At 38.1% G+C, this 130,097-nt stretch overlaps 6 protein-coding genes across 9 annotated transcripts; 5 read left to right on the top strand and 1 right to left on the bottom strand.

Annotated features, from left to right (window-relative positions):
- The first annotated feature begins 31,694 nt into the window (after positions 1 to 31,694).
- psmg3 (proteasome (prosome, macropain) assembly chaperone 3) lies at positions 31,695 to 34,230 on the top strand. Of its 2 annotated transcripts, none has more exons than XM_041995922.1 (3): positions 31,695 to 31,795; positions 32,576 to 32,798; positions 33,625 to 34,230. In XM_041995922.1, the coding sequence occupies exons 2-3, from the start codon at positions 32,586 to 32,588 to the stop codon at positions 33,775 to 33,777; spliced, it is 366 nt and encodes a 121-aa protein (XP_041851856.1). In that variant the 5' UTR covers positions 31,695 to 31,795; positions 32,576 to 32,585; the 3' UTR covers positions 33,778 to 34,230. The 2 variants fall into 2 exon arrangements, with proteins under 2 accessions (XP_041851856.1, XP_041851853.1); XM_041995919.1 differs by having other exon boundaries at positions 31,713 to 31,850.
- A 470-nt stretch (positions 34,231 to 34,700) lies between these two features.
- tmem184a (transmembrane protein 184a) lies at positions 34,701 to 56,319 on the top strand. 2 transcript variants are annotated; one of them, XM_042010762.1, is made up of 10 exons: positions 34,701 to 35,029; positions 35,114 to 35,200; positions 35,372 to 35,587; positions 39,717 to 39,882; positions 45,452 to 45,542; positions 46,881 to 46,956; positions 50,378 to 50,469; positions 51,571 to 51,740; positions 51,825 to 52,022; positions 54,666 to 56,319. In XM_042010762.1, the coding sequence occupies exons 3-10, from the start codon at positions 35,372 to 35,374 to the stop codon at positions 54,893 to 54,895; spliced, it is 1,239 nt and encodes a 412-aa protein (XP_041866696.1). In that variant the 5' UTR covers positions 34,701 to 35,029; positions 35,114 to 35,200; the 3' UTR covers positions 54,896 to 56,319. The 2 variants fall into 2 exon arrangements, with proteins under 2 accessions (XP_041866696.1, XP_041866686.1); XM_042010752.1 differs by having other exon boundaries at positions 34,701 to 35,200; positions 54,666 to 56,318.
- Positions 56,320 to 56,947: 628 nt separating this feature from the next.
- On the bottom strand, positions 56,948 to 66,824 carry mafk (v-maf avian musculoaponeurotic fibrosarcoma oncogene homolog K). Its single transcript, XM_042010775.1, has 3 exons — positions 66,666 to 66,824; positions 60,524 to 60,602; positions 56,948 to 60,447 (listed from the first exon to the last, which is right to left on the bottom strand). The coding sequence occupies exons 2-3, from the start codon at positions 60,566 to 60,568 to the stop codon at positions 60,010 to 60,012; spliced, it is 483 nt and encodes a 160-aa protein (XP_041866709.1). The 5' UTR covers positions 60,569 to 60,602; positions 66,666 to 66,824; the 3' UTR covers positions 56,948 to 60,009.
- Positions 66,825 to 71,895: 5,071 nt separating this feature from the next.
- ints1 (integrator complex subunit 1) lies at positions 71,896 to 88,274 on the top strand. 2 transcript variants are annotated; one of them, XM_041969907.1, is made up of 48 exons: positions 71,896 to 71,977; positions 72,336 to 72,461; positions 72,540 to 72,830; positions 72,933 to 73,129; positions 73,416 to 73,553; positions 73,746 to 73,905; positions 73,991 to 74,096; positions 74,260 to 74,446; positions 75,632 to 75,777; positions 75,868 to 76,009; positions 76,111 to 76,287; positions 76,380 to 76,488; positions 76,574 to 76,694; positions 76,782 to 76,859; positions 76,941 to 77,098; positions 77,335 to 77,431; positions 77,512 to 77,603; positions 77,701 to 77,761; positions 77,841 to 78,038; positions 78,151 to 78,280; positions 78,572 to 78,751; positions 78,843 to 78,992; positions 79,075 to 79,254; positions 79,345 to 79,449; positions 79,557 to 79,724; positions 79,841 to 79,952; positions 80,034 to 80,192; positions 80,279 to 80,425; positions 80,531 to 80,629; positions 80,858 to 80,982; positions 81,093 to 81,347; positions 81,446 to 81,605; positions 81,694 to 81,825; positions 82,065 to 82,233; positions 82,557 to 82,683; positions 82,779 to 82,894; positions 82,985 to 83,072; positions 83,200 to 83,450; positions 85,470 to 85,599; positions 85,841 to 85,974; positions 86,105 to 86,297; positions 86,400 to 86,524; positions 86,619 to 86,728; positions 86,949 to 87,062; positions 87,143 to 87,213; positions 87,306 to 87,397; positions 87,484 to 87,593; positions 87,806 to 88,274. In XM_041969907.1, the coding sequence occupies exons 2-48, from the start codon at positions 72,407 to 72,409 to the stop codon at positions 87,919 to 87,921; spliced, it is 6,561 nt and encodes a 2,186-aa protein (XP_041825841.1). In that variant the 5' UTR covers positions 71,896 to 71,977; positions 72,336 to 72,406; the 3' UTR covers positions 87,922 to 88,274. The 2 variants fall into 2 exon arrangements, with proteins under 2 accessions (XP_041825841.1, XP_041825851.1); XM_041969917.1 differs by having other exon boundaries at positions 71,970 to 72,033.
- A 7,736-nt stretch (positions 88,275 to 96,010) lies between these two features.
- Positions 96,011 to 98,593, top strand: si:dkey-43p13.5 (visual system homeobox 2). Its single transcript, XM_041974580.1, has 3 exons — positions 96,011 to 96,389; positions 96,687 to 96,844; positions 98,004 to 98,593. Exons 1-3 carry the CDS (start codon positions 96,155 to 96,157, stop codon positions 98,418 to 98,420), a joined length of 810 nt encoding a protein of 269 aa, XP_041830514.1. The 5' UTR covers positions 96,011 to 96,154; the 3' UTR covers positions 98,421 to 98,593.
- Positions 98,594 to 100,405: 1,812 nt separating this feature from the next.
- Positions 100,406 to 110,569, top strand: micall2a (mical-like 2a). The gene is made up of 17 exons (XM_041976033.1): positions 100,406 to 101,085; positions 101,407 to 101,455; positions 102,597 to 102,738; positions 102,883 to 103,049; positions 103,165 to 103,295; positions 103,374 to 103,871; positions 103,955 to 104,139; positions 105,012 to 105,072; positions 105,517 to 105,716; positions 106,294 to 106,401; positions 106,584 to 106,648; positions 106,854 to 106,977; positions 109,554 to 109,656; positions 109,771 to 109,844; positions 109,916 to 110,030; positions 110,166 to 110,212; positions 110,298 to 110,569. Exons 1-17 carry the CDS (start codon positions 100,943 to 100,945, stop codon positions 110,375 to 110,377), a joined length of 2,292 nt encoding a protein of 763 aa, XP_041831967.1. The 5' UTR covers positions 100,406 to 100,942; the 3' UTR covers positions 110,378 to 110,569.
- The last annotated feature ends 19,528 nt before the right edge of the window (positions 110,570 to 130,097 follow it).

The raw sequence follows: 130,097 nt of genomic DNA, 5'->3' as shown, positions 1-130,097 counted from the left end.
GTTCTTTTAAAGTGTATATTTGCATAGTTTTATGGTTTGAGTCGCAGAGTTAAGCCTCTGACATGGGGTATTATTAACATCTCTGATTTTGCTTTTTAAATTCCAAGTTGAGCAGGATTAATGATACATCTGGCCTGTTGGTTTGCAAGAGTAAAACGCTAAGAGAAAGTGAGAGGCAATTATGTGCATGCACTAATCTAACACCTTCATTTCGGTCTCACTAAAATCACCCTCTATTCAGGCTCTTTCCTTCACATTTTCGTTTTGTCTTGGGCTGTTAAACTTCTTACTAAAGTTAATGTTTCACATAGCTGTGATATTTGTTATGATACTTTTAAATGCACAGCTTAACAGATTTTTTTTCTTTGACCTTTTCAGCTCCACATTTACTCTTTATGGTACTTGTATCCATAAGTAAGAAGTGTTATTGTAGTTTCCTAACAGAATGTACAGTATTTACATTGGGCCCCAGTGGAAAAACTGGCAGTTTTTCTGTAATAATTAAAAATGATCAAACAACTGCATTTCCTCACTTTCAAACTCCCTTTTGAAATCACACAATGTATCGACATTACTTGAAATTGCAAAACAGGTGAGAAGGTTACACCTCCTCTAGGGGCATCAATCTGAGGCAGAAAAAAATCAAGCAGAGTTACAGGCCAGCATGAATGTATAATAAAGTATCTAACACATCTGACAAATGAAATGACAGCTCTTGTCCTTTCACTGTGACTTTGCCTTCTAATTTGAGCCAAGACGAGCTCTGATTCCTGCATCCAGTTGTTTGACCACCACGGCATCTTCCTCTCTTAACACACTCTTTCTGGAAATACACATAGAAACAACACACACATTAGCACAAGCACAAAAAAAAGGAAACAAAAAACAACAACAAAAAACAAACAAAAAAAAAGGGCACTTTGGACATCAAGGTGGAAAGGGGCAGGTGCTCCAGCTCCCATCCCCCCCTTGCATGTGTATGTTCAAAGGCTCGAAATTTTGATGTCTACATTTTCATTTGCAAATTGCAGCATTTGAAATGTTGCATTATCCAAAACTGTCCCAGTTGTTTTACCAGGGACTGTCACATCAGATCACACCTGATCAGATCAGATCATGTGTCTGGATACTTATTGGCCAAGTTTCTGTTCAGGCTGACCTATGTTTGCCTCTATTACTTTAACAGTCTGTCTGAAACTTGTTTGCCACAGCCACAGGTGTAGATGGTCCTATTTGTCTAGGTTTCTTTTAAAATTTGTTCAATATGTTGGAAGTTACACGTTTTTATGAGAACCAGCAACATATATTTTATTCTAAATGTACTCCTAGTTTTTGTAATGTTATCCTGTCATAAACATAAACTATATGTAAAAATGTATCAGCTGCCTAGGGTCATGATCGTTATTTAATCTGCTTTAAGATTAGGGGTTAAGGTCCATTCATGCTCGACACAGAAGATAGATACGCAGATGGATAGAGAGTTTTGTCCATCTTCTGCGACAGTTACACAAGTAATTTGGTCTGTTTTCAGGGCACTTAGCTATCAGTTGCAATACCACCAGAAATCGTGGGGGCAGTGCTGAGCAGAATAGCTGACGTGGACAGCAAAAGAAACAAACCAGATTAGAAGAGGATCAGGAAAGAAACAAAAGAGGCTGAAAAAGAATGAAGACGAGCACAATAACTTTAGAAATTGAGCGAGCTTTTGAAAAAAGGATATACGAGTGTTTTGGGGCGTGTTGGGCGGTTGAAAACAACTTCATACCAGCCCATTACCGCCACCAAACGGTGTCTGAAACTCACGTCGGCTCGCTGGAATGAACTCTGAAATTAGCACTGCCCACTTGTGGAGGAATTGACTTAACTAATGCAAAATACACATGGCAGTGACAACGTTTGAAATGAACGTCGCTATTTACGTATGTAAGGGAGAATAAACGGGCCTTTAAACTGGAAGAGTGTATTTTTATGCTTGGTGTCCACTCAAAATGTCCTGAGGAATAACTATGAACCAGATGCACACATCAGTGTGTGATTGTAAAAATGAAGAACACAAAAAACCAAAAATCAAAACACTGCATGCAGTATATAGAATTCAAACTGAAATAGGTTGCCTAAGTGTTTGAATGGGTAAATAAAAAGTAGCAGGAGATTTATAGAACATAGATGAGATTAAAAAGGTGCTACGCACAGTAAGTGTTGTTGTTTTACAATTTAAACACAAGAGAATTTTTTCCTCTATGATAATTTAACATGAACGGTAACCTGAATAGATAAAAAATTAAAATGAATTTGAGAGTATTTGTTTATTATTTCTCCTTTCTTTAAACAGAAAGAAAGCTCATTGAGATTTAAAATCTCTTTTTTCAAGAGTGACCTGGCTAACAACGTAGTATATGTTCTTTGTGGATGAATCCAGGTTTTATCATTTCTACTTGAGAAAAAAACTGTTTCAGACTTTGTGATTTTTGGTTCATATAAATATGCAAACATGCATTATAGCAGAAGCAGATTCCAAACTAAATATTTAACGGATGGTTCAGTTCCAAAATGAATATTTAACTAAATCTTACACAGTTTGCCAGTTTAAATTTTTAACTAAATCCTAATTGAAGGAGATGCAAAACTAAATATTTAATATAAGGTAAATGTAGAAATCTCCTATTTAAATATTTTACCAGCTGCTAAGACATTGCAGTGTGGAGCATTCTCTCACATTGTGAAGTTTTCCACCATTTTTCTTATATTTCTAAATCAATCCCTTACTTTTATGCCAGTTAAGTAAGGTTGAGAAACAAAAAAAAATGTGAACGCTGTGTAGTTTATTTAACAGCTCTGAATAAAACAGTCCAATAACAGTTGGCATAAAAAAGTGCACTAACAATACTGACGTGAGACAATAATTTCTCTCTACAATTTGAAAAAAATATTCAGTCTGAACGCTTAGAAAGGTCCTTCCATTTTCCAGGTTTTTGGTTCAAATGCAACCTTTGTAGAGAAATTAAAATCTGGTCTGAAAATGATAACTCCCTTCTGTCAACAACATGCTGCTTTAAAATTAGAGGCTGTCTCAGACATTTCTAAGCAAGAGACTTTAATTAACAACACTGAGCTAGTTTTCACTAAGGATTTTCTTCTGTGGCGATGATGAGAGCTAAACTGCTTTTATAAACATAGCAGAAATATTCAAAATGTAATGCATGTATGAATACCGTTTATAACACTATAGAGCAAAGTTTCAGTGTTGTTTAAGGCTGTTTTGTTCCCTGGATGTTTTTTATAGACCATTCAGTGTTAGCCCTCCTTATTATTACTATTTGTATTATTATTATTATTGTTGTTGTTTTCAGCAACACAGTGACAATAAATGCTTTATTATCTATTTCTAAACAGAAAACGGAAAGAAAAGGGAATCAGTTTATTACTGCTAACATTACATAACTTAATATGAACTATTTTTCTGGGAAAAGTTTAGATAATGTTGATTTATGCTTCCTGGTAAATTCATCTTTTCACCGTCTGTGTAAGTGATAAAAATGCTCCCTTTAAAAAAATATCTGCTTTACCTTTTTTTTTTTTTTGCGTTATGTAAATAACCCTTTTTTTTTTTTTTCTAGAGTTTGAACGATGGTGCACTTTTAAAAATGTCACTGTTTTTGAGCTTCAGCATTGTACTTCTACAAGTAGGTGCAAGCATTAAAGCTTTTGTTTTGTGAAATGAGTGCACTGTTTCTAATGTGCCAGCACAGGTGGTGCCACAGAGTTTGAATATTTATGCCCAGGCAGTGTCCATCAGCTCAGGCCAGAATTTCATAGATCACACCAGGTCAGTCTGGGCTTTCACAACAAAAATAAAAAAAAATAAAATAAAATAAAAAATTTAAAAGGGGGAAGAAAACATTAATATAAGCAAATGAACAACTGTTGCATAACACTTAGCAGTTTTTAGAAAATATTAAAAATTTTGTCTATATGTGATAATTAGGGTGATGGAAAGAGGAAAAAGACAGAGGACTTATTCAGAGTCCTGTCAGAAATGACAGCAGCACCTTTTGTAGCAGTTACATAATCTTGTGCCGCACAGAGGTCAGGTACAGTGACTCATGGACTGAAAACACTGATGGCCAACTTATCCTGTCATTTAGGTTTTTGAATTGGTACAAGAGTAATCTGGCTGTTTGTTTGGGCTCTTTGTTAGGAGTTAGGGTTATGTGAAAGAGAAAAAAAACCTGCATGTTCAGTTGCTGTATCTCTACAACAGCCCTTCCAGAAAATATGTTAATATTTTGTGAATCATGAAATGTACCTAAAAATGAAAAGCTAAAAGTTTAAATTAATTTTAAAAATGGGCAAATGATGAAAATAAAATAAGATTATTATATTCCCATATTTTTTGTCGCTTATTATAGCACTCTTGTAAGATATTGCAAACACTCTTTAAATTAGGGTGAGTCATTCAAACTGAACCTCAGTCCCAAAAGATGTTTATTGTCATAGTAGCAGAGCAACAACGAGATTGGAGGTGCAACTTCAAATAAAATACAACAATAACACAACACTTGGCAATAATCAGCGCAGAAAATAATGAAAAACACAAAAATTGTGTAAAATAAAATTTAGACCACAAAATATGTGTTAATTTTTTTTTAAATAGCATAATATGTATGAAAGTTGCTGATTTTAGCTATAGCAATGAAAATTATATAAAAACAGCAACAAGTTCTCCAAATGAAATGGACACGTCTGCAGCAGTGCTGTGCCATGAGTGAAAGAGCGGGCTCTGAGAGCCGATGCTTTGTAGTGAATCAGAAGAACTGGCTCCCAGTTTTTTTTTTTTTTTTTTTTGTTTGTTTTGTTTCTTTTTTTTCCTTTTGCTGCATTTAGCTCTCAGTGCTCAGCCCCAGAGGGGTATTGCACGAAACCAAGATAAGGGATTAAGCCGGGATATGTTGGTTATCCTGGCTGAATTTAGCCCTAAGTCAGTTGCATGAAAGCAGCTCAAACTAATCCCGGCCAAGTTACTGTGGTGATTTATCCGCTGCAGCTAGCCTGCTCCAGACCAGGCTAACTGCTCAGGCTAAGATTAATCCTAGCGAGTCACCTGCATGTCCAACGTCAATTCTATGAGGAATTAATGTGTTTTACAGCATGTCCATGGTCTTCCTAAGTATGGCGCGTCATTTTAATCATCCAGTATTAAAATATTACATATACAGTCACTGTACATTTAATCGAAATCTGTTCGTAATCGCAACAGCCTTTTTATATGGATTCGAGTTGTAGTATTATTACTCTATTCTATTCTACAGTCATTTAGCAGACGCTTTTATCCAAAGCGACTTACATTTGAGAGTAAGAACAACACAAGCATGAATTCAAACAAGATGGGACGTCATAATTAAGTGATAGTCAGACCGCTTTTGAGTCCAGTTAGACCCAGGTGCTGTCGTGTAGTGCTAGTGCAGTGCATATAAATTTTTTTTTTTTTTTAAGTTTTTTTTTTTTTTTTTTAGTCATTTTATTTAAATACAGGATCACGATTTCATCACACAATATCAACTTGGTCATAAGTGCATGATTTCATCAGGCCAAGTGTTATATTGCTATGCTAATGAAGACTGCTCACCAAATTGCTGTCAGAGGTTTTATAAATATGTGTTTTTTTTGCATTAATTGAGATTACAAAACACAGCGGATGAGGTTACAAAGGTGTATTCAAAGAAATCCGTGACGAGGGCAATGTAGAATATTCAGGTCCAACTCCCCTTCACCTGTTCCCTCTTCATAATGGCTTGCCTTTTTTCGGAGGATGTGCTGGACGAGGAAGCCCGCATCCTCAGAAGAGCATTCAGACGTGAACGAGTCTTCAGGGACAGCTCACATCCCCTGGCCTTTGGAGATGACTATGTCATTGAGAGATACAGATTTTCGGTTACTGGATTTCCAGGTCCAGTTTTCTGAGTGTCCGGCGTTTAATCTCAAGATCCAGCTCCATTCCTTGGAGCTTGCTCTTTTTGAGTCAGCTTTTAACATCTGCCAGCTCTCTCTCTCTCTCCAGATGCCCTGAATAAAGCGTTCTGACAGTTTGTGAAGTCTGTAAAGGAAATGTCATGTGCAGTAGAATTGCAGTACTTTGTGTACCTTGTATGAAGCGGACAGTTTCTACTTTGGAGTCACTTACCAGCCTGCAAAATGTTCTTATATTTAATTTTTTCTTGCTGCCAGGTCCTTTTATGGCCAGACAGGTTTGTCCTTTATGAAGGACAGAAAGATAAAATAGATAAAAACGTTACATGAGGAAAATAGATTAAATGACACATTGTGGATAATTGTTTGCACCTAATCATACTCTACATTTCCTGAGTAACATGCACCTGCTTGTCACTCTTAAAGTATACAACAGTTAGTGGATTTGAAAAGTAATCCTTTAATTGTAGCCTAATTATGACAGTTCCAGTGGAGCACTGTTTATTAATTGTACAGTTTTTGACCACTTACGCATTGAGCCGGTCGGCTATTGTCTGCCAGGCTCTCTCGCGTTCTTTACTTAAGGCATTGGTATTGCCTTTTTTCCTTATAATATCCTTAACTTCGTCAGAGAACTCCGTCAGGAGCTGTTGTTCAGCGGCCGTGACGTAAGACTCGCAACTTTTATCCATTTCCCCATCTGTGATTCTGTGAGCGATCGCGAGGTCTGCTTCAGTATGCCGTGCACACGCACTTATCCCAACTATCTTCACCTGGCTTAACCTAGCCGCACCTTCTCATCCTGGCTCAGCAAACGTGCAACCAATTAAGCCAGGATAGGCCGCGCAAGCTAGGTCAAGCTGGGCTTGCTTAATTATCCTGGATTTCTTTATTCTGGTTTCGTGCAATACCCCTCAGCTCTGCCCATGGTACTGCTTTGTTTGGATTAGCCTGCATGGGACAGGCGGCCAATCACATGTGAGGACATAGGATCATACCATTATATGAAAACAGAAAGGGGATAGGTGGCTCTACACTGTGAGTGAACCAACAGACAGCCATGAGGAGAGTACCTGATTGAAGAAAACCAGAACAACCATTCAAGATGAGGCATCTTATTTTTCTGAATGCCAACCTGCGCTGAGGACATTAATACTGCTTTTTTGAGTTTGGTTCTTGTTCTGTTTTGTGGGTTTGTTCGCTGTTTTTGGCTCATTTGTGCAATATAAGATGTTGATTGAAATATTAAATAAAAGTAAATGGTGTCAGAATAAATTCACAAAAGGAGGCAAATAAAAGGCTTCTCGTAAAAATGCTGAACACAAAAGGGTTTTCAAAACACAATTCGTTCATTTTTGAGAAGTTAAAGTAAATTATAGTGCTAAAAAAGATGCTAAATTAAGAGCAGTTTGGGAGCCAAAAGAGCCAGCTCTTCCTTGGGAGCCGAGTCAAAAGAGCCGGCTCTCTGAAAAGAGCCGAACATCCCATCACTAGTCTGCAGTTTATTGTTAATAACATTGTTACTGTCAATTCTTTTAGCAATGATAATATTGAGACATCTTTTGCTTAAGTTATACTTGAGAAAAAAAATTAGCTCAGTTCGTTAATGAGGCCAACAGCACCTGCATTATGAAATGAAGTTCCACGGCCAAAAGGTCAGCTGGAAAAAAGCACATGCTCTACCTGATGTAGCCATAAACCTTTGGTGGAGATGAGTAGCAGATTGTGTTACTTCAGTTCTTTCAAACTCCACAAACTTTTTTTCCTTTTTTCTTTTTTTTTTTTCTTCTTCTTCTTCTTTTTTTCTCTATCTCTTTCATTTTCAAAGATGGAATCTTCAGCCCCAATCGATGCCGACTCAAGGAAAATCTTCATGCGGTAATTCATAGGTGTTTCAGCTTTCTTTGCTCCCCAACACCTTCAGACAGGCTGAAAGCAGCTCATTTCTTTGCATATTTGTGGCTTTTATTCACCTGCTTAACATTCAGCAGTGTAATGGTGATTTCTCAGGATATAAAGTGTGTTCTTCTGTGTGCTGTGAGGAGAGTCCATCAGGGGTGTGATCCACCTGCAACCTTAAATTAGTAGGAGTTAATCTGACAAATGATTTCATATTTTGTGTACTAAAACAAACACGTGTTTGCATGATCTCTGCCAAACAACTCTAATCTAACTATATAATTATAAGCAAAATTCACAAGGATTAAAGAATTGTGCACTTTGATTGTGTTATCGTGATGTTTGGCATAGATGAAGTCATTAACAGAATCTGTCAAAGTTTAAAGTAAAGCTCCAGACAGTGTTGCATATTAAAATCCACTGTATTGATTTTGTAGCTGATCTGATTTATTCCCTTTAAGTGTAAAACATTTAGCATATATATTCTAGGGACCTGTTTTTTTAATTATTGTTTTTTCTTTAGGGATTAGGATTAGAACTGCAAACACAGAGGATCTTAATTAAAGAGAAAATATGCCTAAAATAAGACAAAATACTTCCTGTAACTATGCAAAGATTAGTTGACTGTTTTATTAAATCAGATTTTGTCAGCACTCAGTTAAGCACTTGGTTTGAGACGTACAGGCCAGAAAATTGTCAATATTTAAATGACTTTAGCCTAAAAGCACACACTGTAACTAAATGAACCTTGAAAAGTTCTTTGAGATATTCAGATGTTTAGTTTGGCTCTTAAAGTGGTAATGCAATTAACTGTCTGCTTTTAAGGATTTCTTTTAAATAACATTGAAAAAACAAAATGAATAAAAATATTCACCATTAAGCTCGCAGGTCACTTAGTGCTTTTATTGCCAGATGTTTTAGCTTTCCCACCAACTCTCACAGATAATGCACACAAAATATGGCTTCAACACATTCTTCTAACTTCTTCTAAACACAGGTAATTGTACTCTTTGTGAATCTACTGAAATAAAATCAAAAGACCACCACTATTATGTAATGATGGATTTCTCTGCATCAGCCCACACAGGGTAAAAAAAAAATCACTTTTCATAAATGCAACAAAATCACACAGCAATAAGCAGCATACAGTGGTTTACTCAAGAGTAATCTTATGTACATAACAGGCATTTAACCAGTCTGAAGTTAATATAGATTTGCCTTTAGCTAACTATTAAAGGCCACATGAGGGATGTATTCTTTGCTGCAACACAATGTTTTTCTGATGTCCATTGGCAGAATGGTATCTTGACAACTTGATGTGGCTCCAGTAATTCTCTTAAATTGTCCTTTTGGAATACAGCCTGAGCCCAGTGATGCCCAAACTACATTTAAACTGGTTTTTAACCCTGGCAGCATTTCAGGTTATGCAATAGCTAATCATTGTGAGTGCTTAAGAGTTTATTAGGATGCTTCCAAGCTTGAAATAACATGACAGGGTCACACTGGTTTACACAGCTAGGTTTTTATGCAGTTTTGTTTGTTGTCGACTGCATGGGAACTTTAAGCACAGAGGCAGATGATAACAAAAACTACTATGTCACAGTGTCTACATAAGAAAACATCCTCCAAAATATAAATCAATGCAGTGTTTGTTTATGCAGGGTTAAATTGCACCTGGAGAGCTGTGAACTGTAAAAATCATGAAAGTAATGTTCATGTTATGAGAGGCATTCCTCTTTTTTTTTTTGCTTTTTTTTTTTTTGCTTTTGTCAAAGTTTGTCAAAGTTTTTCTGTAAATCTCAGCAGTAAGTGACAAAGTTTTGTGATAATGTGTTTTGTATATTTAACCAAGGTATACATCAAATGGTCTCCATGAAGGCCTTAAAAGTGTAGGCCTGCAATGTCTTAAAACAGTCTAAACCATAGTGAGTTAGCAGGAATCAGTGATATAAGACATGTTAAATACTTCCAAAAAGTGTCCAAAAAGAATTATACTTTAATTTATACTAGCACAGTGGTGAATATCACAGCAGCATCCATCCTACTTTGTGTTTGAGGGAGAAAAAGCACAAAGAATAGGCATGAGAAATAATGGATCAAAACTATTTCAAGTTAAAGTGTACACTGTGTCTGCTTCTTTTCTGGAAATGTTATCTCAACCAAATTCAACTAGAGATTGAATGAAGATTTTTTTTCTTTTTTTTATCATAATGATACAGGTAGGTCCAGAATTATTGGATTCTCTGGTAAAGAGGCAAACAGCTGCATTACTATTAATGTATGTAGGCTAAAACAATAGTGTTTTATTTCTGTATATTGTCTATAAAGACCTACACAGAAACTACAACCCATAACAAATAGGCTAATAAAGAAATAAAATACTTTCACGATTTAGCTCAAGAAGACATAAAAGAACCAAATTTAAGATCTTTTGTAACCAGTCATCACAACCAGTTAACCAGCTGTTCTCTTAGTGGAAACACTTGAAGTCATCAACTAATTTCATAAGTAGACAAATTAACGTGGCAATAAAACAGCTGTTTTACTGGGGTGTAATAATTACTTCATCATAACTTTGTAAACAGCTAGCGAGGTCACCACTGTCTCGTATGGCTCAGATTTAATGGATTTAATGGGTCTTTTTACTCAGAACAGAACCTCAGTGGTGTGAAAGCAGTGCAGCATACCACATCTTCCATAATCATCATCATCCACATCATTTTTGGAAATTTGCCAGTGTGTATTTATTTACTTGTTTATTCATTTTTTTTAACCGCACAGTTTCTCTGCGCCCACATTTCCTTTGGTTGGTTCTGACAGGTATCTGCTTCCACTGGTACAGAGCCAAAAAGGGTTTAAAGTATGGAGACATAAAAAAAGGGCTGCAGATGGACAGGTGGTCAAGAAAGAAAGTTTTGTGATGACAGTTTGATTAATTAATTACACAGGGCACAGGGACCACAGCAAAACGGGGTGGAGTTAAAACTATTTGAGCGGGGCTACCAAAATATTAGTTATATTGACCAGTCAGACCAATAAGTAAACTGAGTGATCCCAAAAACCACAAAGTCCACCAAGAAAATGCCCAATAGTCAGTCTGGTCCTGCATGAAGGGGACCATAGCATTGTAAAAAGAATGTATTTTAGCTCTAACAATGATTGTTTTCTAATCCTAACCCAGTTGTTTTGATTTCTGCAAAGTAAATCACTTGTTTGATTGTTTGTAAAGTGTTGCTCTATCATTAACCTTTTAATTGCTGTATGCATTGTATTTGATACAGTTTCTCAGACCTTTTGCATCACTTCATAGCAAAAATGTTGTTCAAAACCTTGTTGTACACAATCTGATGCTTTTGTTTGTACAGATAAGTCAGTATGTTCAGGTCACTGGACTGCCTGTTTAAGAGAACAAGGGAAGATGAAGTGTTTGTGTGCTGTGGTGCTGTGTGTATGTGTTGAAGAGCTTAATAAGAGGACTGTGTAGCTAATTTCACAGGTGAAAGTATTGCAGAGTCAGAGAGTACTATGGTAAAATAGGTTCTTCAGCAAATATATGCTTTCAGAATTCATTACCTGAACAAATGTATCTTCCTATTTGCAACAGATTGTGTATCTTTTTATTTGCCTATTTTTATTTTTTCAGTGTAATGTTTTTCTGTCTTTTTAAACTGTCTACTATAAAAATATATATTAAATACGGTACATATAAAAAAAAACCCTCAATTTTATACTTTTACTTGCAAAAATTCTGCCTGATATTTTTTATCTATTTATTTTTCCTAACTAACACAAATTAGCTGCTGAACAGTCCAAAAATGTAAAAAGTCTTTTTAGTAAACCCCTTTACTTTTTGTGATTACTGCTTAAAGGACAACGAGTCCTATTATTTTTACTTGGAGAGCTCTATGATTAATATTCTGTTTTTCAGATTTAGATGTGATATGATGCTTGCAGTCACAAAAAAGAGATTCATTGATTTTTTTTACTCATTTTCACAGCTTTATTATGGACTTACTGTTTAGCTTTATATCAAGGCATTATAGTCGAAATCAAATGCAGAACAGAGAAATGTGACTTGAGCAGGGATGTCGGATAGATGACAACTCCACAGATTTTGCCCACGCAAGTCTGATATCTTGAAACATAAAGAGTACTTTCAAAACCAACACCATAGCAACACGTCTGCCTCTGCTTACCTGTTCTATCTACATATAACTCAGCCCTTCTGATTCACAACTGTAATCTTTCATGCAATGTTAATACTGTATATGGTTGCTTTTAAATTAAACAATAATGTCAATAAAACAAACTATAGAAAAACAAGAGAAGAAAAAGAAAAAGGGGTCATTGTATTTAAAAGACCTTTTGATGCATATATGTAATATCTTACCCTTAGCTTTGAAATGACCCCTAAGTGAACAGAAATAATCAGAGGGTGTATCAAAGGTTTATACACAGTGACTGAAACGTTATTGAGGTAAATAATGCCATAGGTCTGATTTTTTTTCTACCTCTATTAACCCTATAATGTCGTATGTATCATATTTGATACATACAGTTTCTGAGGGTTAAAGTGTTGGTTGGAAACATAATTATTAACAACTACAGTTTATTTCCATCATGAGAAATCTTTAATCAGTTACAGAGGAATTCAGGAGCCTGAAGTCACTTTCAGCAGGAGGCAAGTAAACAGTTCTTTACACAGCGTCATATGGATGAGGTATTTTGAAGATGAGTTACAGAAATTGCTGCATTTGCCTTTGGTGCATCTAAAAGATTTTGATAAAAGTAATTAAAAAAAATTAGAATATAATATTCTTAGCAAGAATCCTGTGAGAGCACTGCTTAACATTGGCTTTATTGCAGTGGAGGCTTTTAACTCCGTAGGAAAACAGAACATTAATTAGGAGTCATTTGATTTCCATTTTAATTTCCATTTGATGTTGTCTTCTTTTTGCTTAATTACTCCTACGGGGTTAGGGTTTCATTACATGGTAATTACAGTTCATTTAAGATGTGGCAAAGATGGGCAAATAAGGTATGCATATTTCATGTAAAGATTTCTATTGCAAGTATTAAAGGTGATCCTTACAAAAGAGCTATATCACACATTCATTACTTATGTACGCTACCAGTCAAACGTCTGGACACACTTGAGAAATGAGAAAGTGTGTCCAAAAATTTGACTGGTATATTGGTTTTTGGTCGTTAATTGTTTATTACTACTGGAAAAAGTAATGGCAGAATTATAAGCATAACTGTCTCACAGTCATCAGTCTAACCTGTTAAAAAGATTTTTTTTGTTTTGTTTTGTTGGTTTTTTCTTTTTCTTTTGTACTTTCATGTCACAGATGCTGCAATAACCTGTCAAAAGGTCTTCTTTGTTGTTGTGCTTTTATGTTTTTTGGCTGAGGACACCACTGAACTTTACAGATCCAAATAGATACCAGTCTAAAAAGCCCTGTCTAATGATGTGATGGTCTCGTCTGTCATTTTCTATAAAGGCACTGAAATTTTCTCAGCTGGCCCAACCCAGCTGCTGGTTTCTGGCAACGCATGTGTTCCTGTTGAACCAAATGTAATGAGTCAGTACCTACATGAATCAATATCAAGCTGTCAGGTCCGCATAGTGATCAAGTGGACAGCATCCTTTGTGCTTTAAAGTAATGCTCAACTCATAATGTATTATTTCAGAGTTTAATCCTGACCTCTGCAGGTTTATTAGATTGTTACTCAGCGTATAAAAGCATTTGCAATACAAAGAGAAAAGATGCAAAGTAGAAAAAAGTGCATACTTGTAACAACTGTAATTTTAAAAAGCCACTTGCTTTGAGATGTTTGAGACAAAGTTTTATTTTCTAACTGAAAAAAAAAAAAAAAGTTATTTAAAAATATTTTCCTTTAATTTATACCTGGAACAAATGCAAATAAGTGTTATAAGCATCATGTGAATTCATCAGTTTCTGATGTGTGGAGAGGTAAACACACAACAATAAAACAGACATTATTGCTTTTTCCTCCCACACAGTTTCAGGGTTATCATTTACAGAAAAAGTCTCCTTTCTGGAAAATAACCAGCAGACATTATCCCCTAAAGAGGAATCTTAACCCATCCTCTTTAAGTTTATGCCATATACTGTGACAGTCTTCATTTGAATAATTTAATAACAAAAAATGCCTTTCAGTGTGAAGTAAATTAGAATGTGAGAGGGATACCACCAAGGGGCAGATAAGAACAGCCGCTGTCAAACACAATGTTCTTGCTCAGTGAGCACATTAAAGTGGCAGATTTCTGCTGTGTGCCTGACGAGCCCTGGACACTGGATACACTCAAAGAAACACAGCCTTGAACATCTGAGCTTTAGCTGCAAGTCTCCCCAAAACAGATTGCAAATGGAAGCAAACACCACAGAGACCCTCAGAGGTGCACATGCACCTCCCTAACCTCATCAGCCACTGCCTTCTCACCCTTACTCACTTCCACACGCTCACACATACAACACACACAAATCCACACACACACACACATAAATTGTTCCACTGATGCGCTAACACCTTTATAAATGAAAATAGGCAGTGTGCTTTCACTTCTAACGGTTCCTCCAATATTGTTAATGCCATGGAGGGATTAAGGAAAATTAGAAATTTGGCAGGTTAGCATGAAGGTAATTTAAAAGACCGTATATGCCAAACCGGTAGTCGCCATCGGGCATGTATTGAGCATCAGTGAACGTCTGCCTTTCTTGTTTTTTTCCACTGTGTGTCCTATCACTATTGTCAGGCTTTACTGGCCTTTTTTGTTTCTTGGACGAATCAACTTATAGGATCACTGTCATGCTTGTCAGTGAGAGAGCTAACTCTGATTGGTTCATCAAAAGGAATGGGTACACAAGATGGAAAGAAAACCTAGCATGTCACACGTATTGTCTTCTCATTTGTCATCTTCATTTCTCCAAAGCTAGCAACACCGTGTTAAGTGAAGAAACTGAAGACCTGCTGATAATCATGACTCAAGAGGGATCAGCTTGACGGTGTATCTCTGCAGCACTTTGGCACCTTCCCTCTGAAACAACCCACTGTAACTTGGCTCTCTTAATAATCTCAATCCTGAAGGGTTATTCCGCTCAGATTAGTCACCTGACTGGTCAGAAATGGTTAAGTGTTGAGCAGCTGTTCATACTTTGTTTCATGAAGAGCATTATGCTGCTGTGGGAAGCGTTTTGCTAATTTGTTTCATGGTGATGCCAGAACATCCAGGGAGAAATGCCTGGACCACCATCAAGCCATTCCAGACAGTTGAAAACCAGCATCCCGTGTGGGAAAGAACTCCGTGTGCGGACTTCATGTTTTTGGAGTGTAGCGTGTTGTCACATAAAGGCCTACATTAGAAATTATGACATTAAAGGAAAAGGAAAAACATTTTTTTTAAGACGATAAGCTAAAACCCACAGGTCTAATCCCTCCACCAGGACTAGTTTCAACTTAACAATTCAGAGGGTAATAAACTTTTAAAGGTTTTCAGCATTCAAACAAAAAGACTTTCTTTGTTTGAGAAAGAGAATTAAGATTTTCTTTTTCTATTAGATATGCTGACCATTCAATCCTCACTATTGGTACAAGGTTTAATTAACAAGTTTGATTCATTTGTGATTGGAAACTTTGTTCACAATTACTTTTTTTATTGTTCAACATTTTATTAACATTTGCTGTATTTATTGGTGTTTGAAAAGATAATCAATGTCCACTACAAAGTGTTACAATTTATGGTTTTTAACAATGCATCATTTAAGAGTTAAATAGCTTTGTGACATACAGATGTATTCACAAATGTTTAATCTGATACTTTTACAAAGGGAATGAGAAGGTTTAGCACTGAACCAGCCCACAGAGTTGCCATTAGTTGAAATAGTCAGCCACACTTGCTAATGGGAGTGGACCACCCTAAACTTCCAAAACTGAGGACAGAGGATTCAGAAGAGAAATGAGATTATATATACCAAACACTCACCGAGTGCACACACAGACACAACCGCAACTCGGTGAGGAAACTAAAACCAAACAAAAGCAGCAGGCCCATAAACTAAAGTGACCGTCGTCACAACACAATAAAACGCTAACCTAGCCCAGCGCTAAAACAACCACAAAGTAAACTTAACACAACTAAACACTGTAAGCACCCATTGTGGAAAAGGAGGTGGTCGCGACACACACACACCCGGTGCACAACATGAGGGGGAGAGCGGCCGGAGCCATTCTGGCTTCTCCCCCTCCAGAGCTGCCTCGGCTGCAGCCTTTTCAGCCTGAGCTTCCCCGTAGGCTGCAGCCTGACTGGTCCAGAGGGGTGCCAGTCACACAGGGGTGGGGACAAAAGCGCTGGCCTTAGCCACTCCCGACAGCGCTCTGCCGCCCCTAATCACAACACAAACGACCACAGCTGTCTATGACAAGCAGGGGCCGTAACACACCCCTTCTAAAGTGTCAAAATCCTCCCTCAAGGATTTTGGCACAAAAATAAAGTCACAGAACACAAACAAAGAAAACACACAAACGAACCTAAGTGGTAGCGCTGCTCTACATCCAGCCTGTGCCCCAAAACGTTCCCCACGGAGAACACGGAGATACGCCTAACCTTCTGGGACTATTCTACCGTCCCCGACTAGGGACATCAATCCGGCAGGACCCATCCTGCTACTTACTCTCGAATAGTCCTTCCCACAAAAGGCTACCAATCCGCATAGCTGACACACAAAACACAACACTACCACACTACAACTGAGGGGAGACAAGACACCCAGTCTTACCTCTTCCTCCAAAAGGTGAGGGAAAACAGACCGCAGGCCAACCACACTAAGAGTTGCAAAAATCACTCACTCTGATTCCGAAACTCTCTCACACACACACGACCTGACCAAAAAGGTCCCTCACTCCAAACAAGAGCGAACCCTCCCGGCCACCACAACCGAAAGGAGGCAGACGGCGAGTTCACCCCCGCCATGCTTCGAATGACAGGCTCACAATACCACCACGGAGCAGCTAAAAAGGCATAAATAAAGGAGAGCGCCTGAACACACGCAGCCGTCACACATCCGCACCGTCTACACCCCCACCAGGGTGTCAGAAACAGTGGGCGGCATCTCAGGGGAGGACTACAGGCACTCAACCTGCGTCACCCTCTCAACCTTTGAGAGGTACGTCCTCTGCCTCACGAAGGGTCGCCCCTAGGCCAGAGCGCCCTATACAGCCGCAGCCTAAAGTTCAGGTCACCAACACCTTCACACACACACACACGCTCCCACTGGAGTCATGGCCACAGCAGCTCCGAATGCCCGTCACCAGCATGGAGAGAACTCTCCCGTCGGCACCATGCTCCACCGGAAGCTGCCAACCGGAAGCCCCTTCAAAATAACAGTGCCCAATCACGCACACAAGAAAAAAAAAAAACAAATGGCTAAATTCGCCACACCGAGCAAAACCCCAGGAGATCCTTCAAGATGACCATAGAAGAAAATCTCCCGGACGAGCCCCCACTTGTTACGACCCGACTCAGGGGTATGGAAGGGCGCAACAAAGAACACGGCGTGGACAGTGGTAAATTATAATGAAAGCACATTTATTTACAATTCCCGTGAAAGTGATGGACAACCTGTAAAACAACATAAAGATGAGCTGGGGTTAGAGGACCTGCAGAAAGAAACAAACAAAACCCTATACCAAACACACACCGAGTGCAAACGAAACACACAACCCCAACTCAGTGGTGAAACTAAAACCAAACAAAAGCAACAGGCCCATAACTAAAGTGACCATCGTCACAACACAATAAAACGCTAACCTAGCCCAGCCCTAAAACAACCATAAAGTAAACTTAACACAACTAAACACTGTAAGCACCCATTGTGGAAAAGGAGGTGGTCGCGACACACACACACCCGGTGCACAACATGAGGGGGGGAGAAGCCAGAATGGCTCCGGCCGCTCTCCCCCTCATGTTGTGCACTGGGTGTGTGTGTGTCGCGACCACCTCCTTTTCCACAATCTTTTTTTTTTTTTGGTGGTTGGCAAAAATGAATTGGTGCATTACTGCCACCAAGTGGTCTGGAATGTGAACCAAAATGTTTCCAAGAGCCAAAGTTGTCAAAACAATCTGCTACATTTTTCCCAATCCCATGTTGCCTCCCAGTTTGAGAACCACTGGTTTAGTTTATGCTTTTTCTCTTTTGTATATTGATTTTTGGTTAAATCATGCTTTTCACACTTCAGCACCACTTCACAAAGTTTTCTTTCTTTTTTTTCCTATTTGGTTAATCAAAACTGGACTTAAGATCTCTTTGGCCATAACACCGCAAACAATTCATTATCCACCATCTCTTGACACCGCTGATCCAGCAGCGTCTCAAGACAAGACGGAATAAGCAGACAGAACCTTAAGACCAAAACCTGCTGACCACCCTGTGTGATGAACCTTCGAGCCTCCCTGGAAGTTTGAGTCAGAACGTCCTCCAACCCAGGCTTTCCGGCTGTGCACTTTGGTGTCACCACAACATTAAGAGATTAACTTAAAAGAAATTGCCAGTAAGAATGTGTATGCTGGTTCATGACCAGTTCATGACCATAAATTCATGACCAGTTAACGATTGTTCATTCTACTAACGCCATTTGTTCTAATGTTTCTGTGTGCTAACTTCAAACCAAATAGTGCCCCCAACCCCCACCCACCCACACACACACACACACGCCACCACACACCACCCTCTTTAATCTGCTTTTCCAGAGATGAGTTTTCCATTCCACAGTTTTCTGCTTCAGTTCCATCCACCTTAAATGATCTCAGAGATGCTGCTGTCATCTCATAGGTCCAGCAGTTTCCTCCTTCTCAGCTTCTGTCCCTTGCATTCTGAAATTTCTCAGATTTTCTGAATCTTTTAATAATGCCATGTACTACAGAAAGAATTCTCCAACTTTTGGGGCCACACAGCCCTTCACAGACTGATGAGACAACTTTTCCTCCAAATTACTTAGCTTCTAATGCTCATTTTTATGACCAGTCATGTTAGTGACTTGTTGCTAATGAATCTAATTAGTTAGGAGATGTTCCATGACAGAGCTGCACAGTGGTGCAGCGGTTAGCTCTGTCGCTCATAGCAACGTCCCTGATTTGAAGCTCAGTTAGGATGTGTCTATGTGAAATTTGCATTTTCTCCACATTTATAAGTCAGATTTATGATTTGAATCACAAACCTCAGGAATGAATGAAAGTTTCTTTGCAATGCCCTGTGAATCTTGGTTCATGCATTTTTATCATTATTTACTTCATTTTTTTCAAAGGAGAAACACAAGACATAGTTATTTATCTAGAAAACAGTCCTGAGGTTTCCAAACACCACTCACAGTCAAATATGTCATCTCAACATTTCAAAGCCATAACTATTATTTCAATCATGCTCTAATGTATGCTAACAGCACAATTAAAAATTAAACATGTATTTATAATTTTATCACCATTCATTGGTTCTTGTTCCCCTGAGGGGATCAAATAAAGAATTAGTTGACAACTTGAATATATTAAAAAAAGATTAATTTAGGTAACGTTTAAGTAAGAGCCTATAGTTCAAATTGCCCCCCCCCCCCTCCTCATGTTGTGGCACTTGGGTAACATATTACGAGTAAAAACCAGTAATGGGGTGGAGAGGCAATTCGCTGCTGTTCTCCATCTTTCTTTGACCTTTTCTCATATGTGCACAATGTATATCTCTGAGCCTCCTGCTGATCTAAACAATGCAAAAGCAGAATCACAGATGCGCCACCTTACCTGCACTCAGTCCCCCCCCAAATGCCAACCAGTCATCAAACACAGGGGCCCAGATTGATGAATGAATTTAGGATGGCTCGCCTGCAAAGCCATTGCCATGTCACTGTAAAATATTGTGCCCATTATATCTCATGAGCAACAATACCCACTGGTGTCATGTATTCATCAAGCAACAAACTGAATACCAGCCAAATATGAGATTGATGCTGCTGCTGAAATTCAGCAGTGGTGAACAAAATGTAAAGGCTGGTATTTTAAAATGAGCATCTTCATTTCAAATTAGCATAAATGTCATATACTGAAGAGGTAAGCCCGTCTCAGTTAATTTTTCCTTCCACTCAAGTCCTGACACTGCTCACAATGCATGTGAACTGTCATCACAATGGTAATGAATCATACAAAAAGGCCTCACCACACTCAGCACAACAGCATGACTAGAAGCCAATTCCAAAAAACGGCTTTGCTGAAGTACAGAATGCATTTTCATCTGCTTATAGATTACAAATGGAATTTTCCTGGCTCAGCCCAAAATCTGTCTACTAGGGTTTTCACCTTTAAGAATATTAGATGAGGATCTTTTGTAGCCATTTGTTGTGAATCTGCTTCTTTGGCTCTCTTTTGAGACCACATATGTGATTAAAAGGTTTCTTTGTCTGCTGACAAACCACCCATGGTTCTTCTGCAACGGCACACAAGGACAGGTGACAGACAACACAGCACCCTGTGACAGGATTCCTCCCAAGAAGCAATTCTGATCGGCTGCTGAAAATTTCCATTCTTTGCAGTGGCTGATCTGGGCAGGAAAATTTAAAACGCTCACTTTGATCGAATCCATGACTGTTGTTTTATTCATCAACTGTTTTTAGGTTGAGCTCATCCAAGTCACAAGAGGGATCACTCAATCATATCAGAGGTGTCACCTCTTTACTGTAATGCATCAATGACAAGTTTCAGCTCTGTAAAATATGCATATGATGTATAGTTTATATTCAACATTAACTACTTCTTGGATATGAGAGCAACTCCATCTTTTATAATATAAGTCATTAACCTGGTTGATTATGCTTTTTGGTTTTTTGTCTGGTGTTTAATTGCAGTGAATTATCCTTTCTAGTGTCAGATTTATACTCCTCTACATTTTAAATCTCCCCTTTCGCTATCACTTCAGGTATTTGAAAATGCCTCAACATGTTCATGTCAGTGTATATAAATATATACATGTGTGTGTGTGTGTGTGTGTGTGTGTGTGTATATGTATATATATATTATCACAGTCATCGCCCCCTGCTGCTTTATAGCGATTTACTTTAGTTTCATCAGCTGTTTTAAGTTACACAAATTAGAGTGTTATAGCATTATTAACTGTTTAGGCTACAAAATAATATTTACAATAAAACAATTTAGCATTTGGATATTTGGGTAAATGCTTAGAAATTTAGCCTGATAGGAGCAAAACACAACCAAATTAAGAAAAATAAATCGTAGACTGCATTTTGTTTGACACAAACCTAAGGACAGCCTTGTCCCATGACAAAACCTGTAGTAGCTGCATAGGTCCACAGCACAATGTGTTTTCCTGGCTCACTTCTTCAGACAGTCTTTATCTTGATTCAGTGTATGGGGTTAAATGTATTCATACATCTGACAATATTCCATTTTAATAAAACAAAAAGAAATGTATATTTTCATATTTTAAATGGTCTGTATTTATACAGTGCTTTACTATACCTGCAATTATATCCAAAGTGCTTTACAATATACACTACTGTTCAAAAGTTTGGGGTCACTTCCCTATTGAATCCCATTGCTAAGTGACCCCAAACTTTTGAATGCTAGTGTACATCACATTCACCCATTCACACATACATTCACACACTGATGGCAGAAACTAACCAGTTGGGGTTTGGTGTCTTGCTCAGCGACATGAGCGCTCCAGGCCAGGAGTGAATCAGCAACCCTCACTTTTCGGGACAACCACTCTACCCACTGAGCCATGCCGCCCCACGACTTGAAGTGAAGCTTTAGCAACATTTTTTTAAAAGGATGAGACCTGTCCTTAACTTACATTTTACCTCCTTTTCGTGTCCAAATGGTTATGCTCAGAATTAAGATACAGCACATGGTTAGGAGGGTAAGTATTTTACTTTTATGGGTGATGATTCCTGTTATGTAATGTGAGAACTGTCACACATATAACTAACCACCCAGAGAAATATTTCTGCTCCACAATTCACAGCTATGGATGGTAACACTTCTAGATTATAAAGATGTGTACAAATGTACATATAGCACATATTCTGATGAAAGAAAAAAGAAAAGAAACCACTGTTTGATATACAAATGTAAAAAAAAAAGAAAAAAATAATAAAGCGACAGCATACTGTGAGATGTCAAAATCACCTCCAGCAACAGCAAAAACAAAGATGTGTTCCCATAAAGAAGGTTTGCTGCAAACAACCTCCATATGAATGTTTGGAGAAACAGCGTCCATTTGATGAGCTTCTGCAAATATGAGGAAATATAAAACTGGAACAAGGTCCAAATTTGCCAGGTTTAAATCAAACTCAAGAGGATTGGATTTTTGTCCTGTATGAAAACAGTATTTTCCCTGTTATCATCAGTATATTTTGTTTCTGCTTCGATTACACTCATTTAGTTTTATTTCAGTATGTGTGAACATGTTTAGAATCAGATGTTTGACTTAAATCAGACCCTACAGCAACTGCATGATAGAAAGCAAATTTCTGTCTAATAATCTAGCCCTCTGGGCTAAAGAGGTCATTATTTTCACTAGCAGCAGCCACTACACTGCTATCCTGCAAACAAATTTATACTGTTTTTAAAATGTAAAGTGATTTTTTTTTCTTCATTTTTACAGCCTGGTTCTGACTGTAACAGAGAAGGGAGGCCAGCATGAGCTGGTGTTCTTGTTCTGTTCCATCATCTTGGCTTAACCCTTACATACTGTTCATTTTGTGTCCTTTCATAATAAGATCCGGGTCGGTTTTGACATGGACCATGTTTTTTTTATCATGGTAATATTTGTCTATACCACATTTTAAGCTACAGATTCATTTAAAATGTCTAAATAGTTTTTAACACATAAAATAAATGCATGATTAATCCTTGATAAATATTTCAGAGAGCAGGGGGAGTGTATGTTCTAGGTTTTACAACACTGGTTTCTGAAGAAAAACATCTACTATTACACAGTATCATGTCCTGTTTTACATAAAACATAAAAGTCATAATTATTTAGGCTGGGCTACCGGTACCTGATGAATACTGTAAAGTGGAATTCATAACGTAATTTTCTGCTCTACCATGTTCCTGGTTCTGTTAATGGTTGCAATTTTGCCTGTTACTGATGATGATATGTCTGTATTCCTTGGACAGATCCATTCTGTACGGCACTACAGTTGATGTTATGTTTCCTGTATGGGAATAAATATGGACATTATCACTTTGCATTGTTTATTAATATACACTGTCCCATTCAAATAAACCATTAAATTAAAGCACTGGTCCGTTGATGATTTTACCTTTAGTGTCGCTCATTTCATCAACTTTTCGTTCATCAATTCATCTGGATTTATTAGATATTCTAGGTGTGTATTCTAAGTGAGTCAGTCCGGATTAAATAGAGCATGTTGTTAGTGGGAGAGCTAGACTCTAATGTTTTATGAGAGGAAAGAAAATGTAATCCTTAGAACAAAAAGTTTGTTAATATCTATTTTTTGATTCATGGACCTTTCCTGAAAGGAACTTTTAAAGAATTCTTTTCACACAGGCAGAGCTTGTACTTTAAACTAATCCAATGATATGGAAGATGGACTCCATTGTTTACATTCCCAGTTTCTCTTGAAGGCCTTGAGTTTCCTGGCATCAGTGGTTTGAAGGTGTGGGGTGATTTCTCCACGGGACGACACAGCAACACTGTAGAAAACTAATGACTATTTAAGTGCAGGTCCTGAAGCATCAAGGAAAAAATAACTCTTATCCATTACCATTTGTAAAGCATATACAGGAAATACTTTTTTATACTCTTAAATCTGCAATCTATCTATTGTCCTTCAGAAATAGCAAAGTGCATTTTGTCCCTTCAGCTGTTTTTGACTGGGGTGCACTGCTGTTTTGGGTTTCACACACATCAGCGTGGATTTATTTGTATGTTATATTGTTGCACATCATGCTTCACATTAATTGTTTGGAATATTCAATTTCTCAGTGAGACTGCCTTCTGGCCATTCTGATCTAATGAGGTGCTGCATCACAAACTGGGCAGATAATCAGTGGCACAAATTAACACAGTTATTTCAATCAATCAGTGATACACTTGAGTGAAAATTTAAACAACACTAAAGGACTCACTACTTATGTTTCATTTTATACATGTGTCAAGAGCCAGAAGAAACTGATTACCATTAATGAACTCATCAAACACCATTCTTCACTATTTATACAGCCTGGCAGAAACCCATCAATATATTCTGACTTCGATGATATTAATTCCATTTTCTTTTGACCATTATATTTTCTTAATTAGCTAAGTCTAATTCTCAGCTAGCACCCACAAAATATGCATGTGTAGATAAACTACGACCTTATGAAGGTCATTAATAATGATTAATTATCACAAACATAAGATTAAAGACCTAATACTGAGGCATAATGCGTGAGAACAAAGAAAATCTGAAGAGCTTAATATGTTAAGTACCCTGGAGATTAGAGCAATTTGTTTTGTGTCAAAAGCAGAGCTTTTTTTTTTACAGTTAATTAATTAAATAATCTTCAAAAGTGAGGTTTAGGGTCTTTCTGCTCTGTAACTAGACAAAATGATGATGCGGAAGAGACGAGCATGTTTGTAAGAGCGATCTGCAGACAAGGGTAAGCAAAGTGGTTCAGTGACTCGAATACTGAGGAATCTGAAGGTGCTGAGGGGTTGGCAGTTATGTAACACCTTGTGGCTTTCAACCAAAGAATGAAGTTTCACTTTTAACATGATTGAAATATTAATAGAGCACATTCTACCCACCTCTACTCCAAGGATTTATCCTGCCTTCTTTTCAATGTGGTTATTTAATTAAATCATCTCTATCAATTATTAACTGCTTTTTTTTTTTTTTTTGCATTGATGAATTTACAGTTTGATTTAATTTATTCCTACACATGCCTCTTTTTTTTAATTTGTTTATTGTTTTTATGTTTGTTTGTTATATTTCAACAGATGATTGTTGGCAGTAGTAGGCTATGTCGTTCTTTACAAAATTCATGAACAGAAAAGGAAAATTTAACATTAAAACAAAATTTGTGTTTTGTTCAACTCATTCTTCATTATTCAGTCTGTGGCTTGTTAATAATTGATGCTAGTAGCAGATTTATCTCAAGATGGCAAATTGAGTTTTGTTTAACCTTAATATACTGAGGTAGTGGCTATGGCTAGGTAATTGTTGCATATAAATCATTTTTGTATATTACTATATTGTCTGGTAATTTTTTACAATATATGATTCAGAGTTTAATAAAAATGTGAAAAACAATACTATTATTTTTTTTATTGTTATTTAGTCAAATACAACCTTTTAATTAGCTGTCAACAGGTTAATCTAACAAGCAAAAATGTAATTTATTTTGTAATGTGTTTTCATAAATCTCAGAGTTTTCCAAAGTCACAGTCACAAGGGTCACAATCCCAAATGCTCCAATTACCTCTCCTGCTTTCACTTCACACATCTTTCCTACATCCTCTTTCAGCCCTTAACATTTTTTCAAGGTTCTCATTTTCCTTCTCCCTCATGCTGCTTTCTATGTTCTCTGTGAATACATCATACAGTACCAGTAAAACGCTGATGTACTAATTCAAACAAAATGAGTAGAGCTGTCCAAATTTGGCATTTGGACAAATTATCTTTCTCTAATTAACAAGTGAAAGAAAAGTTAGGATTTTGGTCTATTTCTATTCTATTTCTATAAAAATTGCCCTCTGAGACCATGTGTGTTATTGATGGAGATCAACATTGCAATGACTCCAAATCAAGTCATGAAATAAGATGTTTTGAAAATGTAAGCTGCATCCCTGCTCTTGTATGATTTTGTGAGTCATTTAAGAAGAGACAGAGAGGAAGATGTCTTAATGCCTCTCTGATTTCTGTTTTCCACTCCAAAATATTTGGATTTCTCATCTGTCAGTCACAAACAAGAATGATCTTCTCTGACAGGGGTGTGTGAGACAAAAACAAAGCAGCCTTTTTGTGTTTTGGTATAGGATAATGGTTTTGCAGTGTTGTTTTGTCTTAAAAATGACATGTCTTGCATTGCTGAACAGCTGGTTGTTGTATTGCCCTCCATTACTGAGAAGTTGAAAATAAATGAAAAGTGGATGGCAGACTGGTCAAGCATGGGATTGTGCCTGAGGAATTTTTTTTTTTTTTTTTTTTTTGTGAGAAAGTGAGGCTTACGGATTTGTAAGTGTCCAAAAACCATGGTTGGTGAAGCAAATCTTAGTTAATAATAAACAATTCCTATTCTCCCAATATAAAGTTATTTTTCTTTCTAAAACCTACACTTTCAAACTGCTTTCACATAGTGGTCTTATTAAATAACATCATAAAGAAACATCAGAGACAAACCTATAATAATAGCATGGCCTGCAGATATATAAAAGATAAATTGCTGTCTGTGCATGACCCTCCTTGAACATAACTAATATTTCCCCCTTTCGGTTATATTTTAAAACAGTTAATGGAAACAATCCCCAGTGTTTAATCTCAAGAAGAATAAGCTCAAACCTAGAATCTCATGATAAAGTTCTATCAGTAATGCAGCACAGCACTCTAGTGGCCACCAGGGTAATATCTGTGTGTGTGTTGTATGGCTATCATTATGAGAATCAGTTTAAATTACAATACTTGGGAGTAATGATGATTTCGGGGAGATTCTGATCTTCACTTCCCTTTAAAGTAGACTTTAAGGTTAGGGTAGGTATGTAGTTTGGTCATGATTGAGGTGCCAAGAAATGCACTGCATATGTGTCCTCATAAAGATAGAAATACTGGGATTAAATAGAAAGAAATAAAGAAAAATCTGCTATGAAGCCATCTATAGTGGCTTCAGCATCAGAGCCAGAGACATTGAAACCACTGGAGCTGATTGCCTAATAAATAGTTTTGCACAAGTTGTTAAACATAACGTATTTCTTTGCTTTCTGCACAACACAGTGATGAAACAAGCCTCTCAATGAGTCTGTTTAGTGAAAGCCTTCTTTAGGTCTGCTGCAACACAGAAAGTACATGAGATCATTCTTACTAACAGCCACCCCCCCTCCAAAACAAGGGGTCATTATTATTATTATTATTATTATTATTACAGTGTAAGTGAGGTATGAAGTGTTTTTTGTGCTCTGACCTTTTTAGGTAAGTGTGAGGAAACATCTTTTACTGACATTATGTATTTCTAAACACAGTATAAAGATAAAAACACAAGGTCTGAAGAAAGGGTTTGATATGTATTCACTGTGTACTGAGTTTTGTTAAGGGAAACAGAAGCAGCTAATTTAAATGTGAAGATGATATGCTGGACAGGGGTGGCCAGCAGCTACTTCGTTTGGCAAATAGAATGTTTTAATGTGGGAGGACATCTTGACACACAGGATCTGTGCATGAAACAGCCAAACACAGAAAATGCTTCTGACCAGGATGCATGCATGGATGTGTTTAGAGAACAGAAGACCCTTAAGCAAGTGCCACAGTCAAACTTCAGAAACACCAGGAAGACAGAGAAAACAAACACCTTAAAACTGTGTTTTTCAAAACACTGCACCAGTTTCCTTTAACATCCAAAATGCACTCACCTGCCGCTTTATTGGTTACACTTGTTCAATTTCTTGTTAACATAAAATAGCTTATCAGCAATCACATGACAGACACACGTGCGTTTAGGCATGTAGACATGATCAAGACAACTTTTAAATGTTTAGACTGAGCATCAGAATGAGGAAGAAAAGGGAATTTAAGGGACTTTGCATGTGGCATGGTTATTGGTGCCTGACAGGTTGGTCTGAGAATTTCAAAAATTGTTGGTCTACTGGGATTTTCACACACAACCATCTCTAGGGTTTACAGAGAATGGTCCAAGCAGAGAAAATGTCCAGTGAGCAGCAGTTGCCTGGACCAGAACGCCTTGTTGATGTAAGAAGTTAGATAAGATTGGGCAGACTGGTTGGGCATAATAGAAAGGCAGTAGTAACTCACATAACTACTCATCAAACCAAGGAATACAGAATATAATCTCTGAATACACAACATGTCAAACTTAGAGGCAGATGGTGTACAGCAGCCATTGACCACACTGGGTGCTACTCCTGTCAGCTAGGAACAGGAAACTGAGGCTAGTTCACACAGCCTCACCAAAACTGGGCAACACATGATTGGAAATGCTGCCTGGTCTGATCAGACTCTATTTAAGCTGTGACATTCAGATAGTAGGGTCAAAATTTGGTGTAAACAACATGAAAGCATGGCTCCATTATGCCTCATATCAAAGGTTCAGGATGGTAATGTGATGTAATGGTGTTGAGGATATTTTCTTGGCACACTATGGACCCCTCAGTACTAAATAAGCATTGTTTGAACGCCACATCCTACCTGAGTATTGCTACCGATGCCTGTATGACCACAGTGTACTCTTCATCAAGATGGCTACTTCCAACTGGCAGCAAGATAATGCACCATGTCACAAAGCTCAAATCATCTCAGACTGCTTTTTTGAACATGACAGTGAGTTCAGTGTACTCCAATGGCCCCACAGTCACCAGATCTCAATCAAATAGAGCACCTCAGGGATGTGGTGAAATGGAAGATTTGGTGATGTGATACAAGCAAGGTGTGCCTAATAAAGTGACAGGTCAGTGTACACCAAAATCCGGATCTTTGGGCTTCTTTAACATGCAGGAGTGATAAAGAGAAACTGTCACCAAGTGAAAGCAAATTGTCAGAAAGGGGAACACCCAGAATTGAATTGGGGACCTCTTGTTCTGCAGTCAAGTGCTCTACCACTGAGCTATACCCCTGACAACAAGCAGTAATTTTAACACATAGAAAACCTAGATATTTTCATCTGAGAAGGCGTAGAAAATTGGGTCATTGTAGCAACAGAAGGAGGCACACACATCCTGTAAAGGTTAAAAAGAACATCAAAGTAATGCAGCAAATTAGATATTAAAAATACAATTTACTGATAAGTGAAATTACTTTTTTATTTTTTTTATTTATTCAAATCTATTTCAATTTAGTCAGATGTTAGGAGGATGAGTTTATAGTACTACATCTAATATTCTGGTTATAAATATTCACATTTGTAGGTGTTTGCAGTTACTCTATGTGCAGAGCAGGTTCTTGCTTGTTGCTATTTAATTTTTTATTTTTTTGCTACAAAGGTATTATCAATGATATGCAAATGTATAAATGTTCCCCGTGCATCAAAAAGCAATGACAAAGAAGAACCCTATGCTTTGAATCCTGACATGGAGGACTCTCCATGTTGAAAGGGGTAGAGAAGAGAGGAATCAGGTAATATTTTGAACAAATGCCACACATATTTCAATAAGACCTAAAAAAAATGTCAGCTTTTAAAAATGCAAAGATTATATATCTTCTTTAAGAGATAAAGGGATGGAGTACAAAATAGAAAAATAAAGAAAAAGGAATAAAAACATCTAAATCAATGGATTAAAAAAATAATAATAATAACTAGTGCAATCCACACAGGAATCACATCATAATGAATTAAACTGATCTGCATTTTCCCTGGATACAAAAAGGACCATAAAACGCTGCATCAGCCATTGCAGCCATTAGTGTGAGTGTACAGCAATTAATTATGCAAAGCAAAACCTAAGTAATTCACAATGAGACATAACATGGACTAAGTGATCTGACACCAGAACACTTTTCAAAGTCTGGTATTTTTTTAGCATGAGAAAAATCTCTACATGAGCTGTCAGAAACCTGCTGTCAGTCGCTGGTTTTAGTTCCCTGAGCAGAAGCTAACATTTGAAAATGTAAAGCCAAAATCAATGACTAGGAAAAAAATAACACAGTTCAGAAGATCTTTCTCAGAAGAGAAAAAATGACAGCCCATATCTATGTTTTCATGTCAAAGCAGTTGTGCTGAAGATTCAAAGAGCTTAACTGTCACCACTCAGTCAATGAAAGAAAAAACATTGACATCTTTGTCTCTATGTGTTTTTATGTATTCGGAGTGCCTAGCAATCTCATTACACTACTATGTGTAGTGATAATAAAGGCTTTGAATTTAACTTTGAATTAAATTGATATTGTTAAATGATGACTTGTACAGTATGTCATGGGACAGGCACAACGTTTTTGTGCCTGCCATAAATAAATAATAAATGCATAGATCTTTTTTATTTTCTACCTCAAGTTTAATATTAATCAAATTATATTCATTATTTAAACAAAAAATAATATTTTAAATTTTAAAGAACATGTGTTTTGCCATCCTAAGTCTACATTCAGAGACATTTGTTGCAACTCTAAAACTATGAGCCTTTGATTTACTCTGTGAAAATGAAGTAGATGATTTTTAGCATGCAATATCTCAGGCCCAGCAGATAATGCAGAAATGCTGCTTATTGATATTTACATTGTACTTTTGTTTAGCACAGAATGATCATTCAAGGACGCTCATGAGCAGTCAGGGTGTAGAGGGTTTGGTCCAACCAATTTCATACTTGCTGCTGCCTACTCAGAGAGAATAACAATTCCGCTGAGCCGGTTCTATTTGACATTGTAAATGTGTCATGTTCACAGGAATGGCTCCTTTTGAGTCAGCCAGATGCAGCATCCACAGACTTCAGTAGTGCCTCACATTCACGTGAAAAAAATAAAAAAAATAAATAAATAAATAAATAAAAATGTAATGCAAGCACTTTTGCTAACAGTGAAAATTCCTCAACTACCCATCTCCCCAGTAGCAGTAAAAGCAGTATACTGACTGCATAAGTGTAAAGAGCCAACTAAGTCTTGCATCTTTGCAGGTGCTATACATAGAATTGGAATACAATTCATATATCAAGGCAGCACCCAGCATTGATTTAACCCCCATGTGCATTTAGAAGTTGAATTAACAAGCTGTTTGTAACTTTATCTATATCTATTTCTGTCAGTCATAGAAAAAAAATCTCCTCAGACAAACGAAGTCATGCAGATCGTTCTGCTGTCCTCCTCCACATATTGATTTGATTTCACCTCATATCATTGTGAGACATGAGATGAAACGTCTGTCTCACTGACAGCTAATGTATTCTGACCCTCTGTAAACCAAGGATTTGTTCTGCCTGAACTGAAAAGAATATATTTTATTAATAAAAATTTATGGAAACTCTCATCAAATTAAGAACATAAAATTAAAAAGGAGGACTTTATATGCTGCTTTAAAGCTTCACTGACGATTAATTAAAACACATCCTGCTTGTATGGTTGCTTGCTTTGGAACATCTGTTTCCCAATATTTATGGAAAAGTATCAGGCTAGAGAAGCAGCTTAATTTAAACACAAACTAATTTGTTTTCACAAATGCAGTGCTTTATAAAGGCTATGTTTAATCAACTTAATTTTTTCCACAGCCATTTGTAAATTACATTACAGATTAGGTATAATAACATTAAATTGTGGTGGAACCTTGAATTTATTTATTAGAAAAGCTAGTGTTTTTTATGCATCAGTCCACTTGAAACGTCAAAAGCAAGAAAAAGATGATAAAAAAAAATAGCTACTACATATTTACACTAACTGCAGGGAAGTACTATTCTCAGTGCTAAAGGTAATGACTTAAATTAACAAGACAGTCATTTTATAGGATTATTAGGACGTTCTGATGCATTTGCTGAAGAAGAGTTGTTTAAACAAATGGATAGACGTGAGATCCCACTTTGCATCCTAGTCTTGCTTTGGAAATAACTGATGCTTGAGAACTGTCGTCTCAGTCGGGAGTGTCGTCATCACGCAGAGTGCGTCCCTCAGCACAGCGAGGCACGTTGTGGTTTCAGTTTGTCTTTCTGGGAGGCGTGAGGATGACAGAGCTGTGCTGAAGTTGCTAAAAGTAAAGCGATTACAGGCATATTAAGATTCAACTTGCGGACAGACAAATATAGAGGGTGAGAAAGTCTGACACAGACGTAGATATAATATTAATTATTGTATAAACCGTAGCCTTTACAGCCGGAGCTCACAGTAACTGTGAAGCTAATGTTAGCCTCCGTGCTATAGCATCAGTGTAACAGAGCTTATCTTTCTCACCTCGGTTTTGTTTGGAGTCATAAGCCAAAGAAAATGTGATTTATTTGTAAAAATATTTCAATTGACTATGCCTCCTTTTGTGTTGTTTTGTCCTACCAAGGGTTAAAAACGCAAAGATATCGACGTAGATGTGTTAGCTGACACATGAGGAAGCAAATCGTCATATTTGAGTCTGGAACAGATTTAGCTTTGTTTTGAGAGATGATTGTAACAAATCAGCACCTAATAAATTAGAATTGAAATCCTTGATGACTTTGTAGATATAAATATACCACTATTTACACACGCAATTATTTTTTTAATAAAAACAAACTGATTTGTGTGTGTAATATGATAGACCGTTTTCTATTTAACCATTTTGAAGACTGATCAGATCTGTACATTGATTAACCTTTTGTCAAATTTTAAAGACATTGTAAACCTGCACCACAGAAAGAAAAAAAAATCTTCATAGATCACCATTTCTTCAATCAATGAAGAAATCAATCAAATAAGTCAGAGTAGTGACTTATATGTGCCTGTAAATAATCTAAATCTAATGTTCTCCATGTTGTTTGTTTGTCTGTTTGTTTTCTCTCTCCAGGATTAACAAGATGTCTGAGCCTATTATCAAATCGAAACAAGCACAGAAAGAAGTGAATGGAATTTCAACAGAAGTCGTCTGCACAGAGTTCAGTAATTACATATTTGTAGTTCTTACTCAGTATGGCAAAATCGGGACATTGATTTCGGTCACACCTGACTCCAGATCTAATGATATCAGCACCCCAACGTTCTCCACGAAAGTACTGCTGGGCAAAGATGAGGTACGCTGGATTAAATTGTTCAGATGAATATTGTATCACTGTGATTATAGACTTGTCTACGGGATGTCGGACAGGCTTGTTGTCACACGGAGTAACTCATTTCACGCGGTGAAAGGGCAGATGAGATTGCTTCTGAACGGCTTCGGCAGAATGGGGAGAAATTAGATGTGTGCTGGCATGAAGTTCAGTGGTCTTTTAAAATTTACACAAGGAAACTCATTTCATCACTGCGTGAGCTTGTCATTTAACAGGTATACACTGCAGAGGTTGTGTCATCAGTAGAAAAGTAAATTTATACAAAGTTTGTTCATGAAGTTGGTTAAACTTTTTTTTAAGACTTTCTTTTAAAGGACTGCTGAGAGAAGTAAAGAGGTTGCTCATCACATAGCCAGTTGTAATTTTTTAGCTGTCTACATTACACAGAAGTTAGATTATATTTTACAATCACATTAATAATTAAAATAGAACCAAGTTTAACAGAAAGATGTACAAAGGCTGCTTCCTTTAGAAGAACATAAAAACAAATTAATCAGTTTTTGACTGCGTGTGTGTGAAATGAGGGAGAAAAGCTATTGAAGCTGTATGGCTGGAGAAGCAGATTTGAGTTATTCACCGGATATATAATGGCAAATGGCACATAACTTGACTGAAAATGATTTTTTTCAGGACATGAAAACTTGATGTGTTTCAGATATTTGCTGTAAATATAAAAGCTTTGTTATAGTGACCACTGCTCTCATGCTCAGCTTTTAAAACAGGATTATTTACTGATTTATTATGATGTTGCATTTTGTGTGTGATACTACATGCTTGTTTCTATTTTCAGCCACTGACACATGTCTGCGCCAAAAACCTGGCTATGTTCATATCACAAGAAGCTGGAAACAGACCGATCTTACTGGGATTGGCTCTGAAGGACTCTTCCATAGATACAGTAAAACAACTTAAAGAGATCATCAAGAGTTGTAAAGTCTGGTAGTAAGTCAGAAAAAAAGAAGAAAAAGAAGCTAAAAGCTTGGTGTAATACACATAATCTGGATACGCCCTGAGTTGTTTTCTTTTTTTTTTCCTTTATTTGAAACCATTACTCTCTTCTAAATTAAATCTGTTATAAAAAGGTTTTGCTCAAACACAGAAGTGGATCAGTCCTACATAGTAAATAGTTTCATCTTAACATGCTTTATTTGATCAAGTTTATTATGGTAAATGTAAAGTTGAGTTTGTCCGTTGTAAAGGAACATTTTCTGTCTGCCCCTTTGTTCTCAAAAACAGGAATGTTTAGTTTGGAAGATAAAGAATGACAATTCCTGTTTTATCACTGTATGTATCAGATTTACTGTTTTATTTTTTTCGCTCTTTTTGTACTACAGAATGCAAATATTGAAATGTGTGTCATGAGGAGAATTTAAGAAATAAAATATTCCAAAGACCAGTTTTCAAAGGTAGTTCTCACCTTTATAAAACTGTTTACCTTTTTGTTTGTAAATTTCAAACGCAATCAGTAATACATTTAAATGGTGAATTTCTTACACTTCAGAAGGGTACATCATTTGACATTTCCTACTATAGCTTTATCAATTTGTAAGAAAATGTAGACATTAATGTTAACATGACTCAATAAATCCACCTTTTCAGATATCGATTTACATGTTGGTTTGTAATTTTATTCATTTTATTTTATTATTTATTTGGCTCAGTTATAAGGGCCCTTCTTATGAGGTTTTATTGCATATAATTATCATACATAGATATTATTAAATACACTTTTTTACATACTGGAAAATAATAAATTCCACATGACTTCTCATTTTTCGTATTAGACCAGTAGAACCAGAAGTTTAGTTTACACCAGTTTGAATGAGACGAACCCGAGCGTCTGTCACGTCCATCCGCTCATCAGGAAGCGACGTGATGACGACATGCTGGGAGCCACGTGATTTCTTCACCTGTGCCCAACCTGTTTATCTCGGCTGCTGTTCTGTAGGCGCTACTCTAGGATATATTAAAATAATTAATAGAAAAACTTTTAAGCCATTTATCTAATAAACTCCACAGACTACACTTGCGTTTGGATGTGAGACATTTTAGTTTAGCTTAAGTTTTTTATTTGTTCTCGGATTTTTGGACTTCGACTTCAGTAAGGCACCTGTCTCAAACAAGGAAGTGTCGCCTGTTAAAACCTCGGTTGATGAAGTTTACATGTATACAGTTAATGGCAGGAAATTCAGCTGGTGGGAAGCTCTAAAAAGCTGTTTTAGTCTCGATACTGATCCTATAACGCAGGCTTGTGACAATCCTGTGCTGTTTGTTGGCAGCACCATCTGAACAGGATAAAGCTGCTTTCACTGTCGCCAGGACAAGGTGAGCCGTTTGTTGACAGCAAAGAAGCCGCACATACAAAGGTCAGTTGGATAACATTTGTTTGACAATTTCTCCTTTAAATTTTGGGCTGAACATTTCAAAAGAAATATTATGAAAGAAATAAGTTTTTATCTTGTGCACAGCTGGTACAATAATTCACAGAGGAAGGTGCGCCTACATTTGACATGTCTGCATTTTTTTGCCTGTTTCAGATGAACCTTTCTTTGGACGTTGATTCATCCACTGAAAATGATTCAGTTGTTCACCTGGATGCACCGATTCTCCCAGACAAGTCGGCTCTTTCCAACATGACAATTATTCAAACAGGAAATGGGTCAATCATAGAGGAGATGTTTTTAAACACAATGGCTGCTCAGGCTATCTCAGGGATATTCGTCTGGTCTGCCTTGCTCATAACATGCCACCAGGTGAGTTTGTACAGCTCCACCACAGCTTTAGATGGTGATTTTTCAAATGGCAGTGCCAGAAAAGCACTTCATCCAACACCAAGTGTTTAACTCTGCCTCAAAGCACTGCACTCACAATTATGTAAATGCGTAATCAAAAAGGGTTTGGGTCAACAGATTGTAGCTTCCCTGCCTAAGGTTAGAAGCATAGTCTTCCATATTCTTATAAAGGCTTATTTCCCTTCAGCTTAGTACAGTGGATTGTAAGGTCTGAGCTCACACTGCTTATTTTTATACTCCAACACTTTCTTATCAACTTTTAAAGGTATCATTTTTCCAGGCAGGTATTAATGTGCTTCTTTGCTTAAATTGTGCTTATTTTACAGACAACAGTGTTTTGAGATTAAAATGAACAAAAATCCTCTAGCTGATCACAGCTGAATGAAAACGCTGTGAGTCCTCTCTGTATGGCGGAAGGTGATGGCCAGGAGGAATTAATGGCTCAACACAAACCACCTTTACCCACAACTATTTATTCCCTGTAATAAAATGAGTGTTTCCTCTCGTGCGCTGGAGTCGCCCACTGTGTAGAGATGATAGCTTATCATTAAGGTTTTATCATTTGCAGAGAATGCAAAGGGGTGCTGTGTTCTATCAGCAGGGAAATCAGTTGATAGTGAGATTACATTTACAGCGTTATGAAGGATGAGGATGTTGTTTTCCATTTCACAGTGGTTTTTTATGTTATGCAGCTGTTTTGCTGGATGTGCATTCATCCATTTAAGCCTCCTATGAAATTTCTGTTAACATGCATTTGTATGTTATGAAATGTAAATAAAAGATAGCGCTTTACATCAGTGGAAGCGCTCACAGATCAACAACACATTGCATCCAGTGAGAAAAAGGTTTTAATAAAACTGTTTAGGGATTTGTAACTCAATATCCCACAAATTGGTTTCTACCTTTTTAATATAGTACACGTTTGGCCTAACACTTGCCAGCAAGACATTTTAATTGAACAAATAAATAGGAAGTGTTCCACTGGGAGCCTGGAGCAGGTTTGCAACAGGCATCTTTTGTCACTCTGGGGGAATAAAATGGTCTGCAGGACTTTTGTTATAATGCTGGTCGTGTTTCAACTGACTTGGCTCTCGAGAATTGCTATAGACTCCTAAATGCACTTTCTGAATACTAAACACAGATAGACAATGGCCTTACATCCTCTTTGCAGCGATGTAGCCAATTCTATTTGGACAAGAGATCTGTGGAAGGTGGCTCATTTTTCATGGTGGTCTCTTTGGACCCTAAGCAACTTGAAGCGTGTGGGATTAAGAGCAGCCGATCAGCTTTATCCACCTCTGTACGACTGTTTGCACATGGCACAGTGCTTTACTGATATGTCGATTCACTTCTGTTTTAGGTTATTTATATTCAGTGCAGAAATAAGACCGAGCTTGAAATGATTGTTTAGCTGCCAGGTCAGTTTGCCTCAGTTCACACGGAGAGATGAATCACACCCCCACCCTCACCGTAATCAGGTTTTAAAATTCAGCCTCTAATGGACATTTAATCAAGCTGCTGTGTTGATGGGGGATCGTAGATGTTGAGTTAGATTTAAAAATGTAAAACATACCTATTGGCGGTAGGTTTTATGTTGAAATAATGGTAAGTGTTCTGCACATGTATTGCACCTTCTTAACATCCATTAAGTTCTACAAAGTGCTTCTCCTTCACCCAAACAATCAGCCAGCCAATACTTTTTATTGTAAATACTGTTTACACTATACAATATTCAAAGCTCTTTGCTACAGTCACACCTGTGAGGAGTTCAGTTTAGGACTGAACACGAACCTGCTGGTTGAAGAACAGCGCTCTATCTGCTGAGCCATTTTTCAAGACAACATCAATATCCACGAATATTACCAGTTGTTACAAACTCTGGGGTTTCAAGTTTGTCTTTTGTTAATAAATATATAAACAAGTTGATAATAGCCCTGTTAATTGTACATTTTTAATAAATTTGTGATAGGTTACTTAAAACGATTAATATTCATCTTCAGATTCCCTTACACCCCTCACGCTGCTTTGCACATTTGCCAGCACACAATAAGCTGATTTGTTTTGTTTTTTTTCTAATTCTGATCAATTGCCAATACAGATACAAATACATGATCACCATTCTCCTCTATAATGGGATTGAGATATTAGTGTTATTGCTACTTAGAGTTACTGGGGGGGATGCAGACACCTTTTTGTGCATTATTTCTAAGCAAAACTGTAATTGTCATCCTGTTTAATCAAACTGGGTAATACCCTCCCAGCAGCAGTCCTGAAGTGAACCAGAAACAAGCCAAGTCTGTGCTTAACTGCTTGTCCCTGCTGATGCTGACATTTAATGTAAAGCATTTATCAGCCTATACTGATGAGATGCCAACATTAGCATGCATTGCTAGATGTTATAAATATTTCCTTGAAGAATTTGGGGTTGTTTGGCTGGTGCCTGTCCCAGCTCAAATTTAAATTAGGCTGCCAATGAAAAATTGTTTTGTCATTAAACAGTTTTTCAATTAACTAGAATCCATTGCTTGACAAAAAAAATCCCAGAAATAGTGAAAAAGTCTTAAGTGTTTATGAAGTCCTATGCTAGTTTAAATAGGTGCTAATGCATTTAGATGCTGTTGCGGCAGTGGGATTTTATAGACTTTTACTAATTTAGTCAGCTTATTGTGGGGTAGTTATTTCAATTTTTAAATGTTTTCTGTCTTTTAAGAAATGAATAGTTGTCAGACTAAATTAGATTGAGCTTGGTGCAATGATTTGGATTGCCTTTCAAGCATAATTAGTTGGCTAATGAGTCATTAGCATTTTGATCGATTTAGAGGATTTTCCTTGGCTATTTCTTATTAGATGTTTTTTGTTTTGGTATTTTTTTCTCATGAGGGCGGGCTCGTCAGAAGACGACTGCAATCAATTCTGACCGCCACCACAAAAAATATTCCCTCATTTGCTGTGATCTTTAATAAGCACTTCACTTTGAGAGCTTTTTCTACATTTATTTTCAGAGTGAACATAATACTGGAGATGGGATTTGACTGATTTTTCTCAATTATATCTGCTAACTGCTCAGTTGAAGAAATCAGAGTATTAGTTGGATAAGAGTTTGTTTATTTAATGTCAGAGTACATTTGTAATATCAAAAAACACCACTGAACAGCATTGTTGTTGACTTGTTTACGCATATGGCCTTATCTCCTGCAGTCATGTGATGATGTTAGCTTATCAGAGAGCCTTGATAAGAACATTCTACCTGCACTTGCCTCATACGGTTGATTACCCATTTCCTCCTCCTGACGTACATCATATTCTGGAAAAGCCTGTTCATATCTTAGCTTTATTACTAATTGTATGTATGAGCATACATGTCATTTGACATTTAAATTAAACATATTGGTGTAAAAACCTTTCTCTCAAATGTTAGTTAACAATGTGAGCTCTTATCTAAAACCTGAAGGTCACTGTAAAGAATGTTGAGGGGATTGTCTGCCTATGCTGTGCGTATTCCCCAAACTGTTGTCAGATGCGCCACATCCCATTCGTGGAGGCCATATGGAGCCATGAGGGAGAGTCGTTTGTCTGCTTGAGTTAAAAACTAAAGGTTAAGACCTTTTAAAAGCTCAGTGAAACAACATTTACGTACTGATGTTGTTGTCTGCTGCTGTATGAGAAGTCAGAGCTGTGCAATTTATAAGGTGTGGTCGGTTGGTTTAAAGGATTGTTCTGGGAAGTCATTAAAATGGGAGTTGGATAATCTCTATTTATTCCTGACAACATTGCCTCTGCATAATGGCAGACAGAAGAGCAAGTCCAAAACAAAATGAGCCCATACATTATATCATGCAGATATTTTAAAAACAACTGCCATAAGAGTGGATATTTTAAAGAAATTTCATTGTAGTAGTTTTGGAGAGCACCTGCCTTTGTTGTTGCTAGTATTTTTTTTTTCATCTTTCTTGACCGCTTTTATGTTGCAGTTGGTTATTGTAGTTTTTACATGTTGCCCTCATTACATTGTTTTAAGCTTTTGTTGTGTATTACAAGCTTAAAACTAAGTTTTCAAGTTGTTTTTCTTGTGTTTTGTGTTTTCATGTAGATCTACACACACCTTCGATCCTACACTGTCCCCAATGAGCAGCGCTACATCATCCGCATCCTGTTTATTGTTCCAGTTTATGCCTTTGATTCTTGGCTCAGTCTCCTTTTCATCAGCAACGACCAGTACTATGTCTATTTCGATTCTGTTCGAGACTGCTACGAAGGTTCGTATCAAAAGTCAAAAATGATCTGCCCGATAGTTTCCTCTTTGAAAAGCTACAGTTTTTTGTTTTTCCTTTCTTGTGCCCTCATAATTCAGATAGCTGCTAGAAAGATGAGGAAGTAGCCAAACTAGTTTTTTTACACCATCCTCTGTTCTCAGATACACAGATCTCTTTATGTGGGGTGTAAAATGTCCAGAATTAGTCATTTTAAAAGCATCCATTTTGTGTGTGTGTGTGTGTGTGTGTGTGTGTGTTTTTTTTTTTTTTAACAACATCTTGTTTATAGTTTGGGAAAATTCTATAAAATTCTTATGTGTTTCCAGCAAAGCTGTAGTTATGTGTTGAAGTTTTAAGGCCAGAATACTTCAGATACCAGAGGTGAATCCTATGCTAAAAGGATTACATGCAATTTGAAAGGGAAAAAAATAGGAAATTCATTATTGAACAGATTAGTGACCTGTTTGCGAGTCAATTTTGTGGCTGATTGATAGCGCGTTCCACCAGAAATCGGGGACACCACCAGCAGCTTGTAATGTGTGATTTTAGAGGTTCGTGGTGGTCGGCAGATGAAACACACAAAGTCAGAGTGCTAGAATAAGTGTGTCAGGTTTATTCCCCGCAGCTCATGACACTCATCATTACATCTCAATGGGTTCAGCCTTATAAGCATAGCATAGCATAGCATAGCTTGCCCTACCTTTGACACGGACTGGAGAGCCAACAGTCCCGGTAGAGTGGCTTAGAAAACCCCGGCTGGGCGTTCGTACGTAACCCGCAGCAGACTCTACCGAGATGTGGGATTTCCCCGTCTTTATACTTATTTAGAAAAAACACAACATCGCATGAGAGAGAGGATGGCCAGTCCTTTCCCACAGGCGAGGATGAGTCCTGAGATCCTGTCTTGTAAACATATTTACAAGACACCCTTTTCTCACCCTTCCAAAGATAGGCAGTTACACAGTTCCCAAAACAAGCAGAATAATATAACATGCAGGTGGTCACTTGGGAACAAGCAGTTATATAACACCAATAGTATACAGATGGTCATTTTAGGACACAAATTAGATATTCCCATATCATTCCACCTCTGGCCTAAAATGGCCTTAATTCATAAAACTTTCACCTTCCCAGATAACATCATCATCTTCAGTATGGCCAGGAGCATGTTGATACTCCTGGCAGATAGTATTGACCCAATGACACACGAAATCTAACAACTCCATTCGCGTGGCATATACATCATTGTGCACCCATCGATCTTGATTACTCCAGTGCATATAAGTGAACTGATCTACATCAGTATCTGTATCCACAGTTACATGATAACACATCGTTCCATAAGGTCCATCTTCTGCTAAAATATGTATGTGCATCATCTTAAGGCAGTGTAATATATGGTCCTAGACAATCGTTGTTTAATCCGGCGTATATAAAGGCATGTTAATACATTGCATAGCGTCAACACACATAAAATAGCCACAAGAATCAATAATGGTGGAGCTACATATGTTCTAGCGGTGACAGACATTCCTGAAAAAATGTCCCACCAGTGATGAGCACTGTCCATCTCCACCATCTTTGCTGCATGCAAAACCTGTTCCCGGTTAACTAGAGTTGTTACTAAGGCACGGGTAACATTCTGAGAATGGCTAGACATAATATCTTTAAGATCACGGGAGCGAGACAGTGCACTTTGGAAACGCTCCAGAGAAATTCGCCATGGTAGGTGTAACACTTTCCACTGGACAGCCGTCAGATGAGATTCTGTGGTAAAGTTAGTCAACCTGTAAGTTACATTGTGCCAATGCCATAGGTGTAAACCTTTTAAACAACCTGAGAACGGTACAGTAGGCAACTGAGTATGGTTGTGAGTAGTAGCTACGCAAAGGGTGTTGGGGCCCACTTGCCATAGCATGTCGCTAGCTGGTTCTATATACCATTCACACAGTGCCGTGTCTCCTGTAAAGCATGGATCTCTATACCCTTTAGATAAGAGGCAGGCTTGGCCTCGATCAGTAGTTTCACAGTCCTTCAGGTCATACGTGTGATTAGTTTGGGGACTAAACCATTCACCGTAAGTTCTCAAAAACATATACTTATTATGTACGACCAATGGTAATACCTGAAACTTACAGATGGTGATTACTTGAGTAACATTCCACTGTATCCAACTTACTGTACACATGGTCATATTACATCGAGTCTGTTCAGGTTTTATTTGTAACCATAAAGCATCAGATATATCAAACAATCGTCTCCATTCATTTGGGTTAGGTGTAGTTATTACCCGTACAAACCTCTCCTCCTGTAGTCGGGAATATATCACCTGTAAACCACACACAGTTGCATCAATAGCTTTGGTTACATTTATTAAAACATCGGCAGTGTCATTAAACAATCTAGTTTGCCATTTCAACTGTTGTTGTAAAATGATTGCAGTCTCTTTTTGGGGTCCTATAGGGACCGGCATCCAGTTCCCCAGGCGATGAACGGCCTGGCTAGCTTTATTTCCAGTGTTGGACAACATTGTCCAAGTGATTTCTCCTGTTCGAACCACAGCGTGTGCTCTTTCCTGGCAGGTCGTCACCAGTGGAGCTGTATGATTTTTAATTACTAGTTCCTTTGGCAATGCGTCCACTGGGTAAATAAAAGGGTTAGTCCGATTATCTATGGTTGTAGCATTTCTTAACTGATAAATTGGCAATGTAACAGGCCTCATTGTTGTTGCGTTCCTCCAGCCCATTCGAAACTGAACCACTTCCTCCATCGACTGGTGGGGGGTCATCGCAGTGACAGTGAGGGCAGCTAGCAGCATGCCCCAGCAGGCAGCACCACCAGGTCTCAGGCGGGCCCTAGCGAGGATCCTTCTGCGTCCCCTCCTTATTGGATCTTCCGATCAACCTCCTCCACTCCCACTCAGACATCCACCAGGCACACCAGGCTGAAAGAGACACATGACTTCAGAAGAATATAGCACACAGCATTAGTCTTTTAAATCCAAATCCCCCTTGACCTCTAGTAGTAAACACCTGTGGTGTTGTTATTTCTTGCACCATTGTCATATTACATGGTTTTATTACCAGCTGAGCTATTTTGTCACCTTTAGTGACCACAAACGGTTCAGCAGCTATATTTACTTGTCAGGTCCAAAACCTGCTGAGTCGTGGCTCGCAGTGGAATTTAGCATCATTTTGTTTTTTCCACATTTTAACACTTTCGCACCATGACCATTTGAGTGAGTGGTGTCACTCCTTCTGCAAGGGGTCTGTTATTAATTTGTTTAACCACCTCTGGTAAATTGCGCTTCCAATTATCTAAACTATTATCACCTGAGGCTTTCCTCAGTGAGGATTTTAATAATCCATTTAGTCTTTCAATTAACTCATAACTCATCTACCTCTGCCAGAGCCACGATCACACAACTGGACTAAGTCAACCACTTACTGCAACCTATAACTGTCGCTCTGATACTATATATCATATAATTATACAATATTTGTATCCTTTGCACATCATTCAACATTCTGTATCATCTTTGCACATCCTTTATTTACATAGTCATCATCTTGCCACTGCACTTTATCTGCCAATCCACTCTGGATTTCTATCTTTATTTTATTTCTATTTTTATTCCACTTTTACTTCTATTTTTTATTCTGTCTAACCCTGCTGCTTGTGGGTGATATGGAATGTGATAAATCCATTCTACATGGTTTTCCCATAACGTTGCCTTTTGATTACTAAATTTACAGGGGTGAACTATCAATACTCCAGAATAAGTATCTACAGCAGTACATGCATATTTACAGTTCTGTGAGACTGGCAATGGTCCAGTAAAATCCATCTGCCAGATTTTCTAATTCTCTTATCATCCCTTGTACAGCAGAAGCAGGTCTGTCTACAGCATTTAACATTAATGTCAACACCAGGGGTCTGTAATGTGGAGGACTGGTTTTTATCAGATGATCCCGTACTGATTTGGGCACATTCATATCAGCCCATGCATCAGCCGTTCCCAGAAACACTCCTGCCCTCATCATTAACTGAGCCATATCCTCAGTCTGGCGACGACGGGTCACTGGTTTTGCCTGATACCAGTCTAACCCTTCAGCCTCGTCCCAGACATCCTCATCCCACTTCATGGGATCCCAACTAGCATCCTCCCGTACCCGTGCAGCCACGGTACGGACTTTGGCAGGGTCAGTACGGCGGGGCGGTCTCCTCCGCATTTGCCACCGAGTCTGAGCCAATCCCACCAAAGCTTTGTTCAAACAGTGATTCAGTGCGTCTTTCTCTGCCTGCATTTTCATTACTTCTTGCCTGGCTAAAGACAGCTGTGTTTCCAACTGTTCTTTTTTCTCCTGCGATACACGCCATGCTGATGCACAAAACCACGCACGCCTCTGAATCCCCCCCAACGGGGATGTCGGAGGAACAACAATTTCTTTAAGCACAGGCAATGCAGCCGCTAGAGAGCCGTCCTTTACAGCATCTCCCCACGGCTCGGGACGACCACCGCCGTCCCGCAGACAGAGCGCAACTTCACTCCATTCGCCAGTCCAACCTGGCACATCAGATTGCTCCACGGCGGGAGGCTTCTTATTATGTTTCATAAACATTTCTGCAGCCACCAAATAACATCAATTACAATGTATTAATTGTTCGTGACGCCAATAATGTAATGTGTGATTTTAGAGGTTCGTGGTGGTCGGCAGATGAAACACACAAAGTCAGAGTGCTAGAATAAGTGTGTCAGGTTTATTCCCCGCAGCTCATGACACTCATCATTACATCTCAATGGGTTCAGCCTTATAAGCATAGCATAGCATAGCATAGCTTGCCCTACCTTTGACACGGACTGGAGAGCCAACAGTCCCGGTAGAGTGGCTTAGAAAACCCCGGCTGGGCGTTCGTACGTAACCCGCAGCAGACTCTACCGAGATGTGGGATTTCCCCGTCTTTATACTTATTTAGAAAAAACACAACATCGCATGAGAGAGAGGATGGCCAGTCCTTTCCCACAGGCGAGGATGAGTCCTGAGATCCTGTCTTGTAAACATATTTACAAGACACCCTTTTCTCACCCTTCCAAAGATAGGCAGTTACACAGTTCCCAAAACAAGCAGAATAATATAACATGCAGGTGGTCACTTGGGAACAAGCAGTTATATAACACCAATAGTATACAGATGGTCATTTTAGGACACAAATTAGATATTCCCATATCACAGCTCCAGCTAAAACATAATGAACCTTCTCTTGACTGGACACCATCTGCATTAGCTTCATTTAATCCCTCCTTAAATAGTAACGAAGGATTAGTTAGGGATTTCCAAGACACAGAACCCTTAGAAGCTCCTTAATGTGAGGACTGAAATGTTCATTGTTCCAAAATGTAGGACTAATTATTTTTTTATCATGTGGAAAGTTTTTTCCCCTTCTGAAATGATTTGACCTTTTTAGTGAAGTTATAGTTGAAGGTGATGAGAAATTTCTTTGCAGTTGAAATTACATAATGAGACATGTTTGATGTCGGGTCTAAAAGAAATAACTTCTCTTTTTGTTGCAGCGTTCGTCATTTACAATTTCCTGAGTTTGTCCTTTGAATATCTTGGAGGAGAAAGTGCAATCATGTCAGAGATTCGAGGGAAGCCCATACAGTGAGTCCACTTCTCCATGCTACAGCTGCATTACACATGTACACACTAAACTTTAAGATTTTTATTATTATCTGTTTTATGGATATATCCACAGGCTAATAAAAGCTGTGACGTACAAGGAAAACTGCTGGCAATAAATTGCTCTCTCAAATGGCATTTGATTTTATCTTTGATCGTCTTTAATGGCTGTTGTTTGGCTGACTCAGCTGTTTTCCTGAATCTTAAGAAAATACATGTAATAATATTGAGTCATTTTTAATGTTAAGTCTCTCAGTGAGTGTTTTCTTTTAGAAAAGTTCAGTCTTTTTTTTATGTGCCTGTTAACATTTCTGTTGATTTCAATCATTTTTTATCTGAGGTTTGAAAGAAACTCCAAATTTTTCCAGTCAATCATTTAAGAAGTTCGGGATGCATGATATCAGCAAATTTCAGTAAATTAAATATCAACATCAGCCAGTCAGAGAAGGTCCAATTTGGTTTGCATGTGATTTATTTCAAGATTGTCACCGGGACTGGATCATCTATTCTTGTTAAAGTAGAATTTACATTACAAAAGACACTATGATCACTTTAAGCATTAGCAGTCAGAATTAGTTGGGAAAAAAATTTTTTTACAATCATGCATCTCTGCTCAAGTCAGAAAACTAATGTGCCACACTGCAAGCTTAAGCTGCAATGTGGAGAAACATAATCATAAAATAAGGCCATTGAAATGTAAAGATGTGGGTACTTTTAGTTAGAATTCAGCAACACATGTATCACTGTAGTCCATTTGCTGTTATGTTTAAAATTTGATAGTAGCGCATCAAGTTCAGTCATGTTCATTTTTGACTATTTAAATCAGCAGTCGCATATCATTTAGTATGAAATGCTTTAAAATCTGCATTAGAAACAGACAGATGTAACTCAGCATAGAACTGAGATTTCAACTAAATTCAAATTATGTTTGAATTTGTTTTGAGTGAATATCCATCCTCCCTATTTGCAAGTGATTTGGTTGTATTTGAGTACTTGTTCAGGAATCGTATGTCCTGTGATCAAAAGGGGGAAATGGACACAATATTTAAAGATACAAACAGGAGGCCCTTTAGGTGGAAGTTTTGCTTTGAAGATTACTCAAAATTTTGACTACTAATGAGTGTTTTAAGCTTTACTATCAACCAAAATTAAAATTTTAAAGCAATTTGGTCATATTATATAATACTAATTATATCATAAATATGTTTCCATTTCCAAGCCACTTCATTCATACAGGTATTTTAGTTTTTATGTAGCAATAAATATTGTTTTTTCCACTGATGTGTTGTCTGAGTCCATCTCTTCCTGGTGTGTTCACAGGTCCAGCTGTCTGTATGGAACATGCTGCCTTGTTGGAATGAGCTACTCCATCGGCTTTTTAAGATTCTGCAAACAGGTGATTGTTTTCTCTTTTTCTGCTTCAGAGAAGATCCCTTATATCACTGAATGAAATTCACTTGCCGAAAAGAATAATATATTAAATTGCTATAAAAAAGAGAGAGAGAGAACTGAGCTTGAAATTACTTTTCACTTGAAATCTCCAGACTCCTTTAAAAATGACAGTTTTTTTAATTGGCTGTGCACTTCACAGTGGATAACATCCACTGGTTAAAAACAGAAAAGCACAACAAAAGCAGTTGAGGCCAGGTGAAAGCAGCTTGATAATACGCAGTGAGAGATGATATGAAGTGTCAGCACCGAGATCCCCTCCAGTACTTTGGGATGCTGCACAAATTTCCTCTGTAACATATGAATATTAGAACTGAGGTGTGTGTCTTCAAAACAAAGTAAATGATGAAAAAAAAATTTTTTTCCAACTCAGATGATTAACAGTGTGCTTTGATAGGAATATTTTGTGAAGTCTTTTAATAGGGAAACCTTGCAGGGTCTCTCAGGTGACATACCTGAAAGCAGTGAAGAATATTTGAAAGAGAGAGCACTTAAAGATATTTATTAGGTCTTTAATGGAAGCGTTATACTGAAGCTCTGTCTTTTTATTTGTTAGGTAGGGTCTGAAAATGTGAAAGTTTTGATTGTACAGCCCACAAAGAGCTTTCTGCTTTTTAATGTGGTTCACCTCCCTGACTGAACATTTAAGAAATCAATATACTGAACACTTTTAATTTGGTTGTTAAAGCTCGGTCACGGTCAATATGACATGGGGGACTAGCAAATTCAAAGTGCTGATAACAAATATGATGTATATTAATTTCTTCAGAGCACTACATATACTTGCACATACTGATCACAGTGTTGATATAAAGTGGTAAGAAATATCTTAATCTCAACCAAGGTTTAAAAAAAAATAAAAGAAAACATCTTCAACATCTTAAAACAAGCATCTTCTTTTTTTTTTTTGGTAGATTAAGAAAGATAGGAATTTTTCTTACATTTTTGGGAAGCTTTTGCGTATCATTACTAGAGGGCTTAACACGGCAATCACTGATATGGAATAGCAGCTTGGACTCATGCTTGTTTTTGAAGATAAGGCTGGAGGATAAGCTGCTCTTGCATCTGGTTTTGCCATTACAGTTTAAGTCATTTATCATATTTTCAGATTTTGAGGGGCTTATTTTCTTGGAACTGGGTACAAATAGGAACCCTGTGGACCCTCCAGTGCAGCTGTTTACTGGATCCAGATGAATTAATAATCAAGTTCGAGGGGGTGTGCTTGAGAAAGCTTAGCAGTTTTTGTTGCCTAATCTAGTATTACAGTTGAGCTATATTATTTATGCAAGAAGGTACAGTCAGTAGTTGAAGAATAGTCATTAACAGACTGAACTACTGTATATATCAAATGGCAGTGTAATACTACTGTGGCTGTAGGATTGCTACTGGTTACTGAATTGTAGAGTTCTAATATGATTCTGCACCATTGCTGGCTTTGCAGAGGTTTAAACCATTTCAGCTCATTGTTTTGGCATCTGCACCCTCTTGCAGCTTTGCTTTAGTCACAGCAGACAGAAGTCGATTGCATGCTTCATTCTGCACCCAACAGCAAGCATACTGTTAGGCCTTGTCCATAAACTGGACTTTTCCCCTTTACATTCCCTAAAAAATAACTACATCCATATAACACTGTTTACAAATGTCCATTTAAAAATGCAAAACACATCCAAAACAACATGAGCCAAACTATGTATGGTACATGTGGTACTTTTCTTATTTTCTAGAGTGCTTGTATTGACAGAGGTGTTTCTCTGTCTAGCAGGGGTTTCTTTACAGGCAAGGCTGCGCACTTAAAAAGCATATTTTTTAAAATAATTTTCTAGCAATGACCACGTCATTCTCAATGTTATCCTTTCAAAGAGAAATCCAGTTAGATCTTGTCCAAAACCGACAACACTTAGAGCTGGTTCTGTGCTTTATTTGCCTAACACCTTCTATTCTCCAGTAATATCAGGAATTGTACATTTATGTGTAAACATGTAAGAAGAAGTCTTTTTAACACTATTTAACTGCTTCTCCGTCGCCATGTAAATAAAGAAGATGGCAGCACATAAGATGACATCAAGCCATGCAGATGGTGATGCAGACGTTAGTAGCAAAAAAACAGGATTTCCAATCTATACATGAAAATAACAGCTGGATTACGGGAAAATCATCACCATGGAAAGGCATGTTCTTAAAATTCAGCTTATTGCTCTGAAAGTTTGCTTGTCAGTGACAGGCAGAAAAGCATAGAAATAGTTGAGTTTGTCAAAATACCCATGCAGGTGTGGAAAAGGCTTTAGTGACCAGCTAGTAATATGAATAATTTTGGTAGTTTACACCGCTCAATGTTTTCCTCAGGAGCTAAAAGAGGGATGCTGCTGTTTTTAAGAATCATCATTTTAGTAGTTGTTATGAGCATCTGTAGGACAAGGAACTGTTTTGGTCAAAACTGTGATGCTTTACAGCATTTTAGACTGTCAGTGTTTTATTAAACATTTCATATTGTATTAGAAATAACTCTTTATTCTGTCTAGTTTACAGCATGTACAATTAACATATCCTCACATCTTGCATTTCTATCTCATTTCATTTTCCTTGGTCTTACAGTTTATTGCCTGATCATTTATAGAGTGCAAACTGCAGGAGTGTAGTCACAGACTCTGAATTTACAAGATGTATAAACCACTGTCAACTTTTAATCCACTTCCACCACGAACGTGCATTGTGTTTTAAACATCAAGCATGTCAGTAAGCATGTTAAATTGCTTTGAGGATATTCAGAGTGACAAACTGGCACTAGAACAGGCTTAGGGCAAGTTAAAACTGTCAGTACTGGAAGCTTCAAAGTAAATCAGTTATACTGTATTATATATGCTTATTAATACCACTTTGCTAAGCATACCACCAACTCTGGTCATCCCAGAAAAAGCTTCCCTGTGGCTAATCAAGTTGAACACTTCTGGTCTGTTGCTTTCATCTATGGCAGCTTCTGTCAAATTGGTAAGTTTGGGGTTGAGTGCACAACGCAGAGGACACCTGTCCTGTAGTTTTGAATTATAGTTCTCCATCCTCAACATCAATGTCATAATATCAGCATCCTGGAAGTTACGACTTGCATCTGTTTTAAGTGAGAGCTTTAACTTTCCATTAAAACCACTAATTCAACATATTAGGAAACATGCTTGAATTATTCATTTATTTTAATCGTGTCACAACAAATGCATAGCTTTGATGTTGATGTTGAGAGATGGCCACTGGTTACAATAAATGAGACACTTGCACATCTTTCCCATCTCATTTGACATCCAAACAGATTCTGGCATACTCGTCCTTCTTCTTTGTGTCCTTCCTTGTTTCATTCTGAATTGTCATGTGTCCTCCAGGCGACTCTCCAGTTCTGCGTTGTCAAACCCATCATGGCAGCCATCACCATCATCCTGCAGGCCTTTGGCAAATATCATGATGGAGATTTTAAGTGAGCAGCACCTCTCTTTGCATTTCATTCTCTATGTATCCTGCTCATGCATTTCATTGCCAGAAGGCTTGTTTGCTATTTATGTGCACATGGAAACAATTTGGAAATGAAGATGGTTATATCACCTCTTCACAGTAGAAATTAAGTTATTTGAAACTTTTTAAATTATTGGATCAAACTTTGCATGTTGTCAGAGTCACTCTCTTTTCATCTTACAATGTGTAACACTAAAGAGTGTGTTTAAAATTAACCCTTTTGATTATCATCCCAGAACGTACTTGAACTATATTGTAAAGTAAGAGGCACTGCTTCTTTTCATACTTTCAATCTGTATATCAAGTGATACAAAAGTTGGAAAAATTCCACACTAACAAATTTAGTGAAAATCAGGGCTTCACAAGTACCACAAACAGTCTCAGCCGAATAAGGGTAATTTATCTGATAAAATTGCCCTCTGCCTGACTTATTTTCAGGTGCCTCTCAGCTCGCTGTCTGTGTCTGAAGAGTCAGCTGTGACAACACTTGTTTCTTAACTACTCAGATGTAGCAGACTTCATTGAGGGCTTCATACGGAAGTTTCTTTATCATCATCCTCTTACAGTCACACTAAAAGATAATCTTAAGTTGTTCTTGTTTCTCTAAATAATTCAAGTAAAGTAATCAGGGAGAAAGAACTTTTTTTTCTTTTTTTTTTTTTTTGGTCACGTCTTTACAGAGCTCTGCAGCAAGACCATGATGATTCACAGATTGTTTACTTATACGCTTTCAGTCAACCGTGCACTCTATACTTCATGGGAGTAATTAGCATAGTCACAGCTGAGTCTTCAGAGAGCCTCTCTAGAATGAAAAACGAGGCCAGAAAGGCATGCAGACAATCAAATGAAGAAATCTGCATGTTTATGGGATGCATCCTAGGAATGAAAAGGACATTTTGAAATACATTTTAAGTTCTTGTTCAAAGAGGATTGAAAAGTTGTTTCATAAAATATAGACTATACACTGCTGATTTTAACCCAGCCTGTTATAAATGGAGTCACAGGATGAATATTGGCAACCTTTAGTTAATGCAATATGGTGCACTCCCCCTTTCTTTCTTCGCAGTGTGAATGGAGGATACCTGTACATTACAATCATCTACAACTTCTCAGTCAGCTTGGCTCTCTACGCGCTCTTCCTCTTCTTCTTTGCCACAAGTGATCTGCTCAGGCCGTACGAGCCAGTTCTCAAATTTCTAACTATTAAATCTGTCATCTTCTTATCATTCTGGCAAGGTGAGTTTATACTCTTTTTATTGCTGCCACCATCTGCACATAAAACATCAATAATTCTAATAGAAAATGTTGCTGCTTTTGTAGGAATGGTCCTCGCCATTTTGGAACGCTGTGGCGTCATTCCCAAAGCACTTTTCATCGATGGACAAGAGGTGGGTGCCGGCACTGTGGCAGCAGGCTGGCAGAACTTCATCATCTGCATTGAAATGTTCTTCGCTGCCATTGCCCTCCGATATGCCTTCACCTGCACGGTCTACCAGGAGAAGAAAAATGATGTGCCTGGTGAGTACAGTTTATATAAAGAGCAGGGAAAATCACTTAAACTGACTATTACATCTTGCTCTCACCTAAAAAAAAATACATTGGCATGTTCTCAGGTTAATTGCTCTTCTCTCTGGCAGAATAATAGCAGTCTTGAAAGTATTTGAAATTGAAGTGTTTTAGTTGCATTGTTCTGTTGAACAACCCACAATGACTTTTTACTCATCAAGTCCTGAGATAGCCTTAAAAAAACTGTGAAACCAAACCATAACTAAAGCACTTGCAAAGATTATTAGATTCATTTTGGTTTTGATTATATAGATGTATCATTTTAAAAAATGTGTAGCAATGATGTAAGCTGCATACCGACAAGATGATGTGTAGAAACAAATTGACGATGGATAAAATGGAAAGAGCCACATTCATGATAATAATTACAGAAGAGCTTTGTATGGTGCTCTCATTAGGATGACTGTTTTAATCCTAAGAACAGTCATTATTACTGTCAGTGCAAATTGTCATTTATATTACATCTGCGTGGGCTGGCATGACAAAGAATAAAAGATGTATCAAAGCAGAGAGGGATATTGTGTGTGACAGTTTGGAGGGAGTGGGCAGCTAAGGCCAATGATCGCTGAGCAGACTGGAGCAGCTGTCAGCAGAGGCAAAGATGGTAAGCAACTTCAGATCAGCAGATCAGGAGCAAAGGAGGGCAGAGAGAAATGGAAAAGCTTGAGAGAAAGGGGGAGTAGGAATGCAAGTTGCAGGAGAAAAAAAAACTGTGGTGTTTCATCTCACAACTGTAGGGGGAGCCATTGAGCAAAAAGCTTTAGTAAGTTCTAAAGAATGATTTCAAGAAAGGTGGTTAGTCTTTAAACTTAATTTCTTCTGCAACAGTGCCAGGAGTGTTGCAACAGAGGCAGCCTTGGGGCAAAAAAAAAAGGATGGGCCCCAGAATTAGCTTCTAGTTTGTCCACTTTCTTTACAAAGCATCTGTTGGAGATTTGGGGTCTTTGAAGATTTTTATATTATGCACGTACAATACACGACAGTATGAGCCATTAAACCCTATTAATAAATTAAAACATGTGCTTGGTTCTTTTAAAGTAATGTAATGACCCGATTTCATCACTTGAGTTGAATACAGAGAAGCCAAAAACATAATGTCTGTACAGACTAAACATCTATTATTCAAATGTTTTAGCTGATTATTGATCCAACAAAATTTGAACCCACAATTTGCAGGACTCTGCTGCATAGATGCAATCAAATGATACAGCCTTTACTGCTACATAGAGGGGAAACAAAAACACTTTGTAGACCAATTTATTACAATTTGTATTTGAAATGGCATTAACAGCTATATCTTCTTACAAATAAAAAATATTGACATTTCAGAGAGTGTGCTGACTTCTAAGTCTATTGATAGGCTTCTAAAATCTGTGTTGTTAAGCCTGTCTGTTAATCTGGTTGCAAAGGTAGCCAACCCAAGGACATGTATTTATATTAATTTATCAGAATACAGTTGCCATTAAAGTGAAATAAGCACAGAGTGTCTGTGCTGCTTTCAAGAAAATACAAAGAAGAGTAAATGCTGTCTTTTTTTTCTGCATTGGGAAATGCTCCATTACTTTAACTGCTTACCACACAGCAGCAGCAAATATTGATGCTAAATATTTCAGTTTGATGTTTGGTTATTATTAATTTGAGATGGAATCAAAAGAGGATTAACATATTAAATTATTTGTTATTTGAAGCCTATATTGACAAAATAAAACACATTCCTGATCAGTGTAATTGCGACAAATGAGCCTCAGAATAAAAGTTTTGTTTAGTTTTACTGCCTGAGTCACCTGGTTTCCTCTGGTTATTAAACTTTTGGGTAATGGGATTAAAATTCCCTCAGATGTGTCTGTGTGATTGCAGAGGTTGCCACACTTGTGGTTTATTACTCCTCTTCCTCAGTTTTGTGGAACAGGCAGGCTGGCTGGAAGGAGAGACTCAGCAGACCATGTCTAACTGCCCTTTACACCCCACAAGAACCCAGTCTTACCCTTCACTTTGCCACCCCCATAAGCCGATGCAGTCAGCAGCGCCAGTGACCCTGAAATAAAAAGCTGTAGATGTCTGCTGGCTCTTTTCTTTCTTTCTTTTTTTTTTTTTTTTTTTTTTTATTATTTTTTGTTTTGAACATCCTTTTAGTGCAGAAGTAGAATCAGTTGGACTCACAGCTGGGTGCTCAGGGACCATCAGGGGAGACGGGGACTGGTACTGATTTCTGTTCAGTCCACTTATATAGTATAGCTGACAAAGAAAAAGCAACAACATAGTAACATTAGAACACTTAAATGTTTGGTTGACTTATTAGCAGGAAGAAACTTTTTTTTGGTGGTCATTTAATTAAAATGCCTATTTTTTTAGCATTATAAACACAGTTTAGTTCTTGGATAATTACTGTAATTAAATGCCCAGTATACCTCAAGGAATAAGTTTCTTTAATTCTTGTTTTGCTTTCCAATAAGTGCCAGATTCTGAGCTGATTTTTTTTCTGAATCTCTTTCATATTCATGCCACCTTATTTGTACTCTGATGTGGTTTAAAGCTACAACATCACAATCTGGCCATTAAAGTGCTTCTGTAACTGTACCCTTGTTGTTCCTGCAGAGAGCATGCCTCCAATGCAGAGCATCTCTAGTGGTCTAAAGGAAACCATAAACCCAGGAGACATGGTACAGGATGCCATCCACAACTTTTCTCCAGCTTATCAGCAGTACACTCAACAATCCACACAGGAGGTGACCCAGCCCAGCACCAATGGAAAATTGGCCACAGGCAACAAGAGCTCCCGCAAGTCTGACAAGATCATGCTGATTACATCTGATGATGAGTTCTAGGCAGTATTCAGGCAAGATCCAGGTGTTTGTGCCCTTTCCGTCCTTATCTCCGACCCCCTGGGGAAACAGCTGTCCTATCTCACAGAGCTGGATTGAACCCAGGTGTTTAATTTTATCATCCCAGTATTTAAGATGGACTTCCTACTTCTGTTTCAGTGATAATTTAAGCAGCAAGCGGAGGATGAAATTTAACAGGTTTAAGATTGATAGCTGAATAGCCAGAGATCTGATCTGTCTCCACCTTGCTGTGATAATCAGGAAAATGACATGTCACCTTCACTTCACCACAGAAGTCTGGAGCTATGCATTTTCTTTTAAATCAAGCCGCCGGATGTTCAGCTGCGTCCCTGATGCAGATTCTGGCTTTGTCATTATGCTGCTGCCGCTCTCTGGCCGTCTGAAGTGTGTTCCCTCTGAATCATGTCAGTTTCAAAGAGGAGATGATTAATATGTGACTCCACGTGGGTGGCAGGGAAACCAGCGACGGCTGAGAATGGCACTTCATGGACTGTTTCTCACATCTGCATATTTGAAGTATTTGCTGAGCATTCCTCTGTGTGTTTTTTTTTTTTTTGACAAATGGAAGGATTTGTTCAAAGACACATTAGTTTTGGAGCAGGCACTTCAAGCTGCACTTTACAGGCCTTTGTATCTACCATTGGAGAGACAAATCAGATAAACCTGTCTCCTGTAGAGTGAATATTCTCATTAATTTTCCCAGCATGCTAAAGTGAGTGAGATTTCGACCAGTTAGATGGCCTTTCAACAATTAATTTTTTAGCTTATGCACTGTTGTAACTGCTATTGTAGAGTTTTTTTAAAAGATAACATCAATAATTTCACGTTCCAGGGAGTGGAAAATATGTGCAAAATTTGATTAGTGTTAATTGTGTTGTATGTGTTCTGTTTGTGTTAACATGTTTGAATTATAAAGTGTGAAGGTCTCATTGTATTTATTATGTCAAATTCAGGCCCAAACAGAGCAAAATGTGTGCAGAAACAGAAGGGTTAAACCAAATGTTATACCTTTAGGTTGTTCTTGATTCTCATTAGGAACTCCATATCTCAGAGGTTTTTAAACATTCAAGCTACTAGAGGCCAATCTTTGTACATTAAGTCCTCATTTATTTAATTTTTTTAACCTTGTGTGCCAATGATGGCTGTTTTTCGGGGAAAACAAAGTAACTTAGAGTTGGCAAAGTAGTTTTAGTCTTGTCCTAGTTTTGCTTTGTGTGAATGGAAAAGAAAATGCTTTTTATGTCTGTGACTTACATGCATAGAACTTAGTAAGTGAACATGTTAATGAGGAAAGAGCTTTATTTACAAGTATAAAAATGGACACAGAAGACCTAGTAGTAATAATTTACCATTCATTGAATCAGAAACAAATAGAAGTTTTATTTGTACATGAGGTTCATTGAGAAAGCATGTAAATAAATGAAAGTAAAATAAAAATAATTTAGGTGTGTGTGTGTGTTTTTTTTAATAACACAAATCCATGAAATAAATATAAAATATATGAGCAGAGTAATGACATGGTGTATAGGTTACATACTCAGTTTATGTTGCATTTTACTGTCCTCTTTTAAAGATATTGACACTCACTAGACCCCTATATGTCAGACTCAAAGAAAAAGAAAATTTCTCCAACATAGAAACTTGGCATAGAAATTGCAGCAACTCAACTAACATTTATTTTATGCTCCATCCCTTCTACATGGCTGAAGTTGAACAATGTAGCTTGTAGGGCTGGCAGAGCTTGTATGTGAAAGCTTATACAAAGACATTTTCAAAAAGAAAGAATAATCTTGTATTTCTAGTCGAGATGTACAAGTGACCTTCTTTCTTCAGTTACATTTGCACTTTTGTAATCCATGGAAAAAAAGAAATAGTCATCACTGATATCTTACAGGTCCATTACTGCTGTGTGCTGTTACAAGCTTTAATCTCTTTAGTCACCATAGTAGGACACAAAACTGTCCCAACCATGAGCTGTTAACAAGAAAATGTTTGCAGTTGTTTGTTACACCTCTTTTTTTTTTAATCATTTAAAGAAATGAGAGAGAGAAAAAAAGGCTTTAGCAGGTCTGCTTAAGAGACGTGTTTGAGAGAACCTCAACTTGGTCACACTGAACAACAGAGCACTTAATTCACCCAGAGAAAGGTTTGTCTTTTATTTGGCACAGCACAGAAATATTAAGTTTATTTTTTAAAAAAAATGGTATATTTTGGTTTGTTTTGATATATATAAAAAAAAATCAGTCACCTTAGACTTAAATTCAGTAATAAGTGCTTTTAAAATAAAACATATTCAACATTTTCTTTGAAAATTTACCAGAAGAGGTCACTGTTATGTTTTACATAAAATGCTTTTTGCCCTCATCTGTGATCTGAATGTGTGAACCTGACCAGTGTAAACATAATACCTACTCATTTACCTCAAACTTAAAACAGACCTCTTTAAAAAGCTCTAACAGTCTTTAAAGATTTTCATGCAACAGTTACAAAAGCCTGAAAACTGTCAATGTAAACCAGGTTCACTTTAAAATCTGCAATGACTAACAAGGTTTGCATACAGATTAATGATTCTAAGAGCATAATGGCTTAAGGTAGCATGTTGGAGTTAATATTCAATCATTGTCAAACATCTAAGATCACTTATTTCTGTGGGAATGAAAATTTTTCTTTAAAATTGGCACAAAATGATCCAGAAATTATTTTAAATGTATGAATGGCTTTGCTTTGTTTTCTTTTAGTCTGAATTTTAATTTGGTCCATTTTTATGTCTTTATGTAACCCCCCAACATAGTATAGATTTATGACAGATGTGCATGTGCTCTTCACTGATTGCTTAACATAGTTTTTTCCATTTGCCCTGCAACAGATAAATTGACTGCATGTAACCCCAGTCAATGTATAATCCGGTTGTGCATTTAAATTTTTTTAAGGAAATGTGCGGAGCAGAACTGCTGGTGGGATATAAATACTCAGAGGAATTAAAAGTTCTGAAAATAGATGACTCATTGTAAATGTGAATACAGCTTCTGTCAGAAAAAAAGGTCACCATCAATATCATTAGAATTCAAAGACTGATTACATAATCACACCACTCCCAGGATACTAAAAGACATAAATATAGAAAAATATGTAATATATATTTAGAATTTATATACCGTATATGCAGACTGTATAAAACTACTATCAGAAAAAGAACATAGGACGTATCAACATAGAAACCAGGTGAAAATACAAAATGAGAGTAAGAACACAGCAATGCCCCTGCTTCATTACAGCAGGTTGTACAGCAGCAAAGTTCCCCATACTGTTCTTTGCAGCTATGGAACAGGGGAAGAACAGTCATGTCCTCTTAGCCAAGAGAAAATCCTGACATGAACAATCTCTATTGACTTCACTCCAAATTAGGAATGGATCCTGTAAGAACAGCTTGATTTCAAGTTCATTTCAGATTTTAAATATAACAAAACGTTCAACAAGAGCAAGGTGTTTACTGCATTTAGTTGGCATGACACCACCGTTTCTAGAGATAGGTGTCAGGAGTTCTCTTGTAAAAGAGTGTGTCAAAAGCAAAGTAAATAACTACTGTTTGTGAAATACCAACACCGGCAGCAGCACTTCTTGTGACCCAGCAGGAGGAATGATTTCTTTTTGGACGGAGTTCATCAGCATAAGTGACAACAGGAGCAAACTGGGCTTTGTCACCTGGGATCTGTAATATACAGGAAGTTGCATTGCATTCTACTTTAAAATGACCACTCTCATTACAATTATATCCAATATGGATTACCCACCAAATATCGTCCAATAAGTGCTGCAGTATACACATATCATAGTTAACCATCCGTGCTTAATCAGCCTGCAGTAAATGGTCACACCACATTTAATCATCAAGCAATTAAGCCCCAGCAACTACAGAAAGAAAAGCTTCTGTCTCCTCCTCCAGTTCTATAAATAAGCTGTCCTGTGAATTACTTTACTTTATACTGTAGCTTTACAGTTATAAGTGCTATACAATGAGACTACTCCATAAGAAATCTGGCTCAATACACTTCCACTCACATTCCAAATGTACATTTTGTTGTCCCCAGTTGGATTAGTAAGTAATAAAATCTGTTAAACATGATGCAAACAAACATACCAACAGAATTACACGTAACACTTTCCGAACAGCCTCCGATGTCTTTAACAGCGTCAACACTTTTAAGGCCCCACTGAATAATTCAACAGTTTCTCAACTAAAATTGAGTCCTACTTCAACTTGCAGATGCATCCAATAACTGGATCTACAGTACCTGATGAGGTTAACCTGCAAATGTGAGACACGTCTTTAACTCTTGTGCTAGTGCTAATTGAAATTCTTTAGTACTCAGCAAAAACTGCACAGCTCCTGTGGTCTCCAGATATACCATACAGAGCCAGACTTTTACTAATTTCCACTTTAATCAACCACTAAAAGATGCGATTTTACTGCTTAGCACCTTCTTAAAGAGAAGAGGAGCATGATAGTGATAACATCTGGTGTTATGTTCAGCTGGTACTCAAGGGCATCTGGTTGGAGAGCAGTGAAAATGTGGCTTTAAAGAGGCGTCCATCTGACCTCAAAGCTGAGAAATTTAACACCTCAGTGTGTTCGATGACACGCCAGACACAGATCTGTATAAGACAACAGCATCAAAGGCTTAATTTGGCAAAAGTTCTACAATTAACTGTCACATGCTTAAAATCTCTCTCTTTTTTTTTTTTATCTCCAACATTAAGTAACAGAGCTGGACCTTGTGCTGCCACATGAAAGCATGTTAGAAGTAAAAACAAATCTCTGCTACCAGTCATGAAGGTAGGGTCACAGAGGCCCAATACCCTGCCGGTGCTGGGGGTAGGGGGGTTGAACAGTGCACAGACAATGTAGATTGTATAAGAGACAGAAAGAGGGAGACAGAATTGTGAATGCAGCATAACATCGTAGAGCTTGCCACCCCACTCCTTCCCTCAGTCTAATAAAATACTGAGCATCCTCTCAGTACAGGATGAGTGGGTTCAGGCCAGGTCAGAGCCAGGAAGGACCAGGCAGGAGACGGGGGAGCCCAGTCCTGTCAACACTAGGAAGGAGCTGAGAATGGGGTTGGGCTGGAGTTGTTGTGATTAGAGGACTTGACAATGGTGATGACGCTGGTGGTGGCCACTTTGCCCGGAGACATTGGCCCTCGGGTCACTGTCCTGGCAAAGCACTGCAGGGCCTCGTACTTGGCCCGCAAAGCATCCAGCTCCAACCTCATGCTGGCATTCTCCTGGGCCAGCTTGTCCACCTCGTGCTGCAGCTCTGTCTTCTGTCTCTCCAGCTCCTCCTTCTGAGTAACACGTTTGATGCGACAGCTAGCAGCGTAGCCACGGTTTTTGAGGGTCCGTCGCCGCTGCTTCAACCGCACAACATCTTCTTTTGTCAGCCCACGCAGGTGCTGGTTGAGCTCCCGGACAGACATGGCCACCAACTCATCATCACTGAGCGCCGGGGCATTCTCACCCGTCTCCTTCTTGACCTGCAGGACATAAGCAGTGGATGAAGTGTGCAAGGACATCAAACAGTGAAACAATTCTAAAATTTGTCACAATTACCTTTAAAGCTTTACTCGTCTTGAAATGAGTCGTCATTCCCTGCATGCAGACGACTGACCACAATCTCACAGAAGATACACTGAGAAGTGAACAGAAAGCAGTAATTAGTAATGGGTTGATACTGTTAAATACTCCACTTCAACATCAAAAAGTCATGGCTTGCTTTTATATTATGTCTTGGATCAATCAAACATTGATGAATTTGAATCTGATCAGATAGTATATGACTGTACACTTAGGGGTTCAACTGCTCCTGTCACCTGTTTCATCAGAGGCCATGAATGTCCATCTTTTAACACCTATATTTTCTTTCATCAAGTCTTCTTTTTGTGGTGGACCTGGATATGGATAAGTTTGCTTCAAAAGACTGTTGGATGCTGTGAAGTGCTAAATCTTCACTCTGAAGAGGGTCCTGCAATCAGCGACCACTGTGGTCTCTGATTGATTCGTTTTGCTTTTGCAATTCAAGGATGACTTTGGACCAATCCCAACTCCTCCCCTTTGACTGCTGCTTTGCTCGGCAAAGATAAAATGCCCCCTTTTTTTTAAGGGAACAGGGAGTACCGGCCATCTAGCTCTGGAAGCATATATTTCTTTGTCTTAAACTTTTTTGGTCTTTAACTTTGATAACTTTGTAAATATCTTTACATTAAAGCTGTGATTCTTCACTTTCAGGTCATAATCATCATAAAACTGTAGCTTTAATATATTTAGTTATACAGCTATTGGACAAGATGCATGTTAATGTTCCTTTACCTGCTGTTACAGTCAAAATGCTGCTTGATGTATCCTTTAATAATAATAATACACTTATGTGATTTGAAACGATAAATCATTCAAGAAAAGATTCTGCTGTCTAGGGATTTTTAATGTAGCGCTTCCAATATTCAGTCAAATATTTTAAAATGAGAAATTAATATTTATATTCAACCATGAAAGATGAATGATTCCTCCAGTGGTGTGCATTGTTGCATATAGTAGATATATATATTGCAGTTTAGCATAACCAACACACATATTGTCACTCTTCTCAATAAACTCATCAATCCAGAGTTACATCATACTTTGATGTCAGCATTGTCAGCTTGTTTGTGCCAAAGATGTCAGCAGAGGGCAGTATGACACCATGCTTTTAAACACCACCTCTGAAGACAGTCTGTATATTCACCTTATCAGAAGGAGGTGGGCCTTGCCAATCTAGTTCACTAGACCAAGGAAAAATTGGAAACAGGCAGCCTCTGTTGTACTCATGGTAGAACTGTGCATTTTAACCCTCTGACTTAGTGCGTTTGCCAGGGCAGCTTTTAGAAAAGCCCTTTGGCCTTCATTACAGTGAGGGACACGCTTCCCAGGCTGCTGCCATGGCCAAAAAAAGCGAGAACACTGAGCTGTGATCCTGTGAGAGGCACACAGCCCCCAAGGCTCCATTTCAGGACCTGCAGACCAGCTTGACTACGAGTGCACTGTTCCATGCTCAACAGCTACCATGGAAACGCCCTGCAAATGGGCGTGGGAATATGAGTCACATGGTCACCAAAAGGGTAAACAAGTCTCATTCATAACCGCAACACAGCCTGTACATAGTACGAATAAGAAGTTGATAACTTTAAGATTTCCTGTATAAATATTCCTCAGAGTTTATCCTTCTTTTTATTCCGTCACCAAACTTGAATCTGGAGGGTTTGATCCTTAGATCTGATGCATCTGTTTAATTGCATCTGCCTCCTCATCACACATTATAACACATAGCTAACATTTACAGTTATGCTGAACTTTACAGCCAGCAGTTCCCCCTGTGGAAAATTCCAGAAGATAGAGTGTCACAGAGGAATAGTTTCCTTTATAGTCATTGATGTATTTTTGCTGTGAGACAATGTAGTCTGTCGATTTAGGGTTGTCTCTCTCTGCTTGGATCCTCTTACACCGGGCTTTCCTGAGCTGCTCTATGCCCTTATTTAACTCTGCTAGATATATTTAGCTCACAGTGCTGACACAAATTTCTGCCAACTAAACAATTTAGGTGAGTATGCGATAAATGATAGTGCAGTAAGAGGGCAAATATTCTCAGAAGTGCTGTTAGCAGGCGCTTTCCCAGAAAAAAAAAATATATATAAAAACAAAACGTTTGGGTGTGGCTGTACATTTAGATGTTTATCATGTTTTCACATTTTAGGCTATAAATAGGCCTAGTGTGCAGGAGTGTGTGGATTCTGACTGAAAGCTGTGTGGCACTGAAACAGAAAAACAACTTTGCTCCTCTCAAACATGAGATGCTGTTCTTAAAATAGCTTAAATGGGAATTTAACAGATGCAAAATACATGAGATGACCTAAACTGAGAAATTTAAAGAACATCTGTTGTGCCCTCTGATGTTTTTGTTGCTTTGTGCTGCAAAGCATGGTGCACTAAAAGCATTCTTTGACAGTAAGTTGGCCCAAAACAGACTAATTCTGAGTAGTATTGCATCAAAGGGGGCTCCCTGGGTATATTCCTTGCAAACATCATGGAAAAGTAGTGCAGGCGGCCTCCCCCTCCATACAGGGGGGCCTCCAGCCAGAATCAAAAGGCCAGTTTGTTTGCCTGAAATTCTTCAGGAGTGTGCTTATGATGTTGCAACTTGCACAAGGACAAGGTTTTTATAATCAAGATAGTAAAGTTTCCCCAGAGGAAAAGCAGCAATTATATCACAGAGCCAAATCCAGTCACAGGCGAGACAGACTAACAAAACAGTTTCTCAATATAGTCAAGAAAACAACTCATATTAGGTTTTCATAACCCAAAAAAAAGGAGGCTGGGAAAATATCTCAAAGAAAAGCCGCAGATGGCGGGTAGAGAACAAAACCACATTCCTGAGTGAACACACATGTGCAAAACCTCACATGCACACAGGCAAATCATCTCTGAAGAAGAAACATGCCTTCTGAATATGTCCTGCAATGCACTTAGCTGTGGGGGTGGGGTTCAGACTATCCCCACTTGTAAAACAATGGTTGCAAAATTCACAAAATGTCTGGAATTCAGAAGCTTTGCATGTCCATTACTTGCCCAAACAAATTAAAGGCAGCTTGTGCGCACATGTGTGGAAGTGAGGAGCCCACCATCATTCTTAGAGGGAAGAATTGTGAACAAAGTGGTCCTTTTTAATCTATATTCTCCTTATTTTTACTTGCTGACTATTGATTAGATATACTATTTATTCAGTAACAATAGAGTAAATCCTACAATTGAACATGCTGTTTAAAAACAGACCTTTTATTTAGGACAATTTTTTTAATCCATTAAAGAAAAAAGAGAAAAAAGAGCAAATCTGTAACTTAATTTCTTTAAAAGGTAGAGATCTGGTGGGGTACATGGCTGTACCTCAGCTACAGCAGGTAACTGTGGGGCCTATCCTTTTCTAAAAATAAACAGCACATCAAAGACTTATGCGCTCATGCTTCAGTGATAAACACAGCGCTCTCTTTCTATGCTTGAAATTTTGAGCTCAGTAGAAAGCAGACATTTTTTGCTGCCCTTGACAGTCTCCTTCACTCCTCTGAGAAAGCTTTTCATGCACTTTTTTTTTCCAGAGAGATGAAGAGATTTCTCTTCTGACTGAGGTGTGCTGCGCCCCGCTCTTTCTCCAGCGCAGCACATTTGGTGGGATATTATGTGAAGGAAATGGAGAGCATAGCTGAGCAGTGAGTCATGCTGTTTACTGGTGAAAATCTGTGACCGGCAGCAGGGAATCACACCCTCCTGATCTGACGTTTCCTGGAAAATCCCGTTGTTTCACAGGGAGGAAGGAAAAGTACAGAGAACCTTGGAAATGGCTGGCAGGATCAGCCGGAACTTTTGTGCGGAAAGGGAGGAGGACTCACTGAAAAAATACTCTCCCAGACTCTGGGATGAAAAAAATGTCAAGAATGCAAGAAAAAATGGACTTCACTGTTCCACTTTTGATTGCAATATTTCATGACTGAATTACAAGAAAATATTAACAGTTTCTATAAACCTTAGCTGTCTCTTTCAAAACCAACTGACTGGGCACTGTCACCACAGACTGGATGTGGATCAAGTGTTAGTGTTGCTGCCAACTCAGTTTGAGTCACAGTAGAATCTGAAAGTTGCAGTCAACCAAACAGAGAATGGCTAAAGAATCCCCATTAGTACAATTGCACAATAAGTAAATGAGTATAACCCTGACACATCTCACACCTGTAACCACAATATGGTGAAAGCAGCTTTCTGAGATCAAGTCACTTTGGCAGAAATGCCAGAAAAGGAAAAAAAAAGCCTTCTCAGGGACTGTTACTGTCACTGAAGTCACTTTGGATGCAAGACAGACCTGTTCACACACTCACCTTTTGCTTGTTTACACTTCTCATGGCACACTCAACTGTGTGTAAAATCACAGGTTTCCAAAGTCAATAATCAACATTTTTTTTGCCCCGTAAGAGGAGCAAAACATTCATAACGAGTGTGTTCCTTCTGAGTCATCACATCAGCTACCACAAATATTTCACTTTCACAACAGTCCACCACAAAAACGTTCTCCACTTCGCACTTTCATCCAACAGCACTGTCCAGCAAAATGGCAAATGCTGTTTCAGTTCGGCTCAACTCAATAATTCAACTGTATGTCGCATCTTTAAGGTGGGGTGTGTGTGGGGGGGTTTCTCTCATTGTGCTTTGATGATAAAAATGAGTCAGCTGCTGTAACTTCTCCATCCAAAAAAAGACATCACTTCAGTGACCGAGCCACATGTTAACCTCATGACAGAGGAGTGCACCGCTCCCACTGCCTCCCTGTCTGAAGGGTACTGTGCACCCACCAGGAACAACGATGAATCAGAGAAGCTTCCTGGGAACAAATCTGTGGCACATTTCATCTCAGTGGAAAAAGTTACTAAGAGGCAAACATTTTCCATTTATTAATCACACCAACATTAATTGGGGCCACAAGTCTAAGTCATTATGCAAAACATGGAAATCCAGCACAGGATAAGTGGCAATCATGTGGTATTAGGTCACTGCTCTTTTAGGACTTCCTTATCTTTCCCCAATGAAGATTCATGTAAACCAGGATTTAGAGCTAAACAACTGATAAGATAAAAACCCTTTCTTCCATCAGAGTGATTTATTATTAAAGGAAAAACGTGTTCCTCCTGCTGTTTAGATTGTTTCTGTTGTGTAGGCTAGTCAGCCCTGGTGGTCCATGGTGCCCTTTGTCCCACATGTCTAAAATGCAGACCACGTGTTGATTCCAGTGTCAAAACTAGGCTGGTATTTTGCAGAGTAGTGGTCTATATTCAATGCCGAGTGTCAGAAATGGTCTGAAGGGGATGTGAAACGATGTGTTTTTACGAATTAGTTTCAACAGAACAGGCAGGAAAATTTGGAGCGTTTCACTTCCATTTTCCTTAAAAGCTCGTCCAAATGACAGGAAGACCGTTAGAAAGGATTCGCTCACAAACACATCAGTCTTCTGACTTTAAGCTTGATCCCTCTGTGGCGCTAATGGATGGTGTCTTGAAATGTTTTGTAATCTTTACATAAGCTTTTGGCTTCTGCGCAACATTGTGCGTTTACAGCCTTTAAATGTTTAGTAAAGTTATTCCAATACGCCATTTACTAATTTGCTTTTTAAAATAAATAAAAAAAAAATCATTATACGTTTAAAAATATTAAGAAATCTTTCTTATATCAGTTTTAAAAATACTTGAATTCGGCTGAACATGCATAAGAGGCTATGGACTGAAGTAAAAAAAAATCAAAAGACAACTTAAAAACATACTTTCAAAAATCCTTATAAATTAGTATTTTTATTATTTCATTTATATATTTTCTTGCCATTTTAAATACGGGACAATCTAGCAGGTCTGAATCAGTTTTTTTTTTGGACATTGTGTTATGTTTCTTCAGCGCAACACGTGTCCGAAAAGCTCCAGCAGTGTAAAGAGTCAACATCAACTCTCACAGCCGGGATCAAAGCTTCATCACGGGCGTGTGTGACCAACACCAGCCCGCCACCGTGCGCCAGTAAGCCCATATGTCACCGTGAGAACTTGAGCAATTTAGGAAGGAACGTCTTAATATTTTATAGTATCCTTAAGAAATAAATAAATAATTTTTTAAAACATAAAAATAAAGACAAGCTCACCTCTGTGGACGCGGACAGGAATGCGAAGAACTGGTGGAGTAGGTTCCCAATACAAGCGGTGAAGTAACTCGACACAGCTGGTGTTAACGCGTCCAGCGGCGGACGGAGCGGCGGTGTATCCTCGTACTAAATTAACTACAAAACAACAACAATGTACCAACATTCCACGCTCTGCTTCCGCAAGCACTCACGTCACCGATTCCTCGTGACCGCCCCCTCCATTCATGAAAATAACTTTCTGCTGACGTCAGTCTGGGAAGGGGGGGCTGCGGGGAAGCCAGAAATAGAAGATAGATACTGCTGGCGACTGCTTTTGCTTACTTTACAAAACTAATCAAAGTCACTTCATGCTGCCAGAATTAATGCTAAAGAAACTAAGTTTTCAGGCTGCACTTGTTGCTTTTTTTTTGTCTACTCTCTCCTCATCCTCTGCGCGGACTGTTATGGTCAGGTCTGCACTACAAGGTATTCAAAAATGTGCAATAAGTGAGGGAAAACAGCGACCTCGCCCCCCACCCTCCGTCTGCCTTTGGGAGACTAGCAGCAGAAGCAGCATTCCATTCCTGAGGAAAGTATGTGGTGTAGTAGCCCAGCAGTCACAGGATTTCTCTTATTTTAACTGCAGCCTGTAACGTCACAGGTTATTCTGGGTAATTAAGTACTGAATGTAAATATGTTAAGTCGCAAGCCTTTTAAGGCCTCCATTTGTAATAGTTTGCCTGTTCAGCTCTATAGTTTAAGCTTGCCTCAGACTGTTTCTGTTTAACAGATGCAGTTTGTTTACACTTTAAACACACAGGGCCACACAGTTTAAAAAAAGGGAAGAATTACACTTTTTTAAAAAGATATATATATATATATATATATATATATATATATACCCCGTCAATGAGAAATTAATTGAGGTCTTGCAGATTACGCAGCATCAAGATACAAAATCTGCTTAGTTTCATTAAAAAAACATCATTAATTGGGGATGAATCTAAACCAGTTTGTGCTGATAAAGCAAGCACTAGAAAAGAAAAAGCTTTCAGACATGGTGTGTAACTGTGCATTTACATGTCAACACACTTTGTTGTCATTGACCATTTAACCTTCTATTAAAAGTAGTTTCACTATCGAATCATATCTGTTCCATGATGCACCAGTGTAACGATGATGATGTTTAGCCACTGAAGAGACAAAAGAGGAAACACACATGCATATAAATGTACACACAGAGTCAGATGTGTGACGTGAGATTGATCTTTACATAATCTATGAGTAATTCATGGCTGATAGGAATATAAATGCTGAGCATAGGTTTTCTTGAGGGTCTTTTTTTATCCAAAGCACTGATGTTCTTCTGGTAATACTAACCATGTAACTGCCATGATATTTTTTCCCCTGTTGTTTTGTCAGATTAGCATTTCAGTGGACTTGTATTATTGTTTATGGTAAACGAGTCATCAGCTCAGCCTTTGCCTTTGAAGCACATATGGAACTGGTTGTTTACTGAAGATGGTCAGCTTGATGGTTTCATCTGATTTGCTTCATGTTTTCAAGTAAGAAAGCAAATAAACCAGATGAGAGTTTGTGCTCTTGGTAGCTCACTGCCACCACAACAACCACAAGCAGCAACACTGCATTTCCTTTTTAGAATTAAAAAGGCAGACACACGCATCACGTGGTTAAGCGGTCCACATTTGCTTTCACATTCTCAGCAGTCAATCAGTTCAGAGTAGATTTCCCATGTGATAATGTTCTCTGTGATTAAGGATAAGAATGGTTCCGATTACACTTGTACAGAGACAAGATTCAATAAGATTAAACTAAATGAAATGAGACTGGATTAAAGTAGAGGTGATGAGATTTGAATTAGTTTCCTCATCATTAAATTACCAGTTAAATTATATTTAATTGAAATGGACTAGAAGTTAGACATACTGCTAACAGAAAGTTGGGTTTGTATCAATACGTGTGATTTAAGAAAGGATGAGGGAAAAATTTCCAGATAAAATTAAACAGCACTGTGATAGTGTTAGGATTGTCATTTGTAATTTAAAGATTTACATGAGATGAGATGAGATGAGATGAGATGAGATGAGATGTTTGAGATGTTTGTTTCTTTTGATCAGAGATTAGATACAACCATATTAACTAATAATATATATGAGAAGAGATTTATTTCAGATTAGCATTAAGGTCAGTTTTAATCAGTGGTTCCCAACCTGGGGTTCCTGACCCCTAAAGGGCAGGGCTCTGCAAAGTTTTGGCTGTACAGAGCCTATGTGTGTGTTAAAAATCAAGGTCATATCTTTACAGAGATGAGTTGAGGTGTGTTTGCCTTAGTTTTTTTTTATTTTTTTTATTTTATTTTATCATTTGGACATTTTGTTTACAGGAAACCAGCATTTTGGGAGCCTGAAAGCACTAACTTTGGAATTCATGTACCAGAGTGAGTAAATGGGGTTCATCAAAAATCATCTATACAATAATATTTTAAAATATATATCCTTAGTTTAAAATAAAATAAAATAACTACTTAGTTGGCCACACATTGAAAATGCAAACAATCTTCATCCATGTACGGGTTAGTTTAATGAGGTCATTGAGCTGGTGGAGCTACAGTAGTACCATTTCAATAATAAAACATGTCTGGCAAATGACACAATGCAGATGATTTGTCCCCATTAAAAGAAATAAGTAAAAAATAAGAGAAGCTATGTGTAGATACCTACCTTTACTTTGGTTTTAGCACAGCACAGGAAGGGTCTCAGCCACAATGCAACGTTGGACATTGCACAAAATGTTCAGTTTAGATGTTATAAGTTATTCCATTAAGTCAAAGAAGACATAAAAAATATATGAACTGGGATGGATGGATGGATGGATGGAATGAAGATAACAAACAATATAAATGTGCTTTTTTGCTCTCTATTTCCTGTAGAATCTGACAAAGAGAAAGGAGAAGATGAGACCGATCTCTATGGGACCACCACTGATATTCAGTCAGACATCCAGCTGCTCGCTCAGTTCCACACCACCTAATTACTGTCCATCTGGCTGCAGCAAACTCACTGTAGATCTGAAATACACTCTTCATGTCAAGCCCAACAAACACAGCAGACCATGAGCAGCACACTCTTCTGGGTTTTTGTTAAATCTTCTAGCTGTGGGGTCTGTGTTCTTTGCAGGCAGTTTTAGATTACAGGAAGTAACACTGAGTCACTAATCTTACTTCTTTCTGACTCACACTGTTGAATGCAGAAATCTGATCTGGCACAAAGAGGCCCCCTGTTGTTAGAGGATCTTTTTTTCCCTCCTTGTGCTCTAAATTAATGGTGAGCAAAAGGCCAATATTTAGCATACAAGGTATTTTAAGCTGACCTAAGCATCATGAAGCTACACTTTGTAAAAATATTTAACTCTTTATCAAAATTTTCTTTAGGGTATAGCTTGCTGAAGATGCCTGAAACATTACACAGCAGCCTCTGGCACACTTGGAGCCGTACGTCACTTCAAAATGTTGAAGAATTGTTTTTGCACATTTGTAGACTTCCCATGTGACCCAAGATTTAATTTGGAGCATTTACTGGACATTCCACTGACTTCACCAAAATGTGTTTCATATGAAAACACTTTACGTAACCAGCTGGCAGTTCAGAGCTGTGTGGAAAGGAACATGGTGGAGTTACAGTAGTACTGATGACAGCAACAGCAGCTGGAGCAGACAGTTGTGGACTGACCTCAGGTCAACAGGACTGACCTCTTCCAGCTTCACGAAATTCAATTATATTTGATTAGTGAAATAAAAAAAGTGGGATCAGCAAGATTAATTGAAATGGATTTCGGTTTCATTAACTCACTTTTTTTAGGGAAAACGTAACCTTCTTATGTACTTGATAGCACAGCTGAGCAATGCTGAAGGAATGAACAGATCACTGCTGCAGACCGAGGGCGGGACTAAATAAGGACATTGTGAAGAGAGAAAAAGCTTTCATGGTCTGATTGCATCATTACATAGGAGTTTGTGAATAATACAAAAAAAAATCAATACTAAATGTATTTATTCATTTAATTTGCGTAAAGGATACAGTTCTTGAGCCTGTGGATGAAGACTTTCAGTCAGTTGGAAATGTTTGCTGACTGCTGGCACCTTGTGTTAAATTGCTGTAATTTCAGGACAACATAAAATCTAACGTTGGTATAAACACCTGCAAAACTCTTCAGATTTCCAGCTGGTTATAGCACCTGTTTTTAAAATGATCCATGTTTTGAAGCATCTGATGCAGCCAAAGTGATGAAATGTGTTCAAAGTTGACATGATTATGAGAAAGACTATGTTATGAACCTGAGTCAAAACATAGGTTCATGAACAGTATTTTTTGTATTTTGGTCAGTACAATGGAAGTGATGTGATTATGTCAAAACTGAGATCTCCTACTTTTAAATCCAGCAGATGAATGAATCAAAACCAGTTGAACGCCATAACCTTAATACTCATTAGAGGATTTGTGGAACATTTCAGCTTTCAAAGATGTTTATCTATCATAATGCGTCTATGCAACTTATTTTGGACATATTTCCAAAAGATGCTTTAGTAATATTTTTTTATTTGTAATACAAGGTATTGTATATTAATTTGAGCTACAGAAAAAAAAGGCATGAATATTATCTGAACACTAGATGTGATCACAAAATGCACATAAAATACGGGTCTTTGTTGCCATCTCGTGGTCGCTGTATGTTACTACAGATCATTCTAGCATAGATTTTAATTTGGAGGAAGTAATCGGAAGCTATACTGTGCTATTAAGTGGACGTAACTGCCGCCATTAGACAACTATACCGATTAAACGATAGTAGATAAATACACAGCTATTTGTTAAGTTACTGCAGCACAGGAATATATATGTTATTTTGTCATTTGTACCCATGAATTTACAGCATTCTGCATGCACTATATGAGGGAGTTGTGTGTACGTGTGTGTGTTTAAATGCTGACCTCTCGTGGCCACCGTGACTAGAGGCAACATTCTAAGCACAATGGCATGAAAACGCTTCCTGGAAGAATTTCAGTGTAAAAATGTTACTGATAGCGGTCATGCAAAATAATTACAACGGTTAACTGCTCAAGCACCCTAGAAAACAATGCAAAGCACATACAATAAAGCATATACAGAAATAAATAAATTCGGAGGAAGTTATTTCCATTAGTGTACTCGGCTACGTGTGTACGTGACACCCCTAAGCGCATGATGGCGGTGTGCTTGTTATGTATTAGCAAACAAATTCGGAAGACGGAAGAAGAAGAAGCCGCCACATCTCAGGTCTGCGGATATTTTTAACCAGTGTTTTCCAGTTTTGTGTAAAGCGCTCTTATCAGGTTAATCATTGTCAGTTTTATGAAACATATTGTGAAATAAAAAAGAGTACCGTTGTGATTTTAACTTAGAGGGAGATCTACGTTGCCGTTAATATTAATCCTTTATCTTATAAAAGTTAGCTTAAGTTGCTAAAAGCCGGACATCGTTAGCCATGCTTTTGTTGTTAGCCTATTATGTATTTGCTGTGTAATACTAATGTAATAAACAGAATTTGGGCTGTCTAATGAGACTAAACATGTATTCCCTGCTGCATTTGTCCACTAAACTAAGGCTCTTGCTAAATGCGTATTATTATTCACAGGCTCGTCAAGCCTGATAATGTCATCTGCTCATCTTGCTTGACTCGGACCAGAGTCGTGCTCGTCAGTAAAGATGAATCGTCCAAAAGCTGCAACTCTGAGGCGCCCCGGTGCTACAAAATCGTCAGGTATGATAAGTTAAAAAGTTATCTCACGTTTCCACATTAATTAGTGAATACTGTCTAAGTGACATCTGTCTGTTTCAGGTCATCCCCCTCCAGGAGATTTCATTGCTCTTGGCTCAAAGAGCCAGGCTGGAGAACCCAAAGCCCCTGCTGTCCTCCTGAAGCCAGCTTCCACAGGTTTACCCGCTGACCGTAAAAGAGAGACGTCCTCTACTCTGCCCTCATCATCAGGTCTGTCCACTCTGACCAAACGACCCAAGCTATCCACCACCCCTCCTGTTAGTGCTCTGGTTCGCCTTGCTGATGTTGCAGCAGTGGACAAGAGGGCTATATCGCCCTCAATAAAGGAGCCATCAGTGGTACCGATTGAAGGTAAATCAGGAGATTTCTGTCTGTTCTCAAAGAAGTGTAAATGTTGGCACATGAACTTCTACAAGCCTTCAGCTTGTGACAAAATGTTGTTTGTTGTGGCAGTGTCTCCAGCTGTCCTGCTGGATGAGATTGAAGCTGCAGAGTCAGAGGGAAATGATGATCGCATTGAGGGGTTGCTGTGTGGAGCAGTGAAACAACTGAAGATGAATAGAGCCAAGCCTGACATCACACTGTACCTTAGCCTCATGTTTCTGGCCAAAATCAAGCCTAATGTTTTTGCTACTGAAGGAATTATTGAGGTGAGTCTTTCAGTACAGTGAGGTTCTAACACATAATACCCAGAGGATCAGTTTCATAGAGAAATTGTTAGTAAGTTATCATATTTTCTTTCTTGTTGTAACTCTCACTTTTTAGAAAGTTGGCAGAAATGACAAAACAGAGTTGACACATTTTTATTAGTGTAACTTTTCAAGCGTACTTTCAAGCGTACTTTCAAGCGTATATTATTTATACAATATATTAAACCTATATTATTTAACTACGTTTTTCTTTTTTACTCTCCATCCTTCTCACTCTTGTCTCAAGGCTTTGTGCAGCCTCTTACGTCGGGATGCTTCTATCAACTTTAAAGCAAAAGGCAACAGCCTGGTGTCTGTTCTGGCTTGCAATCTGCTTATGGCGGCCTATGAAGAGGATGAAAACTGGCCAGAGATCTTTGTTAAAGTGAGAATGTCCATTAAATGCATCTTTATATATATATATATATATATATATATATATATATATATATATATATATATATATATATATATATATATATATATATATATATATATATTGGATATTAGATGTTTTAGTTCTGTGTTTTATAAGAGACATTTTGTTACACTGTGTTGATCTATAACTCATTTTCAGGTGTACATTGAGGACTCTCTGGGGGAAAGGATCTGGGTGGACAGCTCTCACTGCAAGACTTTTGTTGACAACATCCAGACTGCTTTTGGCACAAAGATGCCTCCAAAGAGTATGCTGCTACAGGCTGATACTGGCCGTTCTGCTGGAGATCTAAGTGCAGGTGGGGTATTTAAAAAGACTCTGGCTTGTTGGGAGTTGTGATGTCAGAAACAAACAAAACATGATTTTGTTGTTGGTTCTTCTAGGTAGCAGCCCTCATCCCTCAACCCCAGATGAAGATGACAGTCAGACCGAATTGTTGATAGCAGAAGAGAAACTCAGTCCTGAGGATGAAGGGCAGATTATGCCAAGGTATGACAGCTGCTAATACAGATGTGACAAGACCTATGGCATATTCTTTACACACGCCCCCTTTTTTTTGTTGATAAGTAGTTTTTTTTTTATTTAGTTGTTTTTATTAGAACATTCATAAAATGATGAAAATACTTTTTCCTTGTCCACTGGTGAACTCTAGGTATGAGGACCTGGCAGAGAGTGTGGAGGACTATGTGCTAGATGTTCTCAGAGATCAGTTGAATCGCAGACAGCCGATGGACAACGTGTCCCGAAACTTGCTGCGTTTGCTCACAGCGACGTGCGGCTACAAAGAGGCCCGCCTCATGGCTGTGCAGAGGCTGGAGATGTGGCTCCAGAACCCGAAGGTGAGAAATGTAACACTGAATTATATAAAACAGATCATTTAAAGAAGATTTAAAGTGTAATTTGTTGTAATTGAATGTTTCCACTGTGTTGTTCCTTACTGTTTGGATTTGGTGTTAGAGCCACTTTTCTTTCTTTTTCTTTTTTTTCCTTCATTTTCAACTCAGAAATTCCTGGTGCTTCCTTCTTTGTCTCTTTTGTGTATTTCACAAAGCTACATAGATCCTATATGAATCTGATGACAGCATTCTGACACACAGCATTACTTTGGAAGTAATCCTTCACTAAAACAATATATATGAGAGAAACTGTCCAATCTGGGTGTGTCCTTATCCCTATATCTTCTATAAGATGTGGTTTAGTGTAAAAATTTCCAGGGTAAGTGAACCATGGCAAAGCACATCAAAACAAATGTGCTCTGGTTGGGACCAAGAATCCCAGCTACAAGCGTGAATGCCTTGTACATGTAATACAGTTCTAGTAGCACTTGTACCATACTTGCAGTTTGTACAGAGAGCAAATATTAAAATTTTGTGTCACACTGATCTAAAATTCGTGTTGAGAATCTTCACTGGTGACATGGTTTGGGTGTACGGTATTAATCCAGAGGCCAAATAGCAGTTTTCGATAAAAGGTTGCAGAAAGCATATAAAGCCACGACTCAGATCAAGATCATGGTTGTCCTTTTCTTTAATTTACAACCACATGGATTTGTCCTCCAAGGTCAGCCTAATAACGGTGATTTTTACTGTAGCTTTTTGAATGCGTACTTTTATACTTGTGCAGTCAGTACTCAACACCTATAACTGCAACTTTATTTATAACACACTTTAAAAACAACAAAGTTGAACAAAGTGCTATAACGTGCACATAACATTAAAACTATTAAACTACTTCACTTGCTGGATTTCAACAGAGCAGAAAATCATGGAAGTTCACCTGCAGGTCGTCATCTTGTACCTCAAACTGTGGCAGGAACACTAGGAGTTGCTTTTCAGGGGAAGGTGGTCAAAATTGTATCACCTTTTTCCTCATCTAAAAAGTTCAAATCTAGCCTTTATTGTCAAAACAATCAAAGGTCACGCTTATCTAAATACACTGGTAGAAATGTTGCAAGACATTTTCTTGCTTTATGTTCCAACTGTGTACTGATTGTTTATTTCTTTTTGTTCTTTTTGTGTGCACAGCTAACTCGACCGGCTCAGGACCTTCTCATGTCGCTGTGCATGAACTGCAACACACATGGAGCTGATGACATGGAGGTGATCTCCAACCTGATCAAGATCCGTCTCAAACCTAAAGTCCTTCTCAACCATTATATGTTGTGTGTCAGGTGTGTGCAGCTATACTCAGTGCTTTACTTCCATCTTCATAGAGAGCTCTGCAAATCATGCTAACTTGTGCTTCTAACATGGTTCTCCAGGGAGCTGCTAAATGCACACAGAGACAACCTGGGTACTATGGTGAAGCTGGTGATCTTCAATGAGCTGTCTAATGCCAGAAATCCTAACAACATGCAGGTTCTGCACACGGTGCTACAGCACAGCCCTGAACAGGCACCAAAGGTTAAGCTAGACCCAAAACCGAAATAGTTTTACATTTCTGGTTTATGTTGATCTTTTTCCTGGTAACATTAATCTCATTTCTCATATCTTTGTGTCTGTAGTTCTTGGCCATGGTGTTCCAGGATTTGCTAACAAATAAGGATGATTACCTCCGGGCCTCCCGAGCTTTGCTGAGAGAGATCATCAAACAGACCAAGCATGAGATCAACTTCCAGTCTTTTTGTTTTGGTTTAATGCAGGAGAGGAAAGAGGCCAGCTACGTAGACATGGAGTTCAAAGTAAGAAGATTTGAACGTTGTCCTTCGCTTCAACTGTTTCATTCATGTATTTTAACTCGATGCTGAACTGTTCATCTGTACCTTTTCTGTAGGAGCGCTTTGTGATCCAAGTGACAGATTTACTCACTGTCTCCATGATGCTGGGAATCACTGCTCAGGTCAAAGAAGCTGGCATTGCATGGGACAAAGGAGAGAAAAAGAGTATGCACTGTGTGTTTAATGGTATATTTATTATGGTGTGCAACTGGTTCTGCCTCAGATTGAACATATTTGTGGTTTGTTTCAGACCTGGAGGTCCTGAGGTCATTTCAGAATCAGATTGCTGCCATCCAGAGAGACGCTGTGTGGTGGCTTCACACTGTGGTACCCACCATCAGCAAAGTTGGAGCAAAAGACTATGTTCACTGGTGAGTATCTGACAGTTTCTGGTGTAATTATTGTCCAAGCTCCATGTTACTTGTGTTTCTGCAACATTATCCCCTTCATGTCTGCAGCCTTCATAAAGTGCTATTCACTGAGCAGCCGGAGACATATTACAAGTGGGACAACTGGCCTCCTGAGAGCGACAGAAAGTGAGTCTACATTTAGCATTCACCAATCTCTTTGTGTACTACAGTTACTGAATGACAGTGATTCTTTTTTTCATTCCTCAGTTTCTTCCTTCGCCTTTGTTCTGAGGTGCCTCTGCTAGAAGACACGCTGGTGCGCATCCTGGTGATCGGGCTGTCACGTGATCTTCCTCTAGGCCCGGCGGATGCCATGGAGCTCGCGGATCACCTGGTCAAGAGAGCTGCCGGAGTTCACTCTGATGGTGTGTGAGGATCCTCTCTGGCTGTTAATGTTTACGGCAGCAGTAAAAGATGCTTATTTTACACTACGGCAGAATGTTTGGACTTTCCATAAACACTCTTGCTTCAGTGTAATGAGCCACTTGAAGTCGTCAGAGAAGAAACTCACTATTCATGTTTTATCTTTGCAAGTTAGTTAAATAATGTTAGGAAAGTATTAACAGAGTGAAAAGGGTTTGTCTTGCTTCCTATTAAACAGATCTAGAGGTCCTGAAAGTGGAGAGGATCCAACTCATTGATGCAGTGCTGAATCTGTGTACATACCACCACCCAGAGAACATCCAGCTGCCAGCAGGGTACATCACTGGTCTTTAATGGCTCTTAAAAACACAGGCAGATCACAAAGACTAACATAACATGTCTCCTGATGTTTAAGGTATCAACCACCAAATTTGGCAATATCTACACTCTACTGGAAGGCTTGGCTGTTGTTGCTTGTGGTGGCTGCCTTTAATCCGAAGAAGATAGGTAAAACAATCATGTTTATATGCATACTTATAGCTAAGATTAGTTGTTATGTTATTTAAGCCATAAATATTGTAATCTGGCATTTGTTTCCCTTCAGGTTCTCCTGCTTGGGAGGGTTATCCTACACTGAAAATGCTCATGGAGATGGTTATGACAAAGTAAGTCATGCTTATGAATGGGAATAAATTTGTTTTAATGTGCATAATGGTTAACACACTGGTGTCTTTGCCTTCATAGTAACTATACATATCCTCCTTGCACTGTCGCCGATGAGGACACAAAGACGGAGATGATCAACAGGGAGTTGCAGATTTCCCAGAGAGAGAAACAAGAGATCTTGGCATTTGAAAGCCATTTAGCCGCTGCTTCCACCAAACAGACCATCACAGAGAGTAACAGCTTGCTGTTGTCTCAGCTTACCAGTCTGGACCCACAGTAAGATACCAAAACAAATAGGAAGTGTTTAAACCCATCACTTTTTAAAGCCAGAATACTTTTTCTTTCTAGTTTTTGTGATGGCAAAAGAGCGATAAATGTTTGTGTTTAGGGGTCCTCCTCGCCGGCCTCCTCCTCAGGTCCAGGAGCAGATCAAAAGTCTCAACCAGTCTCTGCGTCTCGGTCATCTCCTCTGTCGCAGCCGTGACCCTGACTTTCTTCTCAACATCATTCAGAGACAGGTGATAGTCATGTACACAACCACTCCCTACTCCACAACCCCCTGTCACTCACTCTGAAACCCTATGTCCTGAATGTCAGTGTTCTAGTAGTATCTTGAATGAATGTAGTTTCATTTTTAAGTAGTAAAAAGTAGTTTTACTGTATGTGTAAAACACTCTTGAAACTCTCAAATTGAACCTTAAAGTTACATAAACTACCTTGGATAAGAGAAAACATGAAAACATTATTTATTCTTAACTTTTTTAAGTGTTTTTGTGCTTCAGCTGTAATACATGTTTAATCTTGAACAGGCTTCCTCTCAGTCCATGCCATGGTTGGCTGACCTGGTGCAGTCCAGTGAGGGATCTCTGGATGTGCTTCCAGTGCAGTGCCTGTGTGAGTTTCTTCTGCACGATGCTGCAGATGACAGTTTGCCAATAGAGGATGATGAAGAAGGAGAGAGCAAAGAGCAGAGGGCCAAGAAAAGACAAGTAAATGACTATGCTGTGTGCTACATTTATGCACAAGTTTGGATTCTTGTAAACTCTTGACTGTTCCTGATTTATTATCTGTTTGTGGCAGAGACAACAAAAGCAAAGGCAGCTACTTGGACGGCTCCAGGATCTTCTGTTGGGTCCTAAGGCAGATGAGCAGACGACATGCGAAGTGTTGGATTACTTCCTGCGTCGTCTCAGCTCTTCACAAGTGGCATCAAGAGTTCTTGCGATGAAAGTAATTTAAAGCAAAAACACACCATCTAACATTGTGTTTCAACTACAAAGGAAGTTCATGTATTTTGCATAAATGTGTGCAGGGTTTGTCATTGGTACTGAGTGAAGGAGGCTTGAAAGATGGAGAGGAGCGAGATCAGCCCATGGAAGAAGACTCTGTGGATGCTGAACTCTTGCCAGGATACCAGTGGCTGCTGCAAGACCTCCCGAAGCTCCCTTTATTTGACAGTGTCAGGGGCATGACCTCAACTGCCCTGCAGCAGGTCAGTCTGTCTTAACAGTGAGCTGCCAGTAAGCTAACTTATATATAAATAAAGCCTTTACGAGAATTAAAAGTCTCTGTTCTCTTGAAGGCCATTCACATGGAAACAGACCCACAAACTATCAGTGCCTACCTCATCTACCTTTCCCAGCATGCACCAGTGGAAGAGCAGGCTGCTCATAATGACCTTGCACTGGTAAAAATAGCTACTAGCTTAAAAACTAGCATGGCATACTTGTCTTTAACCAGTTTTGTTGCAGAGTAGTGCTGGTATAGATTTTGCCTTGCTCGCTCTCATTGTAGGACATCGCCCGGCTGGTTGTTGAGCGTTCCACCATCATGAACAACCTGTTTTCCAAACACTCCAGCAGGCCTGAGTCTGATGCCGTACTCTCTGCTTTCCTCACCATCTTCTCAACGTACATCAAGAGAATGAGGAAGACCAAGGAGGATGAGGATCTTTATAGCTGGGTGAGCACTCAGGTTTCTAACTGAGCTGGTAGTTTCAGTATGAGAAACACATGCTCCTTATGTTTTAAACTTTTAAGTAAGTAAGTAAGCAAGCTTAATATTTTTTTTTCCCCCAGTCAGAATCTCAGGACCAGGTGTTCCTGCGTTGGACTACAGGAGAGACTGCTACGATGCACATTCTTGTAGTCCATGCAATTGCTATTCTGCTGACGCTGGGACCACCCAAAGGTACTCCTGTTTATTTGAAAGATCAGTGTCTGCATTGATAAAGTGGTTGCAATAACATGTTTACCACTGCATATTTTATAGGGGAGAGTGATTTCTATGCTCTGTTGGACATTTGGTTTCCTGACAAGAAACCTCTACCTACTGCCTTCCTGGTTGACACCTCAGAGGAGGCCCTTCTCCTGCCTGACTGGTTGAAACTAAGGATGATCCGCTCAGAGGTCCCTCGATTGGTCAATGCAGGTACAATTTTCTCACTGTACAGAAAACATTTTCTGTGAGTATAATTTCTTTACTTTTTAATGGACTGATGCATTTGTGCCCTTTAGCTTTACAAGACCTGGAGCCTCAGCAGCTGCTACTCTTTGTTCAGTCTTTTGGTATTCCAGTCTCCAGCATGAGTAAACTTCTGCAGTACTTGGATCAAGCTGTCTCTCATGATCCACAGACACTGGAGCAAAACATCATGGACAAACGTACAGTTTTCCTAAAATTTTTTATCACCTAAAAGGTTTAGAGCATTTTTAGATTAACTTGAACTTTCTAATATAATTATTTACACTATATATCTTCCACAACAGACTATATGGCCCACTTGGTTGAGGTGCAGCATGAGCGAGGTGCCACTGGGGGGCATACTTTTCATGCCTTACTTAGTTCTTCTCTTCCTCCACACAGAGGTGAGTGATTTTACTTTCCTAATGATTGTTAAGCTACAGTTTTATCTTACATTAGACAACATAATCATTGTGTTTTGATTTCTAACAATTTAACTGTCTTAAAGTCAGTTTGCTGCTTGTTTTGCATATAATCAAGGGGGAACAGAACTTTAATGTAAAATAGATGACAAACATCAGAGAAGAAAGGATAATACATTTCTAAATGTCCAATTATGCTCCTCCTGGCAGATTCATCTGAAACAAGTAAGGTCAGAGTTACTGTGGAAACCCCCCATAGCTCCACGAAGATGAGAGCTGCGACTCAGCTTCCTCCTGTTGGACCTGATGATGATCTTACTGGGATGTTGCTTCAGGTTGGGTCACAAATTGCTAAACCATTTGCACACAGTTGCACAGCCCAAAAAAAAAAAAACAAATAAAAACTTGCTGACTCATTTTTTTTTCTTCTCTTGTAATTGAACAGATTTTCCCATTAAAGATGGACCCTCGCTGGCACGGCCCTCCTCCCAGTCAGCTCTCCCTGGCCCTGCAGCAGTCCTTGGCTAAAGAACTGATGCGGGCCAAGCAGGGTCAGATCCAGCAGGGAGGTCTGGCTTTTCGTCTGCTACAGGCCATCGCGGCCCTGCTCACATCGGCCCCTGCAGGACCTTTTGTTTTGTCAATGCACCGCAGCCATGCTCTCTCCTGTCCTCTGATGCGCCAACTACACCTCTACCAGGTGAAACCTACAAACAATCAGTGCTGAAGTCTTCATGCTATTTTTTAAAGACTTTTGTTATAATATTTAAGTCTCTTGTATATTTCTGTTGTTCGCAGCGTCTCGTGTCCCAGGACATTGCTTTCTCCTCGCTGTTCCTCAAAGTTATTGCAGAGATGTTAATGTGGTTAGAAAATCCAACAGTAGAGACGGGACCACTGAAGACCCTCCTCAAACTGTTTGCTGGTCACAGCTCTCTCAAACACAGGCACAGTGATGGTGAGCACCCTGACTTCTTTTCTTTTTTGGCTGTCTATCAATTAATTCCTGCACGAACGGTAGGTGATAACAGGTCTCTTCTCTGCAGTGCGTGCAGGTTTCATCCACCTGGCAGAGGCGTTGGCTTATCGCAGAGATGTTGAAGTGCCACTGAGAGCTGTCATAGCAATGCTAAAAGCTGGAGAGCGATTTAATGCAGAACCTGAGCTCATTGGGAAAGGTACTGATTTTAGAATATATCATATCAAGTGTTACACAATTACTCTTGATAATTACAAGTATTATATGAGGTGTTTTCAGATAGTGGGTTTTATAATAAACAAAATCAAAATCAGCAGCTGTAATACATCTGATCAAAAGATTAGTCAATGGAATCATAATGACAGCGTGTCCTTACACCTGAAATTTTCTTTTAAGACACAGAAGCTTTTGTCACTTTACCGTTTTGTTTTAATTTAGTGTTACAAGGGCTGATGGAGGTCAAGTCTCCATACTTAGAGGAGCTGATGTCTCTGTTGATGACCGTCGGTACTCAGAATGGGACAGCCGGCCCTGTTGCCATAGTGATATCCTTGCTGCTTCAGGAGAGTGAGGAGCGAACTGTGAAAAAGGATGTGGATTCAAAGAGGTGAGCGCTGCAGTTTGGCTCCCCTTTCAGCTCATGCAAGAAATATTTATATGTGCACGACAAACAAACACGGCTGAGACAGAAATAGCAGACCGGCACCTGCCATCTGTGGCCGCGTACTTGTAAACTCCTGTTGGATTTTCTTCTGGGAGGTTTAATTGGTTTTGCAGCTTTGTGGGGGCTTTTCAGATTCCCATGCTGTGGAAATTACAGGAAAATTGTGTTTAAATCAATACTGCCAAGGCAGGCAGGTGCATGCTGAAGGTTTCTGGCTGGATTAAGTAGCATGTGTAAAAGTAACCCCTCTGTTTGACTTTCATCAGTGGTTTTGAAGTAACAAAGTCTGGACTGAGCTCTGGGCTGCTGGTTGATTGGCTGGAGCATCTTGACCCTGAGGTTACGTCAGTGTGTCCAGATCTTCAGCAGAAACTACTGTTTACCCTCAACAAGGTCAGACGGGCATTGTTTGCAGGTAGCACTATTCTCATACCTAAGATTAGAAAGTGTGTGTGATCTCTTTTTTTTTTCTCTTCTTAATGTTTCAGGCACGAGGCACCCCAGCATACAGACCTTACCTTCTGGCCTTGCTTACCCATCAGTCCAACTGGTCCACTCTCCTTCAGTGCATCAGTGCTCTTCTCAGCAAACACAGAAACTACAAGTACATGATTTGATCACTTTTTATTATTATTATTATTATTTTATTTTAATATGGATAATCAAAATGCTGCATTATTTTTCTTTTTTACAGATTAGATCCATCATCAGCTCTGGACTTCTTGTGGGCGTGCAGCCACATTCCTCGTATCTGGCAGGGCCGTGACCAGAAGATTCCTCAAGTAAATTTAAAAAGTTGCATTGAAAGGCTCTAATGTTATTTTTTCCCCCATTTCCAATGAAACCGAAGCCAGAGAGACACAATTCTGTTGAGGTTGATGGCTGTTGTTTTCTTTTTGGTCTGTGCAGAAGAAGACAGAAAAGTTTGTGTTACGACTCAGCTCAGAGGAGCTCATCAGCCTTGTGGACCTGATCTTGTCTGAGTCAGAGCTTAACAGTCATAATTCACCCCGAGATGACAAAAGTAGCTTGGACCAAGCCTCCTGCTCCCTCATCCAGTCCAGACTGCCTCTCCTTCACTCTTACTGTAATGGAACTTTGGAAAACATCAAGAAAGTATCAGAATACCTTATTAACTGCACAAAGAAGTGGGAAGACAGGTGAGATCTGGATTGTTTTAGTTATTTTTGACACTGAAACATCTCATCTTTTTCACCCTTTGAGGTTTCCAGCATTTTATTATTTGTTTAAGATAAAGATTAATTTCTTCTATAGTATTAAATTTTACTTGTGACGTAGTCAAATAAGGGCTAAGTGGGTCAGTGTGTTCCATTACTTACATACTCATAAGTTCAACACAATGGCTGTGCTGTAATTTAATGTGTGAGATCATCACCTAGAGAAAACATTAGAGCCAAGTGAATGTCTTATTTTTCCTTTTACGCACTCATTTATGTCATACTAGCCAAGGCTTTCCTCCAGGTCCTCTGTGCGCTTCACTCAGAAGACTGAGGTCAGATCATCCATTGCATCTGCAGTCACCAGCAAATGTATTCTCCCGCATTACACTGGATTTCCCCTGCAGTGGTAGTTGAATAATTTTACTGGCAATTGTATATGTTCAGTCTGTCATTAAATTCAGATCCTTCATCTTAAATCCATCTTGCTCTTTCAGGACAGTACTGATGATTCTGCTATACAGAAAGTAGTTAAGGTTTGGTAAAAACATGTTCGATTTATATGGAAAAAAGCTTTATGGGAGGTTAAAAAGCTGCTAAGTCAGCGATGGTCCATCTGCAGAGGCAAAGCCAACAACCCTTCCTCTTGTACATGTTTTGATTTAAAGTGTGGGTGTGTTGTAAATGTTTATGCCAAAAAGAGAAACAAAGGATGAATCAATATGTTTCCCACAGTTCTATAGTAAAATATAGTTTTATTCATTTTAAATGGACAAAAACAAAAAAAAATGAAACTCAGAAAACTTGTGTGTGAATGGTTCAACATGTCTGGGCTTATAATAGAGCACTGCATGGGTTCATCATGTTTAGCCATATTGGGTTAGCACCGTGCTGCACCAGTCCATCTGGACACATTGTTTTGTTCTGTCCAATTAGCACAAATACCAAAAGTCTTTTTTTCCTCTTGTTATAGTGTGTTTATAGACTTTGACTAAATCACACAAGATTTTCCTTCTCAGTGCAGATGAACTTTTTAGACTTCCCCTGTCAGCCACAATGCTGTGGACCAGGGAAAACTCGATAATTAGGTCTATTGGTGTGAAATTAAAACCAGCAGAAGTCGTCTGTACTGTGATCTCTTTAAAAGCTCAGTGTATTATAATGAAGGCAAGAGGATTAAGGATGAAGCTCTAAACTTGCCTGTGTTGTGAATTCCTGCTCTGACTTAGCTGTCAGAGATCAGGGTGCAACTCTTTGTGGAGGCAAACCCTTCTTTCATGAATATGTCTCTGCTTATTAAACCACTTTAATGAGGAAACTTTGGCCAAGGTCAAGCAAAATTAGCTGCAGAATTATGGTATTTTAAGTAGTGCTAAGCTTTCTGGTAAAATGGTTGCGAATGAAAACATGGCAGGATAAAACCATGTTGAAAGTAAAGGGGCTTTGGCCTTGTGTAGAATAAACATTTGAGTGTATGTTAAGCATTCTTCCTGTGAGAGCTTGCTGTCGGATAAGATGGTGTTTATTCCGTTTACAAAAAATCTACTGAACAACCAGGACGTTCTTTACTCTTGTTCAAGGTCGCTCTGATTTCCTTAAAGCATGTCTGTAATAAACTTTTCATTTAATAAGAGAGTGCATCATGTGAGTGTGACAAGAGTCTTAGCCAGTAAGAGGATTTTATGAAGCCAAAGTGACTTTAAGGCAAATACCTCTGAATTACATTATGCTATTCATGTTCCTAGTTTGTATAAATGTGCATTAATTAATGTTGCTTGTAGACAAACAATAGAACATAAAAAGAACTTAAATTAATGTTTTCTGTGAAACTACTTTACGGTATCAATGTGACAGCCTTGATTGTCTTCTTACTAAGCCTTTTGATGGCTTCAGGATGGACAAAGACAACTATGATAAAGTCTTATGCGTTTGTCCATTAACCCTAGCAAACAGAAAACTTGACTCTGTTTTTTTGTTTGTTTTTTTTTTTTTTTGGCTCAGTGCAATGAGTAAGAGGTGCCAGAACCTGCTGCTGCAGATCTATCTGCACTTCCCTGAGGTCATCCAACATGTTGCTCTCCCCAAAGGCACCTTCAGCAGCGGAGGAGCCGCAGATGGCAGTAGTTGCAAGGTAGAGATGCCTCATGGGCTGCACAGTTCTAACAATTCACAGTGCAGCTTTTACTTACTTTTCCCTGTGAAGTAATCAATAAATGAAGCCACATACAAGTGCTCATAGGACTTAAAATGTATTAAATTATTATTGTCAGATACTTTAGATGTCAGATACTCCTATACAATAGCTTTTCATTTCTGTTTTATGTTTTTGACCATGTTGATACAAAAAAAAAGTTTAAATTTATGTTCTCCAGTTGGATGTCCTGGTCCATCGCCTGGTCACACTGCTTGCTGATGTAGGAGACTCGAAGTCTGTTGAGGGCCGTGTGTCTGATGCCAATCTCGCCTGCAGAAAGCTGGCTGTATCACACCCTGTCCTTTTACTCAGGTATGTGTGTGTAAAAATATATATATATTTTTTGTTAGTTTGCACTTTCAAGCTTGTGGATCATTGTGTGCGATAGAGAAGTTTTCAACCAGATGAATCCTGTTGTTTTCTTTTTTTTTTATTTTCCCAGACACTTGCCTATGATAGCTGGACTCCTACACAGTCGCATGCACCTAAATATCCAAGAGTTTCGGCAGCAAAACCACATGACTTTCTTTAGCAACGTGCTTGCCATCTTGGAGCTGCTGCAGCCACTTGTTTTCCACAGTGATCACCAGAGGGCGCTTCAAGACTGCCTCCTGTCATTTATGAAAGTCCTTCAGGTGCTCACATAATTTTAAATCCCTACCATAGGAACATAGGATAGGACACAACAGCTTATTTTGGTCTGAATTGTGTATTTGTTTATCTGGGTTTTTTTGTAGAACTTCCAGAGGATTCGTTCTCCGCTGGTCTTCATTAATAAGTTTCTGCAGTTCACACAGAAGTACATAACACACGATGCAGCAGCAGCTATTCCTTACCTACAGAAGCACTCTGACATCCTACAGTAAGTCAGAGCAGCATCATTTTAGTGCTAAAACAACGTAAAATGAACTATAAAACTTTTTCTTCTTAATTGGTTTTATTGTTTCTCCTTTCAGGAGTTTGTGTGCAGAAAATCCAGACCTGGTCCAGCTGAAGTCTCTGTTAGCTGGACTCACTTTGCCAGTGAAAAGCTCCTCTGCAGAGGTTCCAGCTGAGGAGAGAGAAGGTGAGCACAGCTGTAATTGTTTACTTTTAATCCACAGAGCAAAATGTCAGCGTGCAAAATTTAAACGCAAAATAATCAGTTTCTACCCACGTGTGTGCTTTTTGTCTGGATACAATATTACATTTTCAGGGAGGAATTTTTAGAGCAGCTTTTTTTTTCTCTTTAAGTTTCTACAGATGCATACATGTAATTAAAATTCCTGCTTTTGTTCTTTTTGCAGATGATTTATCTACTGGTTCTCTGCCGCTGGTCAACATATCTGCTTCATTTTCACTTAGTGCCGCAGACATGACGATGTACTTGAAAAAGATATCAAAGGGAGAAGCAGTTGAGGGTAACAAACTTGCTACTGCCTGTATATGAACTGGTTTTATCCATAGTGACTAATCTACAGATTTTCCCCATCTGCTACAGATGTGTTGGAGGTGTTGACAGAAGTGGATGAAAAGTCAAGAAGGAGCCCAGAAATCATACAGTACTTTGCTGTGAGTCATGAGCAGCAAACACAAGGAAAAGTCACATGTTGTGCAGGTCAGGATGTAACACGTCAATTATCGCCTTGTGTTGATGTTTGTAGAATGATCTGCAGAGACTCATGACGTCGTCTGAGGAGTTGTGTCGGAACATGGCCTTCAGTCTGGCCCTGCGCTGCATCCAGAATAATCCCTGGTAAGTTTACATCAAAAGCTTTTTGTTTTTTAGATTATTTTCTTGAAATTGTCTAATTGTATGTTTTGTTTTTTCCTCTGTTGTAGCTTAGCAACAGACTTCCTGCCCACTTTCATGTACTGTATGGGAAGTGGTAACTTTGATGTGGTGCAGACTGCTTTAAGGAACCTTCCAGAGTATGTTCTTCTCTGTCAAGGTAAGAAGATACTAAAAAGCTGCATCCATGTTTAAGCATATCTTTTTAGTTGCTGCTCTTATCTGTTTTTTTTTATTATTCACATGACCATGCAGTGTTAGAATTAAATCGTAATATTAAATTGATATAAGAAACAATACAAGTAAAAGTTTGTGTTTAAAATAGTCACATATCCATAAAATGTTATGTAATGTGCTTTTTCCCCTCTGCAGAACACGCAGACATTTTGCTCCACAAGGCGTTCTTGGTGGGAATCTATGGACAAATTGACACCAGTTCAATGATCTCAGAGTCCATGAAGGTCCTTCATATGGAAGCAACAACATAACAACACATCCTCATCTGACTGAGAGCATTTCAGAGCTCCATTTTTTTCTTAAGTTGACTTTAGCTTAAATATTGCTCTAATTTGATCATTGCAGATTAAAAAGTCACTCCTCGGGGGGGCAGATTAAAGGATTCTCCACAGAACTGTTATCAGAACCAGCAACGTATTAAGTTCTGGATAATTTAATGACTCCAAAGAATGCCTTAAAATTCCCTCTAAAGAAGTTTAAATCTTACAATTATAACTTTGTGAAATTGTAATAATGAAACAATTAGCATATGTGTTGAACTGTCAAAGATAATAGTTTTAAACTGGTGACGTAAATTTACTTTGACAGTTTGACAGAAAGAGTGAGTAAGAAAAGAATTTTAGTTCTCATAGCTCTTTTCATAGATTCAGATAATGGGCTGAATAAAACTTGAGACATACGATAAGACAAGAAAAAATTGTTAAAATTATTTGAATTAGTTGAAATTATTGATTTTTTTTTTTTTTTTTTTTTGCATTTAGAGGGATAATTTTGCATTTCTGGAGTTTTTAAATTATAAACAGATTATTTTTGATAAATAATTTCTACACTTCATGAGAAAATTTTCATTATTTTGACTTCATATTTTTAATAGTGCAAGAATTTAAATATTGGCATTGTTGTAGAATAACAATAACAGCAGGTTTTGCATTAGCTTTTCTCTCATTTTTTCTTTTGTTTTTAATTTAAAATATGACTAATCTTATTAAAACTAAGAATCCAACATACAAAAGCATTATCATCCACAACAGTTCTGTAATTTCTGCTAAAAGCTGAATACTATTTTTGAGCCTCCATAGTGTGACACGAATAAAAGAAAAAAAAAAAAACTTTTTGTAAATGCTGCTTCTGTTTTTTTCCTCCAGCTTCAGCTGACAGACAGTGAGTCCTGTTACATTTCAGCAGCTAATTTCTACATTTCGAATGCTCTGGAGACACCTCAAATCAGTTTTAATATTAAAACTGTAAAAACAGAACATTTGAAATGATCCATAATTACATTTCAGAATGATATTTTAGCAACTCAAATAATGATTGAGAGGAAAAAAAATTAAATGGCAAAAGTTTAATTTTGTTCCAATAATTCCTGGCTTCTGATAAGACAGAGACGGCTGTCACGTGTGCACGCTCGCTCTTCGCTCAGGTATAACAGGCAAATTAAAGGAATTATGCACATGCTGTGATGGAAACCATTTTGCCATGAAAGTGTGAGTTGTTTTGCTCGGTGCCAGTGACTTCATCTGAAAACCTTGTTGGAGTCAAAAGGAGATGTTAAACAATGTGTCGGCACGCTGGTAAACCAGGCAAGTGAGCGTCCCCATTGATGATAAATTAAGCGTGGTGATAATTGCTCAATCACACAGACCAAAGGGGATCTTTGAAGATGTGATGTGGGTTGGCCATTTTATGGCTCAAAGTGCTGCTGGTGTTTTGTTACAAAGCGCGACGTGAAGATGAAGCTGCAGAGCGGATAAGGATCCTCAGTGATGGGAAGACATGCCCACACTAGTGGGTCAGTGGAATCTGTCATTCATCTGTTATTCTGTCATTCAGAAACAACAGTTTACTTCTAAAACACAAAATGTTAGACAAGACTTAAACTGTCAAAGTTTTAATGGAAAACTAACCCAATTTAAGGTGATTTTATTGGGAAAAATAACATTTAAACCACATTGTCAATGTATGCTCCACATATTTTGAATTAATTTCCACCTTAAGAACCCTTCAAATCCCTGTTAAGGAGAATGCAGTTACACATTTATTCTTATAATTAACTTGCTAACATAAATCTAATCATGTAACACTGATAGTGCTCCATATTTGCTCATCCCTCACTGATCTCTGTTTGATGTGTTAATTGCACCTGTATGGTGTCCAATAGCTAGACAAATGCTCTGTTTACGGTTATCAGTCAACTAACTACACAAGTCTAAGCAGCTTGGACTTTTGGTTGGGCGCCAGCATCCGATTGGCTGGACAGCAGTGAGGCGGAACAGAGATGAGTGACAGCTAACGAGAAAGTGTGTGGAGGGAGAGAGAGGGCCGCACCACTGACAAGTTAACAACTTGTGCTTTTATTCATCACACCAGGCTGGATGCCCTTAAATGCAGGTGCTGGGAGCTAAGCGCTTATTTGTCCAAGCTGAACATGTTCATTCATGGCACTAAATATTTTCACACCGCATATTTCTTGAGCTGGCCATGAGAAGTAATGTAAGAATTTATTAAGTGGTGTTTGGAAGAAGATGTTTCGGAAATAGAAAAGAATAAAAAAACAAGCATTAAACTTTATTGGGAGAGTAAATACCAACATTTTTGGCTTGTCTGTCACGGTCCAGTGTTCAGATGGGGCCTACTGTCAAGAAACCTCTCACATGGTGTCAGGTTTAGCTTGTGACCATATGCAAGGGGCCCTGCTGGGAACCAATAGTTTAAGTGACACTTAAAGCATTTCAAACAGCTAAAACTTTAAACATATATATATACAGACTTTTATCCATTAACTTTGGATACTAAACAGTTGTTTTCCTGATTTTATCTGTTTTATTTCTTAAAGGATCTGAACATTTCTGCCCTGTAAATGTTTTCCTGGTCATGTGAAAATGGACAGTGACTGAGCAGCGAGCAGGAATGCGACCAGCAGAGGCTTCTTGGTGTCTCCACAAGGGCCCCTGATGTGCTTCTACCTGCCCATACACATCTGTCTGCTCTTCGTCTTCCTCTCAATGGCACCCACGTCTTAGATCATCTCCTCTTGCTCCACGCTTGAGTTGCACTTGGCTTGCATGGAGAAAAATGTGGACCGGCTCTCGCCTCTTCTCTCTCTGGCACTTTGATGTCTCAAGTGTGATTGCTCTTGGATTGTGGCCGCTTTCCCTTGAAGGTTTTGACATGAAAAGCAGGCTGGGCTCTCAGGTTTATCCCATGGCCAGTGATCCAGGACTAAAACAATCAACCTGCTCACTGTGGGATACTATTACCAGGGAGAGTGAGGCACCAGGCATAGGGGCTTCCTCAGCCATGAAATACACTTTTTGTCCAAGTTACGAAGACATTTTAGGTGTGTTGATTGAATTATACCAATCCTTGCTCCCACTAATAGATTTTTTTGTGCACACAGTTGACACTAAAATACATACTGAAGCAGCCAGAGAGCACAGTGCTGATGTGTTTGCACAGAAGTGGACAAAATGATCCATGTGATTTGAAATGAATGAAAAAGAAATGAGACCAGTAATTGCAGTTAAGATTGACCCAATCCGATAAGTATGATAATGTGACATGTCACTGACAGCCGAGGCATACTGACAACCCTTAAGCCTCACTTATACTTTCATTAAATATTAAATATGTGCTCATTGCTGTTCTAGCCTGAAAATTACACCACACAGATAAATTCCCATGACAGTGGAGCTGACAATAATCATCCATCTCTGCATGACATCTGGCAAAATTCTGGTTTTATGAGCTGAAGGACTATAGTAGTGGATTTAGAAGAAGAATAGTGTGCAGTGTTTATGATCACCGTTAAGTCAGATCTTATCTAACTGAGGGCATAGAGTTAATCCACTTCAGCCATGTCTGTCAGAGAAAAAAAGGGATAAGTAGCCTTCATCATTAATTTATCATTCAGTGTTGTTAATGCTACAAATTCCATGATATAAAGATTTCAGCAGGTGAGCTTTGTTAACAGTTTTCAGGTCATGAACATTCAACGTCCATGTTTAAACCTATAAACTCATCTTATGAACAAGCGTGGTGTGGTCTGCTTTTCAGTGTTTGGGTAACTCTTTTCTCAGATTTTATGTGATATTATTGTACTATTTGGATATATGAGGGGTATCTTGTAGTGGTGAACCTATAAAGAGTTACAACATTAAAACACAGCTTTTAGCTTAGTCATTGCTCAGCTGTGCTTTGGCTCACAAATGTCATTCTTGCCTGCTTCTGAAAGCTGTTTAATAATAATAATAATAATAAAAAAAACAAGAGAAAGAAAAAGCTGTGAAAACACAATACTTTAACAGCAGACGTACACAGCTGGTCATGAGGAAGTTTTGCCTGTTGTGAAGAATTTGGCTTTTCCACATGAGATTAAGGAGACCAAAAAAAAAAAAAAATGGAGCTAAAAGTTAAAAGTCTTCATTTACAAGCTGGTTGAAAAACACTGATCATGTTTCCATACCTAATAAAATGTATAAACTATAGGACACACATGTCAACGTTCTGTTCATTAGGATATTTCACTGCACCCAAGTTGACACAAACAAATAAGTATCAAGTTATCGCTGGTTTAGGCAGTCTCTCTATCAGGGATCTCAAACTCTGCTCCTTTAGGGTCACTGTCCTGCAGGTTTTAGGTGCCTTCCTGCTCCAACATACCTGATACAAATAAAATTAAAGCCAACCACTTGTCTATAGTTCTATACAATGATCCATTCATTTGTCTGAGGTGTTGGCGCTGCAAAACATCTAAAGCCTGCAGGACGGTGGCCCTCAAGGTCCACAGTTTGAGATCCCTGCTCAACAGGCAAGCTGTACTTTGTGTAGAGACATTCTACTTTAAAAGCAACTCCTCCAACCTATTAAACCTTATAGTTTGTTTGTTCACATAAACACAACCTGCTGGACGTCCTCTCTAAACTAACATTCTCCAAGAGGTTTTACATCTCAGATATTAACATTATAGGTCAAGACCTTCATTTTAGGTGCCAGCAATAAAAATAATTCAGCTTGATCAATCATTGAGCCTCTTTTCCTGCTTCTCTTGTTTTTTTTGCTTGGGCTTAGCCACAGCTGATGTTGTTAGGTTTATGCAACTCAATTTACTAGTTTGCTTTGGCACTAAAGCTTTTTTTTTTATTTAAAACTAATTTGATAAGGTTAGAAAAAAAGAGTACATTTGGCTTTAACACTACATTTACTAAATATCACACAGTGTGTATTTTTACAGGTTGCCTTGGTGACCCTTCAACAAGAGATTTCACACACCATTATTTACACGACTGTTAGAGGCTCTTTACTTTTAGCATGTTAATGTAATTTGTATAATACCTGCTTTCACAAATGACTTCTTACTAGTGCTTTTGTTTTTGTTTTTTTTGCTTTCATTGTTAATGCACATTAGCAAAGCAAATTTTAACTATTTCTTTTCCTTACTTGAGTCAAATAGTCAAATTTTAGAGGGATTTCAGGTGTAAATCTTTGTGAATGACGACAAGCTCAAACATGTCCATTTCAAGCCAAAGATGCGTGTGGGGCATCTCATCAGTGACTTACTAAACCCAGAGACAATACACGTTTTGTGGCTGCAGGTGAGGGTCTGCATGTGATGCAATGGTTGCCGTTTTAGTCGTGGATCTTCAACGTTGTCTTGTCAGTCAGTGAGCAGAAATACCAACACAGCCTGGCATTATCCATTAACATTGTTGTCTTAATACCTCCTTCAATTATCCACAAGCAGGTCTTTTGAGGAACTACTGTCAGAACTTCCCCCACTGGTTTTCACCAATTTTGTCCCTGATTATCCGGATCAGTGGGCATTAAAGGATCCAGGCACAGACAAACACAGTAGTTTGGGAGCGGGGGAAAGGGGTCTTCTTTCAGAGAGACCAGAAATCCCTGTAACTATGTGTGCCAGGGACAAACGCAATGGCTATTCAGTCATCAGTCCCACCACACATGGTGTTTATTTAGCCACAACTCAAACCAGACACTTCTAATCTTTTTACCACTTCCCCAGTTTCTTTCATTTAGTGTGCCCCACCCTTATAGGCACATTCCTCTGTACATGGATAAAAGTATTAAAACAGATTTCTTAATCAGTTGCATTGAAGACGATGCAGAATTGATATATTTTGTTATGACTAATTTAACGGAAAAAAAACTGAGCTTTAAGTTTCAACTCAAAATTGAAAGAAATCCAAACTGTTCACTTCCTGACCTCCTCATTACCTATACCAAGGCATCAATTTAAGTGTTTGAACAGGTGCAGATGAAAGGGCCACACAGGTAATGGAGCTGGAGTTGTCACTTCATGCATAAGAACGACCATCCCATGACTCACCTGAGCTCTGACTGGCTCTCCCCCCCCTGGAAAGGTCCTGGCCTGATCAAAGTCATCTCATCCAGTCCGCGCAGTGGTGACAACACTGACAGCTGGATGTTTTCACTAACATCAGAGCCGATGAGCAATCAGCAAGATGTGCTGTTGGATGATACATATCCCTGGATTAATTGATACACCTGGGTTTAATTCACACAGACAGCGCTGGTGAGATCCATCAGCGCTAAGCTACAGCTGCCTTGCACAAAGGGAAAAAAAAGTGTTAATAATCTTCCTGTCTTGGCTTTTACTGCGTTGTTGCTTTGATCTGAGATGGAAAATTCCTCCAAGTGTTTGGTAATACTTTGACACTACAGACGTTACAGCTGTGGTAATAACATTTGACTTCTTATTGCTTAATTACCAAACACAGGATATGACAAAAGATTTTCCCATAGCTGAAGACACTGTTCCAGGTTCATTGATCAAGCAGGTTTCAAAAGGAGAGTAAATATCAGTATTCCACAAAACAAACTCTTCCCTGCCGTCAGACAGAAGATTTAGGAGACAAATCTGCAGATTAAACTGGTGTAAGAATTTATTCGTTCCCTTTGTCGTCTAGATACTAAATATTGACAAGTTGCTTCCTTTTCTGTGATTGTGTGTGATGTCTCTTACTCTGTTGTACTGAATAACTTTTCCTACGGGGTAATAAAGTATATTTGTTTAACATGGCTAGTTAACAACTTTTAGAGAAATATTTTGATCATTAAAGGTTTATTTTGAATTTCATCTTTTGGTTTTAGAAAATCTGCTGTCCTGAAAGTACATATAATTAACCTCTTTTTGTAAAAGATTAAGTGAAGATCTTGCTCAAATGTGACGAAAGTCACACTATGTGTTTCACCAGTCCAATTATAAAAGATTATTCGACTGACACGCCAGCAGTTCTTCAGGTGAGAGGCATGTTTATAATGACGTTTTGTGCTTTAAAAGCTTATAGTGGAATAGGGCATCTTCTACACTTGGTGGAATCAGATTTTCTGCATAAAATGGATTTATTTATGATTTAAATGATTTGTCTTGTCTGTTTATGTATACATATATATGCCCAACAATGACAAAAACCTCTTTTGTAGCCATTTTTAATGATATAAAATATTGAAGATTCATCCTGCACCTTGTTTTCATATTAGCTAATAATACTATAACAACTTGTAGGAAAAGTTTGTTAAATTAAATTATTTATTAAATTGTACTATTAGATGTGTGTGCTTGTGGCTATATTATATGTCTGTGTGGGTATTTGTTATGTATGTGTGTTTATGTGTGACTAGCTGTTTTTTGGGGGGTGATGGATGGATTTAGATTTCTTTTTGTATTGCACTTCGTTTTGTACAAAGAGTGTTGTATAAATTAATTTTGATTCATGTCCAAAACTACATGGGAGAAAATAAACTGGTTGCTATGAACCATTATTGCTGTAAAAGTTTCCATGACGCACAGATCGAACTGGTGACAGGTAAAATAAAATATCACTTCAGTAAAACAGGTACTGAAATTAAGTCAGTAACAGAGCAAACATTAGGTTATTAGGGAGTAAAAACAACAAATAAACCCACAGGTTTTCCACTTTGTGTGTTTATCCTAATACCTGCTGTTCAGGGTCTGCTGACTCTGTGTTTACTTTCCTTCCACAGAACCAAGTGACTTTTTACATCTGTACCTTGCAGTGATTTGTTTTTGCAATAGCTGTTAAACTGGTCAGGTAGGAATTTAATTATTCATGACTTATAATTCGTCATGAGACAAATATGTTGCAACTTATTTCAGTTAAGGAGAAAGAAATAGAAATGTTCTAGGCATATGTATGGTGACAGAAATTTATCTGTTTGCATGTCATGTGACCAGGAGGGGAGGGGGGAATTAAGGTAAGACCACCTCCACCTCTTAAGTCTTACCTTTACTTTTCAGGCAACACCTTCTACCTGCACTGAGCAGCTCTAGCTGCCCAGTGGGTGCATCATAGCTCTGTAGTTCTCTACTTGTTTTTTACTCTGGACCTTGAGTTGCTTGTCATTCCACCAGCATCTCTGTAGAAGCCAACCTGGCCATTTTCAGCAAACCAACCTTAGATATTGGACTTTTAACACGTGGACATGTTTAGCCCAGGGCAGCTGGTATCCACTCTCCTTCCTGCAGTTTTTCATTCACCTGCAGCTCACTTTTTTCCTACACTCCCAACCAGACTGGGCTCTCCACCTCAGATCCTGATCCCGGGACCCTTTATTAACTATGAATCCCTGAGGAATTATCTGCAGCCAGACCCATGCAAGGAAGCGCTGTTCTTGGCCACACAGGCAGCTGGGATTGGACCACTGACAGAGAGCATAGGTGAGTTCAAGCCCCATCTACTTTGGCCAAAACATGACTGATTATATGATACTGGACTCGTTCAGATAGAGCTCAGCCAAACTGGCACTCTCAGCTTTTAAGACAGTCTGTGATCACCATCTGATTGCAGTGCAAATGTTTACAAAAGACTGACTAACAGCTCGTAACTAACAATCAATTATCAAGCAGTGCTAAAATGGGTCTAATGATTGCTGTGGTAATTACCCAATCTAGACCCATTAGTTCCTTGTCACCCGTTGGCGATTGTCTAATTGGTGCTTGTGCTGGGCTTTCCAGATGAACAGAGGCCAGTGAAGCAGCGGCGTGCACGAGCCAACTACAGCAGCTGGCAGCTGGAGGAGCTGGAAAAAGCATTTGAGACCTCACACTATCCAGATATCTTCATGAGGGAAGCCCTGGCCCTCAGACTGGACCTGATTGAGGCCAGAGTTCAGGTAATTGGCTCACTGAACTCCTACTGCAACTGTCTTTTCCCATCACAACCAACTGGTGATATATTAATTTGAATGTACCTAAAGATGTTGATGCAGTCAGATTATTATTATTGTTGTTGTTGTTGTCATGTTGTGGCTCAAAAAATGTTTTAGAAATGATAATTTCTTGTAATATGCAATGTAAAAGGGTAACTTTTTTCCAAAGCTTGTCTTAATATAATACTCTTGACTTGTTATGCACCCATGAAAGATATTTTTTCCCTTTTAAATAAATACTTATAATGTAAGGTGAGAAAATTCATGTCAAATCACTGCATTTTCTGGCTCTTACCAAGTTTAAGATTTTTAACTATTTTGCTTACACAGCATGTCATGTTGCACTAAAGTTCTACATGGGAATCCACACAGAAATATACATTGCTTCACTTTATAAAAATCATTGTATATTTCAACGAATGACTCTTGAAATCAATATTTCAATATAAGCAGTTGAGATACAAAAAAGAATTATTCTGATATAAGTAATAAACTAGGACAGTTCAATGGTGCTGTCAATGTGAAATTGTTTCCCCTTTTTCATCATTAATGTCTCTATTTTAGTGAAAATTTCTCTCTTTAAAATGACTAATAACTATATAAAATTAAATGGAATTTAATTTTTAAAGGAAAATTAACATTATGTAATATCAAAAGGAATATTAATTATTTATATATTATTCATACACTTGTTTTTTATTAGTATTATTTTATTTATAAATTTCTGCACAAATACCTAAAGAGGTTTTTTTAATTTAAAAAAAATGACCCAAATATATTTGAGTATTAGAATTTTTAATAATAATAAAAAAAAAAAAAAGAAATCTTTAATCCATTTTTGGGTGTCTGTGTTTGACAAATGTCCAAACTAAATATAAACCTGATTACAGGCTTGTAACCCCATTTTAATTATCCTTTCTAAAGCTTACTTGTTTAAGCCCGATGGCTCAAACTTTCTAATTTATTCTATATTTTAAAAATAAATCTGGTGTAAAGTTGTGGTTAAACTGACATGAAACAACAGTTGCACACACACTTACACACACAATAATATATTTCCTATAATAGACCCAACACATACCGACAGGATAAACACTCTGCACTTTCTTTCATTTGTTTCAAGGTTTGGTTTCAAAACCGTCGAGCTAAGATGAGGAGGCAGCTGAAACTCCAGGGCCAGGTTGCCCGACCTCACGTGAAAAGAGACAAAGATGATGCATCTGAGAAAGTGAGCAAGAGTATAAAACAGACAGAAAGTTCTGATAGTGAGCACTGGGAAAGACAACAGGAAGAAAAAAGCTATCCATGGGTAAATACTCCAACTTCTGCAATGAGTGTGCGTAAGCAACCTGTGAGCCAGAGGTTGGGGAAGTGGGAGAGGCCGAAGGGGCCGAGCTCAGAGGAGCTCCGCTCCTGCAGTATCGCAACGCTGAGGGCCAAAGCCAGAGAGCACGAAGCCGAGATCCACAGCACCATAAACATGTCAGAAGGTGACTTACAGTCACAAACACAGGAAACTGATGGCATACACAGTGACTGATCATTTTCCTTCTTCCTGTTTGTACAGATAAAAGAACTAAATGCAGATGCTGTTAATATGCAGTAACTTCATGGGTGCAAGGAGGTTCATGGGGGTTTATTCTGTTTCTATATACTCTGTATGATTTTCTACATAAACATGAAAAACATCCCATTTGTATTTTCATTTATCCTCATTTACATTTTCTCAAGATTTATGTTCATGATAAAGCTTTTAAACTTGTGTTGGCTGACGTGTATCACTTTCTTTTGTGGTCACACACACAGTTTACACAGTATTTGTGTATTTCAATGCAGTTTACAGTACATCTTAAATGTGACTGATGTTATCTTCATTGCCTGAGTAGAGCATGCTCTCTGCATGGGCCTTTATCAGATAACGCTGACAATTGACTAATGATGAGATCTCCAGGGTGCAACTAAAATAGGATACAGTCAAGTCATTTCTGAATGATTTTACTAATGGCGTCCCTGACCTCTTGGGTTACAGTAACACACAGCCAGGATGTCTGCATGCTGCCACATGTCCTCACAGGAAACAATGGAAATAGCTGAAAAATGAAATCATGAAAACTGGCCCTATGGTTCAAATGTAACATGACAACTGTCTTCTGTTTGTAAGCTTCATTCATCAAAGGTTTCATTTACAGATACTTGGTTTTCATCATAATTAGTAACACACATTCCATATGCTGTTGTAAATTTAAATAATTAAGAAAAAGACAGTTACTCAGAGTTATAAACAAAGATTATAATTATTAAAAATGATCATTCAGAACAGCTGTAGCTGGACCATTTTTAAAAACATATTGATCTAGTTTTGGACCAACACACACACTTGTTTTTCAGAACTCATCGCCTTAAAGTTTAAAATCAATCTGCATCATGTGTAGCAGAAATATTGGCATCCCTTTGACTTTAAACTTGCTTAAAAAAAAAATAAAAACATAAGAAAAAAAAATCTGTGAATCTTGAAGCATTTCCTAAATCCATGTATTCGTTTAACCAATGCAAATTATATTTTAAAGAAGGGCTAATTAAAGAAAAGGTAGACAAATTTTGTGCATGGATGTGTTCTGGCTCAGTTTCTCTTCATACTCTAGATAAAGTTTCTACATGCAAAGGCTTACAGAGTGACAGCGCCCCCTTCTGGGCCTGACAATGTCCTCTTAGACAGTGGAGATGACAAAGTTTAGGTGAAGCAAAGTGCTGTGTGTGTGCGGCTTCATTTTTTTTTAGAAATAAAATTTAATAAGGGGTCACATATTTCCAACATATAAGGTCTACAATAGTTTTTCAAACCTAACTGGCTCTGCTGACATTTTTCTGAGCGTGTGACAATAAACAATTGAGCAGTATTTGTGAGCCGTTCTAAAGAATGAGGTCAGAGTCGCTTGCTTATATTTCAAAGACTCAATTTCAGCTCTGCTCTCACACTAATTACATTCAATGTGTCAGAGGTTTAACCTCGTACTGATGAGGTCAGTGGGTCACATTTTATATTTCAAAATGGGTCAAGAAGCGTATTGAGATACTTTGTTTCCTGCTAAGGTGGAAAGACTTTTCGTAATCAGCTAGAAATGTAAAAGTTTCTTGAGAAATCAAATTTTTCTGAGATTCTGTGAGCAGTAAAATATTTGGGTCAGACTCTTTTTGATTATGGCTGGCCTCAATTAGTCCATAATTAAGCCAAGTGCATGCTACAGACTGTACGAGTCATTCTCACTTAAATGCTGACTCATATCACAACTTTAGTGTTTTATTCTTCAGAAATCAAGCAGCATATTGCCTCTAAGCTGGAGCCTGAAAGATTATTTTCACTAAGCATTGAGTGAATCTGTTATTCCTCTTCAGCCTTTAAGGAGATTATGGTTGAAGATTTTGTCTGCAGATGATTCAAAAAGATCATTATTTATAGTTTCAGTTCAGTTATATATTGGCGAACTGTTGTATGCTGGCAAATAAGTCATCAATAAACCATTATGAAAGAAAGATAGATTTGCTCAGTTAAAGTCTGACAGTTGTTGCACATAAATAAAGGCAATGAAATTTGTCTAACTGCTCCCAACATGCCATCAGCCATCCATCCATCAATCATTCACCACTCAGCTGTGTGCAGCTTTTTAGTTGGGATGATTTACTCATAAACTAAAATACTTTGCAGCGGAACACATATATAAAAAAAGTGCATGAATCATATTTTGGGCAAGTTTTAATCAACTGTCGTAAATGACAAATCACCAGTTGGTCTCAATTAGTATAATGAGCTGAGAAATACACACCGCCATCCCCATCATCATCATCATCATCATCAGCGGTAGCTCGTCCAGCAGACTCGGCGGCCATTCAGAAGGAAACAGGACGCAGCTGCAGCGCCACAGTTCATGGCCAAATCCTGGACAGAGACACTTTGTTTTTATTTCTCTTTCCTCTGACTCCTCCGCTGCGCTCAGACCTCTCTGCCTGTTGCGCGCTCGGTCCGCTCCGCGTGATCTGCAGGCGAGTCTTTGTCGCGCTGGAAGCATGGCTGCCATCAAGGCGTTGGAGCAGTGGTGCAAACTGCAGTGTGAGGGCTACAGAGATGTTGCCATCACCAACATGACCACTTCATTCAGGAACGGACTAGCTTTTTGTGCGCTCATACATAAATACAGACCGGACCTCATGTAAGTATTTAACTTTTTTTCAGGGGGAGATTCTTAGGTGACCACCATTTATTTATTTATTTAGTTCGTTTTTCCGAGACCCCTAAAGAGTTTTATTAAATTAGTAGACAACCAAAATATCTTTTATTTAAATAAAGATTTTTATATTGTTTCTTTCCCCAGATTTGAACAGGTGCTACAGTTAAGTTTGGCTTTGGGTGCTGGACTGATTTTTATAAACGACATCATGCTGTTTCAAACACCAAATAATCCAGTCTTCGGTTTGAGTTGTTCAGTTACACGTCTTTAAATAATTTTTCCATTGTATTCGTGTTTTCCCAGAGACTATGACTCACTCAGAAAGGAGGATGTGTTTGAGAACAACAGAATGGTAAGATGTCAAGTTGTTCAACCTTTATTGTCTAACACACAGGAATACTACACACACACACACACACACACAAAAACAAAAAACAATGTATATACCACAAACTATTCTCTTTAGTCAGTGACAAACCATATTTGTTCTTATTCTGGCATTTATATAACAATTTTATTTAATATAGAGCCATTTTTATGTTTTTAACAGATCAGCAGTTTAAGCCACATCTCTGTAATCCATTCAGACTTTTTTTTTCTTCCTCTGCTTGTGTTCCCCTAAACTAATTTATTTAGTTAACCTCTGCGTAACATGAGCAGCATGGCTGGAACTTATCCGTTATTTGGTTTTTCTACCATCATACCAGCTTCCTCTGAGGGTTAGGGCCCCTGCAGTGTGCTATAGTATGTATGACTTCCTCATTGCCTCTGATGGTCCTAGCATTGTCAGCAACAAACCTGAGCTCAGGAGAGAGACTCTTCAACCTATTCATTTTGAATGAGGCTTGCTGTCATCTGCCACTCGAGCCACAAGATGACGGTTTACTGGAGCACACTGCTGATGTACACTATTTGAATGCTACACAAGACTTAACAGATTTGGGGCCAGAGTGGCATGTTTGATCAGGTGTTAGTTTAGAGCTGGTGTTGAAGAAGCTCCCTGTCCTGAAATTTGAGAATCTAGTAATTCACACTCTTCTATATTTCATGAATAGTATCATGTTTCTTACAGGAGGTTATCTCCTGAGTTGAAAATTTGTCTGTTGTGGCAAAACCAGCTTTTGTGCTCTCCTTTTTTTTACTACATGTATTCATAAAGCATCTCTTTAAATTTAATGGGCCTGACCAAGCTGATCCTAAACAATGTCCCAATATCCTGCTCACTCCATCCTCTTTCTTACTCCTGCAACCTTACAGGAAGTCTATTCATTATACAGACCTCCCTGAACTGTGCTACAGAATACTCCCAGCCTATTTAAAGTGAATGTCTTTGTCTGACATTTTTACACATGCTGTAATTGTAGGAGTCTGGTTGCCTGGTGAAAACAATGTTCCAAAATCCTTTTGGATGTCTTTTCTTTCTTTTCTCTTATTGGCACAGGCCATTTTAAGCAGAACTGTTGATTTTTAAACTTCTAAAATCTTTTCTTAAGGCTTTTCAGATTGCTGAAGAAACGTTGGGCATCCCAGCTTTGTTAGACGCAGAAGATATGGTGGCTTTAAGGGTTCCTGACAGACTGAGTATTCTCACTTATGTCTCACAGTACTACAACTACTTTAAAGGAAGGCCTCCAAGTGAGTTTGTGTATATACTTCAAATAAAGAACCATGTTGACATTCAACCATCCACTTCCTTTCAGAACCTTCTTGTATATTTAAGGAAAGGACAAGAGTTTATTGTTCTCATATTGACTCTAATTGTGTTTTGCTTGTCCTCAGTGGGAGGTGTGAAAAGGCCAGCAGAGGGCTCCAAGGAGGAGCCATCAGAGAAGAAAAACCTCCCAGTAGTTGCCAAAAGCTTTGTGTCTAACATGGGCATTGAAAACCGTTCGCCTTCCATCATCACGGCTCACATCTCACCCAAGCTGGCCAGAGCTGCTGCTGAGGTTGGTGTTTGTGTATAACAATGCATTATCAGGCAGCAGAAATGATGGCTTTGCCTATAATTACTTAGACCTTTTTTGATTAATTGGTACGTTGCCTCATGTTTGTCTTTTGCAGAAGGTGGTTTTGACTGACAATGCCAATAAAAACGGGACTCTCAATAGCAAATGTGTTGCATGCAAGAGCCATGTTCATCTGGTACAAAGGCACTTTGTGGAAGGCAAGCTTTATCACAGAAGCTGTTTCAAGTAAGAACTTTGTTTTAATTTTGTATGTGTGTACTGAGGTGTATAAGTACAAATCTAATGCAAATACGCTATCATTAGATGCAGTGAGTGCTCCAGTGTGCTTCATACAGGAGGCTACAAACCTGGGAAGAGTCCAGACACCTTTGTCTGTAAAACCCATCAAAAAAGTTCCAAAACCACTTCCTCAGATGCTGGAATTAAAAACGGATTCCCTAGTCCAGCTGTACAGCCAAATAGGGCCATCCAGACCCAGCTTACACCACGTCCTTCAGTGCTGACGGCCCCACTTTATCTTGATCCGAAGCCAATTAGTCCCATCCCACCTTCCCAGTCCTGGACGAGCTCGGCTCAGAAGACGCAAGCAGCCAGGCAGAAGTTTTTCCAGGCTGCACCACAAGTTGCAGAAATTTCAACGAGTACCAGGAAACCTGGAGAACCTACAGAAAAGCCAAAGGTCCTGATCAGTCCTGATGATGAAAAGAACAGAGCCAGGTTGATGATTGGAAAGAAACTAGCAGAGGAAAACTTCAACAATAACAACAAACGTCTGTTCACCATCCAATCTGCAGAAAGACGGTGAGTATTTAAACAATTTGCAGCTGTAAATACTGACTCTGTGGTTTTTGTAAGGCTGATAGGGATTACATTCATCACTGCAGGTTTTGTTACGAGCAAAGCTCAGTTGACATGCTTGGTTTGAGGAAGGAGAAGTGCAGCCAAGGCCCAGCAGGAAACTGCACAGGACAGCCCACCACCAGCCAGACAAACAATGAGGAACTGCCATGTCTGAAAACCATCAACAAAGACAACACCAGGCCAACAACTGTACACAAAACTGCCAAAGGCAAGCCAGAGGAAATTTATTTTAACTTGCTCTTGATCCACTATTTGACATCTAGCCAACATTCACCCACAACCCCCCCTTATTCTCCCTGTCTGCCTTATGCATTCACAGAAAACAAAGCACTTTTGTCATTTTTGCCCCAATTTAAACAGCCAGTGCATCTGGCATGCTGTTAGCTGACATTTTAATTTCTGTCTCACACTAATGAACTTCTATAGAACTGTCATTCTCCTGGGATGGATGTGTGTAAACGGTTGTCAGCGGGTTTGAAGATAGACATGCAATTATTGTGAATAATGTCAGGGTGGCTGTATTTGTAGCACTGACAGAAGTATTCCAGACCTGGAAATAAACTCCTCTGCTTGCTGAAATTAACCCCACATTGTCCAGGGATTTTAAAGATTAAAAGATGGAATCAGTTTTATTTAAAATAATGGCAAAGACATCAAGTCAGTTTAGCAACATGCTGAAAAGGCTTGAAACAAGATGCTTCTCTCATAATTAGCTGTTCCTGTTGTGTACATTATGTCATAAGCTTCAATGTGCTCAGTGGTTTTAAAATGATTTGTAGAATGGAAAATATTCCTAAGTGTTGAATCCCCTGCAAATAACAAGCGTGAGATAAATGCTTCTTGGTGGTAACGCAGAAGGGACAAACTAGCGCTAGAGCATTTTTTTTTATTGTTTTTTTTTTAATTTATTTTTTATTTTTTTTTATGGCTATTGCAGTTTCCGCCCACTACTTGGATGCAGAGAATCTGGTAGTGTTATGTTGGATGCAGTCTGCAACTTCACCATTAGATGTCTCTAAATCCATGTTATTCAGCTGAATATAGCTATTAAGATCTATTACATCTTTTATTTTTCTACAGATCCAGTCTACCACGAGTGGCAAACAAATTTCAAACCTGTCAAAACTGTACAAGGAGTAAAGTAAGTTTATCTATATATTTAACATTGTTGCTAAAGCTAAATGACTAACCCAGCTTGAAGCGAAAGGGGCCTCGCATGTAAACACAAAATATCATAAAAGATTTTGCTTCTCGCATGTCTGACCTCTCAGCTTATCCACTCTCCAGAATGCAGACTCTTCGACTTTCCTCCATTCCTGTCTTTGACTGGCTCAGAATTCAACCACCAACTCTGTCTCCCATCTTAACGAGCCCCAAGGAGTGCCGAGCCTGAGCTTTTTTCTAACTCTAACACTAGATTTTTTTTCCTTTTATTCTAATCAATACTGACAACTCCATCACTTTAACATTAAGTATAAGGTGAGGCAGTCTTTTTTTCCCCATTCTTTATACCAATCTGTTTGTGCTAATGCAGAAATCATATATTTTCCAGCCTTTTTAAAGGGTTTATTGCTGTTTCTTACAGAGATGATGAACCTGAAACTTTTACTCTGCAACATGCACCTGGATTCATGTCCATAACTCTGTGTGACGTCTCTATTACTACATCAAGGCCTCCCTCAGCTCCAACACCTGCAGTACCACTAGTTAGCGTTGCTCCATTTGATCCTACATGCTTAAGAGAAGTCAATCCCCAGAAATCTCTGCCTGGCTCTGAAAGCCATGGTGAGATGCTTCTTTGCATTAAAATGAAAGGCACTTGTCTGCCTGTGTAGTACATATTTAATAAGGAATTTAATGTGGATAGCTGAACTACGATTTGCTGTGAGATTTGGTCTCAAAGGTACATCAGAGTAAAGGACTGAGTTTTTAAAACTCTTGTTTTTAAAGGTTATTCTTTTTAAGCTGGCAAGTGTTAAAAAAAAACAAAAACTGGTTGTAAAATACTGTCAATTGAGTAGAATCAAAATAAATTTGCATTAGCTGGACCAAATTATGTTCAATTTGTGGCATGGTCAAGTCTTACCAACTTAAGCTATTTATGGGACTAATAACTTGTTAATCTAAAGGAGGGAAAGCTCACAAAAGTGCAGCTATGGTAATTTATTAATAATGTTGGCTCATTCAACTTAATACAGAGTGTAAACTTCACAGCAGTGCTTCAGGGAAAGTTAAATTGATTATGGGGGCGATGTCTGAAGCTGTAAATGTTGTATTTGAAGTTGTTTACATGCATCAGTATTACAGGCTGAACTTCTGAACTGCAGATCTACAGCATGCAAATCCTCCTGTCCTTCTTTAGACTTTAAACAGGGGAGCCGCTTCCCCGTGAAATCCCCACACAGACCACCAGCTGTGGAATCTATTAACTCTTCATCGACTGCTCCAGCCAATCCCGGAAATCCATCAGGTCGGTTTCCCTCCTGTCATCAAAGCCATACCTGATGCCTTAGCTGTGCTGTTGAGTGCAAATGTATTTTTTTATTTTTTTTTCAAACTAAAAATTTATCAGGTGAACTCAAATGTGACAATGCTTAAAAAAAAAAAGCTGCCATGAAAGGACTATCTAATCCTATTTTATCTACCTCTTAGCTGCTAAAAAGGGAAAGTATTTGTCACCCACCAACGCCTTCAGGACTGAAATGAGGTCACCCTCTGTAAGTTCCCTCCATTAAGTCTCTTAAGAGATTAATTAACAGTTCTGCAAATATGCTTTCATTACATTCCCAGTAAAAAGAAAGTGGGGGAAAAAAAGAAAAGAATGACCTTCTTTACATTAAACTGGCCAAAGTCAGAATTTTAGATTCAAGATTAATAAAATAATCTGGATGGTGAATTAAGTTTTTTTTTGTATTACATCAGGTGAAGTCTTATCATATTCCAGCGGAGCAGATTGAAAAAGAGTTGACTGATATTGAGACAAACTTGGCTCAGCTGGAGAAGGAGGGTGTTGAGCTTGAAAAGAAGCTCCGCAGCTGCGAGGAAGGTATGTTTCATGTCACTTTTTCTACAGCTCACTATCTTCTCCCACTTCCTTCCCTTTTCTTGCTTGGACAATAAAATGTAATTTTAGCAAAGAACTGACATGTCAGAAACAAACAATAGATTGAAACCATTTTAAGTCAGTAAAAGTGGGTGTTTTTTGGCTGCATCTTCATAACAAACTTTTACCATCGCTTATTGAAGTCAAGAATTCAGTTTTATCAAGAAAAAATGTTTCAGGTTTGCTGTCAGTGCTCTAAAATCAGTTTATTTTTTTGTCAAAATTAAAATAATGTCAGGTGACAAAGCCAGGCAGTTTCAAATTCATAAGTACATCCCTCTGTTGGCCTTAAGGTTTATTAATCTCAAAGTCAAATTTGTAAAAAGCCTTATCACATGATTATTTTAACATATTAGTGTGGATTGCTGAAGTCCTCTGCCGAGTTGTCCTGTTGCTTCACACATTCACTCACCATCAGCTGTGTGTGTGTGTGTGTGTGTGTGTGTGTGTGTGTGTAAGAATTATCTGCCATTTCTATTAGTTTCTGCTGCCAAATGAGGTGAGAGGCACAGCTAGCCCACAGGGATGTTTCCCCTTTGAGGTAGTGGGAGTAAGGGGTCTGATTGCTTTGCTCAAGGTCAACATGACTTGGGTAAAGAAATGTATATATTCTGGTCATTTGCGTAGTGTGTGTGTATATATATGTATATCATTTTTTTTTTTTTTTTTTTTTTTTTTTTTTTTTACTACGCAGGAAACCAGCGCGTGCATTCTCCTGGCCATAATTTAACATCAATTGCACACCACCTCCTAGATTTATCTGCTTCTGTTGAAATTGATCAACATTTAAAAACTAAAATCTGGATTTTAAGTTCACTGCAGGTTAAGATCCAGGTTGTTGTAGTAATCTCAGGATGAAGGCTGCTCATGATCTTTAGTGTAATTGTACTTTTTCACTGTTTGAGGTCATTTTAGATGAATGATTTTAGATGTTAAATCATCTGTGCTTTTGTTGAAGAGAAAAAAAAAAAAAAGCTTTCTCATTTGCTCCAGCTGTCATTTGTGGACCTTTCTGACTTTAGGTTAATCTTGCAACTTAATCAGGTTAAAGATAGGGGACTGATTCCGGATGCTAAAAATTCTCCAGAATTTTTCTCGGGACTTTTTTTTTTTTTTTTTTTTTTTTTTTTTCCCCCCCCATTATCCATTTCTACTGTAAAGTTTTTGCTAACACTTTTAGATTTCCCCTAATCTAAGAAGACGTTTCTCTACACACAAACTCATTCCACTGCTTTTGATCTAATGCCACATAATCAATTAAAGCTCCTGAACCAGTGCTATTGGATGCCCTGTGTGCCTAGAATGGCTTGTTTCTATTGTGTTTAGAGTTCATCTGACTGCATGTAATTATTTCACAGCAGCACCTTACAGATGCAAATGCTGGGATTCTGCTTAAGACCTTTTTACAAGTGTAGATGAAGATGTAAGAAAGGAATTGTTCACACCTGTTTTTGAAACAGCTTAAAGCAGGGGTGTCCAAAGTTGGTCCTCGAGGGCGGCTGTCCTGTAGGTTTTCAGTGTTTCCTGCTTCAACACACCTGACTCAAATGAAATGGATCCAACAGCTTATTTAGTTTTGCACAATGACTCTTCAATTAGTCAGCTGGTTTTTAGAGCAGGGACACATCGAAGACCTGCAGGATTATGGCCCTCGAGGACCGGAGCTGGACACCCCTGTCTTAAAGGTTAATCTTTGGAATATGTTTGAACCCAATTTTTTATTTTTTTTATTATTTTTTCCAGTTTGGTGAAAACCCTCAAAGCAGAAATATCAGTACTTTAAGCTGGTATTCATTAGACAACTAAAAGTGCATTTGTCTAAATAAGAACCTACTTTATTATAAATTAATGTAATACCTCTTTTTGTTTTTTTCTTTGCTTAATTATTCATTGGGATCTAAACAAATATTTAACTGATTGTTAAAGAACACAAAAATGCAATCTTCTGCATCATAAATCTGCCATCAGAAGCACATTGTAAGAAACTAACCAGAGTTCTTACATAAGACTACAAAGAGAAGGCCATGTTGTATTCTGCAGCAAAGTTGACTAAGAATACAGTAAATCAGGTGTTTTTTGCAGCCAAATTATCCTAAAAATGTCATGAAAATGTTGTGGAAATAACACCCTCAGAAAAACAAATTGATATAAAAATTAAAATGATCCATTGTATGTGTGTGTGTGTGTGTGTATATATATATATATATATATATATATATATATATATATATATATATATATATATATATATATATATATATATATATAGCCAAAGTTGTATTAAAACTGCTTTGTACACTTGGTGCTCCATTTATTCCTGTGACTTGAGTCAATGAGGATTTTGACTCAAGTCGCACTGAAGTTCCACCCACTCAGAGCAAATGATAAACACATTTTTAAAGTACGTCTGAAAACCTGCACAGGAGTCATGTTTTGCTTTAGTAATTTAAATTAATTGCTTATAATATTACAAATATTTGTGTCATCTCCTATGGGTGTCTGTATCAATTTGTTTTCAGAGGGAAAAGGGGACATATTGATGGACCCACTGATGGTTGACTGGTTTAACCTCATTAAAAAAAAACAGATGTACATCAGGAATGAATCAGAGCTTGTGTACATGTAAGTAATGCTAATCTTTTTTTAATGCTGGGACACCAAATGCATTTTTTTCAGGATATTTTTTTTTTCTAAAATTTAAAGGTTATTTTTTGTTGAAATGAAAATTTTTCTAAGTGCCAGGACTCAGGAGCTGGAGCAGCAGCAGCCAGGAGTGGAGGGGGAACTTCGTAGGCTGTTGGAGAAGCCAGGTAAGATTTCACACGTAGAACACCCTGAACACCCTGAACAATGTGTAATTGTGCCATCTTTTGTATTGCAGATCATTTAAAGTCCAGAGAAGAGCGACAGCGTGAGAAGAAGCTGCTGCAGCAACTGATGGAGATTGTGGATGACAGAAATGCAATTGTAGAGGGTCTTGATGAGGACAGGCTGAGGTAACAGCTCATCTTGGATTTGACATTTTTATATTACAAAAGTAATTATTTCTGAGTCATCTGCAAGTAATATAACAGTTTGATATGTAAATAAGACAAAAAAAAGGATAAATAGAATTTAAATTGTTGGTTCAGGGAAGTGGAGGAGGACCAGCAGCTGAATAAGATGATGCAAAGTCTTGGTAAGTATTGGTAAGAATTTGTATTTTTTTTTTTTTTACGTCCTTATTTGAAAATGTCTAATAAATTGTGTTTTTGTGAGAACAGGAGTGAAGAAAGCCAAAAAAAAGCGGAAATCCTCCATCTCCAAACTGTTCAGGCGAAGAAGTAAAAGACGAGATGAGTGATGCTGAAGATATTTATTTCTATTATTAAATGATCGATTATTTGATGCTTATTTTTAACGTACTTAATGAAACATGTCAAATCAGAAAGAGGCTCACAAAACGTTAAATATTTTAAATATTTACCTTGAGTTGTTTTGTTTTCTAGTAGAGTTGAAGTTTTTGTGTAGATTGCTTTCTAACCCCCCTCCTGCACACACAAAACAGTGTTTTTTTTATGTTGTTGTTGTTCTACTGTTTTACTGTTCAAAAAGAGAAGAATATCTATGTGGCAGGTGCAGCTGTAAAAATTTCCCTGATTTTGCACAAACACTTAAGTCAAAAGAAATGTCACAGTTTTTGGACATCCTCTTGTTTTAATGACACTAGTTATGGTTTGACTGGACTGAGAAAGCTTAATAATTATTATTAGCGTCATTACCTTCGTTTCAGGAAAAGAATAGCTTGCAGATTTTAAACCAACTCCCATGATGTCTGAACTATGGAAGAGAGCTGACCTTTGCACAGACAAATGGAAGTAAGCAGAGTAATTGTGTCATCCTTTAACAGTCCAAAATTTTAAATATTTTAGTATCTATATAATGAATTTTAACAAACTTGTAGTGAAGATATTAGCGGGGGTTCTGACAATTAAGTGTGACTGGCTGTGAAGTGTAAAAGAGCCACACATGTTGAGCGGCTGCAGGCTGCTGCTCCTCCCTCTCTCTGTACTGTAGGTGGCAGCCTGGGTATGCTGTATCACAAGGCATGAACTTGAAAATCCAATTTGCCACAGTGCAGACAGTTAATTTCTTTGCTAATTTTATAAATGCTGCAAAAATGTTCAGCTGTGCTGATGCAATAATGTTATGTGAAAGAGGATTAGGTAGAGCAGTAGCTTATGGCTGGGGAGGCTTATAAACTATAGGTTGTATTGAGCTCTTTATCTTCAAACCAGGTTTAATTAAACGTTACTCTTTACTAATATCTGCATCAAAATTCCTCCATACCTGAGCTATGAAAATGTTCAGACGATGCGTGGAGTCGCTCATGTGTGAAAATGGCTTTTTGCAGTGTTTGAGAAAAGTACTATAATGTTGAATTTTAGAAGTGTTATTGAATGGTATGTACGCATTCTCTATTTATAGTATTATAAAATTTTAAATCTGTTTAATAAATCCTTGAAAGATTAGTGTGTTTGTGTATATGTGTGAGAGGCTGAATTATTTACTCAGACAACTTCCTTTGCACATATCTCTGTATTTAGACAGATCCTCAAACTCTAACAATCCCTTTTACAAGCTTCACCAATGATTGTAGGAGTAACTGCCCACATCGGACATCCATCGCCTTCACTGAGAAACCAACTCCTTTGCATTAAAGCTATGCAGTGATCAGAGCTGCATCAATGTTTACTTTCATTAAAGCTTTTTAAAGATGGTATTAAGAATTTGGTGGTGTCAATATTATTCCAGCCACTTCTAAACGACACATCCCTCATTTTGAGATGCATGAAATTGTGATCGTGAAGTTGGAACACAATCTTTCTAGCTGAGCAGAGTTGGGGTTGATATTGGTACAAAATGCCATGCGTGATGTGGGTGACAGTCGAGACTGAATGTGTGATATTAGAGTTAATTAAAGCTTTGCGCCCCATCTACTGCAAATGCTTGCACTTCTGCAATTAAGAATCAAAGGCGAGGGCTTAGTGTCAGGGGGGTGTCTAATACATGGGTTTTAACAGGAATGGGACCTGATTTGCCAAGCTCCTAGCGACAAGCATTAACAACAGCCTCAAATTAGAGGGACATTAATATTCATAAGTAAAACAATTCATCCTGTGAATGTGTGATGAAATGGAATCCTCTGAGGTGAGCTCTTGTGTCCAGGCTGCCATCGTTCATTAAAATATGCCATTACCCATGAAGTGCTTAATCTTTATGAAAGGGTGGTAAAATCAGTTTGAACTGCTCTGATAAAAATGTGGAAACTGTAATGCTGTTTGGCTCCTTTTTAAATATTGTTACTTATGTACATTTTTTTAATCTGATCATTTCAAAACAGTATGGAATAGTTTTTGCTGCTGCATAGGGCTGGTTTAGCTGTTTGCGTTGCAAGAGGCAGCATAAAGTCTTGTGTGTTTTTGTCTTATTCCTCCCCCTGCCAAAGTCTCTGCCACTAGCCTGTAATTATGATCACCGAGGTAATTTTATAAGGCTCATTAGCTCTGATGAGTAAATGAGAAGTGTGCTTCTAATTTATTGGCCATCGAGGCTGTAGATTTTATTTTCATCAGAGATAATATTTGTGTAGAGACAGAGAAATACTGTACACAGAACACTTGGCTACAAGGCTCCTGGAGCAATACCAAGGACAATACTTAAAATTACTAATTGTGCTCTGTATAGGTAGTTGTACATGTTCTAAAATTATTTCATGGATGTCATTGTCTCTTTTTGTTTCAGGTAGGATTTTAAATTAAACCTATTGTTTGGATTCTACCGATTTTTGGGAGTTTATCTTCCTGCACAAAATTAGATTCTCACACCTCTGCAAAACAAAATTGCATTGTTTTGTTCTCTGTTCAGTGGAGATTATCCATTTTCTGTGTCAGAGAATGTGTTAAGGGAGCGCTGTAAATATGCTCACAATTTTCAGTGTGTAGAAATTTGCATTGAAGGGAAATTATGCATGCTGGCTAGTGGAAATGAAATGTATAAAGTGCATGACTGGTAGACTTGACAAGTGCAGCTTTCATCCATCTCAAATGAATAATTTTCACTTCCCTTAAACATCCTTAATCCAACCATGTTATCAGCGGGCATGCAGGATTCTGCCAGACTTTCTCCTTAACGGCACAGCAACTTTCAACTTGCCAGAGATTCTGCTCTGCAGTTGCTTACCACATGGTCTTAGAGACTCACTCTGATCCTTTCCTGCTGGTTTTGTGGATCAGTAAAATTCCTTCAAAACACAATATATACATAACGCAAGTCTTAATAGATAGCAGAATGTCTCACTCTACCCTCCTCTGTGCTCCCTCAGAGGTCTACTTAATGCGCTGTATTTTACCTCTGATTCACATTGGCAGAGAACTCAGAGGATGGTGTCTAAAAACCCTATTTGCTTGGTGGCCCTTTTGTCCTCTATTTCAAATTTTAGTGACAGGCCCTTCCTTGCTCCTATAATGTGGTTTGGAATTTCATATGGCGGTAAAGGGATACAGGAGGATATTCATGGTAAATGACTCATTTACAGCATTTTTACCTTATTTTTAGGGATATTTTCTTGCCTTCTTTGCTGAAAAAACACACTTGTGATGATACTATATTGTGGAAAATACCCTGCAATCCTATTAATATATGCACTGTGGCATGTTTTCTAAAGTACTTCTGACAATAAACAATGAAATGTGTAATTGGTGTTTATGCTGCTAATCCACGTGATAGCCTCTAATATGAAGGGTTACCTGGCTATTTTCAATATCCACTCTCTCAGAAGCCTCAGGTTTGCGATAAGAATATTAACCTCATCAATTTCAGGTAACTTTCAACGCTTTAACATCTTGTCTTAAAGACCTACGTGTTAGCAGGAGTCTCAGCCTTGGCATTTAGTGACATTTTAAGCCTTTTAACAGAATCCAGACAGGGATTTGCCGTTTCCACCAAAGGAAAATAATTTATATCCTCCTTTCTGAGAAACTGTGGGTAGAGGGATTAAATGCACCAGAGAGATTTGTATGTGGTGCAAGTAAAACAATATTGTGACTCAGTTAATACATTTCATTTCCGTTTACTTTCATGCTTTGAGGAAGTCAGGAGCTGTTACTCATCGAGCAGAAGTTGGCTTTGATGCTTTTCTTGTTGATTTTTTTTTTATTTTCAAGGTTTTAAGTGTATAGGTCAAACAGATGACAGTGCTGTGTACCTGAATCCCTCTTAAAAATGTGTTATGAGACAATTTGGGAGGCAATGAAAAGTCTGACCAAGACAAATTATTTTGCATTCCTCTCAAACTCTCTTAAACCTTTGGCATAGCCTCACCCGAGTTAAATTCAAGACATAATTATGTCATATGCACACGCACTCAGAAATAAAAAGCATTTCTGAATGACAGTTTGGAACACAAAAGGGCATTTTGGGTATGTGGACTGTGCATCGCCTGTGTGCGTGGTGGCTGCTGTGTAGCGGAGACATGCCGGGCTCTGTTCTCTCTGTGGGCAGGCAGCTTTGATGCACTGCCTCTCTTATCTCATGCCTGGCAAGGTTAATGAAGTGGTGGCACTTTTGGAGGAAGTAGAAATGGGATGAGTAGCAAAGACCAGAGGAAGCTTGGAGATGAAACGTCCATCTCTTAGTGGCTCTAAGTGGCAATTTTTGGTGAATTACATAGACAATAAGAAGGGTTGTCATCCTCTTAAACACAACAGTCTTCTGAATCAGGTTGATTGCATCTCTTTTAGCCTGCTTCATGTGAAATTACATTAACATTTAGGCATCTCTTGTAACTTGATCTTTTAAACATCTTTCATATGGCTTTGCTAGTGTTCTTATTCGACATATAAATCTGTTTTTTGGGAATTGTATTCACGTATAGACCAATATTACAGAATCTTAACAACCTATAAGCTGAAATGCTAAACAGAATAGGTTTTGTGTTTTCTTTGAGCATCAGATCATTCCTCATTTGAATCAATATGGTTTTCAGCAGGGCATACTTTGTTCTAGTCCTTTGAAAGACTTCTGAAAACCTGCTGTGCCTTTGACAGCAGCAACAAGTTCAACATAACTGAAAGATTTGGTTTATTCTATTTGTAAAGTGTCATGGAAGTTGGCTGGTAGTCACATCTTAAACAAAGGGCACCCTAATATAAATATAATAACAGCTGATGTACTGCTAATGCTCTGTATTCCATAGCTTTTTGGTTTTAATGTTCCAATTCCCTTTGCATCTATGAGAGCTAATAGGTAAACAGTTCTGAATGGAGGAAATGAGGCAGGTCTGCACGCCGATGAATTAGCATATAGATGAGTTCATCTCATACAAATAGTGCTCTTTTGCCCAGAAGTCCCTGTGCTGAGCAAAGATCATGTATGTAAAGTATGCATGCAAAAAATGTAAATTAATCCATTTCAATCATCATTCCATCTAATATATATATATTTTCCATCCTGTCCCTCGTTTGTCCCTCATTGCTCAAATGTCCAGAAATATTGAGAGGGCAGTTAAACTGCCCCCCACCCCCCACACCACCTTAATTGTTTAACAGAATAAAAATGAGAAAAAATGAGTCAAACAAAAACACAGGGACAGCTGACATGAAAATGATGTCAGTTACAAACAAGCATTTGGATCACTGCCTTTAGATGAGACAAAGACTAAAATTGTTTTTATATAAAGAGACACCTCAGTTTATGACGCTGTCATTTTCTAAAGCAGAAAAAGGAAAAGGCATGCCACTGACTGTGTGTTTTGTATTTGATCCTCATTATTGTAATTCCATAAACAAACACCACCTCTGTGAAACAACTATTTTATTACAGAGCTCTTTCTAATATGCTAAAAGAAGCTTATAGAATTGGGTCAGCTAATTAAGCAATTAGCTTATTTCAGCTCTGTGGTCAGGCTGTTACTAATCTATGGCATTGTCAGCTTGGATCTGCCAAAAGCGAGAGGCTTGCGCTTCTGTGTTTTCCATCCCGTCTGACAAAGGATCATGTTTGAAGCCTTCCTTGCACTCAGCAGAAAGGCAGAGGACTTGTGTCTGCTCACTAATACTCACGTTTCTCATGCAAATCCTCTGCACTGAATGGGTTGTTTATTGTCTAGTTAAGATACTGAGACATTTATATAGTGTTGTTGAAGGGTTTGCTCTCTGCATTTGTAGCTGTGTTAACACACATGAAATCCCAGACAGATTAGAGTTTGATAGTATTAAACCCACGGTGACTTTTGGTGGCTTTTAGCATGCCCACCACATGGCTTCATACCAAGAGGCAAAGTTAGGCAGCGTGATACTGGAGATGGAAATACTGTAGATTGATTGTATTAGTGAACATTTATTTTAGAGCCAGTCTTGTTTAAATCCTTAGACATAAGTATTCTCTTTTCTGGTAAGTTCATCTGTATTAAAAACAAAGAAGTTGTTAAAACCCCATCAAGAATTCCATGTTTCAAGGTATAATTTTGCAGTTAAAATGAGTATCACAACATTTTTGACATTTTCACATGTTATTTACATTCATTTTATATAATTGTAATAACCTGGCAAATGGTAATTGTCAAGCCGAGAATAAATTTGCATTTAATCACACACACACACACACACACACACACACACACGTGTCTTTCATGGCTGCCTTTTGAGTTTGTTTGAAAGATTGTTTGTGTAGGTCCTAAGCAGTGATGGGCAAGTTAGATAAAAAAAAAAGTAATTAGTTATAGTTACTACTTCTTCCAAAAAGTCAGTAGTAATTTTCTATTACTTTTTATTCTTTTAATGTTAAATTTGTTCACTTTGAGAAAACTTTAAATTCATATGAATGTTCAATTAAAAATAATAAAACAGCATATTAGGCCTGACTAATGAATGAAAAGGAAAATTAACACAAGAATTTACTAACAAAACACATTATTACTAATATACTGTATACACTAGACGCTTGGATATCATGACTTCTTCTTCTTCTTTGCTACGAGGGAAGTGCTTCACAAGATTTGATTTGTTTCTGGTTATAATGAACATTGCTAAGAACTCTTAAAAACTCTTCCTTTGTGTTCACTGGACTTGTCACTACTTCATGTGTCTCCTGGTAGTTTGTGTGTATGATTAGGAGTGTTTTCAGTGTGCACACTTGCCCACCTCTGCCCCCTTTTGTCTTCTTTTGTCCTTCTTTAGTCAATCATTATCACTTATATGGTTTTATCATCCCCTAAGCTTCTGATCAGATGAAGCCTGCTTTTGTGTGCTGAATTAAAGTAACATGTCATATAATTGGCAGTAATGATAATTGTGTTGTAACGAGCGTGATTAGTTAGATTACCTGTTACTGAAATATGTAATGCCATTAGTAATATTTATTTCAGTGCTGTTATTCCCATCACTGTTGAGCTTATTCATTTATTATTGTTTTAGTTGTTTTAATGGATTTTATGTTGGTTTATTTTGTGATGTATGGCTGTTTTAATGTGTTCAATCTTTTTACTTACTTAATCCAATTAATTTTATGTCATGTGTCTGCTTTAATGACCATTATTTGTGCCTTTTATTTTAGTTTTCTGTACAGCACTTTGGTTGGGTGTAGCTATTTTTAAAGTGCTTTATAATTAAACAACAAAAGCTTGAATTCAGTGTATGGTGTAGTATATGTCAAAGGAAATGACATTTCAAACAAGCGAACTGAACGTGTATGAAGGGATTTGCAAACCATTTACAGACTTACATTTACAGAAATTCTACAGTTGGAGAATTCAGACTATTGTTATACTTGGCTTTTTAATGTTTTTATTTAGTATTTATAAGGTACATAAATTTGTGTTTTGTATCAAACTTGCATTATGACTTATGCTACAACTATTTGAGAGGGATGACTGTATATCTGTGCGTTGTTTAGTGTTGTTTTCCCTAAACTTCCAATTTTGTTGAAAAATCACAGTCAGCAGGTGATTTTATCCTCTGGTAGCAAAGGCCAATGTCTTTTGGTTTTCAGTGGACCACATAAAATACTGACAGCAGCTGAAACACCACCCTTTGGTTTGAGAATGACCATTTTTAAACTAAGGGCACATTCACACAAACCCTTCTGATTTGAATCCTAGTTCATTTGCTTGCAAAGTCCGGTACGATGAATGTGCAAACAGACAGATGTGGATCAAAGAAGCGAGCTCTGAGGTCTTGGTCCACTTCAAGGAAACTAAATGCAGGAAGCAGACTACAAAGAAAGGAGGGGTAATGGGTACAGAGCAGGGTATTGTTGGAAAAACACAACCATCTCATTCAGACATAGAAGAACATGGTAAAAGTTCTGATAGAAATATGGTCAATCAAAGTATGCTAGGATTTGATGCAGCTCCATGTTTTGCTCTTATGTGGTGAAAACAGAAGTTGTCCTGCATTAAGCAGTAGGTGAGCGAGCTTTCTTCATCCCTGTTTGCATTCAGCAATTCTTAATGTAGCGCTGCCTTTGGAGAAGACGGTAATACAGTATCCTGAATGTCCGGATTGCTTGAGTATAAGCGCAGTGTGAAAGTAAACTTGAACCGAAAGAATGCTGCAAACACCAATCGTACTGAAGCTAGTGGGCTGTTAGGTGTGAAGGTTTCATTTGCATCCATCTGGAGGTATTAGAGCAAGAAGTTAACGGTGAACACATTAGCAAAGGTTTGAACTTCCTACTTAGCTCTAGTTTTGTTTTCAGCAGTTAAAGTATTAAAAAGAACTGAATCTGGTTACTCAGCTGCTTTCCTTTGTGAAAACTGTGCTTGTTGTCTCTCGATCTCATCTAAAGGTAATGTAAAATTAGAGTTTCAGTTTAATGTTAGATATGTTGGAACACTATAAGAATGTATAGTGTCAATCTAACTGCAAAAGCAATACTCTCCTCATCATGACTGTCATTGATTCTGAATGAAGTATTATTTTGTCATTTACAATAGTTAAAAGGTTGTACTGCTCTAAAAGTCTAGTATATATAGTATACTAATAGCATTTTGATGAGAGAAATCTGAGTGAGAAGTGTACCTAATTGAAGGAAAAGGCTTGAAATGCATTGTTAACGGGTCAGAGAGACACCACTTACGGTCATGATGATGATATGCAAGGTGTGGAAATGCATTTCCAATCTTCCCGGCTTGAGCCCATCAGTTTCCATTCAGAAGTGTATGCACTTGTTCATTAAGCTTATGCATATCATCAACTGGTGCACTCATTCTATCAGGCAGATATGGCAGGGATAAAATGATGTGAAGGATGGAAATTCAAACAACCATTCTCATTTGCAAAGGTCATTAAAGCCTGGCATACATTAGAAAATCTGCTAATTATGAAATGGCTTAACTCCACATTCAGTGGGATTATGTCTGCTCATTTAGAGTATGTTGATCCCCTCCCTTACTCACCACAAGACAGTTGATGTATGGGACTTGTGGCACAGAACTAATGTTCCCAGTGCTTGTCGGTCATCTTAACTGACTGTAAGAAGTCCATAAAAGTGGCTGTCTTATGCTGAATGAGGTCTGAATCAACATAACAAGACAGATACAAGTTTCAGAGTCTCTGGGAAAATTTGTTGTACGGACGACTAGGTTCAGCTGCTCATCCCCTTTATTTTACATCAGATGCATTGAGTTAAGTTTTTGTTTTAAAAACACGTGATATAATAGAGTCTAAATTAAGATATTTAAACTGCTTCTGTAAATAATATTATAACCTACAACATATATGCAAAATAAAAAGGTTCTCTGTTTCCAGTGGTCAGCCTAAATAGAAATTTATGTTTGGAGCCATCCACCTTTCAGAACATCGACGATAAATATTCACACTGCAAGGCATATTAAACAGAATCATCCACTAGTAACCATCCACAAAGTTATGTAGCAGCATGATGCTAAAACAACAAGTATTTGCACCTGTTTGCATGCTTTAATGTCAAAAACTTGACTAAAATACCATATTTTGTCTTTGTTATGGCAAATTACCTGATGCAGACTGATTAAACATGTGAATATATACATCATAGTTAAAGTCTTACATATGACAACTCTGCATAATGTTCTTAATAAATCTAAATATTTTTAATTAAAAGCTCTTTAAAAACTTTAAAAAATTACAAGAAATTACAAAAAGAAATCCAAAGTTTAGGCAATCAAATGAAAACATTAACATTCGTATCACCCAGAAATTGAGAAGTTTTCTAGAAATAAAATATATATTTTGTATCAATGGATAAATAAATGTATTTGATTTCAAGCTCCTGGTAAGCTGTGGTGTACCTTGTTTGCTAGCAACCTGCATGGCCATACCACATTAGCAGTTTAGTTAGACATATTCTGAGCACATTCAGTGCAGTACAACGCTACCCTTTTAAACCATGAATGTACAGCTCTTTTCCTTGCAACTGGTTTTTAGGTTATATGAAAATTTAACTGGGCTGAAAATGATTCTAAATCACATTTGAAGTATCTCATTACAATATAAGAGAGTATACAATACCCAGCCTAAAAACTTATATTAGCATACACAGCAAGCAGAGCTCACATTTCCACATACCAAAACCGCTAGAAAAATGCTTGACAATTTCCTTCTCTATATACATCTCCCTCATCTGCAGTTTTGTCATGGACATGGAGTCCTCTCCTCTTTTAGCCAAAACTTATATTAGTTATAAGTTTTAATCGCTCAGTCTCCACTACAGGACGGGGGACAAATTGTTTAAAAAGTCAAAAATCATGTAGTCATTTCTCCCTCTTGTATTGAGATTCCAGTCAGAAGTCTGGACACACCCATTCATTTATAATGGTTAGATGTGTCTTAACTTTTGGATGACACAGTGGAGCTAAAAACCCATATACTTTACTGTCCATTCTAACACTGCCAACACAGTACCTGCTTATTAGTGCATGTAAAACAATTTCCTGCAGTCTGGAACTTGGAGGACTTTCAGAGTCAACATTAATCTGATTGTCCAGAGGCAGAGAGCCCTTCAAACTGCTTCAAGAACTTCAAGTTATAGTTGAAATTCTAGGTCTTTATTTTCCGTTTTGCACAGAAAAGCTGCTATTTTGTCCCGTTTTACAAACTGTGACGTTCCTGTCACATTTAGTCTACCCAAAAATGACCAGCAGAATTTGGATATTGTTTCATTAAATAAATAAATTATTCAAATAGATTGATGTTTCTTTTTTGTTTAATCGGTATCACTAAAAAATACAGAGGTTATTAATGCATATATTGCCTCTGTACACTATGCATTATTCTACCTGTAGTGGTTGCTCGACGTGAAAGTGGAAGTTATTAGATGAGGGTAATACTATTGGTAGCCACTATACACTGGCTCCAAAACTCCAAAACACTCTCATTTAAAGCTAGTTGTCATTTAGAACTAATTCCAGAATATTTGACTCAATAATTGAACATTACTGATGATGCATATTTCTATCAAATGAGGTTTCATATAATCTCTCAAGCTTGATCCTGTTCTCCAAATATGGCTGCTTTTAACTTTAAAAACACACATATTTAGCCCAAACCTGCTTAAAATTTGCAGTTTACTAACCAGTAATAGCTAGCTATTCATGCCATCAACATTCACTTCTTATAAACAATAAAAGGTCCATCCTGGGATACAGGTATGAAAGAGAAGCTGCATCGCTGGTAGATTTGAACGGCTAAAACTAAGGTAAAAAAAAAAAAAAATAAAGCACAATGATTCTTATCTCATTCAAGTGTAGGCTGATGAAAATGGCTAAAAATTGATATTATAAAATCATCTTACCAATGATACAGTATTATGTTTCAGCCAATAAATACCTTAAATATTACCTTCTGGATTCTTCCAAAAGTTGGTGAATATGTAAAAAAATGTATATATATATATATATATATATATATATATATATACTTTTTACAACAACTGATTAGATATTTTATTTTCACAGGTGAAAAATGACCAAAAAACAACTTTTGAGGATCCAATTTTGAATCGTTAAATTGATTCCATTCTTCAGCTGCCTACTTTTTCTAATTTATGCTGTCTTTGACCTAATTCTGACTGATCTATTATTGACGGTGCAATTCATGGTTAACATCAAGACTTACCTCCAGTAACACAATCAAATGATTGACTGATCTTCGTTATACATTTATTTTTGATTTGAAAGATGCTCCTGGATTGGATGCACACAATGTTGTAGACTGGACCTTCAAAATAATATCCACACTGTAGACCTTGTTGGATCAAATCACCCTGAATTTGATCTGTTTAATAATCCAATTGCCATTAAGACGGGCAGTAGTGCTAAGATCTATAAAAGGTTAATAAGCCTCAGCTGCAGTGTGTTTCTCTTGGGTAAATGTCACTTAGACATAGGCCACCATGGGTCAAGATCTCCCCCCAGATCTAAATTTAATCACATCGCATTGCCTGGCCCTGTCCTCACCCTCATTAGTCCTTGGTTTGTGCAGGAGTATGATCTGCCCTGTTTTAGCCCTGGCACTCTCCTTCCAGCCCCCAACTCCGACCCAGACGTGCCATCAGACAAACTCAAAGCTGACTTTAAGTGCACCAGTTCAATAGATCTATTGTAGATTTGCATGAATTTGTAGGTTTGCAGAAGTGTCTTGCAACAGGGGATGCAATGAAATTTGCCATTACCAGCATATTGTGTGATCTGCTGCTGTAGCTGTCACCTGATGGAGGCCTGTGCCACCTGTCAGCCTGCCCCAGATAATGGCAGAATGACCGGAATGATTCAAGCAGCCGTCTCATCTTAATTATGTCCTCTGAGTTTAATTAACTAGCTCATCTATTGGCCAAGAGGAAGGAAAAGAGGGGGAGAAAAAAAAAAAAAAAAAAAAAAAACAGCTTTGAATCACTTCAAACCACAGCCACCGAGACAGAACAGATCATCATAAGATTATTGTTTTGTTTAAAGCTGTTCAAACTCATGAGGTGGATCAAGACGAATAACTCCTGAGAGGCTGTGTATGATTAGAATGGATACATTTCCATATTGTTTGTGGGAGTACTGGAGGGAAAACACTGTCATATGCTCTGAGTGTTATGAATATGTCGCTTATTTTACTACTGTGTGCTGAAAAGATGTCATGGTGTAAGGAGTCCATATGGAACAGAATGCAAAATCATTTAGTTCTGAATGTTAATACGAATTATGTACAAAATGGGTAATAATTCTTCTGCCCTACAGAAATGATTAACATAATTCTGATAAATAGGCAGATGGCAGAATGTGTGAATTGAGGTAGATTTATCTTAATTAATATCTTGAACCTACTTGGCGAAAGGTAAATGGCTCCACCGGGGCCAGAGATGTTCCTCTGTCTTGTGTGTGTATCTTGCTCATGGCCTGACATGTAGTAGTGGCCTGAGGATATTAAGTTGCTCTCCAGGTATGCATCAAACCCAGGCAGCCTGCTGATAATGAACATATATCCAGGCAAGCACACATGCACACACAAGTAATACACATCATGAAATATCTCACTTTTACACTACAAAAAACACTTTACATTTTTTTTTCCCCCTCTCAGCTGCAATGAGCTATATGAGGCTAACATTCATCATCATTTTCCCGTGGATACATTACTGTGAGCTCAAATTTCTTGCTTTATTGCTAGTGTCAAATAGTGTGAATTTTTTTACTCATCACAAATTAAGGCAATTAAAATGTTAATTATTACACAAAGGAATTCAAATAAATTGATGTATTGACATTTTTAATTAATTCATTCGAGTTCCTACTGTGTTGGATAATTATGCTTAAGTGTTTAATTACATATTTTGATGGGATCCTCAATTACTCTGGCGTAATAAAATATCATTAGCCCGTCTCCCAGGTTCTAAGCTGTGGAGACATACAGTATTAGCTGATGTATTTAAATAAAGTATTTGATTACAGGCTGGTTGGGATATGTGACAGGTCTGCAGCACTCAATCTCCACTAAATCTCTGTTAACCTGGAAGCCACCCTTCAAATAAAAGTTTGACACAACGACAAACAAATAGTGTTAAATTTACATATTAATTAGTGGCGGGCTATTAGCACGGGTGATGAATCCAAATGTGTGGCCCTTTTGTTGTGGCCCCTTTGACTGGGAACCACAGTGCCACCTTGCGGGAGGTTCAGCTCTCAACCCGGCAGAACAATGAGAAATTACCCATACCTAAAGGCCAGAAAAAGCCCTTCCTACTGCAGACGTGATAGGTTTTATTACTAGGCGAGTGTAAATATTCAATATCCTTTCACTGACTGTGTTTTACAAATCAATTTGCAATGTCACAACATCAACTGCAAACATATGCAAAGCACAGATAAGTACCTAGTTGTCACCCATCCAGTACTGCTCAGTCAACCTCCTCTGTCAGAATGCACATAAGGAACGATAGCTGCCATCTGGTTGCTTTATGAAATTATCTTGTTTAAATCCTCTAAAGGTTATTGCAGTTATGCAAGTGAGCCATCAGTTTTCCAGCTTGGTATTACAGCGCAATGGGAGCACTGAACACATTTCCATTCTGTATTCTGCAGGCTTTAACACTTCAACATGTATTCTTTTTTAGCATGTTTTACATCTTCTTGAAAGGAACAAGAATCATTGGCGATGGCTCCAAGGCAAGATCCTATAATTAGAACACAGTTCAGTTGGTTAGCAGGTAATTTACCTTTAGGGTAGAAGTCTAATTATTGTCTTTGAAAAGCTAATTTAGCGTCAAACACTTCAGGTGTCTTTTCTCCTCTCTTTAGCAAAGGGAAAGGTATCCTGGAGCAGTGTGGGGTCTGAGCCATCTCTCCCGCCTGGTGCTTTTACTGCTTTATGTTTACATAGCTGAATTCTAAAGAAGAAGAAATTAAACGTGGTGCGACACAGCTTCTTTTGTTTCCTTCAGCAGGTGTGCAGGCCTTTTATGAGAAAGAAGCACCAATACTTGACCCACTGCTAAGTGCTCTTAGCAGGCAGACCTGATTTCTGGCAGATGGTATTAGTGAGTGACACCGGTTCCCAGCAGAAACAGGCCCAGGGAAACGATCACAGCTGAATCTCTGTGGAGCAAGCCAGCCTGTTTACCTGACGGCATATGCTCTGCTGTGGCCTACACCTGCTGAAGGATGGCGTTTACACCACAGTCCCTGGACTCTACCTTTGAAAGGGCTGTTAATCACAGCTCACCACTCATTCAGGCACTTTTAAAACCAGTAAATAACTCGCTAACAGGAGGGGGTTTCCTCACTTGAACTTAGCATTGTGCCTTTTTGTTAGTAAGACATGAGATAATGTTTTTGTTGGTACATTTATTACACCATTTAGGAGAATCTGAAAGCTGTTATTCTACAGCGGAATAAGAACACAACCCTCTTTATTAATTTATTTATTTTCCTTTTCTGTTCCCTCCCCCTTACAGGTTGACAAACAAGCAACAGAAAATCCACTACCTTGGAGAAATAGCAAGATATTTATTTTGTTGTAAGTTCAATATAACAAAGTAACAAATATGTATTTTATCACAATGTGCTGCATGGTAATAATAAGGGAAGAAATGCTTTTTATAGACACTATTGTTCCTTATCACATAAGAAATGGTGTTCCACTGAATGCTAAATAAATAGATTAATAAATCAATGAATGACAGATAATGAAGAAGGACTCTCTAGAGTCATAAATACTAACTAAATGAATTAATAAGATTAAAATTACACACTGCATTGTCTCATATGCCTAATTTACATCCTAAACTTGAAGTTTTGGTGATACTTTACATAACTGAAATGACATTAAATTAAATGAATTAAATAAATTAAAAATGCTTTACTTATTCCAAAAAGACTATTTAATTGGCTGTTAGTTTAAAGCAGAACAATATAATTATTTTCTTTGTGCAAAATTATGCTGCACTACATACTGCATATAACAAGAATTCAGTGTTGCAATGGGAGGATTAACTGCTGCTTGCTTCTTGTTAGTTTGTAGGAAATTAAAGCGAGAGTTCCTGCACTTCTTGCTGTCAAAATATATATTTCTAATTAATCATGACAAACAGTGCCATTTAAAAGTCTTTACCTAAAGACTCTTCCCAGTAAGTCTACCAGTAAATCCCCATCTCAGCCACTAATTGATATAGATTTTTCCAATCTGGCAATTTATTTATTCAAATGATATATTTGCATTATTTTAATTTATCTGTGTAGATATTTCCACTTTTCTGTAAGAGAGTAGTTACCCTCCCCCTGGCTCTGAATGAGTGTTTATTCCACACTGTGGTATATTCCAGCCACACCAGCAGGGACTGAAGGACAACATTGTCCACAGCCACAGGGATCAGTAACAGGTCCACTGCTGAAATATGTGCAAAGTGTCAATAGTCTGGAGCCCCTCTGTCCAACTGGAAGCCATTGAGCTGCTAAAATAGAACTGGTGATTAGGACGCAGTCACCCCAGTCAGTGCCAATTCAGATGTCTTAGCAACCCTGGGCACGGCAGTTTGATCTGCCTTGGTGTCATTGATTCACAAGGCTTCCAGCTGGAGCAAAGATCCTCATTGAAGCGTGAGATAGAAACCTTTCCATCTTGGCACATCTTGGCTGGCTCAATCCCCTGCAGGCCATTGGGGATAGAATATGTTGTTTTCTTTTTTTTTTTTTTTCTCCAGAAGAAAAATACAGTCTGTCTCCATGCTATAACAGCCATTACTTAATTGTGCCGGATTTTCCGAGCAGAGTGTTGCTTTAATTAAGCAGCTAATTGCAATGTAGCTCTTGATTAGCTTTGGGGGATGGGAATGTTCAGACAGGCTGATATGTTGTGCACACTTCAGAATCATTTACAGAAATTGAAGCTAATTTCGCTCTCTGTCTATTGCTGCATTAATTTAATTTGGGTTGCTTTTAGCTCATTAACACTTCTAATTAATACGTTGACATCACTATTAAGATGTCTCTTTGAAACTGGTGTCTCCTGATAATCAGGATGGAAGAGGCTGACGGATGGAGTGCGAAACTGACTGGGGAGAATGTAGAAAACTGTCAGACTGAAGGGGGAAAGACACCGTCCTCATTTATAACCCCCAAATGCTTTTATGATAGTGGACACTAATAGGAGACTGTGGCAGGTGAGGTGACTAAATTGGAAATGAAAGGAATGCTGATTGTTTTAAAACTTGACTGGGGTTACTGTGTGTGCATGTGTGTCTGATGCTCTTGGGAGTTGGGGGTAGAGGTGCATCAGGGCCAGATGCCATACACAACTGAAGATCACGCCTGAGTAACTGTGTGTTTGGGTTTGTCATTTTAATGAGCAGAATTTAGTGACTATAGGCTGGTAGCGCTGTGTGAGAAGCCCCATTGCATTACCATCACTTTAACCAACCTCCACTCACTAGTACATGTGAGGTACAATTTTCTCCATGTGTGATCTTAGATATAAAAACACTGTTTTTAAAATTTGAATTAGAATTTTTCTTTGGACGATAAAATGTATTTTCACCTCAAAGCACCCAACAAATTGTAAATAATGTTATTAATAATAATAAAACTAATCTATTTCTTTAGATGTCATTTTAATAGACTAGAATATATTAATATAATCATCAATCTTTAACAACAGAATGTCAGGGAAACTGAGCTGAACTATCTGCTGTAGTTTTTCTCCACATGACAACCACTCACTCGTTCATTTACCCTAAGCAACAAACCGCTTCGCTGATTGACTTTCCCTCACATCGTCTTCTACAAGGTTCCATAAGTTGAGAAATAAGCATTGATTGGGAGAGGATTCAGTTATTTGGCTCTACAATCAATAGAGACCTTGTTTTACTGTGAAGTGCTTTCTTTGCTGAGTATTCCTGAGGACAGGCCACACTGTAGGAAAGCCTTCTGTTTAGCACTTCATTAAAACTGCCTCTAATAGGAGCCACCGGGGAGACGCTCACTGCATCATGTGTAAAAGCGATCAACATCTGCATCAATTAACCCCTTCATCCCCATGGGGCCCATTAGGAAGAGAAACACCCTTTAAAGCTGCATATGCTTTTAGCTCACAATAGAGGGTGAACAAATATAATTGCTTGTTTACTTTAAGGTCTTCTGTATTCTAAGGATACTTTTTGTGTAATATTTTTTTCCAAATTAAATAAAGCCTACATGTAGATTGAGATCAGTTTTTAGAAGCTCACTGTGTCTGGAGAAAAGAGCTTATTTTAGAACAATGGATGCAAGCTGAAAGGAGAAATGCAAACCTATGTAAAAGCAAATATTTTCAATTAAGAAACTCCTGAGCTGCAACAACAGGAGGCATTTACTAAGAGTTTATTCTAAAAATAGACTAAGTTTACGCAGCTACAATACCATTCATATTTCATCCAATGGATACTGACAGAGCAAATTTTAAATACATTTAAACACAAATTTCAGATAAAAGAACCATTTCAAGTGAGATAATTTGCTTAATTCACATAATTTGTTTAATTATAAGCGCAATATGATGATTCTATAAATATAATATTTATAGAAAAAAGTCTTTGCTATTCCATAAGTAACATGAATCAGCCTTATAGTATACACACACACATATATATATATATATATATATATATATTCGTGTGTGTATGTATAAGGAGTGTGATTACTTTTCTCTATTAGAAAATAAATAAATAAATTGTGATTCTTATTAATGTCATACAGCATGATGTTTCTCTGATCAGCTTTCCACATCTGCCAGAACTGTTTTTCCTTAGTAAACAATGACAGCTGAGCCCTGATATGTTTAACAAACCCCAAACCAAATCAAGAGTAATAAAATCACTCATTTTAGTTAATGAGCATATTAACAGCAGAGGTAGTGTTTAAGCACAAACAGGAACAACAACATTAATAATTGCAACTCTCCAGTGGCCGGCTGATGTAAGCTTTAATAATTAACAAGTCTTTGTCTTTTCCCCGGGAGGCTCTTTTCCTATTATCCAACTAAGTTACAAACAAGTAATTACGCTGTCACTGAATGGTCACAACAGTTTACCTCAGAATATCCCCTGGTTCACATTTAATACCTCCTTTCAATCTGCACATGCACAGTTTACCTGACAGATGCCTCAGTTAAAGGCACGGCATGGCATTTCAACTTATTTATTTCACTTTTTCTCCTCTCATTAGAGGATTAGTCCTCTTACCTCCTGTGTTTACATATTAGTGTTAATCCAATTGAGTCAACAAGGGCACTTAGTGCAGGCTATGAACTGAGTCTGCGGGACTTAAAATGGGAGGGGATGGGATATTAATTTACTTCTTCAGATTTTGGGCTTCCAGGGAAAATAGTTTTGAACATCTGCTTTGACAAATGAAGCATTGCAAAAGTGCACACTTGTCAGTAAGAGACTGAGCTGTGCGCTGTAGCAGTCAGCAGCCGGCCTGTAGAGGGAGCCCCTGGTTATGAGTGTGTCTATGCACTACTCTGTCACTACTGTATCATTCAAATTGCATGGTGTGGATTTTATTTTCTGTGGGTTTTGGAGAGATGTGCAGCTACTTTATAATATTTTTTCCTTCTTCACATAATGCACATCAGAGAATGAGATGTGCACTCAAGCAACAGATTGTTATGAGTGTAAATCAAGTGATTAGTAGAAGAAGAAATATTTTCAGTTAAGTTTAGCCTGGGATTTGATATAAAAGCAACAATTTCTGGTTAATGAGGACTCGGATCCCTCAGCTCTCTTCTTCTTCTTCCCTTTTTCCGGCATCACCTCCATAACATCAGTCATGATCTTTGACCTGAGGGCCATACCCCATGTCAGCTGAAACTAATTAGCCTTTGATCGCTGGTGAGTGCACACAACACAAAGTCACACCCGAGAGGTGGTTGTACCATGGGATCTGGTTGCTAAACACAAAACACACTGGTGTGTAGGTTAGACGTATTTTTAACTAGGAGCTGAAAAATATAATTGTATGGTCCACTGATTTAGGTTTCAGGTAACTGTAAAACAGTCATGTTAAATCATGCTGAACACACTGTAAG

Source organism: Melanotaenia boesemani, chromosome 2 (genome assembly GCF_017639745.1).
Source record: "Melanotaenia boesemani isolate fMelBoe1 chromosome 2, fMelBoe1.pri, whole genome shotgun sequence".
Classification (NCBI taxonomy): Eukaryota; Metazoa; Chordata; class Actinopteri; order Atheriniformes; family Melanotaeniidae; genus Melanotaenia; species Melanotaenia boesemani.
This window is presented reverse-complemented; position numbering and strand designations above follow the sequence as displayed.

What these genes read in the sequence shown, in the direction of transcription:
- ints1 (XM_041969907.1), top strand. Translation starts at nt 72,407, where the DNA reads ATGAATCGTCCAAAAGCTGCAACTCTGAGGCGCCCCGGTGCTACAAAA. An exon ending in CATTATATGTTGTGTGTCAG is followed by an intron (nt 75,778 to 75,867) that starts GTGTGTGCAGCT and finishes ATGGTTCTCCAG; the next exon opens with GGAGCTGCTAAATGCACACA. An exon ending in ATGAGGATCTTTATAGCTGG is followed by an intron (nt 79,725 to 79,840) that starts GTGAGCACTCAG and finishes TTTTTCCCCCAG; the next exon opens with TCAGAATCTCAGGACCAGGT.
- si:dkey-43p13.5 (XM_041974580.1), top strand. Translation starts at nt 96,155, where the DNA reads ATGTTTAGCCCAGGGCAGCTGGTATCCACTCTCCTTCCTGCAGTTTTT. An exon ending in ACCACTGACAGAGAGCATAG is followed by an intron (nt 96,390 to 96,686) that starts GTGAGTTCAAGC and finishes TGGGCTTTCCAG; the next exon opens with ATGAACAGAGGCCAGTGAAG. An exon ending in TGATTGAGGCCAGAGTTCAG is followed by an intron (nt 96,845 to 98,003) that starts GTAATTGGCTCA and finishes ATTTGTTTCAAG; the next exon opens with GTTTGGTTTCAAAACCGTCG.
- mafk (XM_042010775.1), bottom strand. Translation starts at nt 60,568, where the DNA reads ATGCAGGGAATGACGACTCATTTCAAGACGAGTAAAGCTTTAAAG. An exon ending in AGACGAGTAAAGCTTTAAAG is followed by an intron (nt 60,448 to 60,523) that starts GTAATTGTGACA and finishes TATGTCCTGCAG; the next exon opens with GTCAAGAAGGAGACGGGTGA.
- micall2a (XM_041976033.1), top strand. Translation starts at nt 100,943, where the DNA reads ATGGCTGCCATCAAGGCGTTGGAGCAGTGGTGCAAACTGCAGTGTGAG. An exon ending in AAAACTGTACAAGGAGTAAA is followed by an intron (nt 105,073 to 105,516) that starts GTAAGTTTATCT and finishes TGTTTCTTACAG; the next exon opens with AGATGATGAACCTGAAACTT. An exon ending in GCTCCGCAGCTGCGAGGAAG is followed by an intron (nt 106,978 to 109,553) that starts GTATGTTTCATG and finishes ATTTGTTTTCAG; the next exon opens with AGGGAAAAGGGGACATATTG.
- psmg3 (XM_041995922.1), top strand. Translation starts at nt 32,586, where the DNA reads ATGTCTGAGCCTATTATCAAATCGAAACAAGCACAGAAAGAAGTGAAT. An exon ending in TACTGCTGGGCAAAGATGAG is followed by an intron (nt 32,799 to 33,624) that starts GTACGCTGGATT and finishes TTCTATTTTCAG; the next exon opens with CCACTGACACATGTCTGCGC.
- tmem184a (XM_042010762.1), top strand. Translation starts at nt 35,372, where the DNA reads ATGAACCTTTCTTTGGACGTTGATTCATCCACTGAAAATGATTCAGTT. An exon ending in TATCATGATGGAGATTTTAA is followed by an intron (nt 50,470 to 51,570) that starts GTGAGCAGCACC and finishes CTTTCTTCGCAG; the next exon opens with TGTGAATGGAGGATACCTGT. An exon ending in CTTCTTATCATTCTGGCAAG is followed by an intron (nt 51,741 to 51,824) that starts GTGAGTTTATAC and finishes CTGCTTTTGTAG; the next exon opens with GAATGGTCCTCGCCATTTTG.